A 142815-nucleotide genomic window follows, 5' to 3' on the forward strand; every position below is an offset into this window, starting at 1 on the left:
CTGCCCACCATCTCGGAGGTTTTCGGATGGGCAGGCTTGGTGCGAGGTTTCTTCGATGCAGAAGCCTTGCTCTTCTTGGGCGACGCCTGGGCCGGAGCCGAGGCGGGTGCAGATGCTGCCGATGCTGTTGCTGTGTCAGCCATGGTCACGATGAGAATGTGTTCGCGCGCTCCCCTGGTTATCTGAGTGTATCAGGCTACTCGGACCGCGCAGGAAACAGCAGTGGCTGGCTGTCGGGTGGGTTGCGCGGCGACAAGTTGGGGACGTGCTTCCTAGCTCCTTTCTCGTGCTCCCTGCGTCTTTAAGGGGTGGGTTACAATCAGGGTTCGGTTAGGAAGGGATAGTCAAAGGTTTGACGCTGCTCCTCAGGTGGCAGAAGTACTCGTCACCTTGCTTCGGGCGTCCTGATGGAGGTGCGTTCGATGGGCAGCATTTCACCAGCCGCCTCTCCATGCCGACGTTTAGGGGCGGCCGTCGTCGTCGCGACGCCCCCGGGAGTGACCCCCTCTTACCTGAAGGAAGCCCAATCCTTCCTCTAGCAATGGAGCTGAACGGCCATCCTCAGGCTCTAACCCCTTCCGAGTGAGAGCAAAGGCAAGTCAGCCTTTAGGTAGTTTTCCACAGAGTGAAGCAGACCTGCTGTAATCTGCCTCTTGTAGCTTTGCTTGAAAGGACCTACAGGATAAAGGACATAAGTTAGAAGCTAGCCTCCATGACTCGTTCGACTCCTGCTTTCCTGCTGGTAGCGCCAATCTCGTAAAGTCCTAGCCTTTAGGCCTCTATTTATAAGGCTCTCAACTCTGTACAGTCTCTCACATCCAGCAGCTTTCAGCCCCTGTCGGGGGTCGAAAGCTCAGGTTGGGAAAAGGGACAGCCTGCCCAAGGGAACCTCTAGATGTTTCTTAGGGCATAATTAAATTTCCAGTTCGCTACAGAGCCTGTACCGCCTCAGGAGAGGCTTCACCCCTCGCCTGCTGGATGGAGGCATTGTGAGTCGTATCTTACTGCCTCCAGTGGGCTGCGAAGGCAGGATCGAGAACACCGTGACGGAGGAAGGGGCAGTCAGTCCAGACTCTTCAAAGAACAGATTTCCTGTACCAGGAGATGATAAGTCTGTCAGTTTGATAGACCTGGCAACATCCCTTACCTTCGGTCAAATTTCTTTAGGATGAGAGACCCTTTGAGACAGCAACTCAGCAGATTTATTGGAAGGAAGGAAGGAAGGAAGGAAGGAAGGAAGGAAGGAAGGAAGGAAGGAAGGAAGGAAGGAAGGACCATGGTTTCCCAACAAACTTCTCTGCAAGACATTGCCACAACTTACAAGGGAAAAAATGTAAAGGTTTGAGGTGCTGCAACACTCATACAGCTAACATCTCACTTAAATGGTCCTGAAAGAAAGAAAGAAAGAAAGAAAGAAAGAAAGAAAGAAAGACAGAAAGAAAGAAAGAAAGAAAGAAAGGAAAATAATAATAATAATAATAATAATAATAATAATAATAATAATAATAATAATAATAATAATAATAATAATAAGAAGAAGAAGAAGAAGAAGAAGAAGAAGAAGAAGAAGAAGAAGAAGAAGAAGAAGAAGTTGTGTTTAATGACCCTTCAATAGGAGTTTATTTTTTGAGAGAAGCTAGTGTTTTTACCTTGAATATGTATACTCTGAACGAGGTGAAGCAGAATTTGAAGCCAACTGATCGCGCCGAGACTCGATCTTGCTACCCACCTTCATCATACAGAGTAGCGTATGACGATGATGATGATGATGATGATGATGATGATGATGATGGTAGTAATAACTGTATCCAAAATTCAGGTAACATCAGTTTTTACTCGCAAAATGGTTTCATGATTTCTTTGGCTAAGAGAACCAAGCGGTAACCCTAACCTCGAAAATGAATTGTCGCTCTCGATTTATAAGATGCCCTTTCTTTCTTCGGCCTAGTCGCTATCTAGTCGGCAGTCGTTTGAAATCGTGCAGGTTTCTGCATGGTTCGACGTGCGTATCCTACTAGCAGTTGAAGTCAGCGTGAAATTAAGTACAGTACAGTAACTATGTGTAAGATCTCCTTCACTTGGTGAGACAAGTTGTAGGGCCAAATAAAGGTACAGAGAGCAGAGAGAGCATTACATAACATAGAGCTAAATATGCACTGTACTTGGGTTGATGGTGTATTATACTGAACGCCCTCTTCCCCCCCTCCCCCTGCCATTACATCTTTACTGAATGATTCTGCACAACGTTCCCTGCTGTTAATATTAATCCCCTACTGGGTTTTAGCTTAACGGTATCACTCGGTAATCATCATCATCATGACAGCCTCTGTCCTTCATGCTAAAAATCAGCTGCAGAGAAAAGGACCCTTTGTGTTCTTGCCATTATTATTATTATTATTATTATTATTATTATTATTATTATTATTATTATTATTATTATTATCATTATCATTTACCTCAGCGAATGAAAGCCCATGTATGAACATTTTTTTGTACATAAGCAACGATCAGCTGCTTTACCGACACCTTGTAATCCAAGAAAGAAAGAAAGAAAGAAAGAAAGAAAAGAAAGAAAGAAAGTAAGTATAGGGGTACCTAACCACTCCTGAAAACTACTTTCATTGAAGGTTGTACTAGGCCAAACTCTAGAGACCTCTTACTAAATGGTACCATACTACAGGGCAGGTGTAAAAAATAGTTAATGAAACCGTATAATGAAAGGTACAGACTTAAGAGCAAGTGGCGTACTGGCTTATTATCCCTCCCTTCCAGGACCCTTCTTGCAACCACTAACCACCACCTACACCCCTGCCCAAGCAGTATTCGAGCATCGGGCTGTGTGATGTGGTCGCCTTAGAAGTTTGTGCTAGACAATACCCCAAAGAAAGTAGGTGGTTTAAGACAGGCAATAAAGTTTTAAGTTTTACTCCTCTTCCCTCAAATATGAAGAGAAGTACACCATAATGAGGGGTACTAAGCCATTTAAATTCATGACAGAGACCTGATGATTCTTAGCCCTGCTGATCTAGGGTGACACTTGATATAACCAGGCCAGACCCAGTACCTGAATATTTTTAGGTTATCCAAGCCAAACCTGGGTTATATATTGCCCGAAATATGTAGCATCTACCCTGTAATTAGAAGATGCAGGTGTGACTTCACGACTGGTGATGATATAACGGAGCACAATTTAGCATGTTAGGTACTAGTAGATCCACGATCAGCCCTAGCCGTGTCTGATGCAGAAATCCTAACCTGACTTGGGAAGAACGGTAACTTATTTCTTTCTTTCTTTCTTTCTTTCTTTCTTTCCTTGAACGCTAGCCTGTAGTAGTAAGGCAAGAGGCAGTGATCAGGTGGTCAGCAAAAGGACACATTATTGCTTGAGTTCGAAATTGTCCACTGCCTTAAGTAATAGTCGTATTAGTAGCAGTAATGGTGGTGGTGGTACTACTAGTAAGGTTATGTTCACTATTATCTTACGCCTTTCGTAGATGCCGAGGTGCCGGAAGTTTGTCCCGCAGGAGTTCTTTTTATGCGCCCATATCTACAGACCATCGAAATATCACACGAGTGAGCCGGTGTCGAACCTGTCAAGTAGGGCTCAGAATGGTCTAATTTTAATTCTAGGACGGTAACAGTAACTATACGGAGTTCCGATTCGTTCTACTCAATTTATCACTTGCCAAAAGATCGGTCAGCTGACGTACAAACAACAAAAACGAGTGCTTTCCTCCCTTCACCTAACCTAAAACGTCACGACTCTTTGAACTAACCCTTGTCGTCAAAAGGTTACCTTCTCAGTCTTATTTGAAGGGCGTCTCGTCTTTGATAGAAATGAAAGAGTTTTACAAGTTCCTAGGCTTCAAAACTACGTTACATCGCAACACACGCACTTCGAAGATAGCGGGCTGTGTGTAGGCCACTGTACTGCACTGGTGCCCTACCGTTCGTAAGGAAGCCCGGGAGAGACACGAGCGTACTACAAACTTGTAACTTATTGCCGAACCGTGTCGTAATTTGAATAGCTACTTACCTGAAAGAACATAAAAGGAAATTGTTCGACTCTTTGAGGGGCTGCTAAATGCCGCGGTCGGTTGCTAGGACATGGCTTTCATTGTAATCACGACAGTGTCGATGACGTTGCATGGAAACCACCTTCCTCGCGATTTTCAAGGTGGGCGGGGAGTTTAGAAGCCTCGTTCCGCCCTTTAATAATCTTAATATTGGGAGAAATAGGACGTAGAATGATGTTATGTGCCATAAGAGGCCTGCAGGATAAGCTACACTAACCTAAAAGAATAAGAACAGCAAGTTTAGACATAGGGACGTACGATAGGAGGTACGAAAGTTAAAATCCTGGCACGAGTAATTGGAAGCGGTGCTAGGCTCAGCAAGGGTCCCCTAGGTCGACACACACACACACACACACACACACACACACACACACACACACACACACAGAGAGAGAGAGAGAGAGAGAGAGAGAGAGAGAGAGACGACGAATAATAATAATAATAATAATAATAATAATAATAATAATAATAATAATAATAATAATAATAACAACAACGATGATGATGATGTCGCCGCCGCCAGGTTAGGCCGGTCACCTAGGAGGAAATGCAATACTACGCTAAGCTTCGTTCCTGTATAGCCACGGGGTCGAAGAGCAGCAAAAGGTCTAGCTAGTTTCAGACGTAACAAAAAACGTGATTTAAGCAATTTCTGCTGGCCTGAGGCAAAAGTTGAAAGTAAGTTGTCGTACTGGGACTGGGAAACTTGGTAAAAAGGGAATTGAGCCAACGGCACGTGGTGTTCCCAAGCGGTCACCCATCCAAGTACTGACCACGCCCAATGTTGCTTAACTGCGGTGATCGGACGAGAACCGGTGTATTCAACATGGTATGGCCGTTGGCGAGAGAACGGAGCTTGAAACGTCCATACGAACCGCAAAGCGAGTTTCCTGGAGGTCTTTGTGGCGCGGGGGCGTTGGCAATGGTGCAGGGGTGTGCTCGGAGGTCGCCGTCGCGGAGCGGGCGCGGGTGGTTGTCGCGCTCCGCGGCGAAACGTACCCTAACTCGACTTAACCCCACTTCTCGTAACCTAACCCCAAAAAAACGCGCGCGCTGGCGCGCGCGCGCACACACACACGGGAAGTGTCGAGGGTTGTAATAATAATAATAATAATAATAATAATAATTACTGAAGGTGGTTGTGAAGGGGCCGGCGCTGTAGCGCAGGGGCAGCGTGCCTGCCTCGTAGCTGGGGGGCCCGGGTTCAATTCCCGGCCAGGCAAAGGAATTTTACCTCGATCTAATGGCTGCTTTGAGGTCCACTCAGCCTGCTTGCTTAGGGGCTGTAGTGCCATGGGGCTTGGTCTGGTTTTCATTGTAAAGGACAAAGCAGGAGGATTTTTAGCAATAAGGTAATGTAGTAGTAGTAGTAGTAGTAGTTCTTCCCTCCTTAGCTTATGATTTGAATGTTTTGCACTGTCTTTCGATGTATATGAAGTAGGACAGATAGATAAAATCAGAGTGGAGTTGATAACAAGGCTAACAGATGCTGCTCTTTTTTTTAAAGGTGTGGTGGCCCTGAAAAGGGCCGTTTGTTAAGAATGCAGCAAGGCAGAAAACCTGGCACCTTACTTGGAGCTGGTGTATTTGGTAACTGCCTTGGTACCCTCACTGACGGCGTGCTTGGCCAGCTCACCGGGCAACAGGAGGCGGACGGCAGTCTGGATCTCCCGACTGGTGATGGTGGAGCGCTTGTTGTAGTGGGCCAGACGGGAAGCCTCAGCGGCGATGCGCTCGAAGATGTCGTTGACAAAGCTGTTCATGATGCTCATCGCCTTGCTGGAGATGCCAGTATCAGGATGTACCTGTTTAAGCACCTTGTAGATGTAGATGGCATAGCTTTCCTTCCTCTTGCGCTTCTTCTTCTTGTCTCCCTTGGAGATGTTCTTCTGGGCCTTGCCGGCTTTCTTGGCTGCCTTTCCGCTTGTCTTGGGTGGCATGGTTGTCTGGGATGTCTCCTAGAAAGTAAATTTTTCGGCCCCCTTGCAATTCTTTTTAAGACCGAGAGGGCTGCATGCGACTAGCCAATGAGCGCAAGCTTACTGCAGCCTTATTGGTTGGCTCGTAACGTTGAGCAACCTTGCAGGCTACAAAACTGGTGCGCAGAGTGATTCGGTATCATTTTCCCTTCGAAGTAGAGCAGCAGAGCATCATAGCATCATGTCAGGACGAGGAAAGGGAGGAAAAGTGAAGGGCAAGTCCAAGAGTCGCTCCAGCCGTGCAGGCCTGCAGTTCCCTGTCGGCCGTATCCACCGTCTCCTCCGCAAGGGAAACTACGCTGAGCGAGTGGGTGCTGGGGCTCCTGTGTACCTGGCTGCAGTCATGGAATACCTGGCAGCTGAAGTTCTTGAGTTGGCGGGCAATGCAGCCCGTGACAACAAGAAGACCAGGATCATCCCTCGTCACTTACAGTTGGCCATCCGTAACGACGAGGAGTTGAACAAGTTGCTGTCTGGAGTGACCATTGCCCAGGGTGGTGTTCTGCCCAACATCCAGGCAGTGCTCCTGCCTAAGAAGACCGAGAAGAAGGCTTAAGTTCCTGTTCTCGGTCAGGGCGTTGGCTCACCGGAAAAATATAAATAAACGGCCCTTTTCAGGGCCACCAACTCCTTAAGATAAGAGCTGTTTGTCTATCATGCTGCTATAGCTATCTTAGCAGAAGTATGGAGAAATCCTGAAGTGATAGAGCAGTTCAGACAACTCTCCTAATAATAATGATAATAATAACAATAATGAGACACTGCAAATATGAGGGCATCTGTAACATTAGCCAGGAGAGCACAAGAATAGCCTTTCCTTTGAGGTTATTTATTTAAGGGGGAAATGAGTAAGGTAGCTCCAGGCCCCTCTTAATATTTAATTTTCAGAAGGGAAGGAAGAAGGAAGTACATTATAGATTTCTTTTCATTTCATTTATGCTGTATAATTCTGTTCTTGACTGCTGGATACTACCAACCTATGCATGTAAGAACACACACTTAACTAGAAAGGAAAGGAAAGGATACTTAAAGTAGTATATTTACAATACTTTGTCTTTTAGACGTGCACAGCAAGGAAGATAATGTTTGTTTTCTCTTGTTAGCATTAAAATGTAGACATCATAACTGATAATGAGGGCTTTTTTCCGTGCAGGTTTCGGGGAGATGACTGTTTTGAGAGGGAGAATAGCGCAAGCTACGTTAGAGGAGTACTGTAAGTGGGACTCTGTGCTCTTTTGAGAGGTAAGTGGTGGCCCTGAAAAGGGCCGTTTTTTAAATACTGCATGCTCACAAACGGGAGCACGCTCGGAGGAGACTTAACCACCAAAACCGTACAGGGTGCGTCCCTGCCTCTTGAGAGCATAGACGACATCCATGGCGGTCACGGTCTTCCTCTTGGCGTGCTCGGTGTAGGTGACGGCATCCCGGATAACGTTCTCCAGGAATACCTTGAGCACGCCACGGGTCTCCTCGTAGATAAGTCCCGAAATACGCTTGACTCCACCTCTGCGAGCGAGACGTCTGATGGCAGGCTTAGTGATGCCCTGGATGTTGTCTCGGAGCACCTTCCTGTGACGCTTGGCGCCTCCTTTGCCGAGTCCCTTGCCTCCCTTGCCTCGTCCGGTCATGATAGATCAGTAGAGCTGCGAGTTCAGAGCTAGAATGCGGCTGGCACTCGAGGCCCCTCGCTTTTGTTGAAAGTGCCTGGCCCCGGTGACGTCAGCACCGCCCGGCCAATGGGAGTGCAGCTGCTACCGAGGGTGGGGGAAGCGAAGCAATAAAACAGTCGGGCAGCAAGCCCCCGAACCATTCTTCCTGGGACGAGTCGACAGTGAGCACGTGATGGCCCGTACTAAGCAGACTGCACGTAAATCTACCGGAGGCAAGGCCCCGCGCAAGCAACTGGCCACCAAGGCTGCCCGTAAGAGCGCGCCTGCCACCGGAGGAGTGAAGAAGCCTCATCGCTACAGGCCCGGTACCGTGGCCCTGCGTGAGATCAGACGCTACCAGAAGAGCACTGAGCTTCTGATCCGCAAGCTGCCCTTCCAGCGGCTGGTGAGAGAGATAGCTCAGGACTTCAAGACCGACCTGCGCTTCCAGAGCTCGGCTGTCATGGCCTTGCAGGAGGCCAGTGAGGCCTACCTGGTGGGTCTTTTTGAAGACACCAACTTGTGTGCCATCCACGCCAAGCGTGTCACCATCATGCCTAAGGACATCCAGCTCGCCCGCCGCATCCGTGGCGAACGTGCCTAAGTCCGGTGCTTGTCTTATGGCTGGAGCTTTACCAAACGGCCCTTTTCAGGGCCACCAAAATTTCCTAGAAGAGTAGTTATTGTCTCTCTGGTCTAGGATAGAAGGAAAACGAAAAGAAAAAAAGCTAGTGGTTCCTCTAGGTTCAAGGAAAAATCTAAGAGTAACAGAATATAATAATAATAACAATAATAATAATAATAATAATAATAATAATAATAATAATAATAATCTTGAGTATTGAGTACAATAATTCATTAATTAATATCTAGGACGTGATAGTAATAATAATAATAATAATAATAATAATAATAATAATAATAATAACAACAACAACAGCAACAGCAAAAGTGCAGTAAGTAAGGATAAAGAAAAATGTAGTTAAGTACAATAATAATGAAATTTGAAGAGTGAGTCGCCCCGCAATGAGACAAACTAGCCTGTTTAGGAGGCAGAGATAGGAGAGGCCAGGGTTCCAGCCTTGGACAGTGACTGACATAATATGCTCTCTTGGGGAATAAAATTGATGGCCCTGATAAGGGCCGTTTTTCCTCTGCTCCTACGAGAGCAAGAGGTGCGTGTAGAAGGAAGCAAGAACATGAAATGTCCTCACTTCCTTTTTGCTGGTGCCTTTTTAGGCGAGGCCTTGGGCTTAGCGGCCTTTTTAGGCTTAGGTGCCTTAGGTTTCTTAGTGGGCACCTTGGCGGCCTTCTTAGCCTTGGAAGGAGCCTTCTGCTTGGGTTTGGGAGCAGGAGCGGCCTTCTTCTTCTCGGCAGGCTTTTTGGAAATGGCTTTCTTGGCTGCAGCCTTGGCTCCACCAGCCTTCTTCGCCTTGGGGATGCGCTTCTCCTTGGGGGCAGCGGACCGCTTGACAGGGGCTGCGCTGGCCTTCTCCGGCTTGGCAGCCGAAGCGAGCTTGAAGGAACCTGAAGCTCCCTTCCCCTTGGTCTGGACCAGCTCTCCGGAAGCCACGGCAGATTTCAGGTACTTCTTGATGAAAGGGGCCAGCTTCTCAGAGTCCACCTTGTAGTTGGCAGAGATGTACTTCTTGATAGCCTGCAGAGAAGATCCACCTCGTTCCTTCAGGCTCTTGATGGCACTGCCCACCATCTCGGAGGTTTTCGGATGGGCAGGCTTGGTGCGAGGTTTCTTCGATGCAGAAGCCTTGCTCTTCTTGGGCGACGCCTGGGCCGGAGCCGAGGCGGGTGCAGATGCTGCCGATGCTGTTGCTGTGTCAGCCATGGTCACGATGAGAATGTGTTCGCGCGCTCCCCTGGTTATCTGAGTGTATCAGGCTACTCGGACCGCGCAGGAAACAGCAGTGGCTGGCTGTCGGGTGGGTTGCGCGGCGACAAGTTGGGGACGTGCTTCCTAGCTCCTTTCTCGTGCTCCCTGCGTCTTTAAGGGGTGGGTTACAATCAGGGTTCGGTTAGGAAGGGATAGTCAAAGGTTTGACGCTGCTCCTCAGGTGGCAGAAGTACTCGTCACCTTGCTTCGGGCGTCCTGATGGAGGTGCGTTCGATGGGCAGCATTTCACCAGCCGCCTCTCCATGCCGACGTTTAGGGGCGGCCGTCGTCGTCGCGACGCCCCCGGGAGTGACCCCCTCTTACCTGAAGGAAGCCCAATCCTTCCTCTAGCAATGGAGCTGAACGGCCATCCTCAGGCTCTAACCCCTTCCGAGTGAGAGCAAAGGCAAGTCAGCCTTTAGGTAGTTTTCCACAGAGTGAAGCAGACCTGCTGTAATCTGCCTCTTGTAGCTTTGCTTGAAAGGACCTACAGGATAAAGGACATAAGTTAGAAGCTAGCCTCCATGACTCGTTCGACTCCTGCTTTCCTGCTGGTAGCGCCAATCTCGTAAAGTCCTAGCCTTTAGGCCTCTATTTATAAGGCTCTCAACTCTGTACAGTCTCTCACATCCAGCAGCTTTCAGCCCCTGTCGGGGGTCGAAAGCTCAGGTTGGGAAAAGGGACAGCCTGCCCAAGGGAACCTCTAGATGTTTCTTAGGGCATAATTAAATTTCCAGTTCGCTACAGAGCCTGTACCGCCTCAGGAGAGGCTTCACCCCTCGCCTGCTGGATGGAGGCATTGTGAGTCGTATCTTACTGCCTCCAGTGGGCTGCGAAGGCAGGATCGAGAACACCGTGACGGAGGAAGGGGCAGTCAGTCCAGACTCTTCAAAGAACAGATTTCCTGTACCAGGAGATGATAAGTCTGTCAGTTTGATAGACCTGGCAACATCCCTTACCTTCGGTCAAATTTCTTTAGGATGAGAGACCCTTTGAGACAGCAACTCAGCAGATTTATTGGAAGGAAGGAAGGAAGGAAGGAAGGAAGGAAGGAAGGAAGGAAGGAAGGAAGGAAGGAAGGAAGGACCATGGTTTCCCAACAAACTTCTCTGCAAGACATTGCCACAACTTACAAGGGAAAAAATGTAAAGGTTTGAGGTGCTGCAACACTCATACAGCTAACATCTCACTTAAATGGTCCTGAAAGAAAGAAAGAAAGAAAGAAAGAAAGAAAGAAAGAAAGACAGAAAGAAAGAAAGAAAGAAAGAAAGGAAAATAATAATAATAATAATAATAATAATAATAATAATAATAATAATAATAATAATAATAATAATAATAATAAGAAGAAGAAGAAGAAGAAGAAGAAGAAGAAGAAGAAGAAGAAGAAGAAGAAGAAGAAGTTGTGTTTAATGACCCTTCAATAGGAGTTTATTTTTTGAGAGAAGCTAGTGTTTTTACCTTGAATATGTATACTCTGAACGAGGTGAAGCAGAATTTGAAGCCAACTGATCGCGCCGAGACTCGATCTTGCTACCCACCTTCATCATACAGAGTAGCGTATGACGATGATGATGATGATGATGATGATGATGATGATGATGGTAGTAATAACTGTATCCAAAATTCAGGTAACATCAGTTTTTACTCGCAAAATGGTTTCATGATTTCTTTGGCTAAGAGAACCAAGCGGTAACCCTAACCTCGAAAATGAATTGTCGCTCTCGATTTATAAGATGCCCTTTCTTTCTTCGGCCTAGTCGCTATCTAGTCGGCAGTCGTTTGAAATCGTGCAGGTTTCTGCATGGTTCGACGTGCGTATCCTACTAGCAGTTGAAGTCAGCGTGAAATTAAGTACAGTACAGTAACTATGTGTAAGATCTCCTTCACTTGGTGAGACAAGTTGTAGGGCCAAATAAAGGTACAGAGAGCAGAGAGAGCATTACATAACATAGAGCTAAATATGCACTGTACTTGGGTTGATGGTGTATTATACTGAACGCCCTCTTCCCCCCCTCCCCCTGCCATTACATCTTTACTGAATGATTCTGCACAACGTTCCCTGCTGTTAATATTAATCCCCTACTGGGTTTTAGCTTAACGGTATCACTCGGTAATCATCATCATCATGACAGCCTCTGTCCTTCATGCTAAAAATCAGCTGCAGAGAAAAGGACCCTTTGTGTTCTTGCCATTATTATTATTATTATTATTATTATTATTATTATTATTATTATTATTATTATTATTATCATTATCATTTACCTCAGCGAATGAAAGCCCATGTATGAACATTTTTTTGTACATAAGCAACGATCAGCTGCTTTACCGACACCTTGTAATCCAAGAAAGAAAGAAAGAAAGAAAGAAAGAAAGAAAGAAAGAAAGTAAGTATAGGGGTACCTAACCACTCCTGAAAACTACTTTCATTGAAGGTTGTACTAGGCCAAACTCTAGAGACCTCTTACTAAATGGTACCATACTACAGGGCAGGTGTAAAAAATAGTTAATGAAACCGTATAATGAAAGGTACAGACTTAAGAGCAAGTGGCGTACTGGCTTATTATCCCTCCCTTCCAGGACCCTTCTTGCAACCACTAACCACCACCTACACCCCTGCCCAAGCAGTATTCGAGCATCGGGCTGTGTGATGTGGTCGCCTTAGAAGTTTGTGCTAGACAATACCCCAAAGAAAGTAGGTGGTTTAAGACAGGCAATAAAGTTTTAAGTTTTACTCCTCTTCCCTCAAATATGAAGAGAAGTACACCATAATGAGGGGTACTAAGCCATTTAAATTCATGACAGAGACCTGATGATTCTTAGCCCTGCTGATCTAGGGTGACACTTGATATAACCAGGCCAGACCCAGTACCTGAATATTTTTAGGTTATCCAAGCCAAACCTGGGTTATATATTGCCCGAAATATGTAGCATCTACCCTGTAATTAGAAGATGCAGGTGTGACTTCACGACTGGTGATGATATAACGGAGCACAATTTAGCATGTTAGGTACTAGTAGATCCACGATCAGCCCTAGCCGTGTCTGATGCAGAAATCCTAACCTGACTTGGGAAGAACGGTAACTTATTTCTTTCTTTCTTTCTTTCTTTCTTTCTTTCCTTGAACGCTAGCCTGTAGTAGTAAGGCAAGAGGCAGTGATCAGGTGGTCAGCAAAAGGACACATTATTGCTTGAGTTCGAAATTGTCCACTGCCTTAAGTAATAGTCGTATTAGTAGCAGTAATGGTGGTGGTGGTACTACTAGTAAGGTTATGTTCACTATTATCTTACGCCTTTCGTAGATGCCGAGGTGCCGGAAGTTTGTCCCGCAGGAGTTCTTTTTATGCGCCCATATCTACAGACCATCGAAATATCACACGAGTGAGCCGGTGTCGAACCTGTCAAGTAGGGCTCAGAATGGTCTAATTTTAATTCTAGGACGGTAACAGTAACTATACGGAGTTCCGATTCGTTCTACTCAATTTATCACTTGCCAAAAGATCGGTCAGCTGACGTACAAACAACAAAAACGAGTGCTTTCCTCCCTTCACCTAACCTAAAACGTCACGACTCTTTGAACTAACCCTTGTCGTCAAAAGGTTACCTTCTCAGTCTTATTTGAAGGGCGTCTCGTCTTTGATAGAAATGAAAGAGTTTTACAAGTTCCTAGGCTTCAAAACTACGTTACATCGCAACACACGCACTTCGAAGATAGCGGGCTGTGTGTAGGCCACTGTACTGCACTGGTGCCCTACCGTTCGTAAGGAAGCCCGGGAGAGACACGAGCGTACTACAAACTTGTAACTTATTGCCGAACCGTGTCGTAATTTGAATAGCTACTTACCTGAAAGAACATAAAAGGAAATTGTTCGACTCTTTGAGGGGCTGCTAAATGCCGCGGTCGGTTGCTAGGACATGGCTTTCATTGTAATCACGACAGTGTCGATGACGTTGCATGGAAACCACCTTCCTCGCGATTTTCAAGGTGGGCGGGGAGTTTAGAAGCCTCGTTCCGCCCTTTAATAATCTTAATATTGGGAGAAATAGGACGTAGAATGATGTTATGTGCCATAAGAGGCCTGCAGGATAAGCTACACTAACCTAAAAGAATAAGAACAGCAAGTTTAGACATAGGGACGTACGATAGGAGGTACGAAAGTTAAAATCCTGGCACGAGTAATTGGAAGCGGTGCTAGGCTCAGCAAGGGTCCCCTAGGTCGACACACACACACACACACACACACACACACACACACACACACACACACACAGAGAGAGAGAGAGAGAGAGAGAGAGAGAGAGAGAGAGAGACGACGAATAATAATAATAATAATAATAATAATAATAATAATAATAATAATAATAATAATAATAATAACAACAACGATGATGATGATGTCGCCGCCGCCAGGTTAGGCCGGTCACCTAGGAGGAAATGCAATACTACGCTAAGCTTCGTTCCTGTATAGCCACGGGGTCGAAGAGCAGCAAAAGGTCTAGCTAGTTTCAGACGTAACAAAAAACGTGATTTAAGCAATTTCTGCTGGCCTGAGGCAAAAGTTGAAAGTAAGTTGTCGTACTGGGACTGGGAAACTTGGTAAAAAGGGAATTGAGCCAACGGCACGTGGTGTTCCCAAGCGGTCACCCATCCAAGTACTGACCACGCCCAATGTTGCTTAACTGCGGTGATCGGACGAGAACCGGTGTATTCAACATGGTATGGCCGTTGGCGAGAGAACGGAGCTTGAAACGTCCATACGAACCGCAAAGCGAGTTTCCTGGAGGTCTTTGTGGCGCGGGGGCGTTGGCAATGGTGCAGGGGTGTGCTCGGAGGTCGCCGTCGCGGAGCGGGCGCGGGTGGTTGTCGCGCTCCGCGGCGAAACGTACCCTAACTCGACTTAACCCCACTTCTCGTAACCTAACCCCAAAAAAACGCGCGCGCTGGCGCGCGCGCGCACACACACACGGGAAGTGTCGAGGGTTGTAATAATAATAATAATAATAATAATAATAATTACTGAAGGTGGTTGTGAAGGGGCCGGCGCTGTAGCGCAGGGGCAGCGTGCCTGCCTCGTAGCTGGGGGGCCCGGGTTCAATTCCCGGCCAGGCAAAGGAATTTTACCTCGATCTAATGGCTGCTTTGAGGTCCACTCAGCCTGCTTGCTTAGGGGCTGTAGTGCCATGGGGCTTGGTCTGGTTTTCATTGTAAAGGACAAAGCAGGAGGATTTTTAGCAATAAGGTAATGTAGTAGTAGTAGTAGTAGTAGTTCTTCCCTCCTTAGCTTATGATTTGAATGTTTTGCACTGTCTTTCGATGTATATGAAGTAGGACAGATAGATAAAATCAGAGTGGAGTTGATAACAAGGCTAACAGATGCTGCTCTTTTTTTTAAAGGTGTGGTGGCCCTGAAAAGGGCCGTTTGTTAAGAATGCAGCAAGGCAGAAAACCTGGCACCTTACTTGGAGCTGGTGTATTTGGTAACTGCCTTGGTACCCTCACTGACGGCGTGCTTGGCCAGCTCACCGGGCAACAGGAGGCGGACGGCAGTCTGGATCTCCCGACTGGTGATGGTGGAGCGCTTGTTGTAGTGGGCCAGACGGGAAGCCTCAGCGGCGATGCGCTCGAAGATGTCGTTGACAAAGCTGTTCATGATGCTCATCGCCTTGCTGGAGATGCCAGTATCAGGATGTACCTGTTTAAGCACCTTGTAGATGTAGATGGCATAGCTTTCCTTCCTCTTGCGCTTCTTCTTCTTGTCTCCCTTGGAGATGTTCTTCTGGGCCTTGCCGGCTTTCTTGGCTGCCTTTCCGCTTGTCTTGGGTGGCATGGTTGTCTGGGATGTCTCCTAGAAAGTAAATTTTTCGGCTTTTTTTTTTTTTTTTTTTTTTTTTTTTTTTTTGCTGTGAGCAAGTACCTGGGAGCCCCGGGGCGAAAATATTGCCCCTCTACTCATCTGTTTCCGCGGGATACCGATGAGACGGAAAATCACTGTTACTTGCACTGGGGGGGGGGGAAAACAATCTGTTTTAGGGGGGTGAGTCCCTAAATCAGTGGTGAAACCCCCGAAACATCGCTAAATTTTGTTTTCAACTAGAGGTAGGAAGGGGATACCATTGCATTCTTAAGAAACGGGCGTTTTCAGGGCAGATTTCTAGTAATTAGTGATGGTTTAGTTAAATTTGGAAAAGGCCGAAATTATGGATTATAAGTGAGCCAAGGGCCTCTAAATTTGTACCGGGTATTAGGCTTCTTGGTTCTTATAATCCGTTTTAGCAGAGAGACTCCTGGGTCGTTTGACTGGGCCGAGAGTATTCTAGACTTGGCCATCCTAGCAATTTTGTTAATTTGGAACCGAATAGTTGGGATACGCAAGTCGTGTCTAATTTTGATGTTCGAAACGTACCATGGTGGCTTAATCATTTTTCGCAGTGTTTTATTTTGAAATGTTTGTAGCTTGCGTATGTGAGTCTTGGCAGTGTAGCCCCAGGCCTCACAGCCGTACAGAAGGATGGGTCTCACACATGCTAAATAAATATTTCTCTTTATGGTAGGAGAGATATATTTATTTGAAAGCAATGGTTTAAGACAGGCCACCCTTGCTGATGCTCGCTGAAGGGCCTGGTTCACATTGTTACTCCAAGTTAATTTTCTATCTAAATGAAGGCCGAGATATTTGACAACACGGGCCCATGGGAGGACCGTGTTGCCAATTCTAAGATGGTCAAGTCTAGGTATTCTCCAGGTGAACGGGATTGCCTGAGTTTTGTCGGCATTTATTTTAACTTTATTAATTTTGCACCAGTCCCTAAAACAATTTATCCAGGACTGCAGCAGCCGAATGGCATCACATCGCCGTCGTTTCGAAGTGTAGACGGCTATGTCATCGGCGTACTGCTGTATCTCTACTCCCGGAACTATAGGTAGGTCGTTTACATATAGGCCGTACAATGTAGGGGACAGCGTTCCACCCTGTGGTACTCCTGCCTGCAGAGACCGAGGGGTGGATTTTTCTCCATCACAGGACACGTAAAATTTTCTATTATATAGGTAGGAGTGAATAATTTTGACTAGGTATGGGGGAACATGATATTTACCTATTAATTTTGAAATAAGATTGTCATGCCAAACCGTATCGAATGCTTTTTCAATATCGAAAAATACAGCAGGGACTGTACGGCGTAAATTAAACGACCTAGTAGCATACTGAGCAAGACGCAGCACTGCAAGAGGAGCGCTACGTCTTGACCGGAATCCGAACTGTTCCGGTCTCATTATGCTATGTCGCAGAAGGTGACCATTGAGTCTATTGAGAATAAGTCTCTCGAAGATTTTAGATAAGTGCGATAACAGGCTAATAGGACGATAATTTTGCGGGAATAATTTGTCCTTTCCAGGCTTGGGAAGAACAACTATTTTGGCTGTTTTCCAAAGCTTAGGAAAGTACCCCGTGGTAAAACAGGCCGAAAAGATGGATGCCAAAAACAGTACTGCTTTATAGGGCAGGAATTTAATTTCTTTGTTGGATAGCCTGTCATCGCCAGGAGACTTATTCTCCTTAAGGCCCTTGATAATTTTGCGGACCTCTGCAGGCGTCACTTTTTCGATGTCATTGTCTGGAGTCCATTGTCTTATGAAAGTTGAGACCTTTCTTCGTGCGGCACGAGTCCGTAGTTCGTCATTGTCATCGTTAATATCGTCATGTGTCACACATTGATTCTCAATAGAATCAGCAAAGGCCTCAGCTTTATCGTAAGGGGAGAATACCAGGCCCCTAGTGCCGTGAATAGCTCGGCTAGGTTCCCGGGTTCGAGTCAGACAGCGGGTGGTTTTCCAGAAATTGCGGTCTGGCTCGTGTTCTGTAAGGGAGCGGCAGAATTCTTCCCATTTTTCAATCTTGCGCTCCAACAATCGTTTGCGGACTTCCCGGGCGAGTTCGTGGTATTCCGCCCGGTCAGCAGGGTCACGGTACAATTGCCATCTTTTCCTATATCTATTCTTAATATAGATCAAATCCTTGAGGAGATCTGGTGTACCATTATCGTCCCGATGGCTCGTGTTGATATTAATATTATTATTATTATTATTATTATTATTATTATTATTATTATTATTATTATTATTATTATTATAATTTGGATTGTTATTATTATTATTATTATTATTAATATTGGGATGGCAACCAGGGCCAGTCGCGTTCCCGCCATGATGAGCGGGAGTACGAATGCCATTGTTGCGCATCCCATTGTTGTTGTCATGGGCCGAAATGGAATTTCGTGCAGCATTTAGAGCATATTTCCGAGCATTCCCCATCTTATTATAGAGATGTTGAATAGCCCGGTCAATATCCTCCCTGCTGCGAGGTTCGAAGGGCTGTAAATTTTTGTTAACGTGCCATCGGAACTTATGGAAATTCATAGGAATACGGTCAACAATGGGAGATGGCGCCTGTGGGCGGGACCAAGCAAGATTGAAAATAATGGGATCATGGTCAGAATTTAGTACATTTGGGACCGAAAAAGTAATGCTGGGTGCATAATATTTAGATATCGCAATGTCAATAACATCTGGACGTCCGCGAGCCGGATAAATAGTGGGCTCAGTCGGACCATGAACTTTAATATTACTATCCCTTACAAAACGTTGTAGTATTCTCCCCTTAGGGTTTGTCACTCGTGAATTCCAGTCAGGATGCTTGGAATTGATGTCACCACAGATGATAGATGAAACGCTCCCATTGTTATTTAATAATGTTTCAATTTCCAAGGTATGAAGGGGAGCATTAGGAGATAAATAAGCCGCAATAAGCCTGTAATGGAAGTTACCATGGTGGAGTTCAATACCAAGAGATTCAATTACACCCTGAGGGAGGGGGTCAATGAGGTGGTGAGTAAGGCTAGACTTAATCAGCACCGCCACGCCCCCCGCCTCAGCGTGAAGCCGGTCTTTACGGTACATAGTGAAATTTTTAATTTTGAAAATGTGAGGGGGTTTGAGCCACGTTTCACCTAGCAGCATGATGTCAATATTGTAATCAGAAATAAACGACTCGAGTTCATATTTCTGATTAACAATACTCTGACAGTTCCAAGCACAGACTGTCAAGTCCATTGTCAGAATAAATCAAAGATTTAAGGTTCTGAGAAGTACTGCAATGCAGCACCTATCAGAACGGTAATCTTGTCAAATGTATTCTGACACTGTTTCAGTTTAGAAGTGGTGTCTTTTAATATCGGCATTAGTTTCGAAAAATTTATCTGCCTGCAGATGTCAAGTATATCCTTAAGGCCTGACAGGTCAGACCCCAAGGAGGATGATGAGGGGGTGGGCTCGGTAGGTGGGGGGGTAGCACCAGTCACTGCATTAGCAAAGGTAATATTCGGATTTATTTCCTTTGCTATGAGAGTACGTTTTTTCTGGGCTTTTTCATACTCTCTGGCTATTTTTGCCTCCATAATATTTCTGAAGAGCGAGCATCCCCTCCAGGAGGCAGGATGCTCACCCTTACAGTTAGCGCACTTGGCCTTAGCTTCGGGGGTTAAGGGACAAGCTGCGGTGGGATGGTTATCACCACATTTAACGCATCTTACAGGCATATGGCAGTAATTGGCGGTGTGACCCCACCGTTGGCATTTAAAACACTGAGAGGGACCCTCTCTTCCCTGATAGGCCTCAATGGTAACCCTCGTACCACACAAATATTTCAGAGAGTAGATAGTCTCTGAAAATTTTGTCCTAGGGAGGGTCACGCTCATGACGCTCAGCGGTATCTGTGTGTTCGACACAGGGTCTTTTCTGGTGAACTGGTAGATATCACGGGGTTCGTAGCTGAGCGCCATGAGCTCGTCTCGAACCCAGTCAACACCCACAGATGGTACAATATTCCTAATAATTACTTTAAGTAGCCTATTGCTAGGCAGCTGGTGCGTATAGTGAGCACTACTAGAATCCTCAAAATATTTCTTCATTAGGAGGTAATCCTCCTCATTTTCAGCATGAAACTTTATGGAGTCTCTCTGATTTATCGCCCGTATTTCCCCAGTGCATTTAGTTTTAAGGTAGTTAAAATGACGCTGATAGTTTGCCTTGTCGTACACAACAATAGGCGGAACAGAGATTTTCCTAGGGGCAGAAACCTCCATGGTCTCACTCACAGCCCCACCAGGGTTCGAGCCCTCTTCGATCCCAGCCTGAGCATTTTCAGGCAGGGATTGGGAGGAAATAGGCTGGGACTCAGACACGTTTCCTGGGCTCGTCTGAGTAGGAATAAAAGCAGCACTATCTGTATTACCACTGGTGGGCAAAGACTCAAGCACTTGAAAACTATTTCGTAGTGGTAGCGGAGCAGCTGTATTCTTAGTCTTTCGCTGCTTAGAGCGTCTCAATTGAGCTTCGGCTACCTTACGTTTAGCATTTGAAAAGAGCTTAAAAGCAGGAGCATCTTTACCATGAGGAATGGTATGCGACTTACAGGTTTCGTTGATGACAGCCTGGAGCAAGGATGGATCAACATCAGGTAACACGTGGATCTTGGATTCGGGAAGAGGCGGCCACTGATTAAGGGAAGCACAAGACGAAGATGCGCTGGACGGAAGGGAGCTAATATTTCCCCCGCCTCCCGGCGGGGCAAACGCCATGATTAAAGAAAGTCACAGGAGTAAAGGATAGAAGGCACACAGCAAGGCGAAGAACACACACACAGTCGGACAACAATGCACTAAGCAACAATGTACTACAGTCCCCACGCTTCCACCAAACACCACGGAGATAACAGAAACACAACCGTCACGTATGAGGCTTTGGAAGGGAATGAATTTTTCGGCCCCCTTGCAATTCTTTTTAAGACCGAGAGGGCTGCATGCGACTAGCCAATGAGCGCAAGCTTACTGCAGCCTTATTGGTTGGCTCGTAACGTTGAGCAACCTTGCAGGCTACAAAACTGGTGCGCAGAGTGATTCGGTATCATTTTCCCTTCGAAGTAGAGCAGCAGAGCATCATAGCATCATGTCAGGACGAGGAAAGGGAGGAAAAGTGAAGGGCAAGTCCAAGAGTCGCTCCAGCCGTGCAGGCCTGCAGTTCCCTGTCGGCCGTATCCACCGTCTCCTCCGCAAGGGAAACTACGCTGAGCGAGTGGGTGCTGGGGCTCCTGTGTACCTGGCTGCAGTCATGGAATACCTGGCAGCTGAAGTTCTTGAGTTGGCGGGCAATGCAGCCCGTGACAACAAGAAGACCAGGATCATCCCTCGTCACTTACAGTTGGCCATCCGTAACGACGAGGAGTTGAACAAGTTGCTGTCTGGAGTGACCATTGCCCAGGGTGGTGTTCTGCCCAACATCCAGGCAGTGCTCCTGCCTAAGAAGACCGAGAAGAAGGCTTAAGTTCCTGTTCTCGGTCAGGGCGTTGGCTCACCGGAAAAATATAAATAAACGGCCCTTTTCAGGGCCACCAACTCCTTAAGATAAGAGCTGTTTGTCTATCATGCTGCTATAGCTATCTTAGCAGAAGTATGGAGAAATCCTGAAGTGATAGAGCAGTTCAGACAACTCTCCTAATAATAATGATAATAATAACAATAATGAGACACTGCAAATATGAGGGCATCTGTAACATTAGCCAGGAGAGCACAAGAATAGCCTTTCCTTTGAGGTTATTTATTTAAGGGGGAAATGAGTAAGGTAGCTCCAGGCCCCTCTTAATATTTAATTTTCAGAAGGGAAGGAAGAAGGAAGTACATTATAGATTTCTTTTCATTTCATTTATGCTGTATAATTCTGTTCTTGACTGCTGGATACTACCAACCTATGCATGTAAGAACACACACTTAACTAGAAAGGAAAGGAAAGGATACTTAAAGTAGTATATTTACAATACTTTGTCTTTTAGACGTGCACAGCAAGGAAGATAATGTTTGTTTTCTCTTGTTAGCATTAAAATGTAGACATCATAACTGATAATGAGGGCTTTTTTCCGTGCAGGTTTCGGGGAGATGACTGTTTTGAGAGGGAGAATAGCGCAAGCTACGTTAGAGGAGTACTGTAAGTGGGACTCTGTGCTCTTTTGAGAGGTAAGTGGTGGCCCTGAAAAGGGCCGTTTTTTAAATACTGCATGCTCACAAACGGGAGCACGCTCGGAGGAGACTTAACCACCAAAACCGTACAGGGTGCGTCCCTGCCTCTTGAGAGCATAGACGACATCCATGGCGGTCACGGTCTTCCTCTTGGCGTGCTCGGTGTAGGTGACGGCATCCCGGATAACGTTCTCCAGGAATACCTTGAGCACGCCACGGGTCTCCTCGTAGATAAGTCCCGAAATACGCTTGACTCCACCTCTGCGAGCGAGACGTCTGATGGCAGGCTTAGTGATGCCCTGGATGTTGTCTCGGAGCACCTTCCTGTGACGCTTGGCGCCTCCTTTGCCGAGTCCCTTGCCTCCCTTGCCTCGTCCGGTCATGATAGATCAGTAGAGCTGCGAGTTCAGAGCTAGAATGCGGCTGGCACTCGAGGCCCCTCGCTTTTGTTGAAAGTGCCTGGCCCCGGTGACGTCAGCACCGCCCGGCCAATGGGAGTGCAGCTGCTACCGAGGGTGGGGGAAGCGAAGCAATAAAACAGTCGGGCAGCAAGCCCCCGAACCATTCTTCCTGGGACGAGTCGACAGTGAGCACGTGATGGCCCGTACTAAGCAGACTGCACGTAAATCTACCGGAGGCAAGGCCCCGCGCAAGCAACTGGCCACCAAGGCTGCCCGTAAGAGCGCGCCTGCCACCGGAGGAGTGAAGAAGCCTCATCGCTACAGGCCCGGTACCGTGGCCCTGCGTGAGATCAGACGCTACCAGAAGAGCACTGAGCTTCTGATCCGCAAGCTGCCCTTCCAGCGGCTGGTGAGAGAGATAGCTCAGGACTTCAAGACCGACCTGCGCTTCCAGAGCTCGGCTGTCATGGCCTTGCAGGAGGCCAGTGAGGCCTACCTGGTGGGTCTTTTTGAAGACACCAACTTGTGTGCCATCCACGCCAAGCGTGTCACCATCATGCCTAAGGACATCCAGCTCGCCCGCCGCATCCGTGGCGAACGTGCCTAAGTCCGGTGCTTGTCTTATGGCTGGAGCTTTACCAAACGGCCCTTTTCAGGGCCACCAAAATTTCCTAGAAGAGTAGTTATTGTCTCTCTGGTCTAGGATAGAAGGAAAACGAAAAGAAAAAAAGCTAGTGGTTCCTCTAGGTTCAAGGAAAAATCTAAGAGTAACAGAATATAATAATAATAACAATAATAATAATAATAATAATAATAATAATAATAATAATAATAATCTTGAGTATTGAGTACAATAATTCATTAATTAATATCTAGGACGTGATAGTAATAATAATAATAATAATAATAATAATAATAATAATAATAATAACAACAACAACAGCAACAGCAAAAGTGCAGTAAGTAAGGATAAAGAAAAATGTAGTTAAGTACAATAATAATGAAATTTGAAGAGTGAGTCGCCCCGCAATGAGACAAACTAGCCTGTTTAGGAGGCAGAGATAGGAGAGGCCAGGGTTCCAGCCTTGGACAGTGACTGACATAATATGCTCTCTTGGGGAATAAAATTGATGGCCCTGATAAGGGCCGTTTTTCCTCTGCTCCTACGAGAGCAAGAGGTGCGTGTAGAAGGAAGCAAGAACATGAAATGTCCTCACTTCCTTTTTGCTGGTGCCTTTTTAGGCGAGGCCTTGGGCTTAGCGGCCTTTTTAGGCTTAGGTGCCTTAGGTTTCTTAGTGGGCACCTTGGCGGCCTTCTTAGCCTTGGAAGGAGCCTTCTGCTTGGGTTTGGGAGCAGGAGCGGCCTTCTTCTTCTCGGCAGGCTTTTTGGAAATGGCTTTCTTGGCTGCAGCCTTGGCTCCACCAGCCTTCTTCGCCTTGGGGATGCGCTTCTCCTTGGGGGCAGCGGACCGCTTGACAGGGGCTGCGCTGGCCTTCTCCGGCTTGGCAGCCGAAGCGAGCTTGAAGGAACCTGAAGCTCCCTTCCCCTTGGTCTGGACCAGCTCTCCGGAAGCCACGGCAGATTTCAGGTACTTCTTGATGAAAGGGGCCAGCTTCTCAGAGTCCACCTTGTAGTTGGCAGAGATGTACTTCTTGATAGCCTGCAGAGAAGATCCACCTCGTTCCTTCAGGCTCTTGATGGCACTGCCCACCATCTCGGAGGTTTTCGGATGGGCAGGCTTGGTGCGAGGTTTCTTCGATGCAGAAGCCTTGCTCTTCTTGGGCGACGCCTGGGCCGGAGCCGAGGCGGGTGCAGATGCTGCCGATGCTGTTGCTGTGTCAGCCATGGTCACGATGAGAATGTGTTCGCGCGCTCCCCTGGTTATCTGAGTGTATCAGGCTACTCGGACCGCGCAGGAAACAGCAGTGGCTGGCTGTCGGGTGGGTTGCGCGGCGACAAGTTGGGGACGTGCTTCCTAGCTCCTTTCTCGTGCTCCCTGCGTCTTTAAGGGGTGGGTTACAATCAGGGTTCGGTTAGGAAGGGATAGTCAAAGGTTTGACGCTGCTCCTCAGGTGGCAGAAGTACTCGTCACCTTGCTTCGGGCGTCCTGATGGAGGTGCGTTCGATGGGCAGCATTTCACCAGCCGCCTCTCCATGCCGACGTTTAGGGGCGGCCGTCGTCGTCGCGACGCCCCCGGGAGTGACCCCCTCTTACCTGAAGGAAGCCCAATCCTTCCTCTAGCAATGGAGCTGAACGGCCATCCTCAGGCTCTAACCCCTTCCGAGTGAGAGCAAAGGCAAGTCAGCCTTTAGGTAGTTTTCCACAGAGTGAAGCAGACCTGCTGTAATCTGCCTCTTGTAGCTTTGCTTGAAAGGACCTACAGGATAAAGGACATAAGTTAGAAGCTAGCCTCCATGACTCGTTCGACTCCTGCTTTCCTGCTGGTAGCGCCAATCTCGTAAAGTCCTAGCCTTTAGGCCTCTATTTATAAGGCTCTCAACTCTGTACAGTCTCTCACATCCAGCAGCTTTCAGCCCCTGTCGGGGGTCGAAAGCTCAGGTTGGGAAAAGGGACAGCCTGCCCAAGGGAACCTCTAGATGTTTCTTAGGGCATAATTAAATTTCCAGTTCGCTACAGAGCCTGTACCGCCTCAGGAGAGGCTTCACCCCTCGCCTGCTGGATGGAGGCATTGTGAGTCGTATCTTACTGCCTCCAGTGGGCTGCGAAGGCAGGATCGAGAACACCGTGACGGAGGAAGGGGCAGTCAGTCCAGACTCTTCAAAGAACAGATTTCCTGTACCAGGAGATGATAAGTCTGTCAGTTTGATAGACCTGGCAACATCCCTTACCTTCGGTCAAATTTCTTTAGGATGAGAGACCCTTTGAGACAGCAACTCAGCAGATTTATTGGAAGGAAGGAAGGAAGGAAGGAAGGAAGGAAGGAAGGAAGGAAGGAAGGAAGGAAGGAAGGAAGGACCATGGTTTCCCAACAAACTTCTCTGCAAGACATTGCCACAACTTACAAGGGAAAAAATGTAAAGGTTTGAGGTGCTGCAACACTCATACAGCTAACATCTCACTTAAATGGTCCTGAAAGAAAGAAAGAAAGAAAGAAAGAAAGAAAGAAAGAAAGACAGAAAGAAAGAAAGAAAGAAAGAAAGGAAAATAATAATAATAATAATAATAATAATAATAATAATAATAATAATAATAATAATAATAATAATAATAAGAAGAAGAAGAAGAAGAAGAAGAAGAAGAAGAAGAAGAAGAAGAAGAAGAAGAAGAAGAAGTTGTGTTTAATGACCCTTCAATAGGAGTTTATTTTTTGAGAGAAGCTAGTGTTTTTACCTTGAATATGTATACTCTGAACGAGGTGAAGCAGAATTTGAAGCCAACTGATCGCGCCGAGACTCGATCTTGCTACCCACCTTCATCATACAGAGTAGCGTATGACGATGATGATGATGATGATGATGATGATGATGATGATGGTAGTAATAACTGTATCCAAAATTCAGGTAACATCAGTTTTTACTCGCAAAATGGTTTCATGATTTCTTTGGCTAAGAGAACCAAGCGGTAACCCTAACCTCGAAAATGAATTGTCGCTCTCGATTTATAAGATGCCCTTTCTTTCTTCGGCCTAGTCGCTATCTAGTCGGCAGTCGTTTGAAATCGTGCAGGTTTCTGCATGGTTCGACGTGCGTATCCTACTAGCAGTTGAAGTCAGCGTGAAATTAAGTACAGTACAGTAACTATGTGTAAGATCTCCTTCACTTGGTGAGACAAGTTGTAGGGCCAAATAAAGGTACAGAGAGCAGAGAGAGCATTACATAACATAGAGCTAAATATGCACTGTACTTGGGTTGATGGTGTATTATACTGAACGCCCTCTTCCCCCCCTCCCCCTGCCATTACATCTTTACTGAATGATTCTGCACAACGTTCCCTGCTGTTAATATTAATCCCCTACTGGGTTTTAGCTTAACGGTATCACTCGGTAATCATCATCATCATGACAGCCTCTGTCCTTCATGCTAAAAATCAGCTGCAGAGAAAAGGACCCTTTGTGTTCTTGCCATTATTATTATTATTATTATTATTATTATTATTATTATTATTATTATTATTATTATTATCATTATCATTTACCTCAGCGAATGAAAGCCCATGTATGAACATTTTTTTGTACATAAGCAACGATCAGCTGCTTTACCGACACCTTGTAATCCAAGAAAGAAAGAAAGAAAGAAAGAAAGAAAGAAAGAAAGAAAGTAAGTATAGGGGTACCTAACCACTCCTGAAAACTACTTTCATTGAAGGTTGTACTAGGCCAAACTCTAGAGACCTCTTACTAAATGGTACCATACTACAGGGCAGGTGTAAAAAATAGTTAATGAAACCGTATAATGAAAGGTACAGACTTAAGAGCAAGTGGCGTACTGGCTTATTATCCCTCCCTTCCAGGACCCTTCTTGCAACCACTAACCACCACCTACACCCCTGCCCAAGCAGTATTCGAGCATCGGGCTGTGTGATGTGGTCGCCTTAGAAGTTTGTGCTAGACAATACCCCAAAGAAAGTAGGTGGTTTAAGACAGGCAATAAAGTTTTAAGTTTTACTCCTCTTCCCTCAAATATGAAGAGAAGTACACCATAATGAGGGGTACTAAGCCATTTAAATTCATGACAGAGACCTGATGATTCTTAGCCCTGCTGATCTAGGGTGACACTTGATATAACCAGGCCAGACCCAGTACCTGAATATTTTTAGGTTATCCAAGCCAAACCTGGGTTATATATTGCCCGAAATATGTAGCATCTACCCTGTAATTAGAAGATGCAGGTGTGACTTCACGACTGGTGATGATATAACGGAGCACAATTTAGCATGTTAGGTACTAGTAGATCCACGATCAGCCCTAGCCGTGTCTGATGCAGAAATCCTAACCTGACTTGGGAAGAACGGTAACTTATTTCTTTCTTTCTTTCTTTCTTTCTTTCTTTCCTTGAACGCTAGCCTGTAGTAGTAAGGCAAGAGGCAGTGATCAGGTGGTCAGCAAAAGGACACATTATTGCTTGAGTTCGAAATTGTCCACTGCCTTAAGTAATAGTCGTATTAGTAGCAGTAATGGTGGTGGTGGTACTACTAGTAAGGTTATGTTCACTATTATCTTACGCCTTTCGTAGATGCCGAGGTGCCGGAAGTTTGTCCCGCAGGAGTTCTTTTTATGCGCCCATATCTACAGACCATCGAAATATCACACGAGTGAGCCGGTGTCGAACCTGTCAAGTAGGGCTCAGAATGGTCTAATTTTAATTCTAGGACGGTAACAGTAACTATACGGAGTTCCGATTCGTTCTACTCAATTTATCACTTGCCAAAAGATCGGTCAGCTGACGTACAAACAACAAAAACGAGTGCTTTCCTCCCTTCACCTAACCTAAAACGTCACGACTCTTTGAACTAACCCTTGTCGTCAAAAGGTTACCTTCTCAGTCTTATTTGAAGGGCGTCTCGTCTTTGATAGAAATGAAAGAGTTTTACAAGTTCCTAGGCTTCAAAACTACGTTACATCGCAACACACGCACTTCGAAGATAGCGGGCTGTGTGTAGGCCACTGTACTGCACTGGTGCCCTACCGTTCGTAAGGAAGCCCGGGAGAGACACGAGCGTACTACAAACTTGTAACTTATTGCCGAACCGTGTCGTAATTTGAATAGCTACTTACCTGAAAGAACATAAAAGGAAATTGTTCGACTCTTTGAGGGGCTGCTAAATGCCGCGGTCGGTTGCTAGGACATGGCTTTCATTGTAATCACGACAGTGTCGATGACGTTGCATGGAAACCACCTTCCTCGCGATTTTCAAGGTGGGCGGGGAGTTTAGAAGCCTCGTTCCGCCCTTTAATAATCTTAATATTGGGAGAAATAGGACGTAGAATGATGTTATGTGCCATAAGAGGCCTGCAGGATAAGCTACACTAACCTAAAAGAATAAGAACAGCAAGTTTAGACATAGGGACGTACGATAGGAGGTACGAAAGTTAAAATCCTGGCACGAGTAATTGGAAGCGGTGCTAGGCTCAGCAAGGGTCCCCTAGGTCGACACACACACACACACACACACACACACACACACACACACACACACACACAGAGAGAGAGAGAGAGAGAGAGAGAGAGAGAGAGAGACGACGAATAATAATAATAATAATAATAATAATAATAATAATAATAATAATAATAATAATAATAATAATAACAACAACGATGATGATGATGTCGCCGCCGCCAGGTTAGGCCGGTCACCTAGGAGGAAATGCAATACTACGCTAAGCTTCGTTCCTGTATAGCCACGGGGTCGAAGAGCAGCAAAAGGTCTAGCTAGTTTCAGACGTAACAAAAAACGTGATTTAAGCAATTTCTGCTGGCCTGAGGCAAAAGTTGAAAGTAAGTTGTCGTACTGGGACTGGGAAACTTGGTAAAAAGGGAATTGAGCCAACGGCACGTGGTGTTCCCAAGCGGTCACCCATCCAAGTACTGACCACGCCCAATGTTGCTTAACTGCGGTGATCGGACGAGAACCGGTGTATTCAACATGGTATGGCCGTTGGCGAGAGAACGGAGCTTGAAACGTCCATACGAACCGCAAAGCGAGTTTCCTGGAGGTCTTTGTGGCGCGGGGGCGTTGGCAATGGTGCAGGGGTGTGCTCGGAGGTCGCCGTCGCGGAGCGGGCGCGGGTGGTTGTCGCGCTCCGCGGCGAAACGTACCCTAACTCGACTTAACCCCACTTCTCGTAACCTAACCCCAAAAAAACGCGCGCGCTGGCGCGCGCGCGCACACACACACGGGAAGTGTCGAGGGTTGTAATAATAATAATAATAATAATAATAATAATTACTGAAGGTGGTTGTGAAGGGGCCGGCGCTGTAGCGCAGGGGCAGCGTGCCTGCCTCGTAGCTGGGGGGCCCGGGTTCAATTCCCGGCCAGGCAAAGGAATTTTACCTCGATCTAATGGCTGCTTTGAGGTCCACTCAGCCTGCTTGCTTAGGGGCTGTAGTGCCATGGGGCTTGGTCTGGTTTTCATTGTAAAGGACAAAGCAGGAGGATTTTTAGCAATAAGGTAATGTAGTAGTAGTAGTAGTAGTAGTTCTTCCCTCCTTAGCTTATGATTTGAATGTTTTGCACTGTCTTTCGATGTATATGAAGTAGGACAGATAGATAAAATCAGAGTGGAGTTGATAACAAGGCTAACAGATGCTGCTCTTTTTTTTAAAGGTGTGGTGGCCCTGAAAAGGGCCGTTTGTTAAGAATGCAGCAAGGCAGAAAACCTGGCACCTTACTTGGAGCTGGTGTATTTGGTAACTGCCTTGGTACCCTCACTGACGGCGTGCTTGGCCAGCTCACCGGGCAACAGGAGGCGGACGGCAGTCTGGATCTCCCGACTGGTGATGGTGGAGCGCTTGTTGTAGTGGGCCAGACGGGAAGCCTCAGCGGCGATGCGCTCGAAGATGTCGTTGACAAAGCTGTTCATGATGCTCATCGCCTTGCTGGAGATGCCAGTATCAGGATGTACCTGTTTAAGCACCTTGTAGATGTAGATGGCATAGCTTTCCTTCCTCTTGCGCTTCTTCTTCTTGTCTCCCTTGGAGATGTTCTTCTGGGCCTTGCCGGCTTTCTTGGCTGCCTTTCCGCTTGTCTTGGGTGGCATGGTTGTCTGGGATGTCTCCTAGAAAGTAAATTTTTCGGCCCCCTTGCAATTCTTTTTAAGACCGAGAGGGCTGCATGCGACTAGCCAATGAGCGCAAGCTTACTGCAGCCTTATTGGTTGGCTCGTAACGTTGAGCAACCTTGCAGGCTACAAAACTGGTGCGCAGAGTGATTCGGTATCATTTTCCCTTCGAAGTAGAGCAGCAGAGCATCATAGCATCATGTCAGGACGAGGAAAGGGAGGAAAAGTGAAGGGCAAGTCCAAGAGTCGCTCCAGCCGTGCAGGCCTGCAGTTCCCTGTCGGCCGTATCCACCGTCTCCTCCGCAAGGGAAACTACGCTGAGCGAGTGGGTGCTGGGGCTCCTGTGTACCTGGCTGCAGTCATGGAATACCTGGCAGCTGAAGTTCTTGAGTTGGCGGGCAATGCAGCCCGTGACAACAAGAAGACCAGGATCATCCCTCGTCACTTACAGTTGGCCATCCGTAACGACGAGGAGTTGAACAAGTTGCTGTCTGGAGTGACCATTGCCCAGGGTGGTGTTCTGCCCAACATCCAGGCAGTGCTCCTGCCTAAGAAGACCGAGAAGAAGGCTTAAGTTCCTGTTCTCGGTCAGGGCGTTGGCTCACCGGAAAAATATAAATAAACGGCCCTTTTCAGGGCCACCAACTCCTTAAGATAAGAGCTGTTTGTCTATCATGCTGCTATAGCTATCTTAGCAGAAGTATGGAGAAATCCTGAAGTGATAGAGCAGTTCAGACAACTCTCCTAATAATAATGATAATAATAACAATAATGAGACACTGCAAATATGAGGGCATCTGTAACATTAGCCAGGAGAGCACAAGAATAGCCTTTCCTTTGAGGTTATTTATTTAAGGGGGAAATGAGTAAGGTAGCTCCAGGCCCCTCTTAATATTTAATTTTCAGAAGGGAAGGAAGAAGGAAGTACATTATAGATTTCTTTTCATTTCATTTATGCTGTATAATTCTGTTCTTGACTGCTGGATACTACCAACCTATGCATGTAAGAACACACACTTAACTAGAAAGGAAAGGAAAGGATACTTAAAGTAGTATATTTACAATACTTTGTCTTTTAGACGTGCACAGCAAGGAAGATAATGTTTGTTTTCTCTTGTTAGCATTAAAATGTAGACATCATAACTGATAATGAGGGCTTTTTTCCGTGCAGGTTTCGGGGAGATGACTGTTTTGAGAGGGAGAATAGCGCAAGCTACGTTAGAGGAGTACTGTAAGTGGGACTCTGTGCTCTTTTGAGAGGTAAGTGGTGGCCCTGAAAAGGGCCGTTTTTTAAATACTGCATGCTCACAAACGGGAGCACGCTCGGAGGAGACTTAACCACCAAAACCGTACAGGGTGCGTCCCTGCCTCTTGAGAGCATAGACGACATCCATGGCGGTCACGGTCTTCCTCTTGGCGTGCTCGGTGTAGGTGACGGCATCCCGGATAACGTTCTCCAGGAATACCTTGAGCACGCCACGGGTCTCCTCGTAGATAAGTCCCGAAATACGCTTGACTCCACCTCTGCGAGCGAGACGTCTGATGGCAGGCTTAGTGATGCCCTGGATGTTGTCTCGGAGCACCTTCCTGTGACGCTTGGCGCCTCCTTTGCCGAGTCCCTTGCCTCCCTTGCCTCGTCCGGTCATGATAGATCAGTAGAGCTGCGAGTTCAGAGCTAGAATGCGGCTGGCACTCGAGGCCCCTCGCTTTTGTTGAAAGTGCCTGGCCCCGGTGACGTCAGCACCGCCCGGCCAATGGGAGTGCAGCTGCTACCGAGGGTGGGGGAAGCGAAGCAATAAAACAGTCGGGCAGCAAGCCCCCGAACCATTCATTCCAAGCCTATGCTCTGAGCTGACAACATCACCAGAGAGCCCAGCCCGAGCAAGTCTCCTGTCACCCGCCAGCATACTGTCGTCTCCCGTTGACTGCTTCGCCTGCGGTACTCTCAGTACCGCCCACAGCCACTTGGAGCGCTACACCGAGCTTCCTGCCAAGCGAGCCCCGGCTCGCCCCCAGTCACCGACCGCCAGCCGCTCCAGAGAGTCCCGGCATCGGCCGCCATCTTGCCGTTCCCAGGGCGGTCCGACTTTCTGCATATACTCCTACAAGTCGTTCTGCGGTCTCTCATATTCCCACCAGGGAAGTCGTCCGGTGTGGACACTCAGACAGCCAGCCTGCACTCCACCGCCTTCAGCAAATTTGTCAGGCTCCTAGTGTGGTCACCTGTTCGTGCCTTGTCCCGGCGCGACCCGGTCAAAAACTACACCTGGCACGACTGGTACCCACTTCGAGCATCCCCAGGTCCTCATTAGAGTTTGACCAAGCAGTGCTAGCTCCTACCAAGTCCCAGTACCCCCGCTCCCTCACCTACCATGTCCACCTCATCTCATAATATGGCTCCCCCCGGTGGATTGAGTAGCTGGGGCCCATATTTAAACTTCAATATCCCTATGACCATCGACTTCACTCACACCAATCCTGAATCTCACTGTGTTGCCATACGCTCACCTCCAAACAAATCCAAATCCTCACTCCGTAAGCACAGAATGAAAATTGCAACCCTCCTTCACTCTCAAACCCCTCTAATCCATGATGTAAACGAAGATCCAGAAACCAACATCGTCTATGTCTTCCCCAAAGACCCTTCCTCTTGCCAACCAATCGCTCAAATACTTCATGACAATAACCTAGAACATCGTCTCTTCACCGCATCTCCAAAAGAAGACCAACAGCAAGTGGAAGAAGAAGAACCAGAAGAAGATGAAGAACATCCCTTCGAACATCCCTTCCACTACACCCGCAAAGACACTCCCTTCCCCATCTCTTCTAAATGCAATTTCATTCTTATTCCGTTATCTAAACCTGGACCAGTACCTCTCACCCGTCAATCCGTCATTCAAGCCATAGAACCCATCATATCCCACCACATAGCCGTCATTGAAGAAACACATAATAACCATATGATAATCACCCCCACCTACAATAAATCCATGCAGACCATCCTGAATAAGCTCAAGCAAGCAGACATTCCACCTCCCATAGTCATTAACCTATCTGACAACTCTACTACTCAGTCTCCTACTTTCACTGCCACTGTTACCGCTCCAGCACCCACTCCCCCACCTACCCAGTCCACTGAAGCCCAGACCAACCCCCCACCCACACTAACAGACACGGGATCTGGTCCTAGTGACCATATCCCATTCACACATGACAAAAACACGCAGACTGGGAGGAGGCGCAGAAAACCTGCCCCCAGGCTCACCTCACGCACCAACACACCAACTCCCCATAAAACACTCAACACTACCTCCCCATCCTTAGTCACACAATGCTTTAACTGCCTTAAGCTCAACCACACCGCTGCTTCATGCACGGAAGGCACTCGCTGCAACCGGTGTGGAGGCCCCCACCGCCATACCGATTGCACAATACCAAGGGACCAGGCGAGGTGCGCGAACTGCGAAGGCAGTCACGCTGCCTCATATCCTGGCTGCCCCTACATCAAGCAGGCAGTTAGAGCCCACTACAAGAACTCCAGACACTTACACACTTCCAAACCCCCACCTCACCCCAACCTACCTCCCTCCTACCATAGTACCATCCCTGCCTCCTACCATGGTACCATCCCCCAACCCAACCAGGAAACCAACCACCTCCTACGCCTACTAATCAGTCTACTGTCCCCCCAAGCTAATCCAGTACTCCCCCCCATGCCCAACAGACAGCTAATAGTATATTAGCCCAAGACACCCACCTCCCTCCAAGTCACGTGGTTATCCCCTGCCAAGTAGCCCCTATCAGTCACCCTCACTCCCTGAGTCAGTCGTACACTCACTTCCTCACCTTCTTCTTCTAGCACTTTATCATTGATGGTTAAGCAACATTGGGCGTGGCGTCCACCTGGATGGGTGACCCACGTCACACCAGCTTACTACCCCATCTCAACGCACGAACAAACTATAACCTAATGATAAGCCCTGGCTCAAACCAGGGCCTCCTACGTGCGTCGCCCCTTACGGGGCGCAGGTCATATTCTGACCAGTTACGATGTTTGAAACTGGACTCCCCTACCACATACCATCATTCTGTCCAGCATATCTGTGAAGGAGATAGCACCCAAGACCTAATCGGTCGGAGGGCTACAATCCTCAACAGAACCTAATCTCTGGTTTCTGTATGAGACTTGGGGCATGGCCCCGAACCATTCTTCCTGGGACGAGTCGACAGTGAGCACGTGATGGCCCGTACTAAGCAGACTGCACGTAAATCTACCGGAGGCAAGGCCCCGCGCAAGCAACTGGCCACCAAGGCTGCCCGTAAGAGCGCGCCTGCCACCGGAGGAGTGAAGAAGCCTCATCGCTACAGGCCCGGTACCGTGGCCCTGCGTGAGATCAGACGCTACCAGAAGAGCACTGAGCTTCTGATCCGCAAGCTGCCCTTCCAGCGGCTGGTGAGAGAGATAGCTCAGGACTTCAAGACCGACCTGCGCTTCCAGAGCTCGGCTGTCATGGCCTTGCAGGAGGCCAGTGAGGCCTACCTGGTGGGTCTTTTTGAAGACACCAACTTGTGTGCCATCCACGCCAAGCGTGTCACCATCATGCCTAAGGACATCCAGCTCGCCCGCCGCATCCGTGGCGAACGTGCCTAAGTCCGGTGCTTGTCTTATGGCTGGAGCTTTACCAAACGGCCCTTTTCAGGGCCACCAAAATTTCCTAGAAGAGTAGTTATTGTCTCTCTGGTCTAGGATAGAAGGAAAACGAAAAGAAAAAAAGCTAGTGGTTCCTCTAGGTTCAAGGAAAAATCTAAGAGTAACAGAATATAATAATAATAACAATAATAATAATAATAATAATAATAATAATAATAATAATAATAATCTTGAGTATTGAGTACAATAATTCATTAATTAATATCTAGGACGTGATAGTAATAATAATAATAATAATAATAATAATAATAATAATAATAATAACAACAACAACAGCAACAGCAAAAGTGCAGTAAGTAAGGATAAAGAAAAATGTAGTTAAGTACAATAATAATGAAATTTGAAGAGTGAGTCGCCCCGCAATGAGACAAACTAGCCTGTTTAGGAGGCAGAGATAGGAGAGGCCAGGGTTCCAGCCTTGGACAGTGACTGACATAATATGCTCTCTTGGGGAATAAAATTGATGGCCCTGATAAGGGCCGTTTTTCCTCTGCTCCTACGAGAGCAAGAGGTGCGTGTAGAAGGAAGCAAGAACATGAAATGTCCTCACTTCCTTTTTGCTGGTGCCTTTTTAGGCGAGGCCTTGGGCTTAGCGGCCTTTTTAGGCTTAGGTGCCTTAGGTTTCTTAGTGGGCACCTTGGCGGCCTTCTTAGCCTTGGAAGGAGCCTTCTGCTTGGGTTTGGGAGCAGGAGCGGCCTTCTTCTTCTCGGCAGGCTTTTTGGAAATGGCTTTCTTGGCTGCAGCCTTGGCTCCACCAGCCTTCTTCGCCTTGGGGATGCGCTTCTCCTTGGGGGCAGCGGACCGCTTGACAGGGGCTGCGCTGGCCTTCTCCGGCTTGGCAGCCGAAGCGAGCTTGAAGGAACCTGAAGCTCCCTTCCCCTTGGTCTGGACCAGCTCTCCGGAAGCCACGGCAGATTTCAGGTACTTCTTGATGAAAGGGGCCAGCTTCTCAGAGTCCACCTTGTAGTTGGCAGAGATGTACTTCTTGATAGCCTGCAGAGAAGATCCACCTCGTTCCTTCAGGCTCTTGATGGCACTGCCCACCATCTCGGAGGTTTTCGGATGGGCAGGCTTGGTGCGAGGTTTCTTCGATGCAGAAGCCTTGCTCTTCTTGGGCGACGCCTGGGCCGGAGCCGAGGCGGGTGCAGATGCTGCCGATGCTGTTGCTGTGTCAGCCATGGTCACGATGAGAATGTGTTCGCGCGCTCCCCTGGTTATCTGAGTGTATCAGGCTACTCGGACCGCGCAGGAAACAGCAGTGGCTGGCTGTCGGGTGGGTTGCGCGGCGACAAGTTGGGGACGTGCTTCCTAGCTCCTTTCTCGTGCTCCCTGCGTCTTTAAGGGGTGGGTTACAATCAGGGTTCGGTTAGGAAGGGATAGTCAAAGGTTTGACGCTGCTCCTCAGGTGGCAGAAGTACTCGTCACCTTGCTTCGGGCGTCCTGATGGAGGTGCGTTCGATGGGCAGCATTTCACCAGCCGCCTCTCCATGCCGACGTTTAGGGGCGGCCGTCGTCGTCGCGACGCCCCCGGGAGTGACCCCCTCTTACCTGAAGGAAGCCCAATCCTTCCTCTAGCAATGGAGCTGAACGGCCATCCTCAGGCTCTAACCCCTTCCGAGTGAGAGCAAAGGCAAGTCAGCCTTTAGGTAGTTTTCCACAGAGTGAAGCAGACCTGCTGTAATCTGCCTCTTGTAGCTTTGCTTGAAAGGACCTACAGGATAAAGGACATAAGTTAGAAGCTAGCCTCCATGACTCGTTCGACTCCTGCTTTCCTGCTGGTAGCGCCAATCTCGTAAAGTCCTAGCCTTTAGGCCTCTATTTATAAGGCTCTCAACTCTGTACAGTCTCTCACATCCAGCAGCTTTCAGCCCCTGTCGGGGGTCGAAAGCTCAGGTTGGGAAAAGGGACAGCCTGCCCAAGGGAACCTCTAGATGTTTCTTAGGGCATAATTAAATTTCCAGTTCGCTACAGAGCCTGTACCGCCTCAGGAGAGGCTTCACCCCTCGCCTGCTGGATGGAGGCATTGTGAGTCGTATCTTACTGCCTCCAGTGGGCTGCGAAGGCAGGATCGAGAACACCGTGACGGAGGAAGGGGCAGTCAGTCCAGACTCTTCAAAGAACAGATTTCCTGTACCAGGAGATGATAAGTCTGTCAGTTTGATAGACCTGGCAACATCCCTTACCTTCGGTCAAATTTCTTTAGGATGAGAGACCCTTTGAGACAGCAACTCAGCAGATTTATTGGAAGGAAGGAAGGAAGGAAGGAAGGAAGGAAGGAAGGAAGGAAGGAAGGAAGGAAGGAAGGAAGGACCATGGTTTCCCAACAAACTTCTCTGCAAGACATTGCCACAACTTACAAGGGAAAAAATGTAAAGGTTTGAGGTGCTGCAACACTCATACAGCTAACATCTCACTTAAATGGTCCTGAAAGAAAGAAAGAAAGAAAGAAAGAAAGAAAGAAAGAAAGACAGAAAGAAAGAAAGAAAGAAAGAAAGGAAAATAATAATAATAATAATAATAATAATAATAATAATAATAATAATAATAATAATAATAATAATAATAATAAGAAGAAGAAGAAGAAGAAGAAGAAGAAGAAGAAGAAGAAGAAGAAGAAGAAGAAGAAGTTGTGTTTAATGACCCTTCAATAGGAGTTTATTTTTTGAGAGAAGCTAGTGTTTTTACCTTGAATATGTATACTCTGAACGAGGTGAAGCAGAATTTGAAGCCAACTGATCGCGCCGAGACTCGATCTTGCTACCCACCTTCATCATACAGAGTAGCGTATGACGATGATGATGATGATGATGATGATGATGATGATGATGGTAGTAATAACTGTATCCAAAATTCAGGTAACATCAGTTTTTACTCGCAAAATGGTTTCATGATTTCTTTGGCTAAGAGAACCAAGCGGTAACCCTAACCTCGAAAATGAATTGTCGCTCTCGATTTATAAGATGCCCTTTCTTTCTTCGGCCTAGTCGCTATCTAGTCGGCAGTCGTTTGAAATCGTGCAGGTTTCTGCATGGTTCGACGTGCGTATCCTACTAGCAGTTGAAGTCAGCGTGAAATTAAGTACAGTACAGTAACTATGTGTAAGATCTCCTTCACTTGGTGAGACAAGTTGTAGGGCCAAATAAAGGTACAGAGAGCAGAGAGAGCATTACATAACATAGAGCTAAATATGCACTGTACTTGGGTTGATGGTGTATTATACTGAACGCCCTCTTCCCCCCCTCCCCCTGCCATTACATCTTTACTGAATGATTCTGCACAACGTTCCCTGCTGTTAATATTAATCCCCTACTGGGTTTTAGCTTAACGGTATCACTCGGTAATCATCATCATCATGACAGCCTCTGTCCTTCATGCTAAAAATCAGCTGCAGAGAAAAGGACCCTTTGTGTTCTTGCCATTATTATTATTATTATTATTATTATTATTATTATTATTATTATTATTATTATTATTATCATTATCATTTACCTCAGCGAATGAAAGCCCATGTATGAACATTTTTTTGTACATAAGCAACGATCAGCTGCTTTACCGACACCTTGTAATCCAAGAAAGAAAGAAAGAAAGAAAGAAAGAAAGAAAGAAAGAAAGTAAGTATAGGGGTACCTAACCACTCCTGAAAACTACTTTCATTGAAGGTTGTACTAGGCCAAACTCTAGAGACCTCTTACTAAATGGTACCATACTACAGGGCAGGTGTAAAAAATAGTTAATGAAACCGTATAATGAAAGGTACAGACTTAAGAGCAAGTGGCGTACTGGCTTATTATCCCTCCCTTCCAGGACCCTTCTTGCAACCACTAACCACCACCTACACCCCTGCCCAAGCAGTATTCGAGCATCGGGCTGTGTGATGTGGTCGCCTTAGAAGTTTGTGCTAGACAATACCCCAAAGAAAGTAGGTGGTTTAAGACAGGCAATAAAGTTTTAAGTTTTACTCCTCTTCCCTCAAATATGAAGAGAAGTACACCATAATGAGGGGTACTAAGCCATTTAAATTCATGACAGAGACCTGATGATTCTTAGCCCTGCTGATCTAGGGTGACACTTGATATAACCAGGCCAGACCCAGTACCTGAATATTTTTAGGTTATCCAAGCCAAACCTGGGTTATATATTGCCCGAAATATGTAGCATCTACCCTGTAATTAGAAGATGCAGGTGTGACTTCACGACTGGTGATGATATAACGGAGCACAATTTAGCATGTTAGGTACTAGTAGATCCACGATCAGCCCTAGCCGTGTCTGATGCAGAAATCCTAACCTGACTTGGGAAGAACGGTAACTTATTTCTTTCTTTCTTTCTTTCTTTCTTTCTTTCCTTGAACGCTAGCCTGTAGTAGTAAGGCAAGAGGCAGTGATCAGGTGGTCAGCAAAAGGACACATTATTGCTTGAGTTCGAAATTGTCCACTGCCTTAAGTAATAGTCGTATTAGTAGCAGTAATGGTGGTGGTGGTACTACTAGTAAGGTTATGTTCACTATTATCTTACGCCTTTCGTAGATGCCGAGGTGCCGGAAGTTTGTCCCGCAGGAGTTCTTTTTATGCGCCCATATCTACAGACCATCGAAATATCACACGAGTGAGCCGGTGTCGAACCTGTCAAGTAGGGCTCAGAATGGTCTAATTTTAATTCTAGGACGGTAACAGTAACTATACGGAGTTCCGATTCGTTCTACTCAATTTATCACTTGCCAAAAGATCGGTCAGCTGACGTACAAACAACAAAAACGAGTGCTTTCCTCCCTTCACCTAACCTAAAACGTCACGACTCTTTGAACTAACCCTTGTCGTCAAAAGGTTACCTTCTCAGTCTTATTTGAAGGGCGTCTCGTCTTTGATAGAAATGAAAGAGTTTTACAAGTTCCTAGGCTTCAAAACTACGTTACATCGCAACACACGCACTTCGAAGATAGCGGGCTGTGTGTAGGCCACTGTACTGCACTGGTGCCCTACCGTTCGTAAGGAAGCCCGGGAGAGACACGAGCGTACTACAAACTTGTAACTTATTGCCGAACCGTGTCGTAATTTGAATAGCTACTTACCTGAAAGAACATAAAAGGAAATTGTTCGACTCTTTGAGGGGCTGCTAAATGCCGCGGTCGGTTGCTAGGACATGGCTTTCATTGTAATCACGACAGTGTCGATGACGTTGCATGGAAACCACCTTCCTCGCGATTTTCAAGGTGGGCGGGGAGTTTAGAAGCCTCGTTCCGCCCTTTAATAATCTTAATATTGGGAGAAATAGGACGTAGAATGATGTTATGTGCCATAAGAGGCCTGCAGGATAAGCTACACTAACCTAAAAGAATAAGAACAGCAAGTTTAGACATAGGGACGTACGATAGGAGGTACGAAAGTTAAAATCCTGGCACGAGTAATTGGAAGCGGTGCTAGGCTCAGCAAGGGTCCCCTAGGTCGACACACACACACACACACACACACACACACACACACACACACACACACACAGAGAGAGAGAGAGAGAGAGAGAGAGAGAGAGAGAGAGAGACGACGAATAATAATAATAATAATAATAATAATAATAATAATAATAATAATAATAATAATAATAATAACAACAACGATGATGATGATGTCGCCGCCGCCAGGTTAGGCCGGTCACCTAGGAGGAAATGCAATACTACGCTAAGCTTCGTTCCTGTATAGCCACGGGGTCGAAGAGCAGCAAAAGGTCTAGCTAGTTTCAGACGTAACAAAAAACGTGATTTAAGCAATTTCTGCTGGCCTGAGGCAAAAGTTGAAAGTAAGTTGTCGTACTGGGACTGGGAAACTTGGTAAAAAGGGAATTGAGCCAACGGCACGTGGTGTTCCCAAGCGGTCACCCATCCAAGTACTGACCACGCCCAATGTTGCTTAACTGCGGTGATCGGACGAGAACCGGTGTATTCAACATGGTATGGCCGTTGGCGAGAGAACGGAGCTTGAAACGTCCATACGAACCGCAAAGCGAGTTTCCTGGAGGTCTTTGTGGCGCGGGGGCGTTGGCAATGGTGCAGGGGTGTGCTCGGAGGTCGCCGTCGCGGAGCGGGCGCGGGTGGTTGTCGCGCTCCGCGGCGAAACGTACCCTAACTCGACTTAACCCCACTTCTCGTAACCTAACCCCAAAAAAACGCGCGCGCTGGCGCGCGCGCGCACACACACACGGGAAGTGTCGAGGGTTGTAATAATAATAATAATAATAATAATAATAATTACTGAAGGTGGTTGTGAAGGGGCCGGCGCTGTAGCGCAGGGGCAGCGTGCCTGCCTCGTAGCTGGGGGGCCCGGGTTCAATTCCCGGCCAGGCAAAGGAATTTTACCTCGATCTAATGGCTGCTTTGAGGTCCACTCAGCCTGCTTGCTTAGGGGCTGTAGTGCCATGGGGCTTGGTCTGGTTTTCATTGTAAAGGACAAAGCAGGAGGATTTTTAGCAATAAGGTAATGTAGTAGTAGTAGTAGTAGTAGTTCTTCCCTCCTTAGCTTATGATTTGAATGTTTTGCACTGTCTTTCGATGTATATGAAGTAGGACAGATAGATAAAATCAGAGTGGAGTTGATAACAAGGCTAACAGATGCTGCTCTTTTTTTTAAAGGTGTGGTGGCCCTGAAAAGGGCCGTTTGTTAAGAATGCAGCAAGGCAGAAAACCTGGCACCTTACTTGGAGCTGGTGTATTTGGTAACTGCCTTGGTACCCTCACTGACGGCGTGCTTGGCCAGCTCACCGGGCAACAGGAGGCGGACGGCAGTCTGGATCTCCCGACTGGTGATGGTGGAGCGCTTGTTGTAGTGGGCCAGACGGGAAGCCTCAGCGGCGATGCGCTCGAAGATGTCGTTGACAAAGCTGTTCATGATGCTCATCGCCTTGCTGGAGATGCCAGTATCAGGATGTACCTGTTTAAGCACCTTGTAGATGTAGATGGCATAGCTTTCCTTCCTCTTGCGCTTCTTCTTCTTGTCTCCCTTGGAGATGTTCTTCTGGGCCTTGCCGGCTTTCTTGGCTGCCTTTCCGCTTGTCTTGGGTGGCATGGTTGTCTGGGATGTCTCCTAGAAAGTAAATTTTTCGGCCCCCTTGCAATTCTTTTTAAGACCGAGAGGGCTGCATGCGACTAGCCAATGAGCGCAAGCTTACTGCAGCCTTATTGGTTGGCTCGTAACGTTGAGCAACCTTGCAGGCTACAAAACTGGTGCGCAGAGTGATTCGGTATCATTTTCCCTTCGAAGTAGAGCAGCAGAGCATCATAGCATCATGTCAGGACGAGGAAAGGGAGGAAAAGTGAAGGGCAAGTCCAAGAGTCGCTCCAGCCGTGCAGGCCTGCAGTTCCCTGTCGGCCGTATCCACCGTCTCCTCCGCAAGGGAAACTACGCTGAGCGAGTGGGTGCTGGGGCTCCTGTGTACCTGGCTGCAGTCATGGAATACCTGGCAGCTGAAGTTCTTGAGTTGGCGGGCAATGCAGCCCGTGACAACAAGAAGACCAGGATCATCCCTCGTCACTTACAGTTGGCCATCCGTAACGACGAGGAGTTGAACAAGTTGCTGTCTGGAGTGACCATTGCCCAGGGTGGTGTTCTGCCCAACATCCAGGCAGTGCTCCTGCCTAAGAAGACCGAGAAGAAGGCTTAAGTTCCTGTTCTCGGTCAGGGCGTTGGCTCACCGGAAAAATATAAATAAACGGCCCTTTTCAGGGCCACCAACTCCTTAAGATAAGAGCTGTTTGTCTATCATGCTGCTATAGCTATCTTAGCAGAAGTATGGAGAAATCCTGAAGTGATAGAGCAGTTCAGACAACTCTCCTAATAATAATGATAATAATAACAATAATGAGACACTGCAAATATGAGGGCATCTGTAACATTAGCCAGGAGAGCACAAGAATAGCCTTTCCTTTGAGGTTATTTATTTAAGGGGGAAATGAGTAAGGTAGCTCCAGGCCCCTCTTAATATTTAATTTTCAGAAGGGAAGGAAGAAGGAAGTACATTATAGATTTCTTTTCATTTCATTTATGCTGTATAATTCTGTTCTTGACTGCTGGATACTACCAACCTATGCATGTAAGAACACACACTTAACTAGAAAGGAAAGGAAAGGATACTTAAAGTAGTATATTTACAATACTTTGTCTTTTAGACGTGCACAGCAAGGAAGATAATGTTTGTTTTCTCTTGTTAGCATTAAAATGTAGACATCATAACTGATAATGAGGGCTTTTTTCCGTGCAGGTTTCGGGGAGATGACTGTTTTGAGAGGGAGAATAGCGCAAGCTACGTTAGAGGAGTACTGTAAGTGGGACTCTGTGCTCTTTTGAGAGGTAAGTGGTGGCCCTGAAAAGGGCCGTTTTTTAAATACTGCATGCTCACAAACGGGAGCACGCTCGGAGGAGACTTAACCACCAAAACCGTACAGGGTGCGTCCCTGCCTCTTGAGAGCATAGACGACATCCATGGCGGTCACGGTCTTCCTCTTGGCGTGCTCGGTGTAGGTGACGGCATCCCGGATAACGTTCTCCAGGAATACCTTGAGCACGCCACGGGTCTCCTCGTAGATAAGTCCCGAAATACGCTTGACTCCACCTCTGCGAGCGAGACGTCTGATGGCAGGCTTAGTGATGCCCTGGATGTTGTCTCGGAGCACCTTCCTGTGACGCTTGGCGCCTCCTTTGCCGAGTCCCTTGCCTCCCTTGCCTCGTCCGGTCATGATAGATCAGTAGAGCTGCGAGTTCAGAGCTAGAATGCGGCTGGCACTCGAGGCCCCTCGCTTTTGTTGAAAGTGCCTGGCCCCGGTGACGTCAGCACCGCCCGGCCAATGGGAGTGCAGCTGCTACCGAGGGTGGGGGAAGCGAAGCAATAAAACAGTCGGGCAGCAAGCCCCCGAACCATTCTTCCTGGGACGAGTCGACAGTGAGCACGTGATGGCCCGTACTAAGCAGACTGCACGTAAATCTACCGGAGGCAAGGCCCCGCGCAAGCAACTGGCCACCAAGGCTGCCCGTAAGAGCGCGCCTGCCACCGGAGGAGTGAAGAAGCCTCATCGCTACAGGCCCGGTACCGTGGCCCTGCGTGAGATCAGACGCTACCAGAAGAGCACTGAGCTTCTGATCCGCAAGCTGCCCTTCCAGCGGCTGGTGAGAGAGATAGCTCAGGACTTCAAGACCGACCTGCGCTTCCAGAGCTCGGCTGTCATGGCCTTGCAGGAGGCCAGTGAGGCCTACCTGGTGGGTCTTTTTGAAGACACCAACTTGTGTGCCATCCACGCCAAGCGTGTCACCATCATGCCTAAGGACATCCAGCTCGCCCGCCGCATCCGTGGCGAACGTGCCTAAGTCCGGTGCTTGTCTTATGGCTGGAGCTTTACCAAACGGCCCTTTTCAGGGCCACCAAAATTTCCTAGAAGAGTAGTTATTGTCTCTCTGGTCTAGGATAGAAGGAAAACGAAAAGAAAAAAAGCTAGTGGTTCCTCTAGGTTCAAGGAAAAATCTAAGAGTAACAGAATATAATAATAATAACAATAATAATAATAATAATAATAATAATAATAATAATAATAATAATCTTGAGTATTGAGTACAATAATTCATTAATTAATATCTAGGACGTGATAGTAATAATAATAATAATAATAATAATAATAATAATAATAATAATAACAACAACAACAGCAACAGCAAAAGTGCAGTAAGTAAGGATAAAGAAAAATGTAGTTAAGTACAATAATAATGAAATTTGAAGAGTGAGTCGCCCCGCAATGAGACAAACTAGCCTGTTTAGGAGGCAGAGATAGGAGAGGCCAGGGTTCCAGCCTTGGACAGTGACTGACATAATATGCTCTCTTGGGGAATAAAATTGATGGCCCTGATAAGGGCCGTTTTTCCTCTGCTCCTACGAGAGCAAGAGGTGCGTGTAGAAGGAAGCAAGAACATGAAATGTCCTCACTTCCTTTTTGCTGGTGCCTTTTTAGGCGAGGCCTTGGGCTTAGCGGCCTTTTTAGGCTTAGGTGCCTTAGGTTTCTTAGTGGGCACCTTGGCGGCCTTCTTAGCCTTGGAAGGAGCCTTCTGCTTGGGTTTGGGAGCAGGAGCGGCCTTCTTCTTCTCGGCAGGCTTTTTGGAAATGGCTTTCTTGGCTGCAGCCTTGGCTCCACCAGCCTTCTTCGCCTTGGGGATGCGCTTCTCCTTGGGGGCAGCGGACCGCTTGACAGGGGCTGCGCTGGCCTTCTCCGGCTTGGCAGCCGAAGCGAGCTTGAAGGAACCTGAAGCTCCCTTCCCCTTGGTCTGGACCAGCTCTCCGGAAGCCACGGCAGATTTCAGGTACTTCTTGATGAAAGGGGCCAGCTTCTCAGAGTCCACCTTGTAGTTGGCAGAGATGTACTTCTTGATAGCCTGCAGAGAAGATCCACCTCGTTCCTTCAGGCTCTTGATGGCACTGCCCACCATCTCGGAGGTTTTCGGATGGGCAGGCTTGGTGCGAGGTTTCTTCGATGCAGAAGCCTTGCTCTTCTTGGGCGACGCCTGGGCCGGAGCCGAGGCGGGTGCAGATGCTGCCGATGCTGTTGCTGTGTCAGCCATGGTCACGATGAGAATGTGTTCGCGCGCTCCCCTGGTTATCTGAGTGTATCAGGCTACTCGGACCGCGCAGGAAACAGCAGTGGCTGGCTGTCGGGTGGGTTGCGCGGCGACAAGTTGGGGACGTGCTTCCTAGCTCCTTTCTCGTGCTCCCTGCGTCTTTAAGGGGTGGGTTACAATCAGGGTTCGGTTAGGAAGGGATAGTCAAAGGTTTGACGCTGCTCCTCAGGTGGCAGAAGTACTCGTCACCTTGCTTCGGGCGTCCTGATGGAGGTGCGTTCGATGGGCAGCATTTCACCAGCCGCCTCTCCATGCCGACGTTTAGGGGCGGCCGTCGTCGTCGCGACGCCCCCGGGAGTGACCCCCTCTTACCTGAAGGAAGCCCAATCCTTCCTCTAGCAATGGAGCTGAACGGCCATCCTCAGGCTCTAACCCCTTCCGAGTGAGAGCAAAGGCAAGTCAGCCTTTAGGTAGTTTTCCACAGAGTGAAGCAGACCTGCTGTAATCTGCCTCTTGTAGCTTTGCTTGAAAGGACCTACAGGATAAAGGACATAAGTTAGAAGCTAGCCTCCATGACTCGTTCGACTCCTGCTTTCCTGCTGGTAGCGCCAATCTCGTAAAGTCCTAGCCTTTAGGCCTCTATTTATAAGGCTCTCAACTCTGTACAGTCTCTCACATCCAGCAGCTTTCAGCCCCTGTCGGGGGTCGAAAGCTCAGGTTGGGAAAAGGGACAGCCTGCCCAAGGGAACCTCTAGATGTTTCTTAGGGCATAATTAAATTTCCAGTTCGCTACAGAGCCTGTACCGCCTCAGGAGAGGCTTCACCCCTCGCCTGCTGGATGGAGGCATTGTGAGTCGTATCTTACTGCCTCCAGTGGGCTGCGAAGGCAGGATCGAGAACACCGTGACGGAGGAAGGGGCAGTCAGTCCAGACTCTTCAAAGAACAGATTTCCTGTACCAGGAGATGATAAGTCTGTCAGTTTGATAGACCTGGCAACATCCCTTACCTTCGGTCAAATTTCTTTAGGATGAGAGACCCTTTGAGACAGCAACTCAGCAGATTTATTGGAAGGAAGGAAGGAAGGAAGGAAGGAAGGAAGGAAGGAAGGAAGGAAGGAAGGAAGGAAGGAAGGACCATGGTTTCCCAACAAACTTCTCTGCAAGACATTGCCACAACTTACAAGGGAAAAAATGTAAAGGTTTGAGGTGCTGCAACACTCATACAGCTAACATCTCACTTAAATGGTCCTGAAAGAAAGAAAGAAAGAAAGAAAGAAAGAAAGAAAGAAAGACAGAAAGAAAGAAAGAAAGAAAGAAAGGAAAATAATAATAATAATAATAATAATAATAATAATAATAATAATAATAATAATAATAATAATAATAATAAGAAGAAGAAGAAGAAGAAGAAGAAGAAGAAGAAGAAGAAGAAGAAGAAGAAGAAGAAGAAGTTGTGTTTAATGACCCTTCAATAGGAGTTTATTTTTTGAGAGAAGCTAGTGTTTTTACCTTGAATATGTATACTCTGAACGAGGTGAAGCAGAATTTGAAGCCAACTGATCGCGCCGAGACTCGATCTTGCTACCCACCTTCATCATACAGAGTAGCGTATGACGATGATGATGATGATGATGATGATGATGATGATGATGGTAGTAATAACTGTATCCAAAATTCAGGTAACATCAGTTTTTACTCGCAAAATGGTTTCATGATTTCTTTGGCTAAGAGAACCAAGCGGTAACCCTAACCTCGAAAATGAATTGTCGCTCTCGATTTATAAGATGCCCTTTCTTTCTTCGGCCTAGTCGCTATCTAGTCGGCAGTCGTTTGAAATCGTGCAGGTTTCTGCATGGTTCGACGTGCGTATCCTACTAGCAGTTGAAGTCAGCGTGAAATTAAGTACAGTACAGTAACTATGTGTAAGATCTCCTTCACTTGGTGAGACAAGTTGTAGGGCCAAATAAAGGTACAGAGAGCAGAGAGAGCATTACATAACATAGAGCTAAATATGCACTGTACTTGGGTTGATGGTGTATTATACTGAACGCCCTCTTCCCCCCCTCCCCCTGCCATTACATCTTTACTGAATGATTCTGCACAACGTTCCCTGCTGTTAATATTAATCCCCTACTGGGTTTTAGCTTAACGGTATCACTCGGTAATCATCATCATCATGACAGCCTCTGTCCTTCATGCTAAAAATCAGCTGCAGAGAAAAGGACCCTTTGTGTTCTTGCCATTATTATTATTATTATTATTATTATTATTATTATTATTATTATTATTATTATTATTATCATTATCATTTACCTCAGCGAATGAAAGCCCATGTATGAACATTTTTTTGTACATAAGCAACGATCAGCTGCTTTACCGACACCTTGTAATCCAAGAAAGAAAGAAAGAAAGAAAGAAAGAAAGAAAGAAAGAAAGTAAGTATAGGGGTACCTAACCACTCCTGAAAACTACTTTCATTGAAGGTTGTACTAGGCCAAACTCTAGAGACCTCTTACTAAATGGTACCATACTACAGGGCAGGTGTAAAAAATAGTTAATGAAACCGTATAATGAAAGGTACAGACTTAAGAGCAAGTGGCGTACTGGCTTATTATCCCTCCCTTCCAGGACCCTTCTTGCAACCACTAACCACCACCTACACCCCTGCCCAAGCAGTATTCGAGCATCGGGCTGTGTGATGTGGTCGCCTTAGAAGTTTGTGCTAGACAATACCCCAAAGAAAGTAGGTGGTTTAAGACAGGCAATAAAGTTTTAAGTTTTACTCCTCTTCCCTCAAATATGAAGAGAAGTACACCATAATGAGGGGTACTAAGCCATTTAAATTCATGACAGAGACCTGATGATTCTTAGCCCTGCTGATCTAGGGTGACACTTGATATAACCAGGCCAGACCCAGTACCTGAATATTTTTAGGTTATCCAAGCCAAACCTGGGTTATATATTGCCCGAAATATGTAGCATCTACCCTGTAATTAGAAGATGCAGGTGTGACTTCACGACTGGTGATGATATAACGGAGCACAATTTAGCATGTTAGGTACTAGTAGATCCACGATCAGCCCTAGCCGTGTCTGATGCAGAAATCCTAACCTGACTTGGGAAGAACGGTAACTTATTTCTTTCTTTCTTTCTTTCTTTCTTTCTTTCCTTGAACGCTAGCCTGTAGTAGTAAGGCAAGAGGCAGTGATCAGGTGGTCAGCAAAAGGACACATTATTGCTTGAGTTCGAAATTGTCCACTGCCTTAAGTAATAGTCGTATTAGTAGCAGTAATGGTGGTGGTGGTACTACTAGTAAGGTTATGTTCACTATTATCTTACGCCTTTCGTAGATGCCGAGGTGCCGGAAGTTTGTCCCGCAGGAGTTCTTTTTATGCGCCCATATCTACAGACCATCGAAATATCACACGAGTGAGCCGGTGTCGAACCTGTCAAGTAGGGCTCAGAATGGTCTAATTTTAATTCTAGGACGGTAACAGTAACTATACGGAGTTCCGATTCGTTCTACTCAATTTATCACTTGCCAAAAGATCGGTCAGCTGACGTACAAACAACAAAAACGAGTGCTTTCCTCCCTTCACCTAACCTAAAACGTCACGACTCTTTGAACTAACCCTTGTCGTCAAAAGGTTACCTTCTCAGTCTTATTTGAAGGGCGTCTCGTCTTTGATAGAAATGAAAGAGTTTTACAAGTTCCTAGGCTTCAAAACTACGTTACATCGCAACACACGCACTTCGAAGATAGCGGGCTGTGTGTAGGCCACTGTACTGCACTGGTGCCCTACCGTTCGTAAGGAAGCCCGGGAGAGACACGAGCGTACTACAAACTTGTAACTTATTGCCGAACCGTGTCGTAATTTGAATAGCTACTTACCTGAAAGAACATAAAAGGAAATTGTTCGACTCTTTGAGGGGCTGCTAAATGCCGCGGTCGGTTGCTAGGACATGGCTTTCATTGTAATCACGACAGTGTCGATGACGTTGCATGGAAACCACCTTCCTCGCGATTTTCAAGGTGGGCGGGGAGTTTAGAAGCCTCGTTCCGCCCTTTAATAATCTTAATATTGGGAGAAATAGGACGTAGAATGATGTTATGTGCCATAAGAGGCCTGCAGGATAAGCTACACTAACCTAAAAGAATAAGAACAGCAAGTTTAGACATAGGGACGTACGATAGGAGGTACGAAAGTTAAAATCCTGGCACGAGTAATTGGAAGCGGTGCTAGGCTCAGCAAGGGTCCCCTAGGTCGACACACACACACACACACACACACACACACACACACACACACACACACACAGAGAGAGAGAGAGAGAGAGAGAGAGAGAGAGAGAGACGACGAATAATAATAATAATAATAATAATAATAATAATAATAATAATAATAATAATAATAATAATAACAACAACGATGATGATGATGTCGCCGCCGCCAGGTTAGGCCGGTCACCTAGGAGGAAATGCAATACTACGCTAAGCTTCGTTCCTGTATAGCCACGGGGTCGAAGAGCAGCAAAAGGTCTAGCTAGTTTCAGACGTAACAAAAAACGTGATTTAAGCAATTTCTGCTGGCCTGAGGCAAAAGTTGAAAGTAAGTTGTCGTACTGGGACTGGGAAACTTGGTAAAAAGGGAATTGAGCCAACGGCACGTGGTGTTCCCAAGCGGTCACCCATCCAAGTACTGACCACGCCCAATGTTGCTTAACTGCGGTGATCGGACGAGAACCGGTGTATTCAACATGGTATGGCCGTTGGCGAGAGAACGGAGCTTGAAACGTCCATACGAACCGCAAAGCGAGTTTCCTGGAGGTCTTTGTGGCGCGGGGGCGTTGGCAATGGTGCAGGGGTGTGCTCGGAGGTCGCCGTCGCGGAGCGGGCGCGGGTGGTTGTCGCGCTCCGCGGCGAAACGTACCCTAACTCGACTTAACCCCACTTCTCGTAACCTAACCCCAAAAAAACGCGCGCGCTGGCGCGCGCGCGCACACACACACGGGAAGTGTCGAGGGTTGTAATAATAATAATAATAATAATAATAATAATTACTGAAGGTGGTTGTGAAGGGGCCGGCGCTGTAGCGCAGGGGCAGCGTGCCTGCCTCGTAGCTGGGGGGCCCGGGTTCAATTCCCGGCCAGGCAAAGGAATTTTACCTCGATCTAATGGCTGCTTTGAGGTCCACTCAGCCTGCTTGCTTAGGGGCTGTAGTGCCATGGGGCTTGGTCTGGTTTTCATTGTAAAGGACAAAGCAGGAGGATTTTTAGCAATAAGGTAATGTAGTAGTAGTAGTAGTAGTAGTTCTTCCCTCCTTAGCTTATGATTTGAATGTTTTGCACTGTCTTTCGATGTATATGAAGTAGGACAGATAGATAAAATCAGAGTGGAGTTGATAACAAGGCTAACAGATGCTGCTCTTTTTTTTAAAGGTGTGGTGGCCCTGAAAAGGGCCGTTTGTTAAGAATGCAGCAAGGCAGAAAACCTGGCACCTTACTTGGAGCTGGTGTATTTGGTAACTGCCTTGGTACCCTCACTGACGGCGTGCTTGGCCAGCTCACCGGGCAACAGGAGGCGGACGGCAGTCTGGATCTCCCGACTGGTGATGGTGGAGCGCTTGTTGTAGTGGGCCAGACGGGAAGCCTCAGCGGCGATGCGCTCGAAGATGTCGTTGACAAAGCTGTTCATGATGCTCATCGCCTTGCTGGAGATGCCAGTATCAGGATGTACCTGTTTAAGCACCTTGTAGATGTAGATGGCATAGCTTTCCTTCCTCTTGCGCTTCTTCTTCTTGTCTCCCTTGGAGATGTTCTTCTGGGCCTTGCCGGCTTTCTTGGCTGCCTTTCCGCTTGTCTTGGGTGGCATGGTTGTCTGGGATGTCTCCTAGAAAGTAAATTTTTCGGCCCCCTTGCAATTCTTTTTAAGACCGAGAGGGCTGCATGCGACTAGCCAATGAGCGCAAGCTTACTGCAGCCTTATTGGTTGGCTCGTAACGTTGAGCAACCTTGCAGGCTACAAAACTGGTGCGCAGAGTGATTCGGTATCATTTTCCCTTCGAAGTAGAGCAGCAGAGCATCATAGCATCATGTCAGGACGAGGAAAGGGAGGAAAAGTGAAGGGCAAGTCCAAGAGTCGCTCCAGCCGTGCAGGCCTGCAGTTCCCTGTCGGCCGTATCCACCGTCTCCTCCGCAAGGGAAACTACGCTGAGCGAGTGGGTGCTGGGGCTCCTGTGTACCTGGCTGCAGTCATGGAATACCTGGCAGCTGAAGTTCTTGAGTTGGCGGGCAATGCAGCCCGTGACAACAAGAAGACCAGGATCATCCCTCGTCACTTACAGTTGGCCATCCGTAACGACGAGGAGTTGAACAAGTTGCTGTCTGGAGTGACCATTGCCCAGGGTGGTGTTCTGCCCAACATCCAGGCAGTGCTCCTGCCTAAGAAGACCGAGAAGAAGGCTTAAGTTCCTGTTCTCGGTCAGGGCGTTGGCTCACCGGAAAAATATAAATAAACGGCCCTTTTCAGGGCCACCAACTCCTTAAGATAAGAGCTGTTTGTCTATCATGCTGCTATAGCTATCTTAGCAGAAGTATGGAGAAATCCTGAAGTGATAGAGCAGTTCAGACAACTCTCCTAATAATAATGATAATAATAACAATAATGAGACACTGCAAATATGAGGGCATCTGTAACATTAGCCAGGAGAGCACAAGAATAGCCTTTCCTTTGAGGAGGTTATTTATTTAAGGGGGAAATGAGTAAGGTAGCTCCAGGCCCCTCTTAATATTTAATTTTCAGAAGGGAAGGAAGAAGGAAGTACATTATAGATTTCTTTTCATTTCATTTATGCTGTATAATTCTGTTCTTGACTGCTGGATACTACCAACCTATGCATGTAAGAACACACACTTAACTAGAAAGGAAAGGAAAGGATACTTAAAGTAGTATATTTACAATACTTTGTCTTTTAGACGTGCACAGCAAGGAAGATAATGTTTGTTTTCTCTTGTTAGCATTAAAATGTAGACATCATAACTGATAATGAGGGCTTTTTTCCGTGCAGGTTTCGGGGAGATGACTGTTTTGAGAGGGAGAATAGCGCAAGCTACGTTAGAGGAGTACTGTAAGTGGGACTCTGTGCTCTTTTGAGAGGTAAGTGGTGGCCCTGAAAAGGGCCGTTTTTTAAATACTGCATGCTCACAAACGGGAGCACGCTCGGAGGAGACTTAACCACCAAAACCGTACAGGGTGCGTCCCTGCCTCTTGAGAGCATAGACGACATCCATGGCGGTCACGGTCTTCCTCTTGGCGTGCTCGGTGTAGGTGACGGCATCCCGGATAACGTTCTCCAGGAATACCTTGAGCACGCCACGGGTCTCCTCGTAGATAAGTCCCGAAATACGCTTGACTCCACCTCTGCGAGCGAGACGTCTGATGGCAGGCTTAGTGATGCCCTGGATGTTGTCTCGGAGCACCTTCCTGTGACGCTTGGCGCCTCCTTTGCCGAGTCCCTTGCCTCCCTTGCCTCGTCCGGTCATGATAGATCAGTAGAGCTGCGAGTTCAGAGCTAGAATGCGGCTGGCACTCGAGGCCCCTCGCTTTTGTTGAAAGTGCCTGGCCCCGGTGACGTCAGCACCGCCCGGCCAATGGGAGTGCAGCTGCTACCGAGGGTGGGGGAAGCGAAGCAATAAAACAGTCGGGCAGCAAGCCCCCGAACCATTCTTCCTGGGACGAGTCGACAGTGAGCACGTGATGGCCCGTACTAAGCAGACTGCACGTAAATCTACCGGAGGCAAGGCCCCGCGCAAGCAACTGGCCACCAAGGCTGCCCGTAAGAGCGCGCCTGCCACCGGAGGAGTGAAGAAGCCTCATCGCTACAGGCCCGGTACCGTGGCCCTGCGTGAGATCAGACGCTACCAGAAGAGCACTGAGCTTCTGATCCGCAAGCTGCCCTTCCAGCGGCTGGTGAGAGAGATAGCTCAGGACTTCAAGACCGACCTGCGCTTCCAGAGCTCGGCTGTCATGGCCTTGCAGGAGGCCAGTGAGGCCTACCTGGTGGGTCTTTTTGAAGACACCAACTTGTGTGCCATCCACGCCAAGCGTGTCACCATCATGCCTAAGGACATCCAGCTCGCCCGCCGCATCCGTGGCGAACGTGCCTAAGTCCGGTGCTTGTCTTATGGCTGGAGCTTTACCAAACGGCCCTTTTCAGGGCCACCAAAATTTCCTAGAAGAGTAGTTATTGTCTCTCTGGTCTAGGATAGAAGGAAAACGAAAAGAAAAAAAGCTAGTGGTTCCTCTAGGTTCAAGGAAAAATCTAAGAGTAACAGAATATAATAATAATAACAATAATAATAATAATAATAATAATAATAATAATAATAATAATAATCTTGAGTATTGAGTACAATAATTCATTAATTAATATCTAGGACGTGATAGTAATAATAATAATAATAATAATAATAATAATAATAATAATAATAACAACAACAACAGCAACAGCAAAAGTGCAGTAAGTAAGGATAAAGAAAAATGTAGTTAAGTACAATAATAATGAAATTTGAAGAGTGAGTCGCCCCGCAATGAGACAAACTAGCCTGTTTAGGAGGCAGAGATAGGAGAGGCCAGGGTTCCAGCCTTGGACAGTGACTGACATAATATGCTCTCTTGGGGAATAAAATTGATGGCCCTGATAAGGGCCGTTTTTCCTCTGCTCCTACGAGAGCAAGAGGTGCGTGTAGAAGGAAGCAAGAACATGAAATGTCCTCACTTCCTTTTTGCTGGTGCCTTTTTAGGCGAGGCCTTGGGCTTAGCGGCCTTTTTAGGCTTAGGTGCCTTAGGTTTCTTAGTGGGCACCTTGGCGGCCTTCTTAGCCTTGGAAGGAGCCTTCTGCTTGGGTTTGGGAGCAGGAGCGGCCTTCTTCTTCTCGGCAGGCTTTTTGGAAATGGCTTTCTTGGCTGCAGCCTTGGCTCCACCAGCCTTCTTCGCCTTGGGGATGCGCTTCTCCTTGGGGGCAGCGGACCGCTTGACAGGGGCTGCGCTGGCCTTCTCCGGCTTGGCAGCCGAAGCGAGCTTGAAGGAACCTGAAGCTCCCTTCCCCTTGGTCTGGACCAGCTCTCCGGAAGCCACGGCAGATTTCAGGTACTTCTTGATGAAAGGGGCCAGCTTCTCAGAGTCCACCTTGTAGTTGGCAGAGATGTACTTCTTGATAGCCTGCAGAGAAGATCCACCTCGTTCCTTCAGGCTCTTGATGGCACTGCCCACCATCTCGGAGGTTTTCGGATGGGCAGGCTTGGTGCGAGGTTTCTTCGATGCAGAAGCCTTGCTCTTCTTGGGCGACGCCTGGGCCGGAGCCGAGGCGGGTGCAGATGCTGCCGATGCTGTTGCTGTGTCAGCCATGGTCACGATGAGAATGTGTTCGCGCGCTCCCCTGGTTATCTGAGTGTATCAGGCTACTCGGACCGCGCAGGAAACAGCAGTGGCTGGCTGTCGGGTGGGTTGCGCGGCGACAAGTTGGGGACGTGCTTCCTAGCTCCTTTCTCGTGCTCCCTGCGTCTTTAAGGGGTGGGTTACAATCAGGGTTCGGTTAGGAAGGGATAGTCAAAGGTTTGACGCTGCTCCTCAGGTGGCAGAAGTACTCGTCACCTTGCTTCGGGCGTCCTGATGGAGGTGCGTTCGATGGGCAGCATTTCACCAGCCGCCTCTCCATGCCGACGTTTAGGGGCGGCCGTCGTCGTCGCGACGCCCCCGGGAGTGACCCCCTCTTACCTGAAGGAAGCCCAATCCTTCCTCTAGCAATGGAGCTGAACGGCCATCCTCAGGCTCTAACCCCTTCCGAGTGAGAGCAAAGGCAAGTCAGCCTTTAGGTAGTTTTCCACAGAGTGAAGCAGACCTGCTGTAATCTGCCTCTTGTAGCTTTGCTTGAAAGGACCTACAGGATAAAGGACATAAGTTAGAAGCTAGCCTCCATGACTCGTTCGACTCCTGCTTTCCTGCTGGTAGCGCCAATCTCGTAAAGTCCTAGCCTTTAGGCCTCTATTTATAAGGCTCTCAACTCTGTACAGTCTCTCACATCCAGCAGCTTTCAGCCCCTGTCGGGGGTCGAAAGCTCAGGTTGGGAAAAGGGACAGCCTGCCCAAGGGAACCTCTAGATGTTTCTTAGGGCATAATTAAATTTCCAGTTCGCTACAGAGCCTGTACCGCCTCAGGAGAGGCTTCACCCCTCGCCTGCTGGATGGAGGCATTGTGAGTCGTATCTTACTGCCTCCAGTGGGCTGCGAAGGCAGGATCGAGAACACCGTGACGGAGGAAGGGGCAGTCAGTCCAGACTCTTCAAAGAACAGATTTCCTGTACCAGGAGATGATAAGTCTGTCAGTTTGATAGGATAGACCTGGCAACATCCCTTACCTTCGGTCAAATTTCTTTAGGATGAGAGACCCTTTGAGACAGCAACTCAGCAGATTTATTGGAAGGAAGGAAGGAAGGAAGGAAGGAAGGAAGGAAGGAAGGAAGGAAGGAAGGAAGGAAGGAAGGACCATGGTTTCCCAACAAACTTCTCTGCAAGACATTGCCACAACTTACAAGGGAAAAAATGTAAAGGTTTGAGGTGCTGCAACACTCATACAGCTAACATCTCACTTAAATGGTCCTGAAAGAAAGAAAGAAAGAAAGAAAGAAAGAAAGAAAGAAAGACAGAAAGAAAGAAAGAAAGAAAGAAAGGAAAATAATAATAATAATAATAATAATAATAATAATAATAATAATAATAATAATAATAATAATAATAATAATGAAGAAGAAGAAGAAGAAGAAGAAGAAGAAGAAGAAGAAGAAGAAGAAGAAGAAGAATTGTGTTTAATGACCCTTCAATAGGAGTTTATTTTTTGAGAGAAGCTAGTGTTTTTACCTTGAATATGTATACTCTGAACGAGGTGAAGCAGAATTTGAAGCCAACTGATCGCGCCGAGACTCGATCTTGCTACCCACCTTCATCATACAGAGTAGCGTATGACGATGATGATGATGATGATGATGATGATGATGATGATGGTAGTAATAACTGTATCCAAAATTCAGGTAACATCAGTTTTTACTCGCAAAATGGTTTCATGATTTCTTTGGCTAAGAGAACCAAGCGGTAACCCTAACCTCGAAAATGAATTGTCGCTCTCGATTTATAAGATGCCCTTTCTTTCTTCGGCCTAGTCGCTATCTAGTCGGCAGTCGTTTGAAATCGTGCAGGTTTCTGCATGGTTCGACGTGCGTATCCTACTAGCAGTTGAAGTCAGCGTGAAATTAAGTACAGTACAGTAACTATGTGTAAGATCTCCTTCACTTGGTGAGACAAGTTGTAGGGCCAAATAAAGGTACAGAGAGCAGAGAGAGCATTACATAACATAGAGCTAAATATGCACTGTACTTGGGTTGATGGTGTATTATACTGAACGCCCTCTTCCCCCCCTCCCCCTGCCATTACATCTTTACTGAATGATTCTGCACAACGTTCCCTGCTGTTAATATTAATCCCCTACTGGGTTTTAGCTTAACGGTATCACTCGGTAATCATCATCATCATGACAGCCTCTGTCCTTCATGCTAAAAATCAGCTGCAGAGAAAAGGACCCTTTGTGTTCTTGCCATTATTATTATTATTATTATTATTATTATTATTATTATTATTATTATTATTATTATTATTATTATCATTATCATTTACCTCAGCGAATGAAAGCCCATGTATGAACATTTTTTTGTACATAAGCAACGATCAGCTGCTTTACCGACACCTTGTAATCCAAGAAAGAAAGAAAGAAAGAAAGAAAGAAAGAAAGAAAGAAAGTAAGTATAGGGGTACCTAACCACTCCTGAAAACTACTTTCATTGAAGGTTGTACTAGGCCAAACTCTAGAGACCTCTTACTAAATGGTACCATACTACAGGGCAGGTGTAAAAAATAGTTAATGAAACCGTATAATGAAAGGTACAGACTTAAGAGCAAGTGGCGTACTGGCTTATTATCCCTCCCTTCCAGGACCCTTCTTGCAACCACTAACCACCACCTACACCCCTGCCCAAGCAGTATTCGAGCATCGGGCTGTGTGATGTGGTCGCCTTAGAAGTTTGTGCTAGACAATACCCCAAAGAAAGTAGGTGGTTTAAGACAGGCAATAAAGTTTTAAGTTTTACTCCTCTTCCCTCAAATATGAAGAGAAGTACACCATAATGAGGGGTACTAAGCCATTTAAATTCATGACAGAGACCTGATGATTCTTAGCCCTGCTGATCTAGGGTGACACTTGATATAACCAGGCCAGACCCAGTACCTGAATATTTTTAGGTTATCCAAGCCAAACCTGGGTTATATATTGCCCGAAATATGTAGCATCTACCCTGTAATTAGAAGATGCAGGTGTGACTTCACGACTGGTGATGATATAACGGAGCACAATTTAGCATGTTAGGTACTAGTAGATCCACGATCAGCCCTAGCCGTGTCTGATGCAGAAATCCTAACCTGACTTGGGAAGAACGGTAACTTATTTCTTTCTTTCTTTCTTTCTTTCTTTCTTTCCTTGAACGCTAGCCTGTAGTAGTAAGGCAAGAGGCAGTGATCAGGTGGTCAGCAAAAGGACACATTATTGCTTGAGTTCGAAATTGTCCACTGCCTTAAGTAATAGTCGTATTAGTAGCAGTAATGGTGGTGGTGGTACTACTAGTAAGGTTATGTTCACTATTATCTTACGCCTTTCGTAGATGCCGAGGTGCCGGAAGTTTGTCCCGCAGGAGTTCTTTTTATGCGCCCATATCTACAGACCATCGAAATATCACACGAGTGAGCCGGTGTCGAACCTGTCAAGTAGGGCTCAGAATGGTCTAATTTTAATTCTAGGACGGTAACAGTAACTATACGGAGTTCCGATTCGTTCTACTCAATTTATCACTTGCCAAAAGATCGGTCAGCTGACGTACAAACAACAAAAACGAGTGCTTTCCTCCCTTCACCTAACCTAAAACGTCACGACTCTTTGAACTAACCCTTGTCGTCAAAAGGTTACCTTCTCAGTCTTATTTGAAGGGCGTCTCGTCTTTGATAGAAATGAAAGAGTTTTACAAGTTCCTAGGCTTCAAAACTACGTTACATCGCAACACACGCACTTCGAAGATAGCGGGCTGTGTGTAGGCCACTGTACTGCACTGGTGCCCTACCGTTCGTAAGGAAGCCCGGGAGAGACACGAGCGTACTACAAACTTGTAACTTATTGCCGAACCGTGTCGTAATTTGAATAGCTACTTACCTGAAAGAACATAAAAGGAAATTGTTCGACTCTTTGAGGGGCTGCTAAATGCCGCGGTCGGTTGCTAGGACATGGCTTTCATTGTAATCACGACAGTGTCGATGACGTTGCATGGAAACCACCTTCCTCGCGATTTTCAAGGTGGGCGGGGAGTTTAGAAGCCTCGTTCCGCCCTTTAATAATCTTAATATTGGGAGAAATAGGACGTAGAATGATGTTATGTGCCATAAGAGGCCTGCAGGATAAGCTACACTAACCTAAAAGAATAAGAACAGCAAGTTTAGACATAGGGACGTACGATAGGAGGTACGAAAGTTAAAATCCTGGCACGAGTAATTGGAAGCGGTGCTAGGCTCAGCAAGGGTCCCCTAGGTCGACACACACACACACACACACACACACACACACACACACACACACACACACAGAGAGAGAGAGAGAGAGAGAGAGAGAGAGAGAGAGACGACGAATAATAATAATAATAATAATAATAATAATAATAATAATAATAATAATAATAATAATAACAACAACGATGATGATGATGTCGCCGCCGCCAGGTTAGGCCGGTCACCTAGGAGGAAATGCAATACTACGCTAAGCTTCGTTCCTGTATAGCCACGGGGTCGAAGAGCAGCAAAAGGTCTAGCTAGTTTCAGACGTAACAAAAAACGTGATTTAAGCAATTTCTGCTGGCCTGAGGCAAAAGTTGAAAGTAAGTTGTCGTACTGGGACTGGGAAACTTGGTAAAAAGGGAATTGAGCCAACGGCACGTGGTGTTCCCAAGCGGTCACCCATCCAAGTACTGACCACGCCCAATGTTGCTTAACTGCGGTGATCGGACGAGAACCGGTGTATTCAACATGGTATGGCCGTTGGCGAGAGAACGGAGCTTGAAACGTCCATACGAACCGCAAAGCGAGTTTCCTGGAGGTCTTTGTGGCGCGGGGGCGTTGGCAATGGTGCAGGGGTGTGCTCGGAGGTCGCCGTCGCGGAGCGGGCGCGGGTGGTTGTCGCGCTCCGCGGCGAAACGTACCCTAACTCGACTTAACCCCACTTCTCGTAACCTAACCCCAAAAAAACGCGCGCGCTGGCGCGCGCGCGCACACACACACGGGAAGTGTCGAGGGTTGTAATAATAATAATAATAATAATAATAATAATTACTGAAGGTGGTTGTGAAGGGGCCGGCGCTGTAGCGCAGGGGCAGCGTGCCTGCCTCGTAGCTGGGGGGCCCGGGTTCAATTCCCGGCCAGGCAAAGGAATTTTACCTCGATCTAATGGCTGCTTTGAGGTCCACTCAGCCTGCTTGCTTAGGGGCTGTAGTGCCATGGGGCTTGGTCTGGTTTTCATTGTAAAGGACAAAGCAGGAGGATTTTTAGCAATAAGGTAATGTAGTAGTAGTAGTAGTAGTAGTTCTTCCCTCCTTAGCTTATGATTTGAATGTTTTGCACTGTCTTTCGATGTATATGAAGTAGGACAGATAGATAAAATCAGAGTGGAGTTGATAACAAGGCTAACAGATGCTGCTCTTTTTTTTAAAGGTGTGGTGGCCCTGAAAAGGGCCGTTTGTTAAGAATGCAGCAAGGCAGAAAACCTGGCACCTTACTTGGAGCTGGTGTATTTGGTAACTGCCTTGGTACCCTCACTGACGGCGTGCTTGGCCAGCTCACCGGGCAACAGGAGGCGGACGGCAGTCTGGATCTCCCGACTGGTGATGGTGGAGCGCTTGTTGTAGTGGGCCAGACGGGAAGCCTCAGCGGCGATGCGCTCGAAGATGTCGTTGACAAAGCTGTTCATGATGCTCATCGCCTTGCTGGAGATGCCAGTATCAGGATGTACCTGTTTAAGCACCTTGTAGATGTAGATGGCATAGCTTTCCTTCCTCTTGCGCTTCTTCTTCTTGTCTCCCTTGGAGATGTTCTTCTGGGCCTTGCCGGCTTTCTTGGCTGCCTTTCCGCTTGTCTTGGGTGGCATGGTTGTCTGGGATGTCTCCTAGAAAGTAAATTTTTCGGCCCCCTTGCAATTCTTTTTAAGACCGAGAGGGCTGCATGCGACTAGCCAATGAGCGCAAGCTTACTGCAGCCTTATTGGTTGGCTCGTAACGTTGAGCAACCTTGCAGGCTACAAAACTGGTGCGCAGAGTGATTCGGTATCATTTTCCCTTCGAAGTAGAGCAGCAGAGCATCATAGCATCATGTCAGGACGAGGAAAGGGAGGAAAAGTGAAGGGCAAGTCCAAGAGTCGCTCCAGCCGTGCAGGCCTGCAGTTCCCTGTCGGCCGTATCCACCGTCTCCTCCGCAAGGGAAACTACGCTGAGCGAGTGGGTGCTGGGGCTCCTGTGTACCTGGCTGCAGTCATGGAATACCTGGCAGCTGAAGTTCTTGAGTTGGCGGGCAATGCAGCCCGTGACAACAAGAAGACCAGGATCATCCCTCGTCACTTACAGTTGGCCATCCGTAACGACGAGGAGTTGAACAAGTTGCTGTCTGGAGTGACCATTGCCCAGGGTGGTGTTCTGCCCAACATCCAGGCAGTGCTCCTGCCTAAGAAGACCGAGAAGAAGGCTTAAGTTCCTGTTCTCGGTCAGGGCGTTGGCTCACCGGAAAAATATAAATAAACGGCCCTTTTCAGGGCCACCAACTCCTTAAGATAAGAGCTGTTTGTCTATCATGCTGCTATAGCTATCTTAGCAGAAGTATGGAGAAATCCTGAAGTGATAGAGCAGTTCAGACAACTCTCCTAATAATAATGATAATAATAACAATAATGAGACACTGCAAATATGAGGGCATCTGTAACATTAGCCAGGAGAGCACAAGAATAGCCTTTCCTTTGAGGTTATTTATTTAAGGGGGAAATGAGTAAGGTAGCTCCAGGCCCCTCTTAATATTTAATTTTCAGAAGGGAAGGAAGAAGGAAGTACATTATAGATTTCTTTTCATTTCATTTATGCTGTATAATTCTGTTCTTGACTGCTGGATACTACCAACCTATGCATGTAAGAACACACACTTAACTAGAAAGGAAAGGAAAGGATACTTAAAGTAGTATATTTACAATACTTTGTCTTTTAGACGTGCACAGCAAGGAAGATAATGTTTGTTTTCTCTTGTTAGCATTAAAATGTAGACATCATAACTGATAATGAGGGCTTTTTTCCGTGCAGGTTTCGGGGAGATGACTGTTTTGAGAGGGAGAATAGCGCAAGCTACGTTAGAGGAGTACTGTAAGTGGGACTCTGTGCTCTTTTGAGAGGTAAGTGGTGGCCCTGAAAAGGGCCGTTTTTTAAATACTGCATGCTCACAAACGGGAGCACGCTCGGAGGAGACTTAACCACCAAAACCGTACAGGGTGCGTCCCTGCCTCTTGAGAGCATAGACGACATCCATGGCGGTCACGGTCTTCCTCTTGGCGTGCTCGGTGTAGGTGACGGCATCCCGGATAACGTTCTCCAGGAATACCTTGAGCACGCCACGGGTCTCCTCGTAGATAAGTCCCGAAATACGCTTGACTCCACCTCTGCGAGCGAGACGTCTGATGGCAGGCTTAGTGATGCCCTGGATGTTGTCTCGGAGCACCTTCCTGTGACGCTTGGCGCCTCCTTTGCCGAGTCCCTTGCCTCCCTTGCCTCGTCCGGTCATGATAGATCAGTAGAGCTGCGAGTTCAGAGCTAGAATGCGGCTGGCACTCGAGGCCCCTCGCTTTTGTTGAAAGTGCCTGGCCCCGGTGACGTCAGCACCGCCCGGCCAATGGGAGTGCAGCTGCTACCGAGGGTGGGGGAAGCGAAGCAATAAAACAGTCGGGCAGCAAGCCCCCGAACCATTCTTCCTGGGACGAGTCGACAGTGAGCACGTGATGGCCCGTACTAAGCAGACTGCACGTAAATCTACCGGAGGCAAGGCCCCGCGCAAGCAACTGGCCACCAAGGCTGCCCGTAAGAGCGCGCCTGCCACCGGAGGAGTGAAGAAGCCTCATCGCTACAGGCCCGGTACCGTGGCCCTGCGTGAGATCAGACGCTACCAGAAGAGCACTGAGCTTCTGATCCGCAAGCTGCCCTTCCAGCGGCTGGTGAGAGAGATAGCTCAGGACTTCAAGACCGACCTGCGCTTCCAGAGCTCGGCTGTCATGGCCTTGCAGGAGGCCAGTGAGGCCTACCTGGTGGGTCTTTTTGAAGACACCAACTTGTGTGCCATCCACGCCAAGCGTGTCACCATCATGCCTAAGGACATCCAGCTCGCCCGCCGCATCCGTGGCGAACGTGCCTAAGTCCGGTGCTTGTCTTATGGCTGGAGCTTTACCAAACGGCCCTTTTCAGGGCCACCAAAATTTCCTAGAAGAGTAGTTATTGTCTCTCTGGTCTAGGATAGAAGGAAAACGAAAAGAAAAAAAGCTAGTGGTTCCTCTAGGTTCAAGGAAAAATCTAAGAGTAACAGAATATAATAATAATAACAATAATAATAATAATAATAATAATAATAATAATAATAATAATAATCTTGAGTATTGAGTACAATAATTCATTAATTAATATCTAGGACGTGATAGTAATAATAATAATAATAATAATAATAATAATAATAATAATAATAACAACAACAACAGCAACAGCAAAAGTGCAGTAAGTAAGGATAAAGAAAAATGTAGTTAAGTACAATAATAATGAAATTTGAAGAGTGAGTCGCCCCGCAATGAGACAAACTAGCCTGTTTAGGAGGCAGAGATAGGAGAGGCCAGGGTTCCAGCCTTGGACAGTGACTGACATAATATGCTCTCTTGGGGAATAAAATTGATGGCCCTGATAAGGGCCGTTTTTCCTCTGCTCCTACGAGAGCAAGAGGTGCGTGTAGAAGGAAGCAAGAACATGAAATGTCCTCACTTCCTTTTTGCTGGTGCCTTTTTAGGCGAGGCCTTGGGCTTAGCGGCCTTTTTAGGCTTAGGTGCCTTAGGTTTCTTAGTGGGCACCTTGGCGGCCTTCTTAGCCTTGGAAGGAGCCTTCTGCTTGGGTTTGGGAGCAGGAGCGGCCTTCTTCTTCTCGGCAGGCTTTTTGGAAATGGCTTTCTTGGCTGCAGCCTTGGCTCCACCAGCCTTCTTCGCCTTGGGGATGCGCTTCTCCTTGGGGGCAGCGGACCGCTTGACAGGGGCTGCGCTGGCCTTCTCCGGCTTGGCAGCCGAAGCGAGCTTGAAGGAACCTGAAGCTCCCTTCCCCTTGGTCTGGACCAGCTCTCCGGAAGCCACGGCAGATTTCAGGTACTTCTTGATGAAAGGGGCCAGCTTCTCAGAGTCCACCTTGTAGTTGGCAGAGATGTACTTCTTGATAGCCTGCAGAGAAGATCCACCTCGTTCCTTCAGGCTCTTGATGGCACTGCCCACCATCTCGGAGGTTTTCGGATGGGCAGGCTTGGTGCGAGGTTTCTTCGATGCAGAAGCCTTGCTCTTCTTGGGCGACGCCTGGGCCGGAGCCGAGGCGGGTGCAGATGCTGCCGATGCTGTTGCTGTGTCAGCCATGGTCACGATGAGAATGTGTTCGCGCGCTCCCTGGTCATCCGTATGTTCCACCTATCTCCGTAGAGATAGATGGTTTGTGAGGTGCCGATACCGGTGCGCTGTTCCGCGCTCCTCTGTCGGCTTTTATGTGTTGTTGACTGTTGTGTGATTTTTCTTTATGTGTATAATTGATCAGTTATGTGTTAGGTTCATTATTATAGTGGGTTTCTGTGTGCGTATGTGTTTTGGTCACCCATCCAGTGGGTGACCATTCCCAATGTTGCTTAACTGTCTGTGTGTGTGCTTGTGTGTATGTGTGTGTGTGAGTGTTGTGCGTCTGAGTAGTAGTGTTGTGAGTGTGTTAATTTGGCCGGGGAAAACGCGACATTCCGTGATCATGGCTAGCACAGTTTGTGTATACGATGTTGCTTGCCCTGATTATAGGGCTTGCATAGCTAGTGTTGCTTTCAGAAGTTTGCAACGCTACATCGTATTTACTGTCGCAGCATACTATTTTGTGTTGTAAAATAGCAGCTATTGCGGGTGTTATGTAAAGAACAGCATTAGGTGTTAAATTTGGAAAGTAGTGAGCATCTGATATGTGCAGTTGTTGGCACACCGCCTCGGCTGTACCCGAGTTCCAGTGCTTTGGAAGTGAGGACAATTGCTTGGTGGTTCTTCTTGGCGGGAGGGGGGGGGGGATTAGTTTATGATAAGCTGTCTAGTGGGCATGGGAATTGTGGGCTGATTCTGGGGTGTAAGGAGTTTGAGTAGTAGTAGATGGATGAGGGTAGAGATGTCCTGGTTTATTTGGATGGGTTGTTCTGGGGTGGTAGGTACTGGGTTCGACTGGGTGGGTACTGGGATCGACTGAGAAGAGACTGGTGTACTGCGTGTGAATAGGTGCCGTGAATGTTTGTGATGTGCTTTGACTGCCTTTTTAATGAAGGGGCATCCAGGGAAAGAGGCGGCGTGGCCGCCTTGACAGTTAGCACACTTAGCCTCGTTCCGTGGGACCGTGCAGACAGTGTGACGGTGGGAACCACCACATCTGTTGCAGCGGGTGGGTTCAGTGCAATTGGCAGCTGAGTGATGGAGTTTGAGGCAGTTAAAGCACTGAGTTACAAGTGTGGGTCTGGGGGGGGGACGGGTTCGAGTTTCTGTAGTTGTGTGAGGTGTTGGTATGTGCTTGGACTTGGGAGCAGGTTTTTTACGCCTGCTCCCAGTCTGAGTGTATTTGTGCAGTGTTTCCGTGCTCGGTGGTGAGACTGATGAGATCCCACGCCCGGGCTCGGTGGTTGTTTGGGGGGGGAGGGGAGGGGTCTGTTGTGTGTCAGTGTTTGCGAGTGGACTAGAGGCTGTTTCCTGGGTAGTTTCTGCCTCTGTCCCGTCTGTCTGAGTGTTCTTGGTGGTGGTGGTTGGAGGAGGGAGAGGGGGGGGAAGAGGAGGGTACGTTTGGGAGGATGATTCTATGGTTTCGGTGGGTACAGGATGGATTAGGATTGGAGTTGGGATACCTGCCTTTAGTAAAATATTAATTATATCTGGGATGAATTTGTTCCTGATGGGGGTGATGAGGAGGTGACAGTTGTGTGTTTCCTCAATAACTGCAATGAATTTACGGATGAAGGGCTGGATAGTTTCAATGATGATTTTACGGGAAAGTGGTATTGGGCCTGGAGAAGTTAGGGGTAGTAGAAGGATGTCACATTTTTGCGAAGTGGGGAATGGAGAATCGTGTCTGATGTAGCGGAAGGGGTGCTCAAAATCGTGCTGTTCCTCCTCTTCTTCTGCCTCTTCCTCGGATGATTCAGTCTCTTCCTCAGAAGTTTCTTCTTGCGCCGTGGGGGTGGGTTGGTTTTCACGGAATTGGTACTGGAGTTTGTTGCTGGTGAGAATGTCGGCTATTGCTTGGTTATTGGAAGGGTGGTTGGTGAATAGGAAGAAGAATACTGCATGTTTTTGGGTGCGGTGGATGAGGTGGGTTTCTTCCCTGATGCTATGGATGAGGTGGGTGCAGGGTCGGAATTTTGAGGCGAGCATTTTCCTGAAGGAGGGTAGGTTGTCAAGGTTGGGGCAGGCTATTATAAAGTAGTTGGTTTGATCGTGCTTTAATTGGTGGTTGAAGGTAACGTTCAGGGGCTGGGCGAAATCGGAATATGGGCCCCAGCTACTCAATCCACCAGGGTTATGTGTTCGCGCGCTCCCCTGGTTATCTGAGTGTATCAGGCTACTCGGACCGCGCAGGAAACAGCAGTGGCTGGCTGTCGGGTGGGTTGCGCGGCGACAAGTTGGGGACGTGCTTCCTAGCTCCTTTCTCGTGCTCCCTGCGTCTTTAAGGGGTGGGTTACAATCAGGGTTCGGTTAGGAAGGGATAGTCAAAGGTTTGACGCTGCTCCTCAGGTGGCAGAAGTACTCGTCACCTTGCTTCGGGCGTCCTGATGGAGGTGCGTTCGATGGGCAGCATTTCACCAGCCGCCTCTCCATGCCGACGTTTAGGGGCGGCCGTCGTCGTCGCGACGCCCCCGGGAGTGACCCCCTCTTACCTGAAGGAAGCCCAATCCTTCCTCTAGCAATGGAGCTGAACGGCCATCCTCAGGCTCTAACCCCTTCCGAGTGAGAGCAAAGGCAAGTCAGCCTTTAGGTAGTTTTCCACAGAGTGAAGCAGACCTGCTGTAATCTGCCTCTTGTAGCTTTGCTTGAAAGGACCTACAGGATAAAGGACATAAGTTAGAAGCTAGCCTCCATGACTCGTTCGACTCCTGCTTTCCTGCTGGTAGCGCCAATCTCGTAAAGTCCTAGCCTTTAGGCCTCTATTTATAAGGCTCTCAACTCTGTACAGTCTCTCACATCCAGCAGCTTTCAGCCCCTGTCGGGGGTCGAAAGCTCAGGTTGGGAAAAGGGACAGCCTGCCCAAGGGAACCTCTAGATGTTTCTTAGGGCATAATTAAATTTCCAGTTCGCTACAGAGCCTGTACCGCCTCAGGAGAGGCTTCACCCCTCGCCTGCTGGATGGAGGCATTGTGAGTCGTATCTTACTGCCTCCAGTGGGCTGCGAAGGCAGGATCGAGAACACCGTGACGGAGGAAGGGGCAGTCAGTCCAGACTCTTCAAAGAACAGATTTCCTGTACCAGGAGATGATAAGTCTGTCAGTTTGATAGACCTGGCAACATCCCTTACCTTCGGTCAAATTTCTTTAGGATGAGAGACCCTTTGAGACAGCAACTCAGCAGATTTATTGGAAGGAAGGAAGGAAGGAAGGAAGGAAGGAAGGAAGGAAGGAAGGAAGGAAGGAAGGAAGGAAGGACCATGGTTTCCCAACAAACTTCTCTGCAAGACATTGCCACAACTTACAAGGGAAAAAATGTAAAGGTTTGAGGTGCTGCAACACTCATACAGCTAACATCTCACTTAAATGGTCCTGAAAGAAAGAAAGAAAGAAAGAAAGAAAGAAAGAAAGAAAGACAGAAAGAAAGAAAGAAAGAAAGAAAGGAAAATAATAATAATAATAATAATAATAATAATAATAATAATAATAATAATAATAATAATAATAATAATAATAATAAGAAGAAGAAGAAGAAGAAGAAGAAGAAGAAGAAGAAGAAGAAGAAGAAGAAGAAGTTGTGTTTAATGACCCTTCAATAGGAGTTTATTTTTTGAGAGAAGCTAGTGTTTTTACCTTGAATATGTATACTCTGAACGAGGTGAAGCAGAATTTGAAGCCAACTGATCGCGCCGAGACTCGATCTTGCTACCCACCTTCATCATACAGAGTAGCGTATGACGATGATGATGATGATGATGATGATGATGATGATGATGGTAGTAATAACTGTATCCAAAATTCAGGTAACATCAGTTTTTACTCGCAAAATGGTTTCATGATTTCTTTGGCTAAGAGAACCAAGCGGTAACCCTAACCTCGAAAATGAATTGTCGCTCTCGATTTATAAGATGCCCTTTCTTTCTTCGGCCTAGTCGCTATCTAGTCGGCAGTCGTTTGAAATCGTGCAGGTTTCTGCATGGTTCGACGTGCGTATCCTACTAGCAGTTGAAGTCAGCGTGAAATTAAGTACAGTACAGTAACTATGTGTAAGATCTCCTTCACTTGGTGAGACAAGTTGTAGGGCCAAATAAAGGTACAGAGAGCAGAGAGAGCATTACATAACATAGAGCTAAATATGCACTGTACTTGGGTTGATGGTGTATTATACTGAACGCCCTCTTCCCCCCCTCCCCCTGCCATTACATCTTTACTGAATGATTCTGCACAACGTTCCCTGCTGTTAATATTAATCCCCTACTGGGTTTTAGCTTAACGGTATCACTCGGTAATCATCATCATCATGACAGCCTCTGTCCTTCATGCTAAAAATCAGCTGCAGAGAAAAGGACCCTTTGTGTTCTTGCCATTATTATTATTATTATTATTATTATTATTATTATTATTATTATTATTATTATTATTATTATTATTATCATTATCATTTACCTCAGCGAATGAAAGCCCATGTATGAACATTTTTTTGTACATAAGCAACGATCAGCTGCTTTACCGACACCTTGTAATCCAAGAAAGAAAGAAAGAAAGAAAGAAAGAAAGAAAGAAAGAAAGTAAGTATAGGGGTACCTAACCACTCCTGAAAACTACTTTCATTGAAGGTTGTACTAGGCCAAACTCTAGAGACCTCTTACTAAATGGTACCATACTACAGGGCAGGTGTAAAAAATAGTTAATGAAACCGTATAATGAAAGGTACAGACTTAAGAGCAAGTGGCGTACTGGCTTATTATCCCTCCCTTCCAGGACCCTTCTTGCAACCACTAACCACCACCTACACCCCTGCCCAAGCAGTATTCGAGCATCGGGCTGTGTGATGTGGTCGCCTTAGAAGTTTGTGCTAGACAATACCCCAAAGAAAGTAGGTGGTTTAAGACAGGCAATAAAGTTTTAAGTTTTACTCCTCTTCCCTCAAATATGAAGAGAAGTACACCATAATGAGGGGTACTAAGCCATTTAAATTCATGACAGAGACCTGATGATTCTTAGCCCTGCTGATCTAGGGTGACACTTGATATAACCAGGCCAGACCCAGTACCTGAATATTTTTAGGTTATCCAAGCCAAACCTGGGTTATATATTGCCCGAAATATGTAGCATCTACCCTGTAATTAGAAGATGCAGGTGTGACTTCACGACTGGTGATGATATAACGGAGCACAATTTAGCATGTTAGGTACTAGTAGATCCACGATCAGCCCTAGCCGTGTCTGATGCAGAAATCCTAACCTGACTTGGGAAGAACGGTAACTTATTTCTTTCTTTCTTTCTTTCTTTCTTTCTTTCCTTGAACGCTAGCCTGTAGTAGTAAGGCAAGAGGCAGTGATCAGGTGGTCAGCAAAAGGACACATTATTGCTTGAGTTCGAAATTGTCCACTGCCTTAAGTAATAGTCGTATTAGTAGCAGTAATGGTGGTGGTGGTACTACTAGTAAGGTTATGTTCACTATTATCTTACGCCTTTCGTAGATGCCGAGGTGCCGGAAGTTTGTCCCGCAGGAGTTCTTTTTATGCGCCCATATCTACAGACCATCGAAATATCACACGAGTGAGCCGGTGTCGAACCTGTCAAGTAGGGCTCAGAATGGTCTAATTTTAATTCTAGGACGGTAACAGTAACTATACGGAGTTCCGATTCGTTCTACTCAATTTATCACTTGCCAAAAGATCGGTCAGCTGACGTACAAACAACAAAAACGAGTGCTTTCCTCCCTTCACCTAACCTAAAACGTCACGACTCTTTGAACTAACCCTTGTCGTCAAAAGGTTACCTTCTCAGTCTTATTTGAAGGGCGTCTCGTCTTTGATAGAAATGAAAGAGTTTTACAAGTTCCTAGGCTTCAAAACTACGTTACATCGCAACACACGCACTTCGAAGATAGCGGGCTGTGTGTAGGCCACTGTACTGCACTGGTGCCCTACCGTTCGTAAGGAAGCCCGGGAGAGACACGAGCGTACTACAAACTTGTAACTTATTGCCGAACCGTGTCGTAATTTGAATAGCTACTTACCTGAAAGAACATAAAAGGAAATTGTTCGACTCTTTGAGGGGCTGCTAAATGCCGCGGTCGGTTGCTAGGACATGGCTTTCATTGTAATCACGACAGTGTCGATGACGTTGCATGGAAACCACCTTCCTCGCGATTTTCAAGGTGGGCGGGGAGTTTAGAAGCCTCGTTCCGCCCTTTAATAATCTTAATATTGGGAGAAATAGGACGTAGAATGATGTTATGTGCCATAAGAGGCCTGCAGGATAAGCTACACTAACCTAAAAGAATAAGAACAGCAAGTTTAGACATAGGGACGTACGATAGGAGGTACGAAAGTTAAAATCCTGGCACGAGTAATTGGAAGCGGTGCTAGGCTCAGCAAGGGTCCCCTAGGTCGACACACACACACACACACACACACACACACACACACACACACACACACACAGAGAGAGAGAGAGAGAGAGAGAGAGAGAGAGAGAGACGACGAATAATAATAATAATAATAATAATAATAATAATAATAATAATAATAATAATAATAATAATAACAACAACGATGATGATGATGTCGCCGCCGCCAGGTTAGGCCGGTCACCTAGGAGGAAATGCAATACTACGCTAAGCTTCGTTCCTGTATAGCCACGGGGTCGAAGAGCAGCAAAAGGTCTAGCTAGTTTCAGACGTAACAAAAAACGTGATTTAAGCAATTTCTGCTGGCCTGAGGCAAAAGTTGAAAGTAAGTTGTCGTACTGGGACTGGGAAACTTGGTAAAAAGGGAATTGAGCCAACGGCACGTGGTGTTCCCAAGCGGTCACCCATCCAAGTACTGACCACGCCCAATGTTGCTTAACTGCGGTGATCGGACGAGAACCGGTGTATTCAACATGGTATGGCCGTTGGCGAGAGAACGGAGCTTGAAACGTCCATACGAACCGCAAAGCGAGTTTCCTGGAGGTCTTTGTGGCGCGGGGGCGTTGGCAATGGTGCAGGGGTGTGCTCGGAGGTCGCCGTCGCGGAGCGGGCGCGGGTGGTTGTCGCGCTCCGCGGCGAAACGTACCCTAACTCGACTTAACCCCACTTCTCGTAACCTAACCCCAAAAAAACGCGCGCGCTGGCGCGCGCGCGCACACACACACGGGAAGTGTCGAGGGTTGTAATAATAATAATAATAATAATAATAATAATTACTGAAGGTGGTTGTGAAGGGGCCGGCGCTGTAGCGCAGGGGCAGCGTGCCTGCCTCGTAGCTGGGGGGCCCGGGTTCAATTCCCGGCCAGGCAAAGGAATTTTACCTCGATCTAATGGCTGCTTTGAGGTCCACTCAGCCTGCTTGCTTAGGGGCTGTAGTGCCATGGGGCTTGGTCTGGTTTTCATTGTAAAGGACAAAGCAGGAGGATTTTTAGCAATAAGGTAATGTAGTAGTAGTAGTAGTAGTAGTTCTTCCCTCCTTAGCTTATGATTTGAATGTTTTGCACTGTCTTTCGATGTATATGAAGTAGGACAGATAGATAAAATCAGAGTGGAGTTGATAACAAGGCTAACAGATGCTGCTCTTTTTTTTAAAGGTGTGGTGGCCCTGAAAAGGGCCGTTTGTTAAGAATGCAGCAAGGCAGAAAACCTGGCACCTTACTTGGAGCTGGTGTATTTGGTAACTGCCTTGGTACCCTCACTGACGGCGTGCTTGGCCAGCTCACCGGGCAACAGGAGGCGGACGGCAGTCTGGATCTCCCGACTGGTGATGGTGGAGCGCTTGTTGTAGTGGGCCAGACGGGAAGCCTCAGCGGCGATGCGCTCGAAGATGTCGTTGACAAAGCTGTTCATGATGCTCATCGCCTTGCTGGAGATGCCAGTATCAGGATGTACCTGTTTAAGCACCTTGTAGATGTAGATGGCATAGCTTTCCTTCCTCTTGCGCTTCTTCTTCTTGTCTCCCTTGGAGATGTTCTTCTGGGCCTTGCCGGCTTTCTTGGCTGCCTTTCCGCTTGTCTTGGGTGGCATGGTTGTCTGGGATGTCTCCTAGAAAGTAAATTTTTCGGCCCCCTTGCAATTCTTTTTAAGACCGAGAGGGCTGCATGCGACTAGCCAATGAGCGCAAGCTTACTGCAGCCTTATTGGTTGGCTCGTAACGTTGAGCAACCTTGCAGGCTACAAAACTGGTGCGCAGAGTGATTCGGTATCATTTTCCCTTCGAAGTAGAGCAGCAGAGCATCATAGCATCATGTCAGGACGAGGAAAGGGAGGAAAAGTGAAGGGCAAGTCCAAGAGTCGCTCCAGCCGTGCAGGCCTGCAGTTCCCTGTCGGCCGTATCCACCGTCTCCTCCGCAAGGGAAACTACGCTGAGCGAGTGGGTGCTGGGGCTCCTGTGTACCTGGCTGCAGTCATGGAATACCTGGCAGCTGAAGTTCTTGAGTTGGCGGGCAATGCAGCCCGTGACAACAAGAAGACCAGGATCATCCCTCGTCACTTACAGTTGGCCATCCGTAACGACGAGGAGTTGAACAAGTTGCTGTCTGGAGTGACCATTGCCCAGGGTGGTGTTCTGCCCAACATCCAGGCAGTGCTCCTGCCTAAGAAGACCGAGAAGAAGGCTTAAGTTCCTGTTCTCGGTCAGGGCGTTGGCTCACCGGAAAAATATAAATAAACGGCCCTTTTCAGGGCCACCAACTCCTTAAGATAAGAGCTGTTTGTCTATCATGCTGCTATAGCTATCTTAGCAGAAGTATGGAGAAATCCTGAAGTGATAGAGCAGTTCAGACAACTCTCCTAATAATAATGATAATAATAACAATAATGAGACACTGCAAATATGAGGGCATCTGTAACATTAGCCAGGAGAGCACAAGAATAGCCTTTCCTTTGAGGTTATTTATTTAAGGGGGAAATGAGTAAGGTAGCTCCAGGCCCCTCTTAATATTTAATTTTCAGAAGGGAAGGAAGAAGGAAGTACATTATAGATTTCTTTTCATTTCATTTATGCTGTATAATTCTGTTCTTGACTGCTGGATACTACCAACCTATGCATGTAAGAACACACACTTAACTAGAAAGGAAAGGAAAGGATACTTAAAGTAGTATATTTACAATACTTTGTCTTTTAGACGTGCACAGCAAGGAAGATAATGTTTGTTTTCTCTTGTTAGCATTAAAATGTAGACATCATAACTGATAATGAGGGCTTTTTTCCGTGCAGGTTTCGGGGAGATGACTGTTTTGAGAGGGAGAATAGCGCAAGCTACGTTAGAGGAGTACTGTAAGTGGGACTCTGTGCTCTTTTGAGAGGTAAGTGGTGGCCCTGAAAAGGGCCGTTTTTTAAATACTGCATGCTCACAAACGGGAGCACGCTCGGAGGAGACTTAACCACCAAAACCGTACAGGGTGCGTCCCTGCCTCTTGAGAGCATAGACGACATCCATGGCGGTCACGGTCTTCCTCTTGGCGTGCTCGGTGTAGGTGACGGCATCCCGGATAACGTTCTCCAGGAATACCTTGAGCACGCCACGGGTCTCCTCGTAGATAAGTCCCGAAATACGCTTGACTCCACCTCTGCGAGCGAGACGTCTGATGGCAGGCTTAGTGATGCCCTGGATGTTGTCTCGGAGCACCTTCCTGTGACGCTTGGCGCCTCCTTTGCCGAGTCCCTTGCCTCCCTTGCCTCGTCCGGTCATGATAGATCAGTAGAGCTGCGAGTTCAGAGCTAGAATGCGGCTGGCACTCGAGGCCCCTCGCTTTTGTTGAAAGTGCCTGGCCCCGGTGACGTCAGCACCGCCCGGCCAATGGGAGTGCAGCTGCTACCGAGGGTGGGGGAAGCGAAGCAATAAAACAGTCGGGCAGCAAGCCCCCGAACCATTCTTCCTGGGACGAGTCGACAGTGAGCACGTGATGGCCCGTACTAAGCAGACTGCACGTAAATCTACCGGAGGCAAGGCCCCGCGCAAGCAACTGGCCACCAAGGCTGCCCGTAAGAGCGCGCCTGCCACCGGAGGAGTGAAGAAGCCTCATCGCTACAGGCCCGGTACCGTGGCCCTGCGTGAGATCAGACGCTACCAGAAGAGCACTGAGCTTCTGATCCGCAAGCTGCCCTTCCAGCGGCTGGTGAGAGAGATAGCTCAGGACTTCAAGACCGACCTGCGCTTCCAGAGCTCGGCTGTCATGGCCTTGCAGGAGGCCAGTGAGGCCTACCTGGTGGGTCTTTTTGAAGACACCAACTTGTGTGCCATCCACGCCAAGCGTGTCACCATCATGCCTAAGGACATCCAGCTCGCCCGCCGCATCCGTGGCGAACGTGCCTAAGTCCGGTGCTTGTCTTATGGCTGGAGCTTTACCAAACGGCCCTTTTCAGGGCCACCAAAATTTCCTAGAAGAGTAGTTATTGTCTCTCTGGTCTAGGATAGAAGGAAAACGAAAAGAAAAAAAGCTAGTGGTTCCTCTAGGTTCAAGGAAAAATCTAAGAGTAACAGAATATAATAATAATAACAATAATAATAATAATAATAATAATAATAATAATAATAATAATAATCTTGAGTATTGAGTACAATAATTCATTAATTAATATCTAGGACGTGATAGTAATAATAATAATAATAATAATAATAATAATAATAATAATAATAACAACAACAACAGCAACAGCAAAAGTGCAGTAAGTAAGGATAAAGAAAAATGTAGTTAAGTACAATAATAATGAAATTTGAAGAGTGAGTCGCCCCGCAATGAGACAAACTAGCCTGTTTAGGAGGCAGAGATAGGAGAGGCCAGGGTTCCAGCCTTGGACAGTGACTGACATAATATGCTCTCTTGGGGAATAAAATTGATGGCCCTGATAAGGGCCGTTTTTCCTCTGCTCCTACGAGAGCAAGAGGTGCGTGTAGAAGGAAGCAAGAACATGAAATGTCCTCACTTCCTTTTTGCTGGTGCCTTTTTAGGCGAGGCCTTGGGCTTAGCGGCCTTTTTAGGCTTAGGTGCCTTAGGTTTCTTAGTGGGCACCTTGGCGGCCTTCTTAGCCTTGGAAGGAGCCTTCTGCTTGGGTTTGGGAGCAGGAGCGGCCTTCTTCTTCTCGGCAGGCTTTTTGGAAATGGCTTTCTTGGCTGCAGCCTTGGCTCCACCAGCCTTCTTCGCCTTGGGGATGCGCTTCTCCTTGGGGGCAGCGGACCGCTTGACAGGGGCTGCGCTGGCCTTCTCCGGCTTGGCAGCCGAAGCGAGCTTGAAGGAACCTGAAGCTCCCTTCCCCTTGGTCTGGACCAGCTCTCCGGAAGCCACGGCAGATTTCAGGTACTTCTTGATGAAAGGGGCCAGCTTCTCAGAGTCCACCTTGTAGTTGGCAGAGATGTACTTCTTGATAGCCTGCAGAGAAGATCCACCTCGTTCCTTCAGGCTCTTGATGGCACTGCCCACCATCTCGGAGGTTTTCGGATGGGCAGGCTTGGTGCGAGGTTTCTTCGATGCAGAAGCCTTGCTCTTCTTGGGCGACGCCTGGGCCGGAGCCGAGGCGGGTGCAGATGCTGCCGATGCTGTTGCTGTGTCAGCCATGGTCACGATGAGAATGTGTTCGCGCGCTCCCCTGGTTATCTGAGTGTATCAGGCTACTCGGACCGCGCAGGAAACAGCAGTGGCTGGCTGTCGGGTGGGTTGCGCGGCGACAAGTTGGGGACGTGCTTCCTAGCTCCTTTCTCGTGCTCCCTGCGTCTTTAAGGGGTGGGTTACAATCAGGGTTCGGTTAGGAAGGGATAGTCAAAGGTTTGACGCTGCTCCTCAGGTGGCAGAAGTACTCGTCACCTTGCTTCGGGCGTCCTGATGGAGGTGCGTTCGATGGGCAGCATTTCACCAGCCGCCTCTCCATGCCGACGTTTAGGGGCGGCCGTCGTCGTCGCGACGCCCCCGGGAGTGACCCCCTCTTACCTGAAGGAAGCCCAATCCTTCCTCTAGCAATGGAGCTGAACGGCCATCCTCAGGCTCTAACCCCTTCCGAGTGAGAGCAAAGGCAAGTCAGCCTTTAGGTAGTTTTCCACAGAGTGAAGCAGACCTGCTGTAATCTGCCTCTTGTAGCTTTGCTTGAAAGGACCTACAGGATAAAGGACATAAGTTAGAAGCTAGCCTCCATGACTCGTTCGACTCCTGCTTTCCTGCTGGTAGCGCCAATCTCGTAAAGTCCTAGCCTTTAGGCCTCTATTTATAAGGCTCTCAACTCTGTACAGTCTCTCACATCCAGCAGCTTTCAGCCCCTGTCGGGGGTCGAAAGCTCAGGTTGGGAAAAGGGACAGCCTGCCCAAGGGAACCTCTAGATGTTTCTTAGGGCATAATTAAATTTCCAGTTCGCTACAGAGCCTGTACCGCCTCAGGAGAGGCTTCACCCCTCGCCTGCTGGATGGAGGCATTGTGAGTCGTATCTTACTGCCTCCAGTGGGCTGCGAAGGCAGGATCGAGAACACCGTGACGGAGGAAGGGGCAGTCAGTCCAGACTCTTCAAAGAACAGATTTCCTGTACCAGGAGATGATAAGTCTGTCAGTTTGATAGACCTGGCAACATCCCTTACCTTCGGTCAAATTTCTTTAGGATGAGAGACCCTTTGAGACAGCAACTCAGCAGATTTATTGGAAGGAAGGAAGGAAGGAAGGAAGGAAGGAAGGAAGGAAGGAAGGAAGGAAGGAAGGAAGGAAGGACCATGGTTTCCCAACAAACTTCTCTGCAAGACATTGCCACAACTTACAAGGGAAAAAATGTAAAGGTTTGAGGTGCTGCAACACTCATACAGCTAACATCTCACTTAAATGGTCCTGAAAGAAAGAAAGAAAGAAAGAAAGAAAGAAAGAAAGAAAGACAGAAAGAAAGAAAGAAAGAAAGAAAGGAATAATAATAATAATAATAATAATAATAATAATAATAATAATAATAATATAATAATAATAATAATAATAATAAGAAGAAGAAGAAGAAGAAGAAGAAGAAGAAGAAGAAGAAGAAGAAGAAGAAGAAGAAGTTGTGTTTAATGACCCTTCAATAGGAGTTTATTTTTTGAGAGAAGCTAGTGTTTTTACCTTGAATATGTATACTCTGAACGAGGTGAAGCAGAATTTGAAGCCAACTGATCGCGCCGAGACTCGATCTTGCTACCCACCTTCATCATACAGAGTAGCGTATGACGATGATGATGATGATGATGATGATGATGATGATGATGGTAGTAATAACTGTATCCAAAATTCAGGTAACATCAGTTTTTACTCGCAAAATGGTTTCATGATTTCTTTGGCTAAGAGAACCAAGCGGTAACCCTAACCTCGAAAATGAATTGTCGCTCTCGATTTATAAGATGCCCTTTCTTTCTTCGGCCTAGTCGCTATCTAGTCGGCAGTCGTTTGAAATCGTGCAGGTTTCTGCATGGTTCGACGTGCGTATCCTACTAGCAGTTGAAGTCAGCGTGAAATTAAGTACAGTACAGTAACTATGTGTAAGATCTCCTTCACTTGGTGAGACAAGTTGTAGGGCCAAATAAAGGTACAGAGAGCAGAGAGAGCATTACATAACATAGAGCTAAATATGCACTGTACTTGGGTTGATGGTGTATTATACTGAACGCCCTCTTCCCCCCCTCCCCCTGCCATTACATCTTTACTGAATGATTCTGCACAACGTTCCCTGCTGTTAATATTAATCCCCTACTGGGTTTTAGCTTAACGGTATCACTCGGTAATCATCATCATCATGACAGCCTCTGTCCTTCATGCTAAAAATCAGCTGCAGAGAAAAGGACCCTTTGTGTTCTTGCCATTATTATTATTATTATTATTATTATTATTATTATTATTATTATTATTATTATTATTATTATTATCATTATCATTTACCTCAGCGAATGAAAGCCCATGTATGAACATTTTTTTGTACATAAGCAACGATCAGCTGCTTTACCGACACCTTGTAATCCAAGAAAGAAAGAAAGAAAGAAAGAAAGAAAGAAAGAAAGAAAGTAAGTATAGGGGTACCTAACCACTCCTGAAAACTACTTTCATTGAAGGTTGTACTAGGCCAAACTCTAGAGACCTCTTACTAAATGGTACCATACTACAGGGCAGGTGTAAAAAATAGTTAATGAAACCGTATAATGAAAGGTACAGACTTAAGAGCAAGTGGCGTACTGGCTTATTATCCCTCCCTTCCAGGACCCTTCTTGCAACCACTAACCACCACCTACACCCCTGCCCAAGCAGTATTCGAGCATCGGGCTGTGTGATGTGGTCGCCTTAGAAGTTTGTGCTAGACAATACCCCAAAGAAAGTAGGTGGTTTAAGACAGGCAATAAAGTTTTAAGTTTTACTCCTCTTCCCTCAAATATGAAGAGAAGTACACCATAATGAGGGGTACTAAGCCATTTAAATTCATGACAGAGACCTGATGATTCTTAGCCCTGCTGATCTAGGGTGACACTTGATATAACCAGGCCAGACCCAGTACCTGAATATTTTTAGGTTATCCAAGCCAAACCTGGGTTATATATTGCCCGAAATATGTAGCATCTACCCTGTAATTAGAAGATGCAGGTGTGACTTCACGACTGGTGATGATATAACGGAGCACAATTTAGCATGTTAGGTACTAGTAGATCCACGATCAGCCCTAGCCGTGTCTGATGCAGAAATCCTAACCTGACTTGGGAAGAACGGTAACTTATTTCTTTCTTTCTTTCTTTCTTTCTTTCTTTCCTTGAACGCTAGCCTGTAGTAGTAAGGCAAGAGGCAGTGATCAGGTGGTCAGCAAAAGGACACATTATTGCTTGAGTTCGAAATTGTCCACTGCCTTAAGTAATAGTCGTATTAGTAGCAGTAATGGTGGTGGTGGTACTACTAGTAAGGTTATGTTCACTATTATCTTACGCCTTTCGTAGATGCCGAGGTGCCGGAAGTTTGTCCCGCAGGAGTTCTTTTTATGCGCCCATATCTACAGACCATCGAAATATCACACGAGTGAGCCGGTGTCGAACCTGTCAAGTAGGGCTCAGAATGGTCTAATTTTAATTCTAGGACGGTAACAGTAACTATACGGAGTTCCGATTCGTTCTACTCAATTTATCACTTGCCAAAAGATCGGTCAGCTGACGTACAAACAACAAAAACGAGTGCTTTCCTCCCTTCACCTAACCTAAAACGTCACGACTCTTTGAACTAACCCTTGTCGTCAAAAGGTTACCTTCTCAGTCTTATTTGAAGGGCGTCTCGTCTTTGATAGAAATGAAAGAGTTTTACAAGTTCCTAGGCTTCAAAACTACGTTACATCGCAACACACGCACTTCGAAGATAGCGGGCTGTGTGTAGGCCACTGTACTGCACTGGTGCCCTACCGTTCGTAAGGAAGCCCGGGAGAGACACGAGCGTACTACAAACTTGTAACTTATTGCCGAACCGTGTCGTAATTTGAATAGCTACTTACCTGAAAGAACATAAAAGGAAATTGTTCGACTCTTTGAGGGGCTGCTAAATGCCGCGGTCGGTTGCTAGGACATGGCTTTCATTGTAATCACGACAGTGTCGATGACGTTGCATGGAAACCACCTTCCTCGCGATTTTCAAGGTGGGCGGGGAGTTTAGAAGCCTCGTTCCGCCCTTTAATAATCTTAATATTGGGAGAAATAGGACGTAGAATGATGTTATGTGCCATAAGAGGCCTGCAGGATAAGCTACACTAACCTAAAAGAATAAGAACAGCAAGTTTAGACATAGGGACGTACGATAGGAGGTACGAAAGTTAAAATCCTGGCACGAGTAATTGGAAGCGGTGCTAGGCTCAGCAAGGGTCCCCTAGGTCGACACACACACACACACACACACACACACACACACACACACACACACACACAGAGAGAGAGAGAGAGAGAGAGAGAGAGAGAGAGAGACGACGAATAATAATAATAATAATAATAATAATAATAATAATAATAATAATAATAATAATAATAATAACAACAACGATGATGATGATGTCGCCGCCGCCAGGTTAGGCCGGTCACCTAGGAGGAAATGCAATACTACGCTAAGCTTCGTTCCTGTATAGCCACGGGGTCGAAGAGCAGCAAAAGGTCTAGCTAGTTTCAGACGTAACAAAAAACGTGATTTAAGCAATTTCTGCTGGCCTGAGGCAAAAGTTGAAAGTAAGTTGTCGTACTGGGACTGGGAAACTTGGTAAAAAGGGAATTGAGCCAACGGCACGTGGTGTTCCCAAGCGGTCACCCATCCAAGTACTGACCACGCCCAATGTTGCTTAACTGCGGTGATCGGACGAGAACCGGTGTATTCAACATGGTATGGCCGTTGGCGAGAGAACGGAGCTTGAAACGTCCATACGAACCGCAAAGCGAGTTTCCTGGAGGTCTTTGTGGCGCGGGGGCGTTGGCAATGGTGCAGGGGTGTGCTCGGAGGTCGCCGTCGCGGAGCGGGCGCGGGTGGTTGTCGCGCTCCGCGGCGAAACGTACCCTAACTCGACTTAACCCCACTTCTCGTAACCTAACCCCAAAAAAACGCGCGCGCTGGCGCGCGCGCGCACACACACACGGGAAGTGTCGAGGGTTGTAATAATAATAATAATAATAATAATAATAATTACTGAAGGTGGTTGTGAAGGGGCCGGCGCTGTAGCGCAGGGGCAGCGTGCCTGCCTCGTAGCTGGGGGGCCCGGGTTCAATTCCCGGCCAGGCAAAGGAATTTTACCTCGATCTAATGGCTGCTTTGAGGTCCACTCAGCCTGCTTGCTTAGGGGCTGTAGTGCCATGGGGCTTGGTCTGGTTTTCATTGTAAAGGACAAAGCAGGAGGATTTTTAGCAATAAGGTAATGTAGTAGTAGTAGTAGTAGTAGTTCTTCCCTCCTTAGCTTATGATTTGAATGTTTTGCACTGTCTTTCGATGTATATGAAGTAGGACAGATAGATAAAATCAGAGTGGAGTTGATAACAAGGCTAACAGATGCTGCTCTTTTTTTTAAAGGTGTGGTGGCCCTGAAAAGGGCCGTTTGTTAAGAATGCAGCAAGGCAGAAAACCTGGCACCTTACTTGGAGCTGGTGTATTTGGTAACTGCCTTGGTACCCTCACTGACGGCGTGCTTGGCCAGCTCACCGGGCAACAGGAGGCGGACGGCAGTCTGGATCTCCCGACTGGTGATGGTGGAGCGCTTGTTGTAGTGGGCCAGACGGGAAGCCTCAGCGGCGATGCGCTCGAAGATGTCGTTGACAAAGCTGTTCATGATGCTCATCGCCTTGCTGGAGATGCCAGTATCAGGATGTACCTGTTTAAGCACCTTGTAGATGTAGATGGCATAGCTTTCCTTCCTCTTGCGCTTCTTCTTCTTGTCTCCCTTGGAGATGTTCTTCTGGGCCTTGCCGGCTTTCTTGGCTGCCTTTCCGCTTGTCTTGGGTGGCATGGTTGTCTGGGATGTCTCCTAGAAAGTAAATTTTTCGGCCCCCTTGCAATTCTTTTTAAGACCGAGAGGGCTGCATGCGACTAGCCAATGAGCGCAAGCTTACTGCAGCCTTATTGGTTGGCTCGTAACGTTGAGCAACCTTGCAGGCTACAAAACTGGTGCGCAGAGTGATTCGGTATCATTTTCCCTTCGAAGTAGAGCAGCAGAGCATCATAGCATCATGTCAGGACGAGGAAAGGGAGGAAAAGTGAAGGGCAAGTCCAAGAGTCGCTCCAGCCGTGCAGGCCTGCAGTTCCCTGTCGGCCGTATCCACCGTCTCCTCCGCAAGGGAAACTACGCTGAGCGAGTGGGTGCTGGGGCTCCTGTGTACCTGGCTGCAGTCATGGAATACCTGGCAGCTGAAGTTCTTGAGTTGGCGGGCAATGCAGCCCGTGACAACAAGAAGACCAGGATCATCCCTCGTCACTTACAGTTGGCCATCCGTAACGACGAGGAGTTGAACAAGTTGCTGTCTGGAGTGACCATTGCCCAGGGTGGTGTTCTGCCCAACATCCAGGCAGTGCTCCTGCCTAAGAAGACCGAGAAGAAGGCTTAAGTTCCTGTTCTCGGTCAGGGCGTTGGCTCACCGGAAAAATATAAATAAACGGCCCTTTTCAGGGCCACCAACTCCTTAAGATAAGAGCTGTTTGTCTATCATGCTGCTATAGCTATCTTAGCAGAAGTATGGAGAAATCCTGAAGTGATAGAGCAGTTCAGACAACTCTCCTAATAATAATGATAATAATAACAATAATGAGACACTGCAAATATGAGGGCATCTGTAACATTAGCCAGGAGAGCACAAGAATAGCCTTTCCTTTGAGGTTATTTATTTAAGGGGGAAATGAGTAAGGTAGCTCCAGGCCCCTCTTAATATTTAATTTTCAGAAGGGAAGGAAGAAGGAAGTACATTATAGATTTCTTTTCATTTCATTTATGCTGTATAATTCTGTTCTTGACTGCTGGATACTACCAACCTATGCATGTAAGAACACACACTTAACTAGAAAGGAAAGGAAAGGATACTTAAAGTAGTATATTTACAATACTTTGTCTTTTAGACGTGCACAGCAAGGAAGATAATGTTTGTTTTCTCTTGTTAGCATTAAAATGTAGACATCATAACTGATAATGAGGGCTTTTTTCCGTGCAGGTTTCGGGGAGATGACTGTTTTGAGAGGGAGAATAGCGCAAGCTACGTTAGAGGAGTACTGTAAGTGGGACTCTGTGCTCTTTTGAGAGGTAAGTGGTGGCCCTGAAAAGGGCCGTTTTTTAAATACTGCATGCTCACAAACGGGAGCACGCTCGGAGGAGACTTAACCACCAAAACCGTACAGGGTGCGTCCCTGCCTCTTGAGAGCATAGACGACATCCATGGCGGTCACGGTCTTCCTCTTGGCGTGCTCGGTGTAGGTGACGGCATCCCGGATAACGTTCTCCAGGAATACCTTGAGCACGCCACGGGTCTCCTCGTAGATAAGTCCCGAAATACGCTTGACTCCACCTCTGCGAGCGAGACGTCTGATGGCAGGCTTAGTGATGCCCTGGATGTTGTCTCGGAGCACCTTCCTGTGACGCTTGGCGCCTCCTTTGCCGAGTCCCTTGCCTCCCTTGCCTCGTCCGGTCATGATAGATCAGTAGAGCTGCGAGTTCAGAGCTAGAATGCGGCTGGCACTCGAGGCCCCTCGCTTTTGTTGAAAGTGCCTGGCCCCGGTGACGTCAGCACCGCCCGGCCAATGGGAGTGCAGCTGCTACCGAGGGTGGGGGAAGCGAAGCAATAAAACAGTCGGGCAGCAAGCCCCCGAACCATTCTTCCTGGGACGAGTCGACAGTGAGCACGTGATGGCCCGTACTAAGCAGACTGCACGTAAATCTACCGGAGGCAAGGCCCCGCGCAAGCAACTGGCCACCAAGGCTGCCCGTAAGAGCGCGCCTGCCACCGGAGGAGTGAAGAAGCCTCATCGCTACAGGCCCGGTACCGTGGCCCTGCGTGAGATCAGACGCTACCAGAAGAGCACTGAGCTTCTGATCCGCAAGCTGCCCTTCCAGCGGCTGGTGAGAGAGATAGCTCAGGACTTCAAGACCGACCTGCGCTTCCAGAGCTCGGCTGTCATGGCCTTGCAGGAGGCCAGTGAGGCCTACCTGGTGGGTCTTTTTGAAGACACCAACTTGTGTGCCATCCACGCCAAGCGTGTCACCATCATGCCTAAGGACATCCAGCTCGCCCGCCGCATCCGTGGCGAACGTGCCTAAGTCCGGTGCTTGTCTTATGGCTGGAGCTTTACCAAACGGCCCTTTTCAGGGCCACCAAAATTTCCTAGAAGAGTAGTTATTGTCTCTCTGGTCTAGGATAGAAGGAAAACGAAAAGAAAAAAAGCTAGTGGTTCCTCTAGGTTCAAGGAAAAATCTAAGAGTAACAGAATATAATAATAATAACAATAATAATAATAATAATAATAATAATAATAATAATAATAATAATCTTGAGTATTGAGTACAATAATTCATTAATTAATATCTAGGACGTGATAGTAATAATAATAATAATAATAATAATAATAATAATAATAATAATAACAACAACAACAGCAACAGCAAAAGTGCAGTAAGTAAGGATAAAGAAAAATGTAGTTAAGTACAATAATAATGAAATTTGAAGAGTGAGTCGCCCCGCAATGAGACAAACTAGCCTGTTTAGGAGGCAGAGATAGGAGAGGCCAGGGTTCCAGCCTTGGACAGTGACTGACATAATATGCTCTCTTGGGGAATAAAATTGATGGCCCTGATAAGGGCCGTTTTTCCTCTGCTCCTACGAGAGCAAGAGGTGCGTGTAGAAGGAAGCAAGAACATGAAATGTCCTCACTTCCTTTTTGCTGGTGCCTTTTTAGGCGAGGCCTTGGGCTTAGCGGCCTTTTTAGGCTTAGGTGCCTTAGGTTTCTTAGTGGGCACCTTGGCGGCCTTCTTAGCCTTGGAAGGAGCCTTCTGCTTGGGTTTGGGAGCAGGAGCGGCCTTCTTCTTCTCGGCAGGCTTTTTGGAAATGGCTTTCTTGGCTGCAGCCTTGGCTCCACCAGCCTTCTTCGCCTTGGGGATGCGCTTCTCCTTGGGGGCAGCGGACCGCTTGACAGGGGCTGCGCTGGCCTTCTCCGGCTTGGCAGCCGAAGCGAGCTTGAAGGAACCTGAAGCTCCCTTCCCCTTGGTCTGGACCAGCTCTCCGGAAGCCACGGCAGATTTCAGGTACTTCTTGATGAAAGGGGCCAGCTTCTCAGAGTCCACCTTGTAGTTGGCAGAGATGTACTTCTTGATAGCCTGCAGAGAAGATCCACCTCGTTCCTTCAGGCTCTTGATGGCACTGCCCACCATCTCGGAGGTTTTCGGATGGGCAGGCTTGGTGCGAGGTTTCTTCGATGCAGAAGCCTTGCTCTTCTTGGGCGACGCCTGGGCCGGAGCCGAGGCGGGTGCAGATGCTGCCGATGCTGTTGCTGTGTCAGCCATGGTCACGATGAGAATGTGTTCGCGCGCTCCCCTGGTTATCTGAGTGTATCAGGCTACTCGGACCGCGCAGGAAACAGCAGTGGCTGGCTGTCGGGTGGGTTGCGCGGCGACAAGTTGGGGACGTGCTTCCTAGCTCCTTTCTCGTGCTCCCTGCGTCTTTAAGGGGTGGGTTACAATCAGGGTTCGGTTAGGAAGGGATAGTCAAAGGTTTGACGCTGCTCCTCAGGTGGCAGAAGTACTCGTCACCTTGCTTCGGGCGTCCTGATGGAGGTGCGTTCGATGGGCAGCATTTCACCAGCCGCCTCTCCATGCCGACGTTTAGGGGCGGCCGTCGTCGTCGCGACGCCCCCGGGAGTGACCCCCTCTTACCTGAAGGAAGCCCAATCCTTCCTCTAGCAATGGAGCTGAACGGCCATCCTCAGGCTCTAACCCCTTCCGAGTGAGAGCAAAGGCAAGTCAGCCTTTAGGTAGTTTTCCACAGAGTGAAGCAGACCTGCTGTAATCTGCCTCTTGTAGCTTTGCTTGAAAGGACCTACAGGATAAAGGACATAAGTTAGAAGCTAGCCTCCATGACTCGTTCGACTCCTGCTTTCCTGCTGGTAGCGCCAATCTCGTAAAGTCCTAGCCTTTAGGCCTCTATTTATAAGGCTCTCAACTCTGTACAGTCTCTCACATCCAGCAGCTTTCAGCCCCTGTCGGGGGTCGAAAGCTCAGGTTGGGAAAAGGGACAGCCTGCCCAAGGGAACCTCTAGATGTTTCTTAGGGCATAATTAAATTTCCAGTTCGCTACAGAGCCTGTACCGCCTCAGGAGAGGCTTCACCCCTCGCCTGCTGGATGGAGGCATTGTGAGTCGTATCTTACTGCCTCCAGTGGGCTGCGAAGGCAGGATCGAGAACACCGTGACGGAGGAAGGGGCAGTCAGTCCAGACTCTTCAAAGAACAGATTTCCTGTACCAGGAGATGATAAGTCTGTCAGTTTGATAGACCTGGCAACATCCCTTACCTTCGGTCAAATTTCTTTAGGATGAGAGACCCTTTGAGACAGCAACTCAGCAGATTTATTGGAAGGAAGGAAGGAAGGAAGGAAGGAAGGAAGGAAGGAAGGAAGGAAGGAAGGAAGGAAGGAAGGACCATGGTTTCCCAACAAACTTCTCTGCAAGACATTGCCACAACTTACAAGGGAAAAAATGTAAAGGTTTGAGGTGCTGCAACACTCATACAGCTAACATCTCACTTAAATGGTCCTGAAAGAAAGAAAGAAAGAAAGAAAGAAAGAAAGAAAGAAAGACAGAAAGAAAGAAAGAAAGAAAGAAAGGAAAATAATAATAATAATAATAATAATAATAATAATAATAATAATAATAATAATAATAATAATAATAAGAAGAAGAAGAAGAAGAAGAAGAAGAAGAAGAAGAAGAAGAAGAAGAAGAAGAAGAAGAAGAAGTTGTGTTTAATGACCCTTCAATAGGAGTTTATTTTTTGAGAGAAGCTAGTGTTTTTACCTTGAATATGTATACTCTGAACGAGGTGAAGCAGAATTTGAAGCCAACTGATCGCGCCGAGACTCGATCTTGCTACCCACCTTCATCATACAGAGTAGCGTATGACGATGATGATGATGATGATGATGATGATGATGATGATGGTAGTAATAACTGTATCCAAAATTCAGGTAACATCAGTTTTTACTCGCAAAATGGTTTCATGATTTCTTTGGCTAAGAGAACCAAGCGGTAACCCTAACCTCGAAAATGAATTGTCGCTCTCGATTTATAAGATGCCCTTTCTTTCTTCGGCCTAGTCGCTATCTAGTCGGCAGTCGTTTGAAATCGTGCAGGTTTCTGCATGGTTCGACGTGCGTATCCTACTAGCAGTTGAAGTCAGCGTGAAATTAAGTACAGTACAGTAACTATGTGTAAGATCTCCTTCACTTGGTGAGACAAGTTGTAGGGCCAAATAAAGGTACAGAGAGCAGAGAGAGCATTACATAACATAGAGCTAAATATGCACTGTACTTGGGTTGATGGTGTATTATACTGAACGCCCTCTTCCCCCCCTCCCCCTGCCATTACATCTTTACTGAATGATTCTGCACAACGTTCCCTGCTGTTAATATTAATCCCCTACTGGGTTTTAGCTTAACGGTATCACTCGGTAATCATCATCATCATGACAGCCTCTGTCCTTCATGCTAAAAATCAGCTGCAGAGAAAAGGACCCTTTGTGTTCTTGCCATTATTATTATTATTATTATTATTATTATTATTATTATTATTATTATTATTATTATTATCATTATCATTTACCTCAGCGAATGAAAGCCCATGTATGAACATTTTTTTGTACATAAGCAACGATCAGCTGCTTTACCGACACCTTGTAATCCAAGAAAGAAAGAAAGAAAGAAAGAAAGAAAGAAAGAAAGAAAGTAAGTATAGGGGTACCTAACCACTCCTGAAAACTACTTTCATTGAAGGTTGTACTAGGCCAAACTCTAGAGACCTCTTACTAAATGGTACCATACTACAGGGCAGGTGTAAAAAATAGTTAATGAAACCGTATAATGAAAGGTACAGACTTAAGAGCAAGTGGCGTACTGGCTTATTATCCCTCCCTTCCAGGACCCTTCTTGCAACCACTAACCACCACCTACACCCCTGCCCAAGCAGTATTCGAGCATCGGGCTGTGTGATGTGGTCGCCTTAGAAGTTTGTGCTAGACAATACCCCAAAGAAAGTAGGTGGTTTAAGACAGGCAATAAAGTTTTAAGTTTTACTCCTCTTCCCTCAAATATGAAGAGAAGTACACCATAATGAGGGGTACTAAGCCATTTAAATTCATGACAGAGACCTGATGATTCTTAGCCCTGCTGATCTAGGGTGACACTTGATATAACCAGGCCAGACCCAGTACCTGAATATTTTTAGGTTATCCAAGCCAAACCTGGGTTATATATTGCCCGAAATATGTAGCATCTACCCTGTAATTAGAAGATGCAGGTGTGACTTCACGACTGGTGATGATATAACGGAGCACAATTTAGCATGTTAGGTACTAGTAGATCCACGATCAGCCCTAGCCGTGTCTGATGCAGAAATCCTAACCTGACTTGGGAAGAACGGTAACTTATTTCTTTCTTTCTTTCTTTCTTTCTTTCTTTCCTTGAACGCTAGCCTGTAGTAGTAAGGCAAGAGGCAGTGATCAGGTGGTCAGCAAAAGGACACATTATTGCTTGAGTTCGAAATTGTCCACTGCCTTAAGTAATAGTCGTATTAGTAGCAGTAATGGTGGTGGTGGTACTACTAGTAAGGTTATGTTCACTATTATCTTACGCCTTTCGTAGATGCCGAGGTGCCGGAAGTTTGTCCCGCAGGAGTTCTTTTTATGCGCCCATATCTACAGACCATCGAAATATCACACGAGTGAGCCGGTGTCGAACCTGTCAAGTAGGGCTCAGAATGGTCTAATTTTAATTCTAGGACGGTAACAGTAACTATACGGAGTTCCGATTCGTTCTACTCAATTTATCACTTGCCAAAAGATCGGTCAGCTGACGTACAAACAACAAAAACGAGTGCTTTCCTCCCTTCACCTAACCTAAAACGTCACGACTCTTTGAACTAACCCTTGTCGTCAAAAGGTTACCTTCTCAGTCTTATTTGAAGGGCGTCTCGTCTTTGATAGAAATGAAAGAGTTTTACAAGTTCCTAGGCTTCAAAACTACGTTACATCGCAACACACGCACTTCGAAGATAGCGGGCTGTGTGTAGGCCACTGTACTGCACTGGTGCCCTACCGTTCGTAAGGAAGCCCGGGAGAGACACGAGCGTACTACAAACTTGTAACTTATTGCCGAACCGTGTCGTAATTTGAATAGCTACTTACCTGAAAGAACATAAAAGGAAATTGTTCGACTCTTTGAGGGGCTGCTAAATGCCGCGGTCGGTTGCTAGGACATGGCTTTCATTGTAATCACGACAGTGTCGATGACGTTGCATGGAAACCACCTTCCTCGCGATTTTCAAGGTGGGCGGGGAGTTTAGAAGCCTCGTTCCGCCCTTTAATAATCTTAATATTGGGAGAAATAGGACGTAGAATGATGTTATGTGCCATAAGAGGCCTGCAGGATAAGCTACACTAACCTAAAAGAATAAGAACAGCAAGTTTAGACATAGGGACGTACGATAGGAGGTACGAAAGTTAAAATCCTGGCACGAGTAATTGGAAGCGGTGCTAGGCTCAGCAAGGGTCCCCTAGGTCGACACACACACACACACACACACACACACACACACACACACACACACACACAGAGAGAGAGAGAGAGAGAGAGAGAGAGAGAGAGACGACGAATAATAATAATAATAATAATAATAATAATAATAATAATAATAATAATAATAATAATAATAACAACAACGATGATGATGATGTCGCCGCCGCCAGGTTAGGCCGGTCACCTAGGAGGAAATGCAATACTACGCTAAGCTTCGTTCCTGTATAGCCACGGGGTCGAAGAGCAGCAAAAGGTCTAGCTAGTTTCAGACGTAACAAAAAACGTGATTTAAGCAATTTCTGCTGGCCTGAGGCAAAAGTTGAAAGTAAGTTGTCGTACTGGGACTGGGAAACTTGGTAAAAAGGGAATTGAGCCAACGGCACGTGGTGTTCCCAAGCGGTCACCCATCCAAGTACTGACCACGCCCAATGTTGCTTAACTGCGGTGATCGGACGAGAACCGGTGTATTCAACATGGTATGGCCGTTGGCGAGAGAACGGAGCTTGAAACGTCCATACGAACCGCAAAGCGAGTTTCCTGGAGGTCTTTGTGGCGCGGGGGCGTTGGCAATGGTGCAGGGGTGTGCTCGGAGGTCGCCGTCGCGGAGCGGGCGCGGGTGGTTGTCGCGCTCCGCGGCGAAACGTACCCTAACTCGACTTAACCCCACTTCTCGTAACCTAACCCCAAAAAAACGCGCGCGCTGGCGCGCGCGCGCACACACACACGGGAAGTGTCGAGGGTTGTAATAATAATAATAATAATAATAATAATAATTACTGAAGGTGGTTGTGAAGGGGCCGGCGCTGTAGCGCAGGGGCAGCGTGCCTGCCTCGTAGCTGGGGGGCCCGGGTTCAATTCCCGGCCAGGCAAAGGAATTTTACCTCGATCTAATGGCTGCTTTGAGGTCCACTCAGCCTGCTTGCTTAGGGGCTGTAGTGCCATGGGGCTTGGTCTGGTTTTCATTGTAAAGGACAAAGCAGGAGGATTTTTAGCAATAAGGTAATGTAGTAGTAGTAGTAGTAGTAGTTCTTCCCTCCTTAGCTTATGATTTGAATGTTTTGCACTGTCTTTCGATGTATATGAAGTAGGACAGATAGATAAAATCAGAGTGGAGTTGATAACAAGGCTAACAGATGCTGCTCTTTTTTTTAAAGGTGTGGTGGCCCTGAAAAGGGCCGTTTGTTAAGAATGCAGCAAGGCAGAAAACCTGGCACCTTACTTGGAGCTGGTGTATTTGGTAACTGCCTTGGTACCCTCACTGACGGCGTGCTTGGCCAGCTCACCGGGCAACAGGAGGCGGACGGCAGTCTGGATCTCCCGACTGGTGATGGTGGAGCGCTTGTTGTAGTGGGCCAGACGGGAAGCCTCAGCGGCGATGCGCTCGAAGATGTCGTTGACAAAGCTGTTCATGATGCTCATCGCCTTGCTGGAGATGCCAGTATCAGGATGTACCTGTTTAAGCACCTTGTAGATGTAGATGGCATAGCTTTCCTTCCTCTTGCGCTTCTTCTTCTTGTCTCCCTTGGAGATGTTCTTCTGGGCCTTGCCGGCTTTCTTGGCTGCCTTTCCGCTTGTCTTGGGTGGCATGGTTGTCTGGGATGTCTCCTAGAAAGTAAATTTTTCGGCCCCCTTGCAATTCTTTTTAAGACCGAGAGGGCTGCATGCGACTAGCCAATGAGCGCAAGCTTACTGCAGCCTTATTGGTTGGCTCGTAACGTTGAGCAACCTTGCAGGCTACAAAACTGGTGCGCAGAGTGATTCGGTATCATTTTCCCTTCGAAGTAGAGCAGCAGAGCATCATAGCATCATGTCAGGACGAGGAAAGGGAGGAAAAGTGAAGGGCAAGTCCAAGAGTCGCTCCAGCCGTGCAGGCCTGCAGTTCCCTGTCGGCCGTATCCACCGTCTCCTCCGCAAGGGAAACTACGCTGAGCGAGTGGGTGCTGGGGCTCCTGTGTACCTGGCTGCAGTCATGGAATACCTGGCAGCTGAAGTTCTTGAGTTGGCGGGCAATGCAGCCCGTGACAACAAGAAGACCAGGATCATCCCTCGTCACTTACAGTTGGCCATCCGTAACGACGAGGAGTTGAACAAGTTGCTGTCTGGAGTGACCATTGCCCAGGGTGGTGTTCTGCCCAACATCCAGGCAGTGCTCCTGCCTAAGAAGACCGAGAAGAAGGCTTAAGTTCCTGTTCTCGGTCAGGGCGTTGGCTCACCGGAAAAATATAAATAAACGGCCCTTTTCAGGGCCACCAACTCCTTAAGATAAGAGCTGTTTGTCTATCATGCTGCTATAGCTATCTTAGCAGAAGTATGGAGAAATCCTGAAGTGATAGAGCAGTTCAGACAACTCTCCTAATAATAATGATAATAATAACAATAATGAGACACTGCAAATATGAGGGCATCTGTAACATTAGCCAGGAGAGCACAAGAATAGCCTTTCCTTTGAGGTTATTTATTTAAGGGGGAAATGAGTAAGGTAGCTCCAGGCCCCTCTTAATATTTAATTTTCAGAAGGGAAGGAAGAAGGAAGTACATTATAGATTTCTTTTCATTTCATTTATGCTGTATAATTCTGTTCTTGACTGCTGGATACTACCAACCTATGCATGTAAGAACACACACTTAACTAGAAAGGAAAGGAAAGGATACTTAAAGTAGTATATTTACAATACTTTGTCTTTTAGACGTGCACAGCAAGGAAGATAATGTTTGTTTTCTCTTGTTAGCATTAAAATGTAGACATCATAACTGATAATGAGGGCTTTTTTCCGTGCAGGTTTCGGGGAGATGACTGTTTTGAGAGGGAGAATAGCGCAAGCTACGTTAGAGGAGTACTGTAAGTGGGACTCTGTGCTCTTTTGAGAGGTAAGTGGTGGCCCTGAAAAGGGCCGTTTTTTAAATACTGCATGCTCACAAACGGGAGCACGCTCGGAGGAGACTTAACCACCAAAACCGTACAGGGTGCGTCCCTGCCTCTTGAGAGCATAGACGACATCCATGGCGGTCACGGTCTTCCTCTTGGCGTGCTCGGTGTAGGTGACGGCATCCCGGATAACGTTCTCCAGGAATACCTTGAGCACGCCACGGGTCTCCTCGTAGATAAGTCCCGAAATACGCTTGACTCCACCTCTGCGAGCGAGACGTCTGATGGCAGGCTTAGTGATGCCCTGGATGTTGTCTCGGAGCACCTTCCTGTGACGCTTGGCGCCTCCTTTGCCGAGTCCCTTGCCTCCCTTGCCTCGTCCGGTCATGATAGATCAGTAGAGCTGCGAGTTCAGAGCTAGAATGCGGCTGGCACTCGAGGCCCCTCGCTTTTGTTGAAAGTGCCTGGCCCCGGTGACGTCAGCACCGCCCGGCCAATGGGAGTGCAGCTGCTACCGAGGGTGGGGGAAGCGAAGCAATAAAACAGTCGGGCAGCAAGCCCCCGAACCATTCTTCCTGGGACGAGTCGACAGTGAGCACGTGATGGCCCGTACTAAGCAGACTGCACGTAAATCTACCGGAGGCAAGGCCCCGCGCAAGCAACTGGCCACCAAGGCTGCCCGTAAGAGCGCGCCTGCCACCGGAGGAGTGAAGAAGCCTCATCGCTACAGGCCCGGTACCGTGGCCCTGCGTGAGATCAGACGCTACCAGAAGAGCACTGAGCTTCTGATCCGCAAGCTGCCCTTCCAGCGGCTGGTGAGAGAGATAGCTCAGGACTTCAAGACCGACCTGCGCTTCCAGAGCTCGGCTGTCATGGCCTTGCAGGAGGCCAGTGAGGCCTACCTGGTGGGTCTTTTTGAAGACACCAACTTGTGTGCCATCCACGCCAAGCGTGTCACCATCATGCCTAAGGACATCCAGCTCGCCCGCCGCATCCGTGGCGAACGTGCCTAAGTCCGGTGCTTGTCTTATGGCTGGAGCTTTACCAAACGGCCCTTTTCAGGGCCACCAAAATTTCCTAGAAGAGTAGTTATTGTCTCTCTGGTCTAGGATAGAAGGAAAACGAAAAGAAAAAAAGCTAGTGGTTCCTCTAGGTTCAAGGAAAAATCTAAGAGTAACAGAATATAATAATAATAACAATAATAATAATAATAATAATAATAATAATAATAATAATAATAATCTTGAGTATTGAGTACAATAATTCATTAATTAATATCTAGGACGTGATAGTAATAATAATAATAATAATAATAATAATAATAATAATAATAATAACAACAACAACAGCAACAGCAAAAGTGCAGTAAGTAAGGATAAAGAAAAATGTAGTTAAGTACAATAATAATGAAATTTGAAGAGTGAGTCGCCCCGCAATGAGACAAACTAGCCTGTTTAGGAGGCAGAGATAGGAGAGGCCAGGGTTCCAGCCTTGGACAGTGACTGACATAATATGCTCTCTTGGGGAATAAAATTGATGGCCCTGATAAGGGCCGTTTTTCCTCTGCTCCTACGAGAGCAAGAGGTGCGTGTAGAAGGAAGCAAGAACATGAAATGTCCTCACTTCCTTTTTGCTGGTGCCTTTTTAGGCGAGGCCTTGGGCTTAGCGGCCTTTTTAGGCTTAGGTGCCTTAGGTTTCTTAGTGGGCACCTTGGCGGCCTTCTTAGCCTTGGAAGGAGCCTTCTGCTTGGGTTTGGGAGCAGGAGCGGCCTTCTTCTTCTCGGCAGGCTTTTTGGAAATGGCTTTCTTGGCTGCAGCCTTGGCTCCACCAGCCTTCTTCGCCTTGGGGATGCGCTTCTCCTTGGGGGCAGCGGACCGCTTGACAGGGGCTGCGCTGGCCTTCTCCGGCTTGGCAGCCGAAGCGAGCTTGAAGGAACCTGAAGCTCCCTTCCCCTTGGTCTGGACCAGCTCTCCGGAAGCCACGGCAGATTTCAGGTACTTCTTGATGAAAGGGGCCAGCTTCTCAGAGTCCACCTTGTAGTTGGCAGAGATGTACTTCTTGATAGCCTGCAGAGAAGATCCACCTCGTTCCTTCAGGCTCTTGATGGCACTGCCCACCATCTCGGAGGTTTTCGGATGGGCAGGCTTGGTGCGAGGTTTCTTCGATGCAGAAGCCTTGCTCTTCTTGGGCGACGCCTGGGCCGGAGCCGAGGCGGGTGCAGATGCTGCCGATGCTGTTGCTGTGTCAGCCATGGTCACGATGAGAATGTGTTCGCGCGCTCCCCTGGTTATCTGAGTGTATCAGGCTACTCGGACCGCGCAGGAAACAGCAGTGGCTGGCTGTCGGGTGGGTTGCGCGGCGACAAGTTGGGGACGTGCTTCCTAGCTCCTTTCTCGTGCTCCCTGCGTCTTTAAGGGGTGGGTTACAATCAGGGTTCGGTTAGGAAGGGATAGTCAAAGGTTTGACGCTGCTCCTCAGGTGGCAGAAGTACTCGTCACCTTGCTTCGGGCGTCCTGATGGAGGTGCGTTCGATGGGCAGCATTTCACCAGCCGCCTCTCCATGCCGACGTTTAGGGGCGGCCGTCGTCGTCGCGACGCCCCCGGGAGTGACCCCCTCTTACCTGAAGGAAGCCCAATCCTTCCTCTAGCAATGGAGCTGAACGGCCATCCTCAGGCTCTAACCCCTTCCGAGTGAGAGCAAAGGCAAGTCAGCCTTTAGGTAGTTTTCCACAGAGTGAAGCAGACCTGCTGTAATCTGCCTCTTGTAGCTTTGCTTGAAAGGACCTACAGGATAAAGGACATAAGTTAGAAGCTAGCCTCCATGACTCGTTCGACTCCTGCTTTCCTGCTGGTAGCGCCAATCTCGTAAAGTCCTAGCCTTTAGGCCTCTATTTATAAGGCTCTCAACTCTGTACAGTCTCTCACATCCAGCAGCTTTCAGCCCCTGTCGGGGGTCGAAAGCTCAGGTTGGGAAAAGGGACAGCCTGCCCAAGGGAACCTCTAGATGTTTCTTAGGGCATAATTAAATTTCCAGTTCGCTACAGAGCCTGTACCGCCTCAGGAGAGGCTTCACCCCTCGCCTGCTGGATGGAGGCATTGTGAGTCGTATCTTACTGCCTCCAGTGGGCTGCGAAGGCAGGATCGAGAACACCGTGACGGAGGAAGGGGCAGTCAGTCCAGACTCTTCAAAGAACAGATTTCCTGTACCAGGAGATGATAAGTCTGTCAGTTTGATAGACCTGGCAACATCCCTTACCTTCGGTCAAATTTCTTTAGGATGAGAGACCCTTTGAGACAGCAACTCAGCAGATTTATTGGAAGGAAGGAAGGAAGGAAGGAAGGAAGGAAGGAAGGAAGGAAGGAAGGAAGGAAGGAAGGAAGGACCATGGTTTCCCAACAAACTTCTCTGCAAGACATTGCCACAACTTACAAGGGAAAAAATGTAAAGGTTTGAGGTGCTGCAACACTCATACAGCTAACATCTCACTTAAATGGTCCTGAAAGAAAGAAAGAAAGAAAGAAAGAAAGAAAGAAAGAAAGACAGAAAGAAAGAAAGAAAGAAAGAAAGGAAAATAATAATAATAATAATAATAATAATAATAATAATAATAATAATAATAATAATAATAATAATAATAAGAAGAAGAAGAAGAAGAAGAAGAAGAAGAAGAAGAAGAAGAAGAAGAAGAAGAAGAAGAAGTTGTGTTTAATGACCCTTCAATAGGAGTTTATTTTTTGAGAGAAGCTAGTGTTTTTACCTTGAATATGTATACTCTGAACGAGGTGAAGCAGAATTTGAAGCCAACTGATCGCGCCGAGACTCGATCTTGCTACCCACCTTCATCATACAGAGTAGCGTATGACGATGATGATGATGATGATGATGATGATGATGATGATGGTAGTAATAACTGTATCCAAAATTCAGGTAACATCAGTTTTTACTCGCAAAATGGTTTCATGATTTCTTTGGCTAAGAGAACCAAGCGGTAACCCTAACCTCGAAAATGAATTGTCGCTCTCGATTTATAAGATGCCCTTTCTTTCTTCGGCCTAGTCGCTATCTAGTCGGCAGTCGTTTGAAATCGTGCAGGTTTCTGCATGGTTCGACGTGCGTATCCTACTAGCAGTTGAAGTCAGCGTGAAATTAAGTACAGTACAGTAACTATGTGTAAGATCTCCTTCACTTGGTGAGACAAGTTGTAGGGCCAAATAAAGGTACAGAGAGCAGAGAGAGCATTACATAACATAGAGCTAAATATGCACTGTACTTGGGTTGATGGTGTATTATACTGAACGCCCTCTTCCCCCCCTCCCCCTGCCATTACATCTTTACTGAATGATTCTGCACAACGTTCCCTGCTGTTAATATTAATCCCCTACTGGGTTTTAGCTTAACGGTATCACTCGGTAATCATCATCATCATGACAGCCTCTGTCCTTCATGCTAAAAATCAGCTGCAGAGAAAAGGACCCTTTGTGTTCTTGCCATTATTATTATTATTATTATTATTATTATTATTATTATTATTATTATTATTATTATTATCATTATCATTTACCTCAGCGAATGAAAGCCCATGTATGAACATTTTTTTGTACATAAGCAACGATCAGCTGCTTTACCGACACCTTGTAATCCAAGAAAGAAAGAAAGAAAGAAAGAAAGAAAGAAAGAAAGAAAGTAAGTATAGGGGTACCTAACCACTCCTGAAAACTACTTTCATTGAAGGTTGTACTAGGCCAAACTCTAGAGACCTCTTACTAAATGGTACCATACTACAGGGCAGGTGTAAAAAATAGTTAATGAAACCGTATAATGAAAGGTACAGACTTAAGAGCAAGTGGCGTACTGGCTTATTATCCCTCCCTTCCAGGACCCTTCTTGCAACCACTAACCACCACCTACACCCCTGCCCAAGCAGTATTCGAGCATCGGGCTGTGTGATGTGGTCGCCTTAGAAGTTTGTGCTAGACAATACCCCAAAGAAAGTAGGTGGTTTAAGACAGGCAATAAAGTTTTAAGTTTTACTCCTCTTCCCTCAAATATGAAGAGAAGTACACCATAATGAGGGGTACTAAGCCATTTAAATTCATGACAGAGACCTGATGATTCTTAGCCCTGCTGATCTAGGGTGACACTTGATATAACCAGGCCAGACCCAGTACCTGAATATTTTTAGGTTATCCAAGCCAAACCTGGGTTATATATTGCCCGAAATATGTAGCATCTACCCTGTAATTAGAAGATGCAGGTGTGACTTCACGACTGGTGATGATATAACGGAGCACAATTTAGCATGTTAGGTACTAGTAGATCCACGATCAGCCCTAGCCGTGTCTGATGCAGAAATCCTAACCTGACTTGGGAAGAACGGTAACTTATTTCTTTCTTTCTTTCTTTCTTTCTTTCTTTCCTTGAACGCTAGCCTGTAGTAGTAAGGCAAGAGGCAGTGATCAGGTGGTCAGCAAAAGGACACATTATTGCTTGAGTTCGAAATTGTCCACTGCCTTAAGTAATAGTCGTATTAGTAGCAGTAATGGTGGTGGTGGTACTACTAGTAAGGTTATGTTCACTATTATCTTACGCCTTTCGTAGATGCCGAGGTGCCGGAAGTTTGTCCCGCAGGAGTTCTTTTTATGCGCCCATATCTACAGACCATCGAAATATCACACGAGTGAGCCGGTGTCGAACCTGTCAGGTAGGGCTCAGAATGGTCTAATTTTAATTCTAGGACGGTAACAGTAACTATACGGAGTTCCGATTCGTTCTACTCAATTTATCACTTGCCAAAAGATCGGTCAGCTGACGTACAAACAACAAAAACGAGTGCTTTCCTCCCTTCACCTAACCTAAAACGTCACGACTCTTTGAACTAACCCTTGTCGTCAAAAGGTTACCTTCTCAGTCTTATTTGAAGGGCGTCTCGTCTTTGATAGAAATGAAAGAGTTTTACAAGTTCCTAGGCTTCAAAACTACGTTACATCGCAACACACGCACTTCGAAGATAGCGGGCTGTGTGTAGGCCACTGTACTGCACTGGTGCCCTACCGTTCGTAAGGAAGCCCGGGAGAGACACGAGCGTACTACAAACTTGTAACTTATTGCCGAACCGTGTCGTAATTTGAATAGCTACTTACCTGAAAGAACATAAAAGGAAATTGTTCGACTCTTTGAGGGGCTGCTAAATGCCGCGGTCGGTTGCTAGGACATGGCTTTCATTGTAATCACGACAGTGTCGATGACGTTGCATGGAAACCACCTTCCTCGCGATTTTCAAGGTGGGCGGGGAGTTTAGAAGCCTCGTTCCGCCCTTTAATAATCTTAATATTGGGAGAAATAGGACGTAGAATGATGTTATGTGCCATAAGAGGCCTGCAGGATAAGCTACACTAACCTAAAAGAATAAGAACAGCAAGTTTAGACATAGGGACGTACGATAGGAGGTACGAAAGTTAAAATCCTGGCACGAGTAATTGGAAGCGGTGCTAGGCTCAGCAAGGGTCCCCTAGGTCGACACACACACACACACACACACACACACACACACACACACACACACACACAGAGAGAGAGAGAGAGAGAGAGAGAGAGAGAGAGAGACGACGAATAATAATAATAATAATAATAATAATAATAATAATAATAATAATAATAATAATAATAACAACAACGATGATGATGATGTCGCCGCCGCCAGGTTAGGCCGGTCACCTAGGAGGAAATGCAATACTACGCTAAGCTTCGTTCCTGTATAGCCACGGGGTCGAAGAGCAGCAAAAGGTCTAGCTAGTTTCAGACGTAACAAAAAACGTGATTTAAGCAATTTCTGCTGGCCTGAGGCAAAAGTTGAAAGTAAGTTGTCGTACTGGGACTGGGAAACTTGGTAAAAAGGGAATTGAGCCAACGGCACGTGGTGTTCCCAAGCGGTCACCCATCCAAGTACTGACCACGCCCAATGTTGCTTAACTGCGGTGATCGGACGAGAACCGGTGTATTCAACATGGTATGGCCGTTGGCGAGAGAACGGAGCTTGAAACGTCCATACGAACCGCAAAGCGAGTTTCCTGGAGGTCTTTGTGGCGCGGGGGCGTTGGCAATGGTGCAGGGGTGTGCTCGGAGGTCGCCGTCGCGGAGCGGGCGCGGGTGGTTGTCGCGCTCCGCGGCGAAACGTACCCTAACTCGACTTAACCCCACTTCTCGTAACCTAACCCCAAAAAAACGCGCGCGCTGGCGCGCGCGCGCACACACACACGGGAAGTGTCGAGGGTTGTAATAATAATAATAATAATAATAATAATAATTACTGAAGGTGGTTGTGAAGGGGCCGGCGCTGTAGCGCAGGGGCAGCGTGCCTGCCTCGTAGCTGGGGGGCCCGGGTTCAATTCCCGGCCAGGCAAAGGAATTTTACCTCGATCTAATGGCTGCTTTGAGGTCCACTCAGCCTGCTTGCTTAGGGGCTGTAGTGCCATGGGGCTTGGTCTGGTTTTCATTGTAAAGGACAAAGCAGGAGGATTTTTAGCAATAAGGTAATGTAGTAGTAGTAGTAGTAGTAGTTCTTCCCTCCTTAGCTTATGATTTGAATGTTTTGCACTGTCTTTCGATGTATATGAAGTAGGACAGATAGATAAAATCAGAGTGGAGTTGATAACAAGGCTAACAGATGCTGCTCTTTTTTTTAAAGGTGTGGTGGCCCTGAAAAGGGCCGTTTGTTAAGAATGCAGCAAGGCAGAAAACCTGGCACCTTACTTGGAGCTGGTGTATTTGGTAACTGCCTTGGTACCCTCACTGACGGCGTGCTTGGCCAGCTCACCGGGCAACAGGAGGCGGACGGCAGTCTGGATCTCCCGACTGGTGATGGTGGAGCGCTTGTTGTAGTGGGCCAGACGGGAAGCCTCAGCGGCGATGCGCTCGAAGATGTCGTTGACAAAGCTGTTCATGATGCTCATCGCCTTGCTGGAGATGCCAGTATCAGGATGTACCTGTTTAAGCACCTTGTAGATGTAGATGGCATAGCTTTCCTTCCTCTTGCGCTTCTTCTTCTTGTCTCCCTTGGAGATGTTCTTCTGGGCCTTGCCGGCTTTCTTGGCTGCCTTTCCGCTTGTCTTGGGTGGCATGGTTGTCTGGGATGTCTCCTAGAAAGTAAATTTTTCGGCCCCCTTGCAATTCTTTTTAAGACCGAGAGGGCTGCATGCGACTAGCCAATGAGCGCAAGCTTACTGCAGCCTTATTGGTTGGCTCGTAACGTTGAGCAACCTTGCAGGCTACAAAACTGGTGCGCAGAGTGATTCGGTATCATTTTCCCTTCGAAGTAGAGCAGCAGAGCATCATAGCATCATGTCAGGACGAGGAAAGGGAGGAAAAGTGAAGGGCAAGTCCAAGAGTCGCTCCAGCCGTGCAGGCCTGCAGTTCCCTGTCGGCCGTATCCACCGTCTCCTCCGCAAGGGAAACTACGCTGAGCGAGTGGGTGCTGGGGCTCCTGTGTACCTGGCTGCAGTCATGGAATACCTGGCAGCTGAAGTTCTTGAGTTGGCGGGCAATGCAGCCCGTGACAACAAGAAGACCAGGATCATCCCTCGTCACTTACAGTTGGCCATCCGTAACGACGAGGAGTTGAACAAGTTGCTGTCTGGAGTGACCATTGCCCAGGGTGGTGTTCTGCCCAACATCCAGGCAGTGCTCCTGCCTAAGAAGACCGAGAAGAAGGCTTAAGTTCCTGTTCTCGGTCAGGGCGTTGGCTCACCGGAAAAATATAAATAAACGGCCCTTTTCAGGGCCACCAACTCCTTAAGATAAGAGCTGTTTGTCTATCATGCTGCTATAGCTATCTTAGCAGAAGTATGGAGAAATCCTGAAGTGATAGAGCAGTTCAGACAACTCTCCTAATAATAATGATAATAATAACAATAATGAGACACTGCAAATATGAGGGCATCTGTAACATTAGCCAGGAGAGCACAAGAATAGCCTTTCCTTTGAGGTTATTTATTTAAGGGGGAAATGAGTAAGGTAGCTCCAGGCCCCTCTTAATATTTAATTTTCAGAAGGGAAGGAAGAAGGAAGTACATTATAGATTTCTTTTCATTTCATTTATGCTGTATAATTCTGTTCTTGACTGCTGGATACTACCAACCTATGCATGTAAGAACACACACTTAACTAGAAAGGAAAGGAAAGGATACTTAAAGTAGTATATTTACAATACTTTGTCTTTTAGACGTGCACAGCAAGGAAGATAATGTTTGTTTTCTCTTGTTAGCATTAAAATGTAGACATCATAACTGATAATGAGGGCTTTTTTCCGTGCAGGTTTCGGGGAGATGACTGTTTTGAGAGGGAGAATAGCGCAAGCTACGTTAGAGGAGTACTGTAAGTGGGACTCTGTGCTCTTTTGAGAGGTAAGTGGTGGCCCTGAAAAGGGCCGTTTTTTAAATACTGCATGCTCACAAACGGGAGCACGCTCGGAGGAGACTTAACCACCAAAACCGTACAGGGTGCGTCCCTGCCTCTTGAGAGCATAGACGACATCCATGGCGGTCACGGTCTTCCTCTTGGCGTGCTCGGTGTAGGTGACGGCATCCCGGATAACGTTCTCCAGGAATACCTTGAGCACGCCACGGGTCTCCTCGTAGATAAGTCCCGAAATACGCTTGACTCCACCTCTGCGAGCGAGACGTCTGATGGCAGGCTTAGTGATGCCCTGGATGTTGTCTCGGAGCACCTTCCTGTGACGCTTGGCGCCTCCTTTGCCGAGTCCCTTGCCTCCCTTGCCTCGTCCGGTCATGATAGATCAGTAGAGCTGCGAGTTCAGAGCTAGAATGCGGCTGGCACTCGAGGCCCCTCGCTTTTGTTGAAAGTGCCTGGCCCCGGTGACGTCAGCACCGCCCGGCCAATGGGAGTGCAGCTGCTACCGAGGGTGGGGGAAGCGAAGCAATAAAACAGTCGGGCAGCAAGCCCCCGAACCATTCTTCCTGGGACGAGTCGACAGTGAGCACGTGATGGCCCGTACTAAGCAGACTGCACGTAAATCTACCGGAGGCAAGGCCCCGCGCAAGCAACTGGCCACCAAGGCTGCCCGTAAGAGCGCGCCTGCCACCGGAGGAGTGAAGAAGCCTCATCGCTACAGGCCCGGTACCGTGGCCCTGCGTGAGATCAGACGCTACCAGAAGAGCACTGAGCTTCTGATCCGCAAGCTGCCCTTCCAGCGGCTGGTGAGAGAGATAGCTCAGGACTTCAAGACCGACCTGCGCTTCCAGAGCTCGGCTGTCATGGCCTTGCAGGAGGCCAGTGAGGCCTACCTGGTGGGTCTTTTTGAAGACACCAACTTGTGTGCCATCCACGCCAAGCGTGTCACCATCATGCCTAAGGACATCCAGCTCGCCCGCCGCATCCGTGGCGAACGTGCCTAAGTCCGGTGCTTGTCTTATGGCTGGAGCTTTACCAAACGGCCCTTTTCAGGGCCACCAAAATTTCCTAGAAGAGTAGTTATTGTCTCTCTGGTCTAGGATAGAAGGAAAACGAAAAGAAAAAAAGCTAGTGGTTCCTCTAGGTTCAAGGAAAAATCTAAGAGTAACAGAATATAATAATAATAACAATAATAATAATAATAATAATAATAATAATAATAATAATAATAATCTTGAGTATTGAGTACAATAATTCATTAATTAATATCTAGGACGTGATAGTAATAATAATAATAATAATAATAATAATAATAATAATAATAATAACAACAACAACAGCAACAGCAAAAGTGCAGTAAGTAAGGATAAAGAAAAATGTAGTTAAGTACAATAATAATGAAATTTGAAGAGTGAGTCGCCCCGCAATGAGACAAACTAGCCTGTTTAGGAGGCAGAGATAGGAGAGGCCAGGGTTCCAGCCTTGGACAGTGACTGACATAATATGCTCTCTTGGGGAATAAAATTGATGGCCCTGATAAGGGCCGTTTTTCCTCTGCTCCTACGAGAGCAAGAGGTGCGTGTAGAAGGAAGCAAGAACATGAAATGTCCTCACTTCCTTTTTGCTGGTGCCTTTTTAGGCGAGGCCTTGGGCTTAGCGGCCTTTTTAGGCTTAGGTGCCTTAGGTTTCTTAGTGGGCACCTTGGCGGCCTTCTTAGCCTTGGAAGGAGCCTTCTGCTTGGGTTTGGGAGCAGGAGCGGCCTTCTTCTTCTCGGCAGGCTTTTTGGAAATGGCTTTCTTGGCTGCAGCCTTGGCTCCACCAGCCTTCTTCGCCTTGGGGATGCGCTTCTCCTTGGGGGCAGCGGACCGCTTGACAGGGGCTGCGCTGGCCTTCTCCGGCTTGGCAGCCGAAGCGAGCTTGAAGGAACCTGAAGCTCCCTTCCCCTTGGTCTGGACCAGCTCTCCGGAAGCCACGGCAGATTTCAGGTACTTCTTGATGAAAGGGGCCAGCTTCTCAGAGTCCACCTTGTAGTTGGCAGAGATGTACTTCTTGATAGCCTGCAGAGAAGATCCACCTCGTTCCTTCAGGCTCTTGATGGCACTGCCCACCATCTCGGAGGTTTTCGGATGGGCAGGCTTGGTGCGAGGTTTCTTCGATGCAGAAGCCTTGCTCTTCTTGGGCGACGCCTGGGCCGGAGCCGAGGCGGGTGCAGATGCTGCCGATGCTGTTGCTGTGTCAGCCATGGTCACGATGAGAATGTGTTCGCGCGCTCCCCTGGTTATCTGAGTGTATCAGGCTACTCGGACCGCGCAGGAAACAGCAGTGGCTGGCTGTCGGGTGGGTTGCGCGGCGACAAGTTGGGGACGTGCTTCCTAGCTCCTTTCTCGTGCTCCCTGCGTCTTTAAGGGGTGGGTTACAATCAGGGTTCGGTTAGGAAGGGATAGTCAAAGGTTTGACGCTGCTCCTCAGGTGGCAGAAGTACTCGTCACCTTGCTTCGGGCGTCCTGATGGAGGTGCGTTCGATGGGCAGCATTTCACCAGCCGCCTCTCCATGCCGACGTTTAGGGGCGGCCGTCGTCGTCGCGACGCCCCCGGGAGTGACCCCCTCTTACCTGAAGGAAGCCCAATCCTTCCTCTAGCAATGGAGCTGAACGGCCATCCTCAGGCTCTAACCCCTTCCGAGTGAGAGCAAAGGCAAGTCAGCCTTTAGGTAGTTTTCCACAGAGTGAAGCAGACCTGCTGTAATCTGCCTCTTGTAGCTTTGCTTGAAAGGACCTACAGGATAAAGGACATAAGTTAGAAGCTAGCCTCCATGACTCGTTCGACTCCTGCTTTCCTGCTGGTAGCGCCAATCTCGTAAAGTCCTAGCCTTTAGGCCTCTATTTATAAGGCTCTCAACTCTGTACAGTCTCTCACATCCAGCAGCTTTCAGCCCCTGTCGGGGGTCGAAAGCTCAGGTTGGGAAAAGGGACAGCCTGCCCAAGGGAACCTCTAGATGTTTCTTAGGGCATAATTAAATTTCCAGTTCGCTACAGAGCCTGTACCGCCTCAGGAGAGGCTTCACCCCTCGCCTGCTGGATGGAGGCATTGTGAGTCGTATCTTACTGCCTCCAGTGGGCTGCGAAGGCAGGATCGAGAACACCGTGACGGAGGAAGGGGCAGTCAGTCCAGACTCTTCAAAGAACAGATTTCCTGTACCAGGAGATGATAAGTCTGTCAGTTTGATAGACCTGGCAACATCCCTTACCTTCGGTCAAATTTCTTTAGGATGAGAGACCCTTTGAGACAGCAACTCAGCAGATTTATTGGAAGGAAGGAAGGAAGGAAGGAAGGAAGGAAGGAAGGAAGGAAGGAAGGAAGGAAGGAAGGAAGGACCATGGTTTCCCAACAAACTTCTCTGCAAGACATTGCCACAACTTACAAGGGAAAAAATGTAAAGGTTTGAGGTGCTGCAACACTCATACAGCTAACATCTCACTTAAATGGTCCTGAAAGAAAGAAAGAAAGAAAGAAAGAAAGAAAGAAAGAAAGACAGAAAGAAAGAAAGAAAGAAAGAAAGGAAAATAATAATAATAATAATAATAATAATAATAATAATAATAATAATAATAATAATAATAATAATAATAAGAAGAAGAAGAAGAAGAAGAAGAAGAAGAAGAAGAAGAAGAAGAAGAAGAAGAAGAAGAAGTTGTGTTTAATGACCCTTCAATAGGAGTTTATTTTTTGAGAGAAGCTAGTGTTTTTACCTTGAATATGTATACTCTGAACGAGGTGAAGCAGAATTTGAAGCCAACTGATCGCGCCGAGACTCGATCTTGCTACCCACCTTCATCATACAGAGTAGCGTATGACGATGATGATGATGATGATGATGATGATGATGATGATGGTAGTAATAACTGTATCCAAAATTCAGGTAACATCAGTTTTTACTCGCAAAATGGTTTCATGATTTCTTTGGCTAAGAGAACCAAGCGGTAACCCTAACCTCGAAAATGAATTGTCGCTCTCGATTTATAAGATGCCCTTTCTTTCTTCGGCCTAGTCGCTATCTAGTCGGCAGTCGTTTGAAATCGTGCAGGTTTCTGCATGGTTCGACGTGCGTATCCTACTAGCAGTTGAAGTCAGCGTGAAATTAAGTACAGTACAGTAACTATGTGTAAGATCTCCTTCACTTGGTGAGACAAGTTGTAGGGCCAAATAAAGGTACAGAGAGCAGAGAGAGCATTACATAACATAGAGCTAAATATGCACTGTACTTGGGTTGATGGTGTATTATACTGAACGCCCTCTTCCCCCCCTCCCCCTGCCATTACATCTTTACTGAATGATTCTGCACAACGTTCCCTGCTGTTAATATTAATCCCCTACTGGGTTTTAGCTTAACGGTATCACTCGGTAATCATCATCATCATGACAGCCTCTGTCCTTCATGCTAAAAATCAGCTGCAGAGAAAAGGACCCTTTGTGTTCTTGCCATTATTATTATTATTATTATTATTATTATTATTATTATTATTATTATTATTATTATTATCATTATCATTTACCTCAGCGAATGAAAGCCCATGTATGAACATTTTTTTGTACATAAGCAACGATCAGCTGCTTTACCGACACCTTGTAATCCAAGAAAGAAAGAAAGAAAGAAAGAAAGAAAGAAAGAAAGAAAGTAAGTATAGGGGTACCTAACCACTCCTGAAAACTACTTTCATTGAAGGTTGTACTAGGCCAAACTCTAGAGACCTCTTACTAAATGGTACCATACTACAGGGCAGGTGTAAAAAATAGTTAATGAAACCGTATAATGAAAGGTACAGACTTAAGAGCAAGTGGCGTACTGGCTTATTATCCCTCCCTTCCAGGACCCTTCTTGCAACCACTAACCACCACCTACACCCCTGCCCAAGCAGTATTCGAGCATCGGGCTGTGTGATGTGGTCGCCTTAGAAGTTTGTGCTAGACAATACCCCAAAGAAAGTAGGTGGTTTAAGACAGGCAATAAAGTTTTAAGTTTTACTCCTCTTCCCTCAAATATGAAGAGAAGTACACCATAATGAGGGGTACTAAGCCATTTAAATTCATGACAGAGACCTGATGATTCTTAGCCCTGCTGATCTAGGGTGACACTTGATATAACCAGGCCAGACCCAGTACCTGAATATTTTTAGGTTATCCAAGCCAAACCTGGGTTATATATTGCCCGAAATATGTAGCATCTACCCTGTAATTAGAAGATGCAGGTGTGACTTCACGACTGGTGATGATATAACGGAGCACAATTTAGCATGTTAGGTACTAGTAGATCCACGATCAGCCCTAGCCGTGTCTGATGCAGAAATCCTAACCTGACTTGGGAAGAACGGTAACTTATTTCTTTCTTTCTTTCTTTCTTTCTTTCTTTCCTTGAACGCTAGCCTGTAGTAGTAAGGCAAGAGGCAGTGATCAGGTGGTCAGCAAAAGGACACATTATTGCTTGAGTTCGAAATTGTCCACTGCCTTAAGTAATAGTCGTATTAGTAGCAGTAATGGTGGTGGTGGTACTACTAGTAAGGTTATGTTCACTATTATCTTACGCCTTTCGTAGATGCCGAGGTGCCGGAAGTTTGTCCCGCAGGAGTTCTTTTTATGCGCCCATATCTACAGACCATCGAAATATCACACGAGTGAGCCGGTGTCGAACCTGTCAAGTAGGGCTCAGAATGGTCTAATTTTAATTCTAGGACGGTAACAGTAACTATACGGAGTTCCGATTCGTTCTACTCAATTTATCACTTGCCAAAAGATCGGTCAGCTGACGTACAAACAACAAAAACGAGTGCTTTCCTCCCTTCACCTAACCTAAAACGTCACGACTCTTTGAACTAACCCTTGTCGTCAAAAGGTTACCTTCTCAGTCTTATTTGAAGGGCGTCTCGTCTTTGATAGAAATGAAAGAGTTTTACAAGTTCCTAGGCTTCAAAACTACGTTACATCGCAACACACGCACTTCGAAGATAGCGGGCTGTGTGTAGGCCACTGTACTGCACTGGTGCCCTACCGTTCGTAAGGAAGCCCGGGAGAGACACGAGCGTACTACAAACTTGTAACTTATTGCCGAACCGTGTCGTAATTTGAATAGCTACTTACCTGAAAGAACATAAAAGGAAATTGTTCGACTCTTTGAGGGGCTGCTAAATGCCGCGGTCGGTTGCTAGGACATGGCTTTCATTGTAATCACGACAGTGTCGATGACGTTGCATGGAAACCACCTTCCTCGCGATTTTCAAGGTGGGCGGGGAGTTTAGAAGCCTCGTTCCGCCCTTTAATAATCTTAATATTGGGAGAAATAGGACGTAGAATGATGTTATGTGCCATAAGAGGCCTGCAGGATAAGCTACACTAACCTAAAAGAATAAGAACAGCAAGTTTAGACATAGGGACGTACGATAGGAGGTACGAAAGTTAAAATCCTGGCACGAGTAATTGGAAGCGGTGCTAGGCTCAGCAAGGGTCCCCTAGGTCGACACACACACACACACACACACACACACACACACACACACACACACACACAGAGAGAGAGAGAGAGAGAGAGAGAGAGAGAGAGAGACGACGAATAATAATAATAATAATAATAATAATAATAATAATAATAATAATAATAATAATAATAATAATAACAACAACGATGATGATGATGTCGCCGCCGCCAGGTTAGGCCGGTCACCTAGGAGGAAATGCAATACTACGCTAAGCTTCGTTCCTGTATAGCCACGGGGTCGAAGAGCAGCAAAAGGTCTAGCTAGTTTCAGACGTAACAAAAAACGTGATTTAAGCAATTTCTGCTGGCCTGAGGCAAAAGTTGAAAGTAAGTTGTCGTACTGGGACTGGGAAACTTGGTAAAAAGGGAATTGAGCCAACGGCACGTGGTGTTCCCAAGCGGTCACCCATCCAAGTACTGACCACGCCCAATGTTGCTTAACTGCGGTGATCGGACGAGAACCGGTGTATTCAACATGGTATGGCCGTTGGCGAGAGAACGGAGCTTGAAACGTCCATACGAACCGCAAAGCGAGTTTCCTGGAGGTCTTTGTGGCGCGGGGGCGTTGGCAATGGTGCAGGGGTGTGCTCGGAGGTCGCCGTCGCGGAGCGGGCGCGGGTGGTTGTCGCGCTCCGCGGCGAAACGTACCCTAACTCGACTTAACCCCACTTCTCGTAACCTAACCCCAAAAAAACGCGCGCGCTGGCGCGCGCGCGCACACACACACGGGAAGTGTCGAGGGTTGTAATAATAATAATAATAATAATAATAATAATTACTGAAGGTGGTTGTGAAGGGGCCGGCGCTGTAGCGCAGGGGCAGCGTGCCTGCCTCGTAGCTGGGGGGCCCGGGTTCAATTCCCGGCCAGGCAAAGGAATTTTACCTCGATCTAATGGCTGCTTTGAGGTCCACTCAGCCTGCTTGCTTAGGGGCTGTAGTGCCATGGGGCTTGGTCTGGTTTTCATTGTAAAGGACAAAGCAGGAGGATTTTTAGCAATAAGGTAATGTAGTAGTAGTAGTAGTAGTAGTTCTTCCCTCCTTAGCTTATGATTTGAATGTTTTGCACTGTCTTTCGATGTATATGAAGTAGGACAGATAGATAAAATCAGAGTGGAGTTGATAACAAGGCTAACAGATGCTGCTCTTTTTTTTAAAGGTGTGGTGGCCCTGAAAAGGGCCGTTTGTTAAGAATGCAGCAAGGCAGAAAACCTGGCACCTTACTTGGAGCTGGTGTATTTGGTAACTGCCTTGGTACCCTCACTGACGGCGTGCTTGGCCAGCTCACCGGGCAACAGGAGGCGGACGGCAGTCTGGATCTCCCGACTGGTGATGGTGGAGCGCTTGTTGTAGTGGGCCAGACGGGAAGCCTCAGCGGCGATGCGCTCGAAGATGTCGTTGACAAAGCTGTTCATGATGCTCATCGCCTTGCTGGAGATGCCAGTATCAGGATGTACCTGTTTAAGCACCTTGTAGATGTAGATGGCATAGCTTTCCTTCCTCTTGCGCTTCTTCTTCTTGTCTCCCTTGGAGATGTTCTTCTGGGCCTTGCCGGCTTTCTTGGCTGCCTTTCCGCTTGTCTTGGGTGGCATGGTTGTCTGGGATGTCTCCTAGAAAGTAAATTTTTCGGCCCCCTTGCAATTCTTTTTAAGACCGAGAGGGCTGCATGCGACTAGCAATGAGCGCAAGCTTACTGCAGCCTTATTGGTTGGCTCGTAACGTTGAGCAACCTTGCAGGCTACAAAACTGGTGCGCAGAGTGATTCGGTATCATTTTCCCTTCGAAGTAGAGCAGCAGAGCATCATAGCATCATGTCAGGACGAGGAAAGGGAGGAAAAGTGAAGGGCAAGTCCAAGAGTCGCTCCAGCCGTGCAGGCCTGCAGTTCCCTGTCGGCCGTATCCACCGTCTCCTCCGCAAGGGAAACTACGCTGAGCGAGTGGGTGCTGGGGCTCCTGTGTACCTGGCTGCAGTCATGGAATACCTGGCAGCTGAAGTTCTTGAGTTGGCGGGCAATGCAGCCCGTGACAACAAGAAGACCAGGATCATCCCTCGTCACTTACAGTTGGCCATCCGTAACGACGAGGAGTTGAACAAGTTGCTGTCTGGAGTGACCATTGCCCAGGGTGGTGTTCTGCCCAACATCCAGGCAGTGCTCCTGCCTAAGAAGACCGAGAAGAAGGCTTAAGTTCCTGTTCTCGGTCAGGGCGTTGGCTCACCGGAAAAATATAAATAAACGGCCCTTTTCAGGGCCACCAACTCCTTAAGATAAGAGCTGTTTGTCTATCATGCTGCTATAGCTATCTTAGCAGAAGTATGGAGAAATCCTGAAGTGATAGAGCAGTTCAGACAACTCTCCTAATAATAATGATAATAATAACAATAATGAGACACTGCAAATATGAGGGCATCTGTAACATTAGCCAGGAGAGCACAAGAATAGCCTTTCCTTTGAGGTTATTTATTTAAGGGGGAAATGAGTAAGGTAGCTCCAGGCCCCTCTTAATATTTAATTTTCAGAAGGGAAGGAAGAAGGAAGTACATTATAGATTTCTTTTCATTTCATTTATGCTGTATAATTCTGTTCTTGACTGCTGGATACTACCAACCTATGCATGTAAGAACACACACTTAACTAGAAAGGAAAGGAAAGGATACTTAAAGTAGTATATTTACAATACTTTGTCTTTTAGACGTGCACAGCAAGGAAGATAATGTTTGTTTTCTCTTGTTAGCATTAAAATGTAGACATCATAACTGATAATGAGGGCTTTTTTCCGTGCAGGTTTCGGGGAGATGACTGTTTTGAGAGGGAGAATAGCGCAAGCTACGTTAGAGGAGTACTGTAAGTGGGACTCTGTGCTCTTTTGAGAGGTAAGTGGTGGCCCTGAAAAGGGCCGTTTTTTAAATACTGCATGCTCACAAACGGGAGCACGCTCGGAGGAGACTTAACCACCAAAACCGTACAGGGTGCGTCCCTGCCTCTTGAGAGCATAGACGACATCCATGGCGGTCACGGTCTTCCTCTTGGCGTGCTCGGTGTAGGTGACGGCATCCCGGATAACGTTCTCCAGGAATACCTTGAGCACGCCACGGGTCTCCTCGTAGATAAGTCCCGAAATACGCTTGACTCCACCTCTGCGAGCGAGACGTCTGATGGCAGGCTTAGTGATGCCCTGGATGTTGTCTCGGAGCACCTTCCTGTGACGCTTGGCGCCTCCTTTGCCGAGTCCCTTGCCTCCCTTGCCTCGTCCGGTCATGATAGATCAGTAGAGCTGCGAGTTCAGAGCTAGAATGCGGCTGGCACTCGAGGCCCCTCGCTTTTGTTGAAAGTGCCTGGCCCCGGTGACGTCAGCACCGCCCGGCCAATGGGAGTGCAGCTGCTACCGAGGGTGGGGGAAGCGAAGCAATAAAACAGTCGGGCAGCAAGCCCCCGAACCATTCTTCCTGGGACGAGTCGACAGTGAGCACGTGATGGCCCGTACTAAGCAGACTGCACGTAAATCTACCGGAGGCAAGGCCCCGCGCAAGCAACTGGCCACCAAGGCTGCCCGTAAGAGCGCGCCTGCCACCGGAGGAGTGAAGAAGCCTCATCGCTACAGGCCCGGTACCGTGGCCCTGCGTGAGATCAGACGCTACCAGAAGAGCACTGAGCTTCTGATCCGCAAGCTGCCCTTCCAGCGGCTGGTGAGAGAGATAGCTCAGGACTTCAAGACCGACCTGCGCTTCCAGAGCTCGGCTGTCATGGCCTTGCAGGAGGCCAGTGAGGCCTACCTGGTGGGTCTTTTTGAAGACACCAACTTGTGTGCCATCCACGCCAAGCGTGTCACCATCATGCCTAAGGACATCCAGCTCGCCCGCCGCATCCGTGGCGAACGTGCCTAAGTCCGGTGCTTGTCTTATGGCTGGAGCTTTACCAAACGGCCCTTTTCAGGGCCACCAAAATTTCCTAGAAGAGTAGTTATTGTCTCTCTGGTCTAGGATAGAAGGAAAACGAAAAGAAAAAAAGCTAGTGGTTCCTCTAGGTTCAAGGAAAAATCTAAGAGTAACAGAATATAATAATAATAACAATAATAATAATAATAATAATAATAATAATAATAATAATAATAATCTTGAGTATTGAGTACAATAATTCATTAATTAATATCTAGGACGTGATAGTAATAATAATAATAATAATAATAATAATAATAATAATAATAATAACAACAACAACAGCAACAGCAAAAGTGCAGTAAGTAAGGATAAAGAAAAATGTAGTTAAGTACAATAATAATGAAATTTGAAGAGTGAGTCGCCCCGCAATGAGACAAACTAGCCTGTTTAGGAGGCAGAGATAGGAGAGGCCAGGGTTCCAGCCTTGGACAGTGACTGACATAATATGCTCTCTTGGGGAATAAAATTGATGGCCCTGATAAGGGCCGTTTTTCCTCTGCTCCTACGAGAGCAAGAGGTGCGTGTAGAAGGAAGCAAGAACATGAAATGTCCTCACTTCCTTTTTGCTGGTGCCTTTTTAGGCGAGGCCTTGGGCTTAGCGGCCTTTTTAGGCTTAGGTGCCTTAGGTTTCTTAGTGGGCACCTTGGCGGCCTTCTTAGCCTTGGAAGGAGCCTTCTGCTTGGGTTTGGGAGCAGGAGCGGCCTTCTTCTTCTCGGCAGGCTTTTTGGAAATGGCTTTCTTGGCTGCAGCCTTGGCTCCACCAGCCTTCTTCGCCTTGGGGATGCGCTTCTCCTTGGGGGCAGCGGACCGCTTGACAGGGGCTGCGCTGGCCTTCTCCGGCTTGGCAGCCGAAGCGAGCTTGAAGGAACCTGAAGCTCCCTTCCCCTTGGTCTGGACCAGCTCTCCGGAAGCCACGGCAGATTTCAGGTACTTCTTGATGAAAGGGGCCAGCTTCTCAGAGTCCACCTTGTAGTTGGCAGAGATGTACTTCTTGATAGCCTGCAGAGAAGATCCACCTCGTTCCTTCAGGCTCTTGATGGCACTGCCCACCATCTCGGAGGTTTTCGGATGGGCAGGCTTGGTGCGAGGTTTCTTCGATGCAGAAGCCTTGCTCTTCTTGGGCGACGCCTGGGCCGGAGCCGAGGCGGGTGCAGATGCTGCCGATGCTGTTGCTGTGTCAGCCATGGTCACGATGAGAATGTGTTCGCGCGCTCCCCTGGTTATCTGAGTGTATCAGGCTACTCGGACCGCGCAGGAAACAGCAGTGGCTGGCTGTCGGGTGGGTTGCGCGGCGACAAGTTGGGGACGTGCTTCCTAGCTCCTTTCTCGTGCTCCCTGCGTCTTTAAGGGGTGGGTTACAATCAGGGTTCGGTTAGGAAGGGATAGTCAAAGGTTTGACGCTGCTCCTCAGGTGGCAGAAGTACTCGTCACCTTGCTTCGGGCGTCCTGATGGAGGTGCGTTCGATGGGCAGCATTTCACCAGCCGCCTCTCCATGCCGACGTTTAGGGGCGGCCGTCGTCGTCGCGACGCCCCCGGGAGTGACCCCCTCTTACCTGAAGGAAGCCCAATCCTTCCTCTAGCAATGGAGCTGAACGGCCATCCTCAGGCTCTAACCCCTTCCGAGTGAGAGCAAAGGCAAGTCAGCCTTTAGGTAGTTTTCCACAGAGTGAAGCAGACCTGCTGTAATCTGCCTCTTGTAGCTTTGCTTGAAAGGACCTACAGGATAAAGGACATAAGTTAGAAGCTAGCCTCCATGACTCGTTCGACTCCTGCTTTCCTGCTGGTAGCGCCAATCTCGTAAAGTCCTAGCCTTTAGGCCTCTATTTATAAGGCTCTCAACTCTGTACAGTCTCTCACATCCAGCAGCTTTCAGCCCCTGTCGGGGGTCGAAAGCTCAGGTTGGGAAAAGGGACAGCCTGCCCAAGGGAACCTCTAGATGTTTCTTAGGGCATAATTAAATTTCCAGTTCGCTACAGAGCCTGTACCGCCTCAGGAGAGGCTTCACCCCTCGCCTGCTGGATGGAGGCATTGTGAGTCGTATCTTACTGCCTCCAGTGGGCTGCGAAGGCAGGATCGAGAACACCGTGACGGAGGAAGGGGCAGTCAGTCCAGACTCTTCAAAGAACAGATTTCCTGTACCAGGAGATGATAAGTCTGTCAGTTTGATAGACCTGGCAACATCCCTTAATTTCTTTAGGATGAGAGACCCTTTGAGACAGCAACTCAGCAGATTTATTGGAAGGAAGGAAGGAAGGAAGGAAGGAAGGAAGGAAGGAAGGAAGGAAGGAAGGAAGGAAGGAAGGACCATGGTTTCCCAACAAACTTCTCTGCAAGACATTGCCACAACTTACAAGGGAAAAAATGTAAAGGTTTGAGGTGCTGCAACACTCATACAGCTAACATCTCACTTAAATGGTCCTGAAAGAAAGAAAGAAAGAAAGAAAGAAAGAAAGAAAGAAAGACAGAAAGAAAGAAAGAAAGAAAGAAAGGAAAATAATAATAATAATAATAATAATAATAATAATAATAATAATAATAATAATAATAATAATAATAATAATAAGAAGAAGAAGAAGAAGAAGAAGAAGAAGAAGAAGAAGAAGAAGAAGAAGAAGTTGTGTTTAATGACCCTTCAATAGGAGTTTATTTTTTGAGAGAAGCTAGTGTTTTTACCTTGAATATGTATACTCTGAACGAGGTGAAGCAGAATTTGAAGCCAACTGATCGCGCCGAGACTCGATCTTGCTACCCACCTTCATCATACAGAGTAGCGTATGACGATGATGATGATGATGATGATGATGATGATGATGATGGTAGTAATAACTGTATCCAAAATTCAGGTAACATCAGTTTTTACTCGCAAAATGGTTTCATGATTTCTTTGGCTAAGAGAACCAAGCGGTAACCCTAACCTCGAAAATGAATTGTCGCTCTCGATTTATAAGATGCCCTTTCTTTCTTCGGCCTAGTCGCTATCTAGTCGGCAGTCGTTTGAAATCGTGCAGGTTTCTGCATGGTTCGACGTGCGTATCCTACTAGCAGTTGAAGTCAGCGTGAAATTAAGTACAGTACAGTAACTATGTGTAAGATCTCCTTCACTTGGTGAGACAAGTTGTAGGGCCAAATAAAGGTACAGAGAGCAGAGAGAGCATTACATAACATAGAGCTAAATATGCACTGTACTTGGGTTGATGGTGTATTATACTGAACGCCCTCTTCCCCCCCTCCCCCTGCCATTACATCTTTACTGAATGATTCTGCACAACGTTCCCTGCTGTTAATATTAATCCCCTACTGGGTTTTAGCTTAACGGTATCACTCGGTAATCATCATCATCATGACAGCCTCTGTCCTTCATGCTAAAAATCAGCTGCAGAGAAAAGGACCCTTTGTGTTCTTGCCATTATTATTATTATTATTATTATTATTATTATTATTATTATTATTATTATTATTATTATCATTATCATTTACCTCAGCGAATGAAAGCCCATGTATGAACATTTTTTTGTACATAAGCAACGATCAGCTGCTTTACCGACACCTTGTAATCCAAGAAAGAAAGAAAGAAAGAAAGAAAGAAAGAAAGAAAGAAAGTAAGTATAGGGGTACCTAACCACTCCTGAAAACTACTTTCATTGAAGGTTGTACTAGGCCAAACTCTAGAGACCTCTTACTAAATGGTACCATACTACAGGGCAGGTGTAAAAAATAGTTAATGAAACCGTATAATGAAAGGTACAGACTTAAGAGCAAGTGGCGTACTGGCTTATTATCCCTCCCTTCCAGGACCCTTCTTGCAACCACTAACCACCACCTACACCCCTGCCCAAGCAGTATTCGAGCATCGGGCTGTGTGATGTGGTCGCCTTAGAAGTTTGTGCTAGACAATACCCCAAAGAAAGTAGGTGGTTTAAGACAGGCAATAAAGTTTTAAGTTTTACTCCTCTTCCCTCAAATATGAAGAGAAGTACACCATAATGAGGGGTACTAAGCCATTTAAATTCATGACAGAGACCTGATGATTCTTAGCCCTGCTGATCTAGGGTGACACTTGATATAACCAGGCCAGACCCAGTACCTGAATATTTTTAGGTTATCCAAGCCAAACCTGGGTTATATATTGCCCGAAATATGTAGCATCTACCCTGTAATTAGAAGATGCAGGTGTGACTTCACGACTGGTGATGATATAACGGAGCACAATTTAGCATGTTAGGTACTAGTAGATCCACGATCAGCCCTAGCCGTGTCTGATGCAGAAATCCTAACCTGACTTGGGAAGAACGGTAACTTATTTCTTTCTTTCTTTCTTTCTTTCTTTCTTTCCTTGAACGCTAGCCTGTAGTAGTAAGGCAAGAGGCAGTGATCAGGTGGTCAGCAAAAGGACACATTATTGCTTGAGTTCGAAATTGTCCACTGCCTTAAGTAATAGTCGTATTAGTAGCAGTAATGGTGGTGGTGGTACTACTAGTAAGGTTATGTTCACTATTATCTTACGCCTTTCGTAGATGCCGAGGTGCCGGAAGTTTGTCCCGCAGGAGTTCTTTTTATGCGCCCATATCTACAGACCATCGAAATATCACACGAGTGAGCCGGTGTCGAACCTGTCAAGTAGGGCTCAGAATGGTCTAATTTTAATTCTAGGACGGTAACAGTAACTATACGGAGTTCCGATTCGTTCTACTCAATTTATCACTTGCCAAAAGATCGGTCAGCTGACGTACAAACAACAAAAACGAGTGCTTTCCTCCCTTCACCTAACCTAAAACGTCACGACTCTTTGAACTAACCCTTGTCGTCAAAAGGTTACCTTCTCAGTCTTATTTGAAGGGCGTCTCGTCTTTGATAGAAATGAAAGAGTTTTACAAGTTCCTAGGCTTCAAAACTACGTTACATCGCAACACACGCACTTCGAAGATAGCGGGCTGTGTGTAGGCCACTGTACTGCACTGGTGCCCTACCGTTCGTAAGGAAGCCCGGGAGAGACACGAGCGTACTACAAACTTGTAACTTATTGCCGAACCGTGTCGTAATTTGAATAGCTACTTACCTGAAAGAACATAAAAGGAAATTGTTCGACTCTTTGAGGGGCTGCTAAATGCCGCGGTCGGTTGCTAGGACATGGCTTTCATTGTAATCACGACAGTGTCGATGACGTTGCATGGAAACCACCTTCCTCGCGATTTTCAAGGTGGGCGGGGAGTTTAGAAGCCTCGTTCCGCCCTTTAATAATCTTAATATTGGGAGAAATAGGACGTAGAATGATGTTATGTGCCATAAGAGGCCTGCAGGATAAGCTACACTAACCTAAAAGAATAAGAACAGCAAGTTTAGACATAGGGACGTACGATAGGAGGTACGAAAGTTAAAATCCTGGCACGAGTAATTGGAAGCGGTGCTAGGCTCAGCAAGGGTCCCCTAGGTCGACACACACACACACACACACACACACACACACACACACACACACACACACAGAGAGAGAGAGAGAGAGAGAGAGAGAGAGAGAGAGACGACGAATAATAATAATAATAATAATAATAATAATAATAATAATAATAATAATAATAATAATAATAATAACAACAACGATGATGATGATGTCGCCGCCGCCAGGTTAGGCCGGTCACCTAGGAGGAAATGCAATACTACGCTAAGCTTCGTTCCTGTATAGCCACGGGGTCGAAGAGCAGCAAAAGGTCTAGCTAGTTTCAGACGTAACAAAAAACGTGATTTAAGCAATTTCTGCTGGCCTGAGGCAAAAGTTGAAAGTAAGTTGTCGTACTGGGACTGGGAAACTTGGTAAAAAGGGAATTGAGCCAACGGCACGTGGTGTTCCCAAGCGGTCACCCATCCAAGTACTGACCACGCCCAATGTTGCTTAACTGCGGTGATCGGACGAGAACCGGTGTATTCAACATGGTATGGCCGTTGGCGAGAGAACGGAGCTTGAAACGTCCATACGAACCGCAAAGCGAGTTTCCTGGAGGTCTTTGTGGCGCGGGGGCGTTGGCAATGGTGCAGGGGTGTGCTCGGAGGTCGCCGTCGCGGAGCGGGCGCGGGTGGTTGTCGCGCTCCGCGGCGAAACGTACCCTAACTCGACTTAACCCCACTTCTCGTAACCTAACCCCAAAAAAACGCGCGCGCTGGCGCGCGCGCGCACACACACACGGGAAGTGTCGAGGGTTGTAATAATAATAATAATAATAATAATAATAATTACTGAAGGTGGTTGTGAAGGGGCCGGCGCTGTAGCGCAGGGGCAGCGTGCCTGCCTCGTAGCTGGGGGGCCCGGGTTCAATTCCCGGCCAGGCAAAGGAATTTTACCTCGATCTAATGGCTGCTTTGAGGTCCACTCAGCCTGCTTGCTTAGGGGCTGTAGTGCCATGGGGCTTGGTCTGGTTTTCATTGTAAAGGACAAAGCAGGAGGATTTTTAGCAATAAGGTAATGTAGTAGTAGTAGTAGTAGTAGTTCTTCCCTCCTTAGCTTATGATTTGAATGTTTTGCACTGTCTTTCGATGTATATGAAGTAGGACAGATAGATAAAATCAGAGTGGAGTTGATAACAAGGCTAACAGATGCTGCTCTTTTTTTTAAAGGTGTGGTGGCCCTGAAAAGGGCCGTTTGTTAAGAATGCAGCAAGGCAGAAAACCTGGCACCTTACTTGGAGCTGGTGTATTTGGTAACTGCCTTGGTACCCTCACTGACGGCGTGCTTGGCCAGCTCACCGGGCAACAGGAGGCGGACGGCAGTCTGGATCTCCCGACTGGTGATGGTGGAGCGCTTGTTGTAGTGGGCCAGACGGGAAGCCTCAGCGGCGATGCGCTCGAAGATGTCGTTGACAAAGCTGTTCATGATGCTCATCGCCTTGCTGGAGATGCCAGTATCAGGATGTACCTGTTTAAGCACCTTGTAGATGTAGATGGCATAGCTTTCCTTCCTCTTGCGCTTCTTCTTCTTGTCTCCCTTGGAGATGTTCTTCTGGGCCTTGCCGGCTTTCTTGGCTGCCTTTCCGCTTGTCTTGGGTGGCATGGTTGTCTGGGATGTCTCCTAGAAAGTAAATTTTTCGGCCCCCTTGCAATTCTTTTTAAGACCGAGAGGGCTGCATGCGACTAGCCAATGAGCGCAAGCTTACTGCAGCCTTATTGGTTGGCTCGTAACGTTGAGCAACCTTGCAGGCTACAAAACTGGTGCGCAGAGTGATTCGGTATCATTTTCCCTTCGAAGTAGAGCAGCAGAGCATCATAGCATCATGTCAGGACGAGGAAAGGGAGGAAAAGTGAAGGGCAAGTCCAAGAGTCGCTCCAGCCGTGCAGGCCTGCAGTTCCCTGTCGGCCGTATCCACCGTCTCCTCCGCAAGGGAAACTACGCTGAGCGAGTGGGTGCTGGGGCTCCTGTGTACCTGGCTGCAGTCATGGAATACCTGGCAGCTGAAGTTCTTGAGTTGGCGGGCAATGCAGCCCGTGACAACAAGAAGACCAGGATCATCCCTCGTCACTTACAGTTGGCCATCCGTAACGACGAGGAGTTGAACAAGTTGCTGTCTGGAGTGACCATTGCCCAGGGTGGTGTTCTGCCCAACATCCAGGCAGTGCTCCTGCCTAAGAAGACCGAGAAGAAGGCTTAAGTTCCTGTTCTCGGTCAGGGCGTTGGCTCACCGGAAAAATATAAATAAACGGCCCTTTTCAGGGCCACCAACTCCTTAAGATAAGAGCTGTTTGTCTATCATGCTGCTATAGCTATCTTAGCAGAAGTATGGAGAAATCCTGAAGTGATAGAGCAGTTCAGACAACTCTCCTAATAATAATGATAATAATAACAATAATGAGACACTGCAAATATGAGGGCATCTGTAACATTAGCCAGGAGAGCACAAGAATAGCCTTTCCTTTGAGGTTATTTATTTAAGGGGGAAATGAGTAAGGTAGCTCCAGGCCCCTCTTAATATTTAATTTTCAGAAGGGAAGGAAGAAGGAAGTACATTATAGATTTCTTTTCATTTCATTTATGCTGTATAATTCTGTTCTTGACTGCTGGATACTACCAACCTATGCATGTAAGAACACACACTTAACTAGAAAGGAAAGGAAAGGATACTTAAAGTAGTATATTTACAATACTTTGTCTTTTAGACGTGCACAGCAAGGAAGATAATGTTTGTTTTCTCTTGTTAGCATTAAAATGTAGACATCATAACTGATAATGAGGGCTTTTTTCCGTGCAGGTTTCGGGGAGATGACTGTTTTGAGAGGGAGAATAGCGCAAGCTACGTTAGAGGAGTACTGTAAGTGGGACTCTGTGCTCTTTTGAGAGGTAAGTGGTGGCCCTGAAAAGGGCCGTTTTTTAAATACTGCATGCTCACAAACGGGAGCACGCTCGGAGGAGACTTAACCACCAAAACCGTACAGGGTGCGTCCCTGCCTCTTGAGAGCATAGACGACATCCATGGCGGTCACGGTCTTCCTCTTGGCGTGCTCGGTGTAGGTGACGGCATCCCGGATAACGTTCTCCAGGAATACCTTGAGCACGCCACGGGTCTCCTCGTAGATAAGTCCCGAAATACGCTTGACTCCACCTCTGCGAGCGAGACGTCTGATGGCAGGCTTAGTGATGCCCTGGATGTTGTCTCGGAGCACCTTCCTGTGACGCTTGGCGCCTCCTTTGCCGAGTCCCTTGCCTCCCTTGCCTCGTCCGGTCATGATAGATCAGTAGAGCTGCGAGTTCAGAGCTAGAATGCGGCTGGCACTCGAGGCCCCTCGCTTTTGTTGAAAGTGCCTGGCCCCGGTGACGTCAGCACCGCCCGGCCAATGGGAGTGCAGCTGCTACCGAGGGTGGGGGAAGCGAAGCAATAAAACAGTCGGGCAGCAAGCCCCCGAACCATTCTTCCTGGGACGAGTCGACAGTGAGCACGTGATGGCCCGTACTAAGCAGACTGCACGTAAATCTACCGGAGGCAAGGCCCCGCGCAAGCAACTGGCCACCAAGGCTGCCCGTAAGAGCGCGCCTGCCACCGGAGGAGTGAAGAAGCCTCATCGCTACAGGCCCGGTACCGTGGCCCTGCGTGAGATCAGACGCTACCAGAAGAGCACTGAGCTTCTGATCCGCAAGCTGCCCTTCCAGCGGCTGGTGAGAGAGATAGCTCAGGACTTCAAGACCGACCTGCGCTTCCAGAGCTCGGCTGTCATGGCCTTGCAGGAGGCCAGTGAGGCCTACCTGGTGGGTCTTTTTGAAGACACCAACTTGTGTGCCATCCACGCCAAGCGTGTCACCATCATGCCTAAGGACATCCAGCTCGCCCGCCGCATCCGTGGCGAACGTGCCTAAGTCCGGTGCTTGTCTTATGGCTGGAGCTTTACCAAACGGCCCTTTTCAGGGCCACCAAAATTTCCTAGAAGAGTAGTTATTGTCTCTCTGGTCTAGGATAGAAGGAAAACGAAAAGAAAAAAAGCTAGTGGTTCCTCTAGGTTCAAGGAAAAATCTAAGAGTAACAGAATATAATAATAATAACAATAATAATAATAATAATAATAATAATAATAATAATAATAATAATCTTGAGTATTGAGTACAATAATTCATTAATTAATATCTAGGACGTGATAGTAATAATAATAATAATAATAATAATAATAATAATAATAATAATAACAACAACAACAGCAACAGCAAAAGTGCAGTAAGTAAGGATAAAGAAAAATGTAGTTAAGTACAATAATAATGAAATTTGAAGAGTGAGTCGCCCCGCAATGAGACAAACTAGCCTGTTTAGGAGGCAGAGATAGGAGAGGCCAGGGTTCCAGCCTTGGACAGTGACTGACATAATATGCTCTCTTGGGGAATAAAATTGATGGCCCTGATAAGGGCCGTTTTTCCTCTGCTCCTACGAGAGCAAGAGGTGCGTGTAGAAGGAAGCAAGAACATGAAATGTCCTCACTTCCTTTTTGCTGGTGCCTTTTTAGGCGAGGCCTTGGGCTTAGCGGCCTTTTTAGGCTTAGGTGCCTTAGGTTTCTTAGTGGGCACCTTGGCGGCCTTCTTAGCCTTGGAAGGAGCCTTCTGCTTGGGTTTGGGAGCAGGAGCGGCCTTCTTCTTCTCGGCAGGCTTTTTGGAAATGGCTTTCTTGGCTGCAGCCTTGGCTCCACCAGCCTTCTTCGCCTTGGGGATGCGCTTCTCCTTGGGGGCAGCGGACCGCTTGACAGGGGCTGCGCTGGCCTTCTCCGGCTTGGCAGCCGAAGCGAGCTTGAAGGAACCTGAAGCTCCCTTCCCCTTGGTCTGGACCAGCTCTCCGGAAGCCACGGCAGATTTCAGGTACTTCTTGATGAAAGGGGCCAGCTTCTCAGAGTCCACCTTGTAGTTGGCAGAGATGTACTTCTTGATAGCCTGCAGAGAAGATCCACCTCGTTCCTTCAGGCTCTTGATGGCACTGCCCACCATCTCGGAGGTTTTCGGATGGGCAGGCTTGGTGCGAGGTTTCTTCGATGCAGAAGCCTTGCTCTTCTTGGGCGACGCCTGGGCCGGAGCCGAGGCGGGTGCAGATGCTGCCGATGCTGTTGCTGTGTCAGCCATGGTCACGATGAGAATGTGTTCGCGCGCCTGGTCATCCGTATGTTCCACCTATCTCCGTAGAGATAGATGGTTTGTGAGGTGCCGATACCGGTGCGCTGTTCCGCGCTCCTCTGTCGGCTTTTATGTGTTATTGACTGTTGTGTGATTTTTCCTTATGTGTATAATTGATCAGTTATGTGTTAGATTCATGTTGTAGTGGATTTCTGTGTGCGTATGTGTTTTGGTCACCCATCCAGTGGGTGACCATTCCCAATGTTGCTTAACTGTCTGTGTGTGTGTTTGTGTGTATGTGTGTGTGTGAGTGTTGTACGTCTGAGTAGTAGTGTTGTGAGTGTGTTAGTTTGGCCGGGGAAAACGTGACATTCTGTGATCATGGCTGGCACAGTTTGTATATACGATGTTGCTCGCTCTGATTATAGGGCTTGCATAGCTAGTGTTGCTTTCAGAAGTTTGCAACGCTACATCGTATTTACTGTCGCAGCATACTATTTTGTGTTGTAAAATAGCAGCTATTGCGGGTGTTATGTAAAGAACAGCACTTGGTGTTAAATTTGGAAAATAGTGAGCATCTGATATGTGCAGTTGTTGGCACACCGCCTCGGCTGTACCCGAGTTCCAGTGCTTTGGAAGTGAGGACATTGCTTGGTGGTTCTTCTTGGCGGGAGGGGGGGGGGATTAGTTAATGATAAGCTGTCTAGTGGGCATGGGAATTGTGGGCTGATTCTGGGGTGTAATGAGTTTGAGTAGTAGTAGGTGGATGAGGGTAGAGATGTCCTGGTTTGTTTGGATGGGTTGCTCTGGGGTGGTAGGTACTGGGTTCGACTGGGTAGGTGCTGGGTTCGACTGAGGAGAGACTGGTGTACTGCGTGTGAATAGGTGCCGTGAATGTTTGTGATGTGCTTTGACTGCCTTCTTGATGAAGGGGCATCCAGGGAAAGAGGCGGCGTGGCCGCCTTGACAGTTGGCACACTTAGCCTCGTTCCGTGGGACCGTGCAGACAGTGTGACGGTGGGAACCACCACATCTGTTGCAGCGGGTGGGTTCAGTGCAATTGGCAGCTGAGTGATGGAGTTTGAGGCAGTTAAAGCACTGAGTTACAAGTGTGGGTCTGGGGGGGGGACGGGTTCGAGTTTCTGTAGTTGTGTGAGGTGTTGGTGTTTGCTTGGACTTGGGAGCAGGTTTTTTACGCCTGCTCCTAGTCTGAGTGTATTTGTGCAGTGTTTCCGTGCCCGGTGGTGAGACTGATGAGATCCCACGCCCGGGCTCGGGGGTTGTTTGGGGGGGGAGGGGAGGGGTCTGTTGTGTGTCGGTGTTTGCGAGTAGACTAGAGGCTGTTTCCTGGGTAGTTTCTGCCTCTGTCTCGTCAGTTTGAGTGTTCTTGGCGTAGGTGGTTGGGGGAGGGAGAGGGGGGGGAAGAGGAGGGTACGTTTGGGAGGATGATTCTATGGTTTCGGTGGGTACAGGATGGAGGATGACACGCAAAATCGTGTTCGCGCGCTCCCCTGGTTATCTGAGTGTATCAGGCTACTCGGACCGCGCAGGAAACAGCAGTGGCTGGCTGTCGGGTGGGTTGCGCGGCGACAAGTTGGGGACGTGCTTCCTAGCTCCTTTCTCGTGCTCCCTGCGTCTTTAAGGGGTGGGTTACAATCAGGGTTCGGTTAGGAAGGGATAGTCAAAGGTTTGACGCTGCTCCTCAGGTGGCAGAAGTACTCGTCACCTTGCTTCGGGCGTCCTGATGGAGGTGCGTTCGATGGGCAGCATTTCACCAGCCGCCTCTCCATGCCGACGTTTAGGGGCGGCCGTCGTCGTCGCGACGCCCCCGGGAGTGACCCCCTCTTACCTGAAGGAAGCCCAATCCTTCCTCTAGCAATGGAGCTGAACGGCCATCCTCAGGCTCTAACCCCTTCCGAGTGAGAGCAAAGGCAAGTCAGCCTTTAGGTAGTTTTCCACAGAGTGAAGCAGACCTGCTGTAATCTGCCTCTTGTAGCTTTGCTTGAAAGGACCTACAGGATAAAGGACATAAGTTAGAAGCTAGCCTCCATGACTCGTTCGACTCCTGCTTTCCTGCTGGTAGCGCCAATCTCGTAAAGTCCTAGCCTTTAGGCCTCTATTTATAAGGCTCTCAACTCTGTACAGTCTCTCACATCCAGCAGCTTTCAGCCCCTGTCGGGGGTCGAAAGCTCAGGTTGGGAAAAGGGACAGCCTGCCCAAGGGAACCTCTAGATGTTTCTTAGGGCATAATTAAATTTCCAGTTCGCTACAGAGCCTGTACCGCCTCAGGAGAGGCTTCACCCCTCGCCTGCTGGATGGAGGCATTGTGAGTCGTATCTTACTGCCTCCAGTGGGCTGCGAAGGCAGGATCGAGAACACCGTGACGGAGGAAGGGGCAGTCAGTCCAGACTCTTCAAAGAACAGATTTCCTGTACCAGGAGATGATAAGTCTGTCAGTTTGATAGACCTGGCAACATCCCTTACCTTCGGTCAAATTTCTTTAGGATGAGAGACCCTTTGAGACAGCAACTCAGCAGATTTATTGGAAGGAAGGAAGGAAGGAAGGAAGGAAGGAAGGAAGGAAGGAAGGAAGGAAGGAAGGAAGGAAGGACCATGGTTTCCCAACAAACTTCTCTGCAAGACATTGCCACAACTTACAAGGGAAAAAATGTAAAGGTTTGAGGTGCTGCAACACTCATACAGCTAACATCTCACTTAAATGGTCCTGAAAGAAAGAAAGAAAGAAAGAAAGAAAGAAAGAAAGAAAGACAGAAAGAAAGAAAGAAAGAAAGAAAGGAAAATAATAATAATAATAATAATAATAATAATAATAATAATAATAATAATAATAATAATAATAATAATAAGAAGAAGAAGAAGAAGAAGAAGAAGAAGAAGAAGAAGAAGAAGAAGAAGAAGAAGAAGAAGTTGTGTTTAATGACCCTTCAATAGGAGTTTATTTTTTGAGAGAAGCTAGTGTTTTTACCTTGAATATGTATACTCTGAACGAGGTGAAGCAGAATTTGAAGCCAACTGATCGCGCCGAGACTCGATCTTGCTACCCACCTTCATCATACAGAGTAGCGTATGACGATGATGATGATGATGATGATGATGATGATGATGATGGTAGTAATAACTGTATCCAAAATTCAGGTAACATCAGTTTTTACTCGCAAAATGGTTTCATGATTTCTTTGGCTAAGAGAACCAAGCGGTAACCCTAACCTCGAAAATGAATTGTCGCTCTCGATTTATAAGATGCCCTTTCTTTCTTCGGCCTAGTCGCTATCTAGTCGGCAGTCGTTTGAAATCGTGCAGGTTTCTGCATGGTTCGACGTGCGTATCCTACTAGCAGTTGAAGTCAGCGTGAAATTAAGTACAGTACAGTAACTATGTGTAAGATCTCCTTCACTTGGTGAGACAAGTTGTAGGGCCAAATAAAGGTACAGAGAGCAGAGAGAGCATTACATAACATAGAGCTAAATATGCACTGTACTTGGGTTGATGGTGTATTATACTGAACGCCCTCTTCCCCCCCTCCCCCTGCCATTACATCTTTACTGAATGATTCTGCACAACGTTCCCTGCTGTTAATATTAATCCCCTACTGGGTTTTAGCTTAACGGTATCACTCGGTAATCATCATCATCATGACAGCCTCTGTCCTTCATGCTAAAAATCAGCTGCAGAGAAAAGGACCCTTTGTGTTCTTGCCATTATTATTATTATTATTATTATTATTATTATTATTATTATTATTATTATTATTATTATCATTATCATTTACCTCAGCGAATGAAAGCCCATGTATGAACATTTTTTTGTACATAAGCAACGATCAGCTGCTTTACCGACACCTTGTAATCCAAGAAAGAAAGAAAGAAAGAAAGAAAGAAAGAAAGAAAGAAAGTAAGTATAGGGGTACCTAACCACTCCTGAAAACTACTTTCATTGAAGGTTGTACTAGGCCAAACTCTAGAGACCTCTTACTAAATGGTACCATACTACAGGGCAGGTGTAAAAAATAGTTAATGAAACCGTATAATGAAAGGTACAGACTTAAGAGCAAGTGGCGTACTGGCTTATTATCCCTCCCTTCCAGGACCCTTCTTGCAACCACTAACCACCACCTACACCCCTGCCCAAGCAGTATTCGAGCATCGGGCTGTGTGATGTGGTCGCCTTAGAAGTTTGTGCTAGACAATACCCCAAAGAAAGTAGGTGGTTTAAGACAGGCAATAAAGTTTTAAGTTTTACTCCTCTTCCCTCAAATATGAAGAGAAGTACACCATAATGAGGGGTACTAAGCCATTTAAATTCATGACAGAGACCTGATGATTCTTAGCCCTGCTGATCTAGGGTGACACTTGATATAACCAGGCCAGACCCAGTACCTGAATATTTTTAGGTTATCCAAGCCAAACCTGGGTTATATATTGCCCGAAATATGTAGCATCTACCCTGTAATTAGAAGATGCAGGTGTGACTTCACGACTGGTGATGATATAACGGAGCACAATTTAGCATGTTAGGTACTAGTAGATCCACGATCAGCCCTAGCCGTGTCTGATGCAGAAATCCTAACCTGACTTGGGAAGAACGGTAACTTATTTCTTTCTTTCTTTCTTTCTTTCTTTCTTTCCTTGAACGCTAGCCTGTAGTAGTAAGGCAAGAGGCAGTGATCAGGTGGTCAGCAAAAGGACACATTATTGCTTGAGTTCGAAATTGTCCACTGCCTTAAGTAATAGTCGTATTAGTAGCAGTAATGGTGGTGGTGGTACTACTAGTAAGGTTATGTTCACTATTATCTTACGCCTTTCGTAGATGCCGAGGTGCCGGAAGTTTGTCCCGCAGGAGTTCTTTTTATGCGCCCATATCTACAGACCATCGAAATATCACACGAGTGAGCCGGTGTCGAACCTGTCAAGTAGGGCTCAGAATGGTCTAATTTTAATTCTAGGACGGTAACAGTAACTATACGGAGTTCCGATTCGTTCTACTCAATTTATCACTTGCCAAAAGATCGGTCAGCTGACGTACAAACAACAAAAACGAGTGCTTTCCTCCCTTCACCTAACCTAAAACGTCACGACTCTTTGAACTAACCCTTGTCGTCAAAAGGTTACCTTCTCAGTCTTATTTGAAGGGCGTCTCGTCTTTGATAGAAATGAAAGAGTTTTACAAGTTCCTAGGCTTCAAAACTACGTTACATCGCAACACACGCACTTCGAAGATAGCGGGCTGTGTGTAGGCCACTGTACTGCACTGGTGCCCTACCGTTCGTAAGGAAGCCCGGGAGAGACACGAGCGTACTACAAACTTGTAACTTATTGCCGAACCGTGTCGTAATTTGAATAGCTACTTACCTGAAAGAACATAAAAGGAAATTGTTCGACTCTTTGAGGGGCTGCTAAATGCCGCGGTCGGTTGCTAGGACATGGCTTTCATTGTAATCACGACAGTGTCGATGACGTTGCATGGAAACCACCTTCCTCGCGATTTTCAAGGTGGGCGGGGAGTTTAGAAGCCTCGTTCCGCCCTTTAATAATCTTAATATTGGGAGAAATAGGACGTAGAATGATGTTATGTGCCATAAGAGGCCTGCAGGATAAGCTACACTAACCTAAAAGAATAAGAACAGCAAGTTTAGACATAGGGACGTACGATAGGAGGTACGAAAGTTAAAATCCTGGCACGAGTAATTGGAAGCGGTGCTAGGCTCAGCAAGGGTCCCCTAGGTCGACACACACACACACACACACACACACACACACACACACACACACACACACAGAGAGAGAGAGAGAGAGAGAGAGAGAGAGAGAGAGACGACGAATAATAATAATAATAATAATAATAATAATAATAATAATAATAATAATAATAATAATAATAACAACAACGATGATGATGATGTCGCCGCCGCCAGGTTAGGCCGGTCACCTAGGAGGAAATGCAATACTACGCTAAGCTTCGTTCCTGTATAGCCACGGGGTCGAAGAGCAGCAAAAGGTCTAGCTAGTTTCAGACGTAACAAAAAACGTGATTTAAGCAATTTCTGCTGGCCTGAGGCAAAAGTTGAAAGTAAGTTGTCGTACTGGGACTGGGAAACTTGGTAAAAAGGGAATTGAGCCAACGGCACGTGGTGTTCCCAAGCGGTCACCCATCCAAGTACTGACCACGCCCAATGTTGCTTAACTGCGGTGATCGGACGAGAACCGGTGTATTCAACATGGTATGGCCGTTGGCGAGAGAACGGAGCTTGAAACGTCCATACGAACCGCAAAGCGAGTTTCCTGGAGGTCTTTGTGGCGCGGGGGCGTTGGCAATGGTGCAGGGGTGTGCTCGGAGGTCGCCGTCGCGGAGCGGGCGCGGGTGGTTGTCGCGCTCCGCGGCGAAACGTACCCTAACTCGACTTAACCCCACTTCTCGTAACCTAACCCCAAAAAAACGCGCGCGCTGGCGCGCGCGCGCACACACACACGGGAAGTGTCGAGGGTTGTAATAATAATAATAATAATAATAATAATAATTACTGAAGGTGGTTGTGAAGGGGCCGGCGCTGTAGCGCAGGGGCAGCGTGCCTGCCTCGTAGCTGGGGGGCCCGGGTTCAATTCCCGGCCAGGCAAAGGAATTTTACCTCGATCTAATGGCTGCTTTGAGGTCCACTCAGCCTGCTTGCTTAGGGGCTGTAGTGCCATGGGGCTTGGTCTGGTTTTCATTGTAAAGGACAAAGCAGGAGGATTTTTAGCAATAAGGTAATGTAGTAGTAGTAGTAGTAGTAGTTCTTCCCTCCTTAGCTTATGATTTGAATGTTTTGCACTGTCTTTCGATGTATATGAAGTAGGACAGATAGATAAAATCAGAGTGGAGTTGATAACAAGGCTAACAGATGCTGCTCTTTTTTTTAAAGGTGTGGTGGCCCTGAAAAGGGCCGTTTGTTAAGAATGCAGCAAGGCAGAAAACCTGGCACCTTACTTGGAGCTGGTGTATTTGGTAACTGCCTTGGTACCCTCACTGACGGCGTGCTTGGCCAGCTCACCGGGCAACAGGAGGCGGACGGCAGTCTGGATCTCCCGACTGGTGATGGTGGAGCGCTTGTTGTAGTGGGCCAGACGGGAAGCCTCAGCGGCGATGCGCTCGAAGATGTCGTTGACAAAGCTGTTCATGATGCTCATCGCCTTGCTGGAGATGCCAGTATCAGGATGTACCTGTTTAAGCACCTTGTAGATGTAGATGGCATAGCTTTCCTTCCTCTTGCGCTTCTTCTTCTTGTCTCCCTTGGAGATGTTCTTCTGGGCCTTGCCGGCTTTCTTGGCTGCCTTTCCGCTTGTCTTGGGTGGCATGGTTGTCTGGGATGTCTCCTAGAAAGTAAATTTTTCGGCCCCCTTGCAATTCTTTTTAAGACCGAGAGGGCTGCATGCGACTAGCCAATGAGCGCAAGCTTACTGCAGCCTTATTGGTTGGCTCGTAACGTTGAGCAACCTTGCAGGCTACAAAACTGGTGCGCAGAGTGATTCGGTATCATTTTCCCTTCGAAGTAGAGCAGCAGAGCATCATAGCATCATGTCAGGACGAGGAAAGGGAGGAAAAGTGAAGGGCAAGTCCAAGAGTCGCTCCAGCCGTGCAGGCCTGCAGTTCCCTGTCGGCCGTATCCACCGTCTCCTCCGCAAGGGAAACTACGCTGAGCGAGTGGGTGCTGGGGCTCCTGTGTACCTGGCTGCAGTCATGGAATACCTGGCAGCTGAAGTTCTTGAGTTGGCGGGCAATGCAGCCCGTGACAACAAGAAGACCAGGATCATCCCTCGTCACTTACAGTTGGCCATCCGTAACGACGAGGAGTTGAACAAGTTGCTGTCTGGAGTGACCATTGCCCAGGGTGGTGTTCTGCCCAACATCCAGGCAGTGCTCCTGCCTAAGAAGACCGAGAAGAAGGCTTAAGTTCCTGTTCTCGGTCAGGGCGTTGGCTCACCGGAAAAATATAAATAAACGGCCCTTTTCAGGGCCACCAACTCCTTAAGATAAGAGCTGTTTGTCTATCATGCTGCTATAGCTATCTTAGCAGAAGTATGGAGAAATCCTGAAGTGATAGAGCAGTTCAGACAACTCTCCTAATAATAATGATAATAATAACAATAATGAGACACTGCAAATATGAGGGCATCTGTAACATTAGCCAGGAGAGCACAAGAATAGCCTTTCCTTTGAGGTTATTTATTTAAGGGGGAAATGAGTAAGGTAGCTCCAGGCCCCTCTTAATATTTAATTTTCAGAAGGGAAGGAAGAAGGAAGTACATTATAGATTTCTTTTCATTTCATTTATGCTGTATAATTCTGTTCTTGACTGCTGGATACTACCAACCTATGCATGTAAGAACACACACTTAACTAGAAAGGAAAGGAAAGGATACTTAAAGTAGTATATTTACAATACTTTGTCTTTTAGACGTGCACAGCAAGGAAGATAATGTTTGTTTTCTCTTGTTAGCATTAAAATGTAGACATCATAACTGATAATGAGGGCTTTTTTCCGTGCAGGTTTCGGGGAGATGACTGTTTTGAGAGGGAGAATAGCGCAAGCTACGTTAGAGGAGTACTGTAAGTGGGACTCTGTGCTCTTTTGAGAGGTAAGTGGTGGCCCTGAAAAGGGCCGTTTTTTAAATACTGCATGCTCACAAACGGGAGCACGCTCGGAGGAGACTTAACCACCAAAACCGTACAGGGTGCGTCCCTGCCTCTTGAGAGCATAGACGACATCCATGGCGGTCACGGTCTTCCTCTTGGCGTGCTCGGTGTAGGTGACGGCATCCCGGATAACGTTCTCCAGGAATACCTTGAGCACGCCACGGGTCTCCTCGTAGATAAGTCCCGAAATACGCTTGACTCCACCTCTGCGAGCGAGACGTCTGATGGCAGGCTTAGTGATGCCCTGGATGTTGTCTCGGAGCACCTTCCTGTGACGCTTGGCGCCTCCTTTGCCGAGTCCCTTGCCTCCCTTGCCTCGTCCGGTCATGATAGATCAGTAGAGCTGCGAGTTCAGAGCTAGAATGCGGCTGGCACTCGAGGCCCCTCGCTTTTGTTGAAAGTGCCTGGCCCCGGTGACGTCAGCACCGCCCGGCCAATGGGAGTGCAGCTGCTACCGAGGGTGGGGGAAGCGAAGCAATAAAACAGTCGGGCAGCAAGCCCCCGAACCATTCTTCCTGGGACGAGTCGACAGTGAGCACGTGATGGCCCGTACTAAGCAGACTGCACGTAAATCTACCGGAGGCAAGGCCCCGCGCAAGCAACTGGCCACCAAGGCTGCCCGTAAGAGCGCGCCTGCCACCGGAGGAGTGAAGAAGCCTCATCGCTACAGGCCCGGTACCGTGGCCCTGCGTGAGATCAGACGCTACCAGAAGAGCACTGAGCTTCTGATCCGCAAGCTGCCCTTCCAGCGGCTGGTGAGAGAGATAGCTCAGGACTTCAAGACCGACCTGCGCTTCCAGAGCTCGGCTGTCATGGCCTTGCAGGAGGCCAGTGAGGCCTACCTGGTGGGTCTTTTTGAAGACACCAACTTGTGTGCCATCCACGCCAAGCGTGTCACCATCATGCCTAAGGACATCCAGCTCGCCCGCCGCATCCGTGGCGAACGTGCCTAAGTCCGGTGCTTGTCTTATGGCTGGAGCTTTACCAAACGGCCCTTTTCAGGGCCACCAAAATTTCCTAGAAGAGTAGTTATTGTCTCTCTGGTCTAGGATAGAAGGAAAACGAAAAGAAAAAAAGCTAGTGGTTCCTCTAGGTTCAAGGAAAAATCTAAGAGTAACAGAATATAATAATAATAACAATAATAATAATAATAATAATAATAATAATAATAATAATAATAATCTTGAGTATTGAGTACAATAATTCATTAATTAATATCTAGGACGTGATAGTAATAATAATAATAATAATAATAATAATAATAATAATAATAATAACAACAACAACAGCAACAGCAAAAGTGCAGTAAGTAAGGATAAAGAAAAATGTAGTTAAGTACAATAATAATGAAATTTGAAGAGTGAGTCGCCCCGCAATGAGACAAACTAGCCTGTTTAGGAGGCAGAGATAGGAGAGGCCAGGGTTCCAGCCTTGGACAGTGACTGACATAATATGCTCTCTTGGGGAATAAAATTGATGGCCCTGATAAGGGCCGTTTTTCCTCTGCTCCTACGAGAGCAAGAGGTGCGTGTAGAAGGAAGCAAGAACATGAAATGTCCTCACTTCCTTTTTGCTGGTGCCTTTTTAGGCGAGGCCTTGGGCTTAGCGGCCTTTTTAGGCTTAGGTGCCTTAGGTTTCTTAGTGGGCACCTTGGCGGCCTTCTTAGCCTTGGAAGGAGCCTTCTGCTTGGGTTTGGGAGCAGGAGCGGCCTTCTTCTTCTCGGCAGGCTTTTTGGAAATGGCTTTCTTGGCTGCAGCCTTGGCTCCACCAGCCTTCTTCGCCTTGGGGATGCGCTTCTCCTTGGGGGCAGCGGACCGCTTGACAGGGGCTGCGCTGGCCTTCTCCGGCTTGGCAGCCGAAGCGAGCTTGAAGGAACCTGAAGCTCCCTTCCCCTTGGTCTGGACCAGCTCTCCGGAAGCCACGGCAGATTTCAGGTACTTCTTGATGAAAGGGGCCAGCTTCTCAGAGTCCACCTTGTAGTTGGCAGAGATGTACTTCTTGATAGCCTGCAGAGAAGATCCACCTCGTTCCTTCAGGCTCTTGATGGCACTGCCCACCATCTCGGAGGTTTTCGGATGGGCAGGCTTGGTGCGAGGTTTCTTCGATGCAGAAGCCTTGCTCTTCTTGGGCGACGCCTGGGCCGGAGCCGAGGCGGGTGCAGATGCTGCCGATGCTGTTGCTGTGTCAGCCATGGTCACGATGAGAATGTGTTCGCGCGCTCCCCTGGTTATCTGAGTGTATCAGGCTACTCGGACCGCGCAGGAAACAGCAGTGGCTGGCTGTCGGGTGGGTTGCGCGGCGACAAGTTGGGGACGTGCTTCCTAGCTCCTTTCTCGTGCTCCCTGCGTCTTTAAGGGGTGGGTTACAATCAGGGTTCGGTTAGGAAGGGATAGTCAAAGGTTTGACGCTGCTCCTCAGGTGGCAGAAGTACTCGTCACCTTGCTTCGGGCGTCCTGATGGAGGTGCGTTCGATGGGCAGCATTTCACCAGCCGCCTCTCCATGCCGACGTTTAGGGGCGGCCGTCGTCGTCGCGACGCCCCCGGGAGTGACCCCCTCTTACCTGAAGGAAGCCCAATCCTTCCTCTAGCAATGGAGCTGAACGGCCATCCTCAGGCTCTAACCCCTTCCGAGTGAGAGCAAAGGCAAGTCAGCCTTTAGGTAGTTTTCCACAGAGTGAAGCAGACCTGCTGTAATCTGCCTCTTGTAGCTTTGCTTGAAAGGACCTACAGGATAAAGGACATAAGTTAGAAGCTAGCCTCCATGACTCGTTCGACTCCTGCTTTCCTGCTGGTAGCGCCAATCTCGTAAAGTCCTAGCCTTTAGGCCTCTATTTATAAGGCTCTCAACTCTGTACAGTCTCTCACATCCAGCAGCTTTCAGCCCCTGTCGGGGGTCGAAAGCTCAGGTTGGGAAAAGGGACAGCCTGCCCAAGGGAACCTCTAGATGTTTCTTAGGGCATAATTAAATTTCCAGTTCGCTACAGAGCCTGTACCGCCTCAGGAGAGGCTTCACCCCTCGCCTGCTGGATGGAGGCATTGTGAGTCGTATCTTACTGCCTCCAGTGGGCTGCGAAGGCAGGATCGAGAACACCGTGACGGAGGAAGGGGCAGTCAGTCCAGACTCTTCAAAGAACAGATTTCCTGTACCAGGAGATGATAAGTCTGTCAGTTTGATAGACCTGGCAACATCCCTTACCTTCGGTCAAATTTCTTTAGGATGAGAGACCCTTTGAGACAGCAACTCAGCAGATTTATTGGAAGGAAGGAAGGAAGGAAGGAAGGAAGGAAGGAAGGAAGGAAGGAAGGAAGGAAGGAAGGAAGGACCATGGTTTCCCAACAAACTTCTCTGCAAGACATTGCCACAACTTACAAGGGAAAAAATGTAAAGGTTTGAGGTGCTGCAACACTCATACAGCTAACATCTCACTTAAATGGTCCTGAAAGAAAGAAAGAAAGAAAGAAAGAAAGAAAGAAAGAAAGAAAGACAGAAAGAAAGAAAGAAAGAAAGAAAGGAAAATAATAATAATAATAATAATAATAATAATAATAATAATAATAATAATAATAATAATAATAATAATAATAAGAAGAAGAAGAAGAAGAAGAAGAAGAAGAAGAAGAAGAAGAAGAAGAAGAAGAAGAAGTTGTGTTTAATGACCCTTCAATAGGAGTTTATTTTTTGAGAGAAGCTAGTGTTTTTACCTTGAATATGTATACTCTGAACGAGGTGAAGCAGAATTTGAAGCCAACTGATCGCGCCGAGACTCGATCTTGCTACCCACCTTCATCATACAGAGTAGCGTATGACGATGATGATGATGATGATGATGATGATGATGATGATGGTAGTAATAACTGTATCCAAAATTCAGGTAACATCAGTTTTTACTCGCAAAATGGTTTCATGATTTCTTTGGCTAAGAGAACCAAGCGGTAACCCTAACCTCGAAAATGAATTGTCGCTCTCGATTTATAAGATGCCCTTTCTTTCTTCGGCCTAGTCGCTATCTAGTCGGCAGTCGTTTGAAATCGTGCAGGTTTCTGCATGGTTCGACGTGCGTATCCTACTAGCAGTTGAAGTCAGCGTGAAATTAAGTACAGTACAGTAACTATGTGTAAGATCTCCTTCACTTGGTGAGACAAGTTGTAGGGCCAAATAAAGGTACAGAGAGCAGAGAGAGCATTACATAACATAGAGCTAAATATGCACTGTACTTGGGTTGATGGTGTATTATACTGAACGCCCTCTTCCCCCCCTCCCCCTGCCATTACATCTTTACTGAATGATTCTGCACAACGTTCCCTGCTGTTAATATTAATCCCCTACTGGGTTTTAGCTTAACGGTATCACTCGGTAATCATCATCATCATGACAGCCTCTGTCCTTCATGCTAAAAATCAGCTGCAGAGAAAAGGACCCTTTGTGTTCTTGCCATTATTATTATTATTATTATTATTATTATTATTATTATTATTATTATTATTATTATTATTATTATTATTATTATCATTATCATTTACCTCAGCGAATGAAAGCCCATGTATGAACATTTTTTTGTACATAAGCAACGATCAGCTGCTTTACCGACACCTTGTAATCCAAGAAAGAAAGAAAGAAAGAAAGAAAGAAAGAAAGAAAGAAAGTAAGTATAGGGGTACCTAACCACTCCTGAAAACTACTTTCATTGAAGGTTGTACTAGGCCAAACTCTAGAGACCTCTTACTAAATGGTACCATACTACAGGGCAGGTGTAAAAAATAGTTAATGAAACCGTATAATGAAAGGTACAGACTTAAGAGCAAGTGGCGTACTGGCTTATTATCCCTCCCTTCCAGGACCCTTCTTGCAACCACTAACCACCACCTACACCCCTGCCCAAGCAGTATTCGAGCATCGGGCTGTGTGATGTGGTCGCCTTAGAAGTTTGTGCTAGACAATACCCCAAAGAAAGTAGGTGGTTTAAGACAGGCAATAAAGTTTTAAGTTTTACTCCTCTTCCCTCAAATATGAAGAGAAGTACACCATAATGAGGGGTACTAAGCCATTTAAATTCATGACAGAGACCTGATGATTCTTAGCCCTGCTGATCTAGGGTGACACTTGATATAACCAGGCCAGACCCAGTACCTGAATATTTTTAGGTTATCCAAGCCAAACCTGGGTTATATATTGCCCGAAATATGTAGCATCTACCCTGTAATTAGAAGATGCAGGTGTGACTTCACGACTGGTGATGATATAACGGAGCACAATTTAGCATGTTAGGTACTAGTAGATCCACGATCAGCCCTAGCCGTGTCTGATGCAGAAATCCTAACCTGACTTGGGAAGAACGGTAACTTATTTCTTTCTTTCTTTCTTTCTTTCTTTCTTTCCTTGAACGCTAGCCTGTAGTAGTAAGGCAAGAGGCAGTGATCAGGTGGTCAGCAAAAGGACACATTATTGCTTGAGTTCGAAATTGTCCACTGCCTTAAGTAATAGTCGTATTAGTAGCAGTAATGGTGGTGGTGGTACTACTAGTAAGGTTATGTTCACTATTATCTTACGCCTTTCGTAGATGCCGAGGTGCCGGAAGTTTGTCCCGCAGGAGTTCTTTTTATGCGCCCATATCTACAGACCATCGAAATATCACACGAGTGAGCCGGTGTCGAACCTGTCAAGTAGGGCTCAGAATGGTCTAATTTTAATTCTAGGACGGTAACAGTAACTATACGGAGTTCCGATTCGTTCTACTCAATTTATCACTTGCCAAAAGATCGGTCAGCTGACGTACAAACAACAAAAACGAGTGCTTTCCTCCCTTCACCTAACCTAAAACGTCACGACTCTTTGAACTAACCCTTGTCGTCAAAAGGTTACCTTCTCAGTCTTATTTGAAGGGCGTCTCGTCTTTGATAGAAATGAAAGAGTTTTACAAGTTCCTAGGCTTCAAAACTACGTTACATCGCAACACACGCACTTCGAAGATAGCGGGCTGTGTGTAGGCCACTGTACTGCACTGGTGCCCTACCGTTCGTAAGGAAGCCCGGGAGAGACACGAGCGTACTACAAACTTGTAACTTATTGCCGAACCGTGTCGTAATTTGAATAGCTACTTACCTGAAAGAACATAAAAGGAAATTGTTCGACTCTTTGAGGGGCTGCTAAATGCCGCGGTCGGTTGCTAGGACATGGCTTTCATTGTAATCACGACAGTGTCGATGACGTTGCATGGAAACCACCTTCCTCGCGATTTTCAAGGTGGGCGGGGAGTTTAGAAGCCTCGTTCCGCCCTTTAATAATCTTAATATTGGGAGAAATAGGACGTAGAATGATGTTATGTGCCATAAGAGGCCTGCAGGATAAGCTACACTAACCTAAAAGAATAAGAACAGCAAGTTTAGACATAGGGACGTACGATAGGAGGTACGAAAGTTAAAATCCTGGCACGAGTAATTGGAAGCGGTGCTAGGCTCAGCAAGGGTCCCCTAGGTCGACACACACACACACACACACACACACACACACACACACACACACACAGAGAGAGAGAGAGAGAGAGAGAGAGAGAGAGAGAGAGACGACGAATAATAATAATAATAATAATAATAATAATAATAATAATAATAATAATAATAACAACAACGATGATGATGATGTCGCCGCCGCCAGGTTAGGCCGGTCACCTAGGAGGAAATGCAATACTACGCTAAGCTTCGTTCCTGTATAGCCACGGGGTCGAAGAGCAGCAAAAGGTCTAGCTAGTTTCAGACGTAACAAAAAACGTGATTTAAGCAATTTCTGCTGGCCTGAGGCAAAAGTTGAAAGTAAGTTGTCGTACTGGGACTGGGAAACTTGGTAAAAAGGGAATTGAGCCAACGGCACGTGGTGTTCCCAAGCGGTCACCCATCCAAGTACTGACCACGCCCAATGTTGCTTAACTGCGGTGATCGGACGAGAACCGGTGTATTCAACATGGTATGGCCGTTGGCGAGAGAACGGAGCTTGAAACGTCCATACGAACCGCAAAGCGAGTTTCCTGGAGGTCTTTGTGGCGCGGGGGCGTTGGCAATGGTGCAGGGGTGTGCTCGGAGGTCGCCGTCGCGGAGCGGGCGCGGGTGGTTGTCGCGCTCCGCGGCGAAACGTACCCTAACTCGACTTAACCCCACTTCTCGTAACCTAACCCCAAAAAAACGCGCGCGCTGGCGCGCGCGCGCACACACACACGGGAAGTGTCGAGGGTTGTAATAATAATAATAATAATAATAATAATAATTACTGAAGGTGGTTGTGAAGGGGCCGGCGCTGTAGCGCAGGGGCAGCGTGCCTGCCTCGTAGCTGGGGGGCCCGGGTTCAATTCCCGGCCAGGCAAAGGAATTTTACCTCGATCTAATGGCTGCTTTGAGGTCCACTCAGCCTGCTTGCTTAGGGGCTGTAGTGCCATGGGGCTTGGTCTGGTTTTCATTGTAAAGGACAAAGCAGGAGGATTTTTAGCAATAAGGTAATGTAGTAGTAGTAGTAGTAGTAGTTCTTCCCTCCTTAGCTTATGATTTGAATGTTTTGCACTGTCTTTCGATGTATATGAAGTAGGACAGATAGATAAAATCAGAGTGGAGTTGATAACAAGGCTAACAGATGCTGCTCTTTTTTTTAAAGGTGTGGTGGCCCTGAAAAGGGCCGTTTGTTAAGAATGCAGCAAGGCAGAAAACCTGGCACCTTACTTGGAGCTGGTGTATTTGGTAACTGCCTTGGTACCCTCACTGACGGCGTGCTTGGCCAGCTCACCGGGCAACAGGAGGCGGACGGCAGTCTGGATCTCCCGACTGGTGATGGTGGAGCGCTTGTTGTAGTGGGCCAGACGGGAAGCCTCAGCGGCGATGCGCTCGAAGATGTCGTTGACAAAGCTGTTCATGATGCTCATCGCCTTGCTGGAGATGCCAGTATCAGGATGTACCTGTTTAAGCACCTTGTAGATGTAGATGGCATAGCTTTCCTTCCTCTTGCGCTTCTTCTTCTTGTCTCCCTTGGAGATGTTCTTCTGGGCCTTGCCGGCTTTCTTGGCTGCCTTTCCGCTTGTCTTGGGTGGCATGGTTGTCTGGGATGTCTCCTAGAAAGTAAATTTTTCGGCTTTTTTTTTTTTTTTTTTTTTTTTTTTGTTGATGGCCAGTGGATGGGAGCCCCGGGGCGAAAATGATGCCCCCCTACTCATCTGTGTCCGAGGAATTGCCGATGAGGCGAAAAAGTCACTGTTCTCGCTACACTGGTGGGGGAAAAGCAGTCTGTCTGATAGGCTGGGAGGCCTATAGTCAGAAAAGAAACCCCCTCTTCGCTTCAGTTTACGTGCTCAAAAGGGAAAATTAAATCGGAGCGGAATTGATATCAGGGTGCTTCTTAAGAAACGGCCCTTAGCGGGAGAGTAATTTAGAGAAAAATTTAGTGGGCAGAAGGTTTCAATTTGGAATAGACCGAAAGGTTGGCCGGTTCGAATTTAAAACAGGTCGTAGAGGATCCAAGGGCCACGGTACTTCAGGCGAGTACTAGGCTTCTTGGTCCTCATGACCCGTTTTAACAGTAAAATACCAGGGTCCTCTGATTGGTTCGAGAGGATCCTAGCCCTGGTCATCCTCACTATTTTATTTATCTGAGATCTAAGTGTGGGGATACGAAGCTCGGCCCGTATCCTCTTGTTAGATTTCAGATATGGTGCTCTGGTCATCATTCTAAGTGTCTTGTTCTGGAAGGCTTGCAATTTTGAAAGTGGAGTTTTCGCAATATAGCCCCAGGCCTCACAGCCATACAGCAGGATGGGCCTGATACATGCTAGATAAATATTTCTCTTGATGGAGGTAGAGATATACTTATTGCCTAGCAGAGGTCTCAGTGCTTTCATCCGTGCCGTGGCACGCTGTCTGGCCTGTTCTATATTGTGGCTCCAGGACAAAGTTCTGTCCATTATTAGGCCGAGATATTTAATTTGGTTCGTCCAAGACACGGGGACGTTATTGATAGTGAGGCGGTCAAGGTTAGGCCGGCGCCGGGTGAAAACAATTGCCTGCGTTTTATCTGCATTTATTTTCACCTTGTTCCGGTGACACCACTCCCAGAAGGAGTCGATCCATTGCTGTAATCGTCGGACAGCATAGTCATTTCTCTTCATGCCAGTGTAAATGGCTATGTCATCCGCGTACTGCTGGATCTCTACACCTTCCCGTGTAGGAAGATCGTTCACATATAGGCCGTAGAGAGTGGGGCTCAGCACTCCACCCTGTGGGACTCCTGCTCTGAGTACCCGAGGGGTGGATTGCTCCCCTTCACAGGAAACATAAAATTTCCTGTTAGTCAAATATGACTGAATAATTTTGACAAGGTAGTTAGGGACTCTATATAATTCCAAAAGTTTTACAATTAAATTATCGTGCCAGACAGTGTCAAAAGCTTTCTCTACGTCGAAAAATACTGCTGGCACGCTACGGCGCATATTGAACGACCTTGTGACATACTGTGTCAGGCGCAGCACCGCAAGGGGGGCGCTGCGCCTGGACCTGAACCCAAACTGCTCAGGTCGCAGTATGTTGCGGGTGTTTAGGTATCCATTGAGGCGAGAGAGAAGAAGTCTCTCGAAAATCTTAGAGATATGTGATAACAGGGTTATCGGGCGATAATTTTGTGGGAATAATTTATCCTTCCCTGGCTTCGGGAAGACAATCATTTTACCAGTCTTCCAGACGTCAGGGAAGTATCCCAGTTTTATGCAGGCCGAAAAGATGGTTGCTAAGAAAATTACTGCCCTGTATGGCAGTGATTTGATTTCCTTGTTCGAAACCCTGTCATCACCGGGAGACTTCTTCTCGTTTAAATTTTTAATAACCCTGCGAATCTCGCGAGGCTGGAAGTCGGGTACGTTGAAGTCAGGTGTCCATTGTCTTTCGAAAGCCAAGGCTTTTCTGCGTATCTCACGGGTCCGTCGCTCGTCATCGTCGTCGTCATCGTTATCTAAATTGTGAGTTACGCACTGGCTTTCAATAGTGTCCGCGAAAGCCTCAGCTTTATCATAGGGGGAGAACACCAGGCCGTGCCGGCCGTGAATGGCACGCCGGGGTTCCTGGGTTCGAGTCAGACCGCGAGTGACACGCCAAAAGTCGCGTTCTGACTCATGTTCTGAAAGATGTCGGCAGAATTCCTCCCATCTTTCAATCTTACGTTCCAGCAAGCGATTGCGGACTTCACGGGCTAGTTCCAGGTATTCCGCCCGGTCAGCTGGGTCCCGGAATCGTTGCCATCTCTTCCTATATCTGTTTTTAATTTGGATCAAATCCTTAAGGAGATCCGGTGTGGTATCGTCCTCAGAACCAGGACGGTGCTGAGAACGATTATTATTATTATTATTATTAATTTTGGCTGCTCGAATGATGTATTTCCGGGCATTGCAGACCTTGTTATTAAGGTGCGCAATCGCGCGGTCAACATCATTCTCGCTGGTGATCGAAAAGGTTTTCAGATTTTTATTGACATGCCACGTGAATTTGTGGTAGTCAAGGTTTAGTTTAGAGATAGGAAGAGACGGTTCATCGAGCCTAACCCAGGTAAGATTGAAGATGATAGGTTTGTGGTCGGAATTTAGTTCATCAGGGACTAGAAAATCAATAGCCCTGCTGTAATACTTGGTAACTGCGACATCTAGGACATCAGGTAGGCCACCATTATCCGGATAGAAGGTGGGCTCCGTGGGGGCATATACACTGATGTCAGTATCTGTCATATGTTGCTGGAGTATTCTCCCCCTAGGATTTATAGTCCTGGAGTTCCAGTCGGTGTGCTTGGAATTCAAGTCGCCTCCAATGATAGAGGGCGTATGGCTGGGATTATTAAGCAAAATATCTAGCTCCGCCGTATGAAGCGGAGCACTGGGAGGGAGATAGGCCGCAAAAATACGATAGTGATAATTACTGTGTCTAATCTCGATACCGAGAGACTCAATAACTCCGAGAGGGAGGGGGTCTATGACGTGATGAGTAAGCTTAGACTTAATCAGCACGGCCACGCCCCCGCCCTCTCTGTCAACTCTGTCTTTGCGGTATACCGCAAAGTTCTTAATTTTGAAGGGCATATGAGGTTTCAGCCATGTTTCCCCTAGTAGGAGGATATCGATGTTATGCTCAGAGATGAACGACTCGAGTTCGTATCTCTGAGCAGAAACACCCTTGCAATTCCATGCACAGATTCTGAGGTCCATAGTCAAAACATGACAGCCTCATTAGGGTTCTGAAAAGTACTGCATAACAGCACTTAACAGGACTCCAATTTTGTCAATCATGGTTTCACATGTCCTCAGTTTAGTCATGGTGTCCTTTATAATAGGCAGTAATTTTGAGAAATTAATCTGCCTCACGAGATTCAAAATGTCGCCCATGCCCGAAAAGTCGGATATGGGAGACGCTTCCGCTGAGGGTGCAGGGTTCGATGCAGGGGTGGGGGCGGCCTGGGCGCCTCCGGCAGCAGCAGCATAAGTAAAGTTAGGGTCTACTGCCCGGGAGGGGGGGAGGGTCCTCCTTTTCTCAGCTTTGGAGAGCTCCCTAACTACCTTCTGTTCCATAATATTTCGAAACAGTTGGCAGCCCCTCCAGGAGGCGGGGTGGTTTCCCTGGCAGTTGGCACACTTAGCTGCTGCCTCCGGCTGTAGGGGGCAGGCAGCAGCTGAGTGG

At 47.2% G+C, this 142815-nt stretch overlaps 14 non-coding genes across 14 annotated transcripts; all 14 read right to left on the reverse strand.

The window, feature by feature from the left end:
- Positions 1–4800: 4800 nt before the first annotated feature.
- Positions 4801–4919, reverse strand: LOC137500729 (5S ribosomal RNA). Its single transcript, XR_011018230.1, has one exon. It is a non-coding gene; the product is annotated as a 5S ribosomal RNA (ribosomal RNA).
- A 9285-nt stretch (positions 4920–14204) lies between these two features.
- LOC137500731 (5S ribosomal RNA) lies at positions 14205–14323 on the reverse strand. Its single transcript, XR_011018232.1, has one exon. It is a non-coding gene; the product is annotated as a 5S ribosomal RNA (ribosomal RNA).
- Positions 14324–28561: 14238 nt separating this feature from the next.
- LOC137500732 (5S ribosomal RNA) lies at positions 28562–28680 on the reverse strand. The gene has a single exon (XR_011018233.1). It is a non-coding gene; the product is annotated as a 5S ribosomal RNA (ribosomal RNA).
- An 11665-nt stretch (positions 28681–40345) lies between these two features.
- Positions 40346–40464, reverse strand: LOC137500733 (5S ribosomal RNA). Its single transcript, XR_011018234.1, has one exon. It is a non-coding gene; the product is annotated as a 5S ribosomal RNA (ribosomal RNA).
- Positions 40465–49745: 9281 nt separating this feature from the next.
- Positions 49746–49864, reverse strand: LOC137500734 (5S ribosomal RNA). The gene has a single exon (XR_011018235.1). It is a non-coding gene; the product is annotated as a 5S ribosomal RNA (ribosomal RNA).
- Positions 49865–59153: 9289 nt separating this feature from the next.
- LOC137500735 (5S ribosomal RNA) lies at positions 59154–59272 on the reverse strand. The gene has a single exon (XR_011018236.1). It is a non-coding gene; the product is annotated as a 5S ribosomal RNA (ribosomal RNA).
- Positions 59273–70718: 11446 nt separating this feature from the next.
- On the reverse strand, positions 70719–70837 carry LOC137500736 (5S ribosomal RNA). The gene has a single exon (XR_011018237.1). It is a non-coding gene; the product is annotated as a 5S ribosomal RNA (ribosomal RNA).
- Positions 70838–80124: 9287 nt separating this feature from the next.
- Positions 80125–80243, reverse strand: LOC137500737 (5S ribosomal RNA). Its single transcript, XR_011018238.1, has one exon. It is a non-coding gene; the product is annotated as a 5S ribosomal RNA (ribosomal RNA).
- A 9279-nt stretch (positions 80244–89522) lies between these two features.
- LOC137500738 (5S ribosomal RNA) lies at positions 89523–89641 on the reverse strand. The gene has a single exon (XR_011018239.1). It is a non-coding gene; the product is annotated as a 5S ribosomal RNA (ribosomal RNA).
- A 9278-nt stretch (positions 89642–98919) lies between these two features.
- Positions 98920–99038, reverse strand: LOC137500739 (5S ribosomal RNA). The gene has a single exon (XR_011018240.1). It is a non-coding gene; the product is annotated as a 5S ribosomal RNA (ribosomal RNA).
- Positions 99039–108322: 9284 nt separating this feature from the next.
- On the reverse strand, positions 108323–108441 carry LOC137500740 (5S ribosomal RNA). The gene has a single exon (XR_011018241.1). It is a non-coding gene; the product is annotated as a 5S ribosomal RNA (ribosomal RNA).
- Positions 108442–117707: 9266 nt separating this feature from the next.
- LOC137500741 (5S ribosomal RNA) lies at positions 117708–117826 on the reverse strand. Its single transcript, XR_011018242.1, has one exon. It is a non-coding gene; the product is annotated as a 5S ribosomal RNA (ribosomal RNA).
- Positions 117827–128578: 10752 nt separating this feature from the next.
- Positions 128579–128697, reverse strand: LOC137500742 (5S ribosomal RNA). Its single transcript, XR_011018243.1, has one exon. It is a non-coding gene; the product is annotated as a 5S ribosomal RNA (ribosomal RNA).
- A 9289-nt stretch (positions 128698–137986) lies between these two features.
- Positions 137987–138105, reverse strand: LOC137500743 (5S ribosomal RNA). The gene has a single exon (XR_011018244.1). It is a non-coding gene; the product is annotated as a 5S ribosomal RNA (ribosomal RNA).
- Positions 138106–142815: the final 4710 nt, after the last annotated feature.

The sequence above is a fragment of the Anabrus simplex genome, chromosome 4 (genome assembly GCF_040414725.1).
Source record: "Anabrus simplex isolate iqAnaSimp1 chromosome 4, ASM4041472v1, whole genome shotgun sequence".
NCBI classification, from domain to species: domain Eukaryota; kingdom Metazoa; phylum Arthropoda; class Insecta; order Orthoptera; family Tettigoniidae; genus Anabrus; species Anabrus simplex.